At 35.1% G+C, this 120,538-nt stretch overlaps 3 protein-coding genes across 5 annotated transcripts in view; 1 reads left to right on the top strand and 2 right to left on the bottom strand.

Moving 5' to 3' along the window:
• Positions 1-28,584: 28,584 nt before the first annotated feature.
• Positions 28,585-34,530, top strand: LOC120636483 (G-protein coupled receptor 52-like). The gene is made up of 5 exons (XM_039907983.1): positions 28,585-28,648; positions 32,393-32,591; positions 33,020-33,174; positions 33,430-33,674; positions 33,925-34,530. Exons 1-5 carry the CDS (start codon positions 28,585-28,587, stop codon positions 34,528-34,530), a joined length of 1,269 nt encoding a protein of 422 aa, XP_039763917.1.
• A 7,242-nt stretch (positions 34,531-41,772) lies between these two features.
• LOC120636554 (neural proliferation differentiation and control protein 1) lies at positions 41,773-111,987 on the bottom strand. Of its 3 annotated transcripts, none has more exons than XM_039908091.1 (9): positions 111,928-111,987; positions 97,296-97,474; positions 64,256-64,619; positions 62,571-62,721; positions 55,279-55,368; positions 49,725-49,889; positions 47,578-47,733; positions 45,194-45,293; positions 41,773-44,133 (listed from the first exon to the last, which is right to left on the bottom strand). In XM_039908091.1, exons 2-9 carry the CDS (start codon positions 97,416-97,418, stop codon positions 44,032-44,034), a joined length of 1,251 nt encoding a protein of 416 aa, XP_039764025.1. In that variant the 5' UTR covers positions 97,419-97,474; positions 111,928-111,987; the 3' UTR covers positions 41,773-44,031. The 3 variants fall into 3 exon arrangements, with proteins under 3 accessions (XP_039764025.1, XP_039764023.1, XP_039764024.1); XM_039908089.1 differs by lacking the exon at positions 111,928-111,987 and adding an exon at positions 110,007-110,073; XM_039908090.1 differs by lacking the exons at positions 55,279-55,368; positions 111,928-111,987 and adding an exon at positions 110,007-110,073.
• A 6,293-nt stretch (positions 111,988-118,280) lies between these two features.
• The window catches only part of LOC120636335 (ER degradation-enhancing alpha-mannosidase-like protein 3), a 10,755-nt gene continuing 8,497 nt past the window's right edge, over positions 118,281-120,538 (bottom strand). Inside the window, exon 10 of the mRNA XM_039907766.1 lies at positions 118,281-119,204. Within this exon, the coding sequence (XP_039763700.1) occupies positions 118,383-119,204 (822 nt within the window). The 3' untranslated portion in view covers positions 118,281-118,382. The remainder of the gene's footprint in view (positions 119,205-120,538) is intronic.

The following is a 120,538-nucleotide window of genomic DNA, read 5'->3' as shown; positions in this document are numbered from 1 at the left end:
TGCATCGTTTCCTGCTAGATGACGCTACAGTCGCTACAAGACTGATGAAAGAGGCATATACTAGTTTCGGAATCGACGTTAGGAGAGCCGTAGCTTAATTGGAAAAAGCGCTCAGGCCGCGATTGCCAAAGAGTCGCATAAAATCCGTCGGTTCCGAAAATTAATATATGCATTTTAAATTTATAAAATTGAAATAATATTATCGGTATTTATTGGTATTCCAAAAATCAGGTTTCCTAAAATGTTAAGACTGTGAGTTCCATCATTCATTCATCATCCATCTTCTCAACCACAGGGCGTCTACTACTTGGCACAGACCTCCCATGGGAAAGAGGGATATTAAGTGATCTTATTATGAAAGGCTATGGGTTAAATCAGAGTTCGCTTTTTGTCTCGGCTAAAAATCGTAACAAAATAGTATTTATTTACTAGAATACGTCTATAAAATGTAATTAAAAATAACTTTGCGCATGAAAATATACAAATAATTCACTGCGATCAAAATAAATAGTAACGTCACTATGAGACCGTCGGTAAATAATTTTGACCGTAAACAAACCTTATTGTGGGTTCCGTTGAACTCGGTCCTCGCGAAAGGTAAGCCGAAGTGTTACCCACGTAGCTATCGCCGCTACAATGAATGAATGAATACACTTTTATTGTACACTACATAAAAATACAGGAAAATTAAAAGTAATACAATGCATACAATTTGGCGGCCAAAATATAATACAGAACAATATTAACTTTGTGATGCAAAATTTGTTTTTTTTTATTTATAAATGTAGACTTTACATAATTATATGTTCCAAAAATCGAATTAATAATCGATTGTATAACTCGCATTATTATTATTTATTATAAACAGTGTTCATATTTTCTTTAGCTATATGAATTGCCGCCGATAATTCATATTAACATTATGCACCGTCACAAGTAGCTTAAGTGCGTTTTATTAACAAAATAATATCAGCCCCAAAGATAAAAATCGTTGGACATGTCTGTGTACAAAAAACGATATTATAGGTCACTATTGGTTCGCTATTGATCACTGGGTACTATTTGTATCTGACAATAGGCTCACTTCACGTCAAGTGTAAGAGTGCTAGAACCCAATGCCGTACTGTTAATAAATAAAAAAAGATGCTATTTTTCGGCAAAGTATTTGTGGCTCACCACTCCCCCCGCCATTTTTTGCCAAAGTGGCCACGTTTAAAGCCTATAATATTTAATATCGTCTAAAAAGTTCGGTTTTCATAATATCCAAAGTTGGTTAGGTACCCAGATAGATATATAGGTGGCGCCATCAACGAATAATTAAACTAAAATAAAAACTTTTTAAATGGCTTTTATCAACTTACGTACTTACATTACAGGGATTTTCCCTAAATCACTAGCCTAGACTATATTATATAATACTAGCGGACCCCAGCGCCATCAGTCGGGATGATTTGTGAATCTAGCCCTGCAAAGTGCCTCCCAAACGCATAGCAAAAAAAAAACATTGAAATCGGTCCAGCCGTCTAGGAGGAGTTCAGTGACAAGAAATATATATATAAATACATAAACGGGTTTATAAACTTACTTAGCGGACCCTGCAGACATCTGCTCGGTAAAGCAGTGCCATCTACAGGGTCTCATAGTGTTTAGAAGCAATTAGAACCCCATTAAAATTACATTTAAATTGGTCCAGCGGTTTAGGAGCATTTAGGTGATAAACGCGCGTACAGAATAATTATATATTTTACTATTTTTCTCATCGTTGAAACCTACCATAGACCTCTAAAGAATATTTCAAGACCTAAATCAGCCAAATCGGTCCAGCCGTTCTCGAGTTTTAGTGAAGTAATTTTCAATTATAGTATCAAATGAACAGAGTGATTAAATGTGAGGATTAAGCGCTACACAATAACAACCAGTTTGCTTTACCTGCGCCATTGCTTTTTTTGACCGGATAACACTAGATCTGGCATTAGATCCGGCTAGTTTATGCCACAGCTTATAATTTTATGTCTCTCTTCTTAATCGTTTTTTCTCATTCTAACTGACATTCTAGTTTTTCATTCGCAAGTTGTGGCAATCTCTAAGTGGGTCTACAATATTACATTAATATGTTTTTCTTTTTTTGTTTAGTTCTATAAGAGTTATTGTAACCTGTTGATTGTCCATTAAATAAATAAATAAATAAACACACATTTCAAGTGTTTATTTTTTGGTACAGGTTTGAGAAAGCTATAAGCCATATATATTATGAGGCGAATTAGAAAAAAAAGTGATTTTTCTTTAAACTTTGAGTTCACTTATATATTTTTAAATCGTTTTGTTTTATTTTAGATAGATTTAATATATTGTATTGATAAATTATTATAACAGCTAGAAAATAAAAAAGGCAGAAAATAAAAACTAAAAACAGTAATAATTGAAAAAAAAGCGTAGCAAGTCACGAATCTACAAAAAAAAACAGTATGGATTAGACCTATAGCTTAAGGTTATTCGTTAATAACTTTGTCCATATATTCAATAAACGCCGGACCCATTTTATAGATCAATTTTATTAATAATGTTATCGAATACTTATTTTTCACAGAGATACACATTTCTCGCTAATCTGACATTGTAGACAATTTTAGTTTTGAATGATAATTATTTTAAGGCCCGCTTATTATTAAAACAGGTATCACGCAACGGAGCTACTTTGGAAAAAGAAATTAAAATGGCGGTGGGTAGGTAAGCCAGGCTCCATACAAAAATATTCGAACCCCGTTCTGGGAAAAAACCTTCTATTACGAATTCATGACATATCAAATTTGGCAACGGGTTTATCTATTATTGCGTGTAGGGGGAGGTATTTTTCTTTTAATTTTAATACTTGTTTTATGCTTGCTTAGTTTAAGTCTAAAAGCTCGAATCCACCGACATACTAACGGAATTTATATTCATCAGTTTTTATATTGTTATAATAATAATTGCAGAAGCTGATTCTGTTGTATGCATGTAATAACCTACGTATATATAGTAGGTTATTTTGACATAAGGGAATTTGTTATTTTTCTTAATAAGTGATAAAAACTATACTCAATAAAATATCTTTTGAACAGTACTCAGTCGTTTTTTTTAGACAAGAAAAGATGTGGACGACGAAACATTTATCTCTATAAGTGCCTTTCTATGATATCGAAATAACTGACTCTCATTAAGGCTTTAAGCTATTTTTTGACGACACCACCAACGAGTGGTAGACTTGGAGCAAGGGGTTTGGAGTGGTAGGTCTTCTTAATTTTCCCTGGTCTGGGGTAGGTGGGCTTTTGCCGTGGCTAGTTACCACTCTATCGACAAGGACGTGCTACTAAGCGATTTGGCAATCCTGTACGATGCCACGTAGAAACCGATAAGGTATAGGTGTTCTATGCCATACACTTAACAGGTTGGCCCGGTACCATCACCAGTGAAAATGAAGTGATAGGCTAATTTTTAGTGAACTATAGAAAAGTTGCGATGATTAGGCAAGAGACAGATTGGTCTCAGATACACCGGTGCATACTGGTCCCGTAAGTGCAACGTAAGTTTGGCATCAGACGCTGTTGTAATTTTTCAATGGACTATTTGCTAATGACGTGCTACGTGTATAAAAAAACAAAAACAAATAAAAAAAAAAAAAATAAAGAAAAAAAGAAAATAAATAATAAATAAAGAAAAATTTCCTTTGTCGATCTGACATTGCAGGTCCACGTTGCGTGGGAGGACGCATGTGATTGCTTTGTAAACGATACGTGCTACATAAAACAAAATGGCCAGACAATGCGTTGCATACGTACGACGCGTACGTTGTTTAGTTTGGCACCTAAGTCATTTGTGGGATAAGCAATATTTAGTTATATAAAAGCATAATATACCCATATTATGCTTTGTGTAATATAATTTTTGACGAACGATTGGCGCAGTGGGTAGCAACTCTGCCTTTTTGAACATGAATGTTTTTCAGTGTCTGGGTCTTTATCTGTATATTATAAGTATTTTTGTACTCCTATGTATCCCTACTAATATTATAAATGTCAATGGAAGTTTGTTTGTTACGCTTTCACGAAAAAACTACTTAACCGATCATCATGAATCTTTGTACACATATTCTTGGAAGTATTAGAAGTAACATAGGATACTTCTTACCCCACATTAAGCTCTGTTCCTTTTGGAGAGAGGATGAAAGTGTTTGACGATTGCACACCATAACTCCGTCAAATGATAACCGATTTAAATAATTATTTGAATTAAATTGAATGCTACATTTCTCTCAAAAAACAAAAACAAACGCAGACAACAGCTAGTTATTCATAAAAATGTTCATCAGTCGTCTAAGTATATCTAAGTAATCTTGGACCTACCGGAAAATCTCTACGCCAAAATGTAATCGTTCGAACTGCGCATCGCTCAGCTTGATGTAATTCTTTACTCTGTCTGTCTGTCTTTGTCTCTCTCTCTCTCTCTCTCTCTCTCCGATAAATACTGTCGGAGATAAATGACATAACTCTTCAAAGTTAACAGCAAGTCGCAAGGCATATGGGACAGCGATCGAATGCATGCGTACCATCCTACTAATATTATAAATGCGAAAGTAGATGGATGGATGTTTGTTACGGTTTATCGACACAACGAGTGAACCGATTTCGCTGAAATTTGGAAGAGACAAAATAAACCACTATATACTAAAATAGTTTGAGTTCCTCCCCAAATCTAGCCCCAGGGTAAGCGTTGAAATCCTTAAAAACATATACGACGAAGCATCCGTAATCGTCATTGATTTCATTGGTTTCATCAATGTAGCGTATTGCAGCGCCACAATATCAGCAAACTGACATTAGGATGTGACTTATTCTATAGATCTTTTTACACTTCTACTGTTAAACGTGGGCATTTTAATTATTGTGATTCAGGAATGTCTCTAATTTACTGGTTGGTATGGTTACTTTAAAAGAGTTGAACAGCGTTCAACTCTCTTTCTTGGTGGAGTATTTTGGTTAAGCAATTAGACCCTACTGCATCGTTCGCAACTGTCCGTAATATCAGACTTTATAAGCTGTGAGACAAAAATTAAAATTGTAATTCTACCAGCCTTATCTACCCAAAACTTTCCAATGTCACTCGCAAGTTGTAATTTAATGTTTGCGTTTCCCATTCATAACTTATGAATGACAGTAGTATTTAAAAAGTTGGTATTTTAGTGCTGTCTTTTTATATGTACAAGATAACGTGAGAGACTTGTTTTTATTTTAATTGTCTTATTTTCACGGCCGATTAGCGCAATGACCCTGCTTTCTGAGTCCAAAGCCGTGCCTTGTCTGTCTGTGAGTCTGTTTGTCTGTCTGTTTGTCTGTCCGTTTGTCTGTCTGCTTTCTGAGTCCGTAGCCGTGGGTTTGACTCCCATAACTGCAAAAAGTTTGTGTGATGAAAATGAATTTTCTTCACTGTCTTGGTGTTTATGTGTGTATTATAAGTATGTCTGTGTATGGCATATTATTTATAAATTGTTAATCAGTAACCTTAGTATCCATAATATCTTAGTACCCATAATACGCTTATTTTGGAGCTAGATGGCGATGTGTGTAGGTGTCTAACTAGAGTTTTCACTCTCCCTATAAACAGGGCCCTAAATATCGTGTAGTTTAATAAGAATTGATTTTCTACAAAAAATTAAAATAACCTCTGCTCTGCTCTCTTTTGTAGGCGAGAAGCAAGTATAGCTTATTGTATTAGAAGATATGACAAATAAGAGGTTGTTCTCTGAGGGATGTTTCCCGCAGTAAAATCCTCAATCTGCCTGTAAAAGTCCCGACAAAATCGGTTTAGCCTTTTTGTTATTAAATCTCAAAGTTAATGGTTTCCCAGTATTTAGGTTTAGGTTTATAGAAATCACTGATAGACAGATACATTTGTCGTCAAGCACAAGACGGCCTTATTTACGGTGCTCAACTGTCACTTTCTGGTTAGTTTGTTTATTGACTAGGTCGTTATCGCAACTGGGTCACACCGCCACCGCCCTCGCCATTCAACACAATAAGTACTTCATAGTGTTAAACCGATTACTTTATTAGATACTAGCGAATCTCCCCGACATTACCGCGTGAAACATTTGACAAGCAAAATGTAGATTTAATTAATATGAGGTCATATTATGCCGACCCCATGTATAGTAGAAAAAAGCGAGAAGAAGACAGCTTTATCCTACCTTATAAATGCGAAAATGTGTTTGTTTGTTAGTCCTTCCTTCACTCCATAACTAAGCAATTAATCAACTAGGATTTTGGCAAGGAGTTAGTTGAAAGGACGGAGAGTAACATAGGCTATTTTTTATCCTTATAAAGAAGGCAAACACTTCTTACGGGATTTGTAAAAAACCGTAATGAATGCGGGTAACAGGTAATAAAAATATCTCAACATCATCATCACTATTAATTTCCCACTGTTCATAACAGAGTACTCTACTCTACTACCTAAATTGCGTCTTCAACGCGATGTTTAACTCAGAGCTCGGAACTGGTTTTAATTTACCGGAAAAATTTAATTAATAACCGGTTTATTTTAATTTTTGCGTTATACCGATTAAATGATTGAACGAACCGAATTGTTTGTTGTTATACCGGTACCGTTTTTAATGAGCGAACGATTTCATAACGTTTTGATTCCGATAACAACCGAAACAATTTTGGAATTTTTTTCCGGTTTACGAGTCCTGTATCTACTATGGAATGTTAGAATTAACTTACGTTTTGCTGGGACGGGCTTGATCTATTCACCGCTGAATAATTAAAATTTCTTAAGTTTGGGGCTGGCAATAATAAGTACAGAACCAGACCAAATCGGCCAAATTGGTTTTATTATATTTTGATCGACCCTATAAGTAGGTACAGTTCTAATATTTGCAGACTTACCTATTTCATTTCCATTGTCCTTAGTTTACGTCCTGAGTGGACGAATTTTATTTATACTTCTCGAAAAATGCAATTTTGCACGCGGGTACAATTCCCTGAATAATAATAATATACCTAATCCTTGTACAGCAGGGTAAGTGCTCTTGTGAAAGTCCCTAGAAAGTCAGTTCAAGTTTTCGCACAGTAACCGAGACAAACATAAAGAAATATAATCGGACTCATTGAATCGCTTTGTTGTCTAAATGAGTTCCGTTTTTAACCGCTATGTATTCTTTAAAATACAAAATTTAAGTAATTAGATCATCGACCTATGAATTAATTATAATAGAGTGCCGTGTGGTTTTTTTTATCTCATCTTATATCTTTAAACGGGCAATTCTTGTATATATATAATTAGAATCTCTGAATCGGCTCCAACGATTTTCATGAAATTTAGTATACAATGGGTTTCGGGGGCGATAAATCGATCTCGCTAGGATTCATTTTTAGAAAATGTCTATTTATTCGTGTTTTCCGGTAATAACCGTTTTGGTGCAGACGAAGTTGTATTGTTCAGCTAGTAGTAATAATTGTTCAATAAAACGGACCAAGCAGATGGCTCACATGGTAAGTGGAAAACCAGAGATAAACTTCACAGGTCATGCGAAGAGCACGTCCTGCAACATGCCACCCTCAGTGGCGTGCACTGAGTTTCTTACTAGGGTATGCATACAGCAGGAAAATTGCATAAAACGGAAAAAATCCTCCTCTTATACGGGCTATATTTTAATTTTAGGGTAGGCAGTGCTTTTGTGCATGTATGAACTGCACGCCACTGCCCACCCTGTGTGCAATCAGATTGAGGCGTAGGCGTTAAGCCTCATGTGTCTTTTATCACACCGGCAACCAAGCAATACAGACTGGAACACAGCTCAGCGACAGAAATAAGCATGGCGTAGTACTTCCCTGGAAGAGCTCTGTCACAAAAAGCTTTACTAGTAGAAGAAGAAGAAACACTTTATTGCACTTATAACATACAGGAAAAGAAACAGTAAGGAGTATACAGTACACAATTTAGACATGCAAAGGCGGCCTTATTGATGCTAGCAATCTCTTACAGGCAACCTTTGTAGATAGGACTTACAGCAAGAGAACGGGATAGTGCCGAGAGTGGTTGATAGATATACATAAATACCAAAATGTAAAGATACACATACATATTAATTAAAATAAATATACGTAATATATAAAATATATAACAAACCTAATATAAGTAAATTTTAACACACAATTTAAAAAAAAAGAATATAAAGAATCTACTTCAAATTCCATCACTCAAAGAGACCTCTCTTTGTAGTAGTCCTTCAGACGTCTCTTAAATAGCAGGCAGATTGTTCCACAGCATACTGAACTTCGTTTTACAAAATGGGAGTACCAGACGGTTACCAAGGCGGGATCGAAGGTTGGCATGAGAAGATGAGTCAGAAATAAAGCGAAAACGCTCCCTTAAATAAGAGGGAGATAAATTACTATTAAGAATAGAATAAAAGAAGGAAAGTAGATGAAGTTCACGGCGTAAACGGATAGGCAACCACTTTAGTCTAGACTAAAGTGGTTGCCTCGGTACTCCGATATGTGATCAAATTTACGCAGTCCAAACACAAACCGGATGCATAAATTTCGAAGGCGCTCAAGCTTATTAAGAAGTTCTTCTGTAAGGTCAGGATAACATGAGTCGGCATAATCCAGTATAGGAAGAAGAAGAGATTGAGCAAGGGAAATTTTAGTTTTAATAAGAAGGAAATTTTTCCAAATATTTAAGTAGCTAGTAGTGCTGACGGCAGATCAGAATGCAGTTGTCACCACATTGTTGTCTAACGGAGTACGGGCAGTAGCGATTTCTACTACTACCATCTACTGTGATCACCAACCCGTCTGCCCATCGTGGTGATGACGGGGAAGCCATAGTCCACCAGTGGACTGTAACAGGTTTTGATGAAAAAAGTCTTACAAAGAGGCTTGAAACTAGACTTCAATTCAATTTAATTTATTTGTATGAAGATCTTAATGTTCAAAGGGACAATTAAGATTAGTACCGCAGAATATGACTTTAGCGAGTCCAGTGCCAGATTAAGTCTACATGAAGCCCTTAGGAATTCAGGCCTATGGAAGCGATAAAGCTGTCTATTGTACCTTTACTTTCTTTCAATTGTTTTTTTTATTGCTTTGTATATTGTGTAAAAACAAGTGGATTTGATTTGATTTTATTATTTGAACATATATCTAACCCTTTCTCATTTTGGGAGGAGACCCGTGCCCTGTAGTGGGCCGGTAATAGGATGATGAGATGATAATCGAATATCGATTAAGACTTTTCAGGGATTTCCACATGCTACGGTTTCGTGCTACTTTTATCCAGCAACTCCCTTACCAATAACCTTAAAGGGGTCAAATTAAACTGCGCCACTGAGCCTTCGTATGGGGTCCATGCTGAGGGACCACGTTTAGGTACCATAAGTCATATGAAAATCAAAGCATAAGTTTTTTTTTTTCTTAAATACGATTTTTAGAGCGCAGGAATAAAAATCATAAATTTAATAAAAAAAATTAGCTCTTTTATAATATTATGATGTAATACGGCTATTTAAAAATTTCAATCCAGTTTGATATTTTTATCTTCACTACCAAAGACCGAGCCGGGCAGTGGCCTATATCGAGTTTGTGATTGCTACCAATGAATGAGACTTGACTTGTACAAATTAAAGTAAATTATTATTCTACTTCACGTTAGCCCTTGATTGCAATCTCACCTGATGGTAAGTGATGATGAAGTCTAAGATGGTAGCGGGCCGGAGTAAGCCAATTATATTTAAACCTTACCACTAATCGGTTTCTGCGCGACATCGTATCGGTACGCTAAATCGCTTAGCGGCACGTCTTTGTAGGTAGGGTGGTACTAGTTACCACCCTACCTACAAAGACGTGCCGCGTGCCGCGGCCGAAGCCTCCCACTCAACCAGAGAAATTTAAGAAATAATCAATTTCCCTCCCGGGAATAGAACCTAAGCTTAAAACCACAGCACTCACCGCTGCACCGCGCCAAGGAGATGGTCAAAGGTTGTATTTAGCGATACCCCATTTCGTCCCATTTTAAGAATGAATAAAATCTATATATATAAAAAAAGCGAGGAAACATTCGCTGACATATGTAATGTATTCTTTGTTTTGTTTCTCATTTCTCAACCATTCCATAAAAATGTGCCACAGCGAAGCGTGGTAGGGTACAACTAGTAAAACATCTTATTTAAGAATAATTTCACTAAAAGTCATGTTACTAGACTCGTTGATTGAAGGCCAAAATATTTTTATGGTATTGGTCATAGAATAGTGATTAAAAAAAATATTGCTTATCTCATCTGTTTAATCGAATGAGGGCCGCCGGCTGTCTCCTGGGAGAGCGATGTACGCTCCTATGACCTAGTTTAAAGAAGTTCCCTTCAAATAGCTTTGAAGTTTACGTCACTTCCTCGACATGTTTAAAGTACCTATACAATCAAAGAGGACATAAATACTTTAATTTGAGAGTTCGGTATGGAAAGTACATGTCCTTTTCCATAGCATGGGTGACATGCATATCAAATTCCAAAGCTGTCTGCCCGCGGCTTAGCACCTAAACAATCTTCAATATTCCTTCGGGAACTACTTAAGGAATCGGGATTAAAGGTAAGTAGTTCTTTTCCATATCAATGCATGTCGCATGCCAAATTTCATCAGAATCCGTCCAGCCATTTTTGCGTGATTGAGTAACAAAAATCCACACTTTTACATTTAGTTTTTACATTAGTAGGATTATCTTATTATGAAATATTGAAATTTCCACGTGATTTAACAATAATAGAAACAAAAACAAGCACCTCAAATGAGTCCTAAAGACATAGTATTATACTTATCGCTAAAATAATTAGTATTTAGATGAAATAATAATATATTTTTAATTGACTAATTGTAAGAAATAAGAACGCACACGTTAAAAGAATTTTCGCATTTATTCATGCAAAAGCATTTTATGTCTTTCGAATGAATTACTTTTTATCTGTTACAGTCTAACAAGAGTTCATTCGTGTAAAAATAATTCAACTTCCAGTCGGTATGAATTTAGAAGTTTTAAAAGAGGAATCAAATTATTTTAAAGCTTTTATAGTTGAACGGTCAACAACCGACCCGATTAGTGAAATGTACTGTAGTTTCAGTGAAAGAAGTAACCGAAAAGGGAATCGATGGTCAGGGCAGTAGGAGAGAATGGAGGAGATGCGCGCGCTGGATCTTCTGCAGGAACTAATATTTGTAGCCCTACCGATTGTTGTTACCCCTGTAGCCTACCCCGCAGCGGGCCACGGCATTGTGATCCCGACTGCGACACGTTACGACGACCTAAGAGGGGTGAGTCATAACTAAGTTTGTAACCAACATTTTCGGCAAGTTTAAAAAGTTATAGCATGTTTACGGAAGTTCTAAGCGAAGTTTGTGTAACAAAGCGAAGTTTCAATACATAATTCAACTTCGATACTATCGCAATTAATTGAAAAAACTTAGGCCGAACACTACCAAAAAAGTTTTAAATAAGTGAGTGATTAAAAGAGTATTACCTACTTTCTTGAAATAAAAGTTTTGTGTTAAAAATATAATTTTATAAAAAAAGAAGTCAAGGTATATAATATGTTTAATATTGTGTGTTAAAAAATAGTTTTGCTTACCAAATTTTTGGGTTTTGTTTGTAGTTAAAATTCCTGATGTGATGGAACCTTTTAAAGTAAATTTCAGTGAATACATGTGCAGGTTAACAACAATAGTCTCAGGATCCCAAAGAACCAGCGTTGCAGCTTTCTGCAGCTGACTTCATAAGTAGTTTATCTTCTATAACTAGGGGCCAAATAAATACAATTTCTTCTTTTTCGCATTAATATGAGCTAAATTTTATCATAGACAAATGGTGATTTCAATTCATCCTTTGTCTGTTTATAAGCAATTAGCTGGTCCTCATGGTTTTCCTAAAATAATAACCTAATATGTATGTCGTTAAGGAAATACCTATTTTATTATTTTAAAATAATTTTCGACCTAAAATGCACTTTCTGGCTTATTTATATTTTATTATAAGGCTTTTTAAGATCGTTTATAGATACCGACCTAATTGTACGGCGACTATTTTTGTTGTAGGTAAATAATATCTACTTCATAGCTCAACAATAACTAGACTGTGAGATGGTGATAACAAAAAACCTGGCTATGTTTATTGCGGGCTCTTCCTAGACCACAGCGCGTTTGGCGCCTCCTAGCTTTAAATTTACGAATGCAGTTATCACCATCACTAACATTAGTGTAACATTTTAAATGTATGAACGCTTCATAAGTTCCTGTATTAAGGTCTACGTCAATAAAACATTTTTGAATTTGAATTTGAATTGAATACATACAAATTATTTACGTTCTACGAACCACTTCGGCAGCACACGCTGATAATGTTTAGTTAATTGAAGGCCTATCGGCTGAGAAACAGCAGAGGGCATTGACAATTGTATTAGGTCGCTTAGACCGAAGTTGAGTGATGTGCTCGCAGTTGATGTTGATATTTAGTTCCAATCCAAACTTGAGTAACGTCTTCCAATTCCAACGCAGAGTACAGTCACTAGTACTTTGTACTAGTACAAAGCGGATAATGTTGTACAAAAGTATTTATAATTTTTTTTTACTCCTTGTTACTTTTATTAACGTATTTTGTTGAGAGTTTTATGTCAAAGCAATATTTCCATTATGTGGAACCGTGTTAACATGTTCCAGGAAAGTTATATGGCTTCTTAGCGAAACGAAACAAATTAATTTACTTATATGTGTTCCGTTAGTGACCCTTTATCGAAAGGTTGTAGTTGGATGAATCGAGAAGAGTTAAAGCTTTGTTCATATCTTTCCTTAGAATATTAATACCCAGTCGGACATGCCTTCTCTCTCTGATCTCTCGAAGCGAAGGGTTGGCAGACTAATACTTTGTTATGACATTATATTAAGTGCGTTCTAATTAGAATCATTCTTCATACAATCGCTAAAAATTTTAAAAAACATTTTATCGTACGTCATTATTCAACCCAACCCACGTGTCTCCTCCAACAATGAGAATGGGTTAAGGCCGTGGAGTCCACCGCGCTGACCCAATGCTGATTGGTGGACTCCACACACCTCCTTTGAGAACATTATGTAGGACTATCAGGCATGCAGTTTTCTTCACGATGCTTCAAGAATAAATGATATGCTATTGATAGAATAAAACACCAAAATATCCTAAAGTTTCTCTAAAGACAAAATTAAGAGGTGAAACTGGGTTTTGAAGATTACATAAAAGATTGCGTTTTTCAAAAGTTATCATCTTCGTTGTTAGAAACGTAATAAGTTTTTTAATAGAAGATATAAAAGAAACTATTACAAGTATTTTAATACTTGAACCACTCGTAAAGAATAGGTAAATTTACTTGCGAAAGTTTAAATTTACTCGTGAAAGTTAATTTTACGGATTAGAAACCTTTATACATCCGCGACTTCGTCCGCGTAAGTTTTTGTTTTTTATGCATCCCTTAAGAACAGTTTATTTTTTGAAATATTTACAGATATTTAAAAATAACTTGTTCAATTAAGTTAGTAGTTCCGTTTGTTGAAACTTGCGATAACTTTTAAATTAAATGTCAAAAAGTATTTTACTGCAATATAAATACCGTTGATGATAAAACTATTAGCTGATACCCGCGACTTCGTTCGCTTGGATTAGTAGATAGTACATGTCCTTTTCCATATCATAGGTTACATGCATGCCAAATTTCATTATTCAATTCAATTCATTTCAATTAATTTTGCTACTTTGTTTTTTTTTTTTGGTTACATTATTGCAATTTTCTTAAGGATATTATTATAGTTGTTAGTTCTTGATTTCGTGATCGTTTAGCTTTTTTTGGGTAAAGAAATTGTTACGATCGGTCCAGAACTTTCATAGTCTTTTGCATACAAAGAAACAAAAACTTCTTTTCTCTTTATAATATTAGTATAGATCATTTTATATTTACCATTTTCGTATTTCGTGATAGCCTAGTGGAAGCGGTGATAGCTTAGTGGAAGCGGTGATAGCCTAGTGGAAGCGGTGATAGCCTAGTGGAAGCGGTGATAGCCTAGTGGAAGCGGTTGAAGCTTAGTGGAAGCCGTGATAGCCTTGTGGAAGCCGTGATAGCCTAGTGGAAGCGGTGATAGCCTAGTGGAAGCGGTGATAGCCTCGTGGACGGTGGAAGCCGTGATCTCGTACTTGAGCGGTGAATGAAAACTTCGTCAGGAAATATGCAAGATTAAGACTTCTCCACGATGTTCTCAAAGAAGCGAAAAGTCTACGAATCCGCGTTTGGTCAGCGTTGTGGAATACGGTCTATAGTACCCTTGTCATTCTGAGACGAGATTCGTTACCTGTAGCTGGCCGTCAGAGCTCTCTTTATGTGACCTGCTGTGAAGGTACATGAAATAAATTCGCATTAAATTTGCTTCACCTTTGTTTGTCCACTTCAACCAACTCAATATCTAGATTAGACAGTTCACTTACGCAGTTAATTCTCACTTGACACTAAAGCCATGTGATCTCCACAACAGCTGGTATGTGAAACTTTGCTGTAATGTTTAATGGATTAGACCGAGGTCAGACGGATTTATTATGAAACAGGCAACGCTGCCGATGTTAATGACTCGATAATTCGAATTCAGCAACATATATTTCTATAATACTAGGTTTTGCTTTAGACATAAAAATTATATTGCACAAAAATTTATTGCAAAACAGCGCAAATACAGTGAATTATAATTTTTACAAATATTGGTATGCAAGGACGGGCTTCTTGTTTCTAGACAACCCTTGGGGAAAGTAATTCAAGAATAGCAGCGCAAAATATAAAAATTTCGATGGTCATATCATAACTTCTGTTGTAAATATTTACTAATTTACCTTATCTTAATATATACAAATCTCCTGTCACGATGTTAGTGATATATAAAATTATGCGTCACGTTGTTTGTGCGTCGATGGACTCTTAACCACTTAACCAATTTCAATCAAACTTACTTGAAAGATAGCTTTCATCTCAATTTATAGTTGCAATATTGTGTTATTGCAAATGATTTGTTAGTACTTATAACGAAATTGTAACGGGTCAAATTCTGTACACGGAAGATATTTAGAAATTTTTTTGGAGGCGCTCTATAACCGATACTGAACCAAAACTGTATTTTTTTATTTGTGTCTGTATCTGAGCCGCGCATCGCACTAAGGCTACTGAATGAATTCAAATAAAATTTTGCACGATTTGAGTTCATGCTACTCGTAGTATGAGTTCCTATTGGAGAGGGGACGAGAGTGACGATTTACTACACCTTACTTTATTTCACCGTAATTCTGTGTTAACCGATTTAAATAATTCTTAAAGAAGAAAGAAGAGCAGCAGCCCCCTCACTAAAGGCTTAAATAGGTACCTACATTAAGTGCTGCCACATTCATGATGACCTCGGGGCAACACAGTCCTAAATAAGTCCTAAATAATAAAAAAAAAGTTTTTTTTTTTGGATAACCGTTCTTCAAAGATTACTACTTGTTGTTAGTAATAGGAGCTGAAACTGATGGATACCAAATTATATTTCGAAATTCCAAAGACGGTGGGTCATTTACTTTGGTCATCATTTGTTACCGCTATCGACTAATATATATATTGCTGCTGCTAAGCCACATTATTAAAGCATTAATTTTCTATAAGGAGTTCAAAAAATCTTCTTCTATATTTATCTTAACATATTATAAAACCAAGTCCCCCACCACGTTTGTATGTCTGTCTGGGAGCGAAAAACTAAAAAGCTACTAAAGGGATTTTCATACAGTTTTCACTTATTAACAGGGGGACTCTTGCGTAAGGCTTTAGTGTATATTTTATTATGGTTTTCTGTAAATTGGCTGAAATATACGATATTTTTTAAAGATGTCATACCGTCTTGGAGCTTTCCTAGCGAACGCTGCGAAATCGATCGATGATACATCAAAATAATGGACTACATGTTTAATTTATCATTATTAGTTACAAAAAAGTCCGCAAGGCTGTGCGTCTAACTCTTATAGTTAAAGACACAATAACCGCATTTTGATAAAATTAGTCAATCAAAAAACAGGTACCACCGAAAGATGGTGATATTCCTATCATGATATTTATCCTTATCCAAATAAATGCTTTTATAATTAAGATTGATTATGGATCTGCATATTGCTTTTTTTATTACTCAAATTGGACTTATTGTTTAAAGGTTACGACGAGTATAAAAATCCTAAAAGAAAGAAAAATGCCGCGAGCCACACGGCCGCTTGCGGTTTCTAAATAAACCGAGCGTAGAAGTGCGCTTTCGCCCTTTTCACGTTTAAAATATTTTACTGTTTAATCTTAAGTTATAATTAAACTATAGCAGTCAAATTCGGCACATTCAAGATATTTTTTAAAAATCTTTTGGAGCATTATAGAGTGCTATTGGTGGCAGTTAACTTGGCTTGACATTTTTTAAAGATTTCACACCAAAACTCTGTCAAAGTGCAATTTTATTAATTACTAGCGGATCCCCAGCGCTATCTGTCGGGCTGATTAGTGAATCTAAACCATCCAGGGTGCCACCCAAACGCATACCAAAAAAATCATTGATATCGGTCCAGCCGTAGGAGGAGTTCAGTGACATACACACGCACACAAGAAATATATATATAAGACTAGAGGTCCCTTGCGACTTCGTCCGCGCAAAAGTTTACCTTAAAAGATAGACATGCTGTCGCCTGTCCCAGGCTTTTTTTAGAACTGATAAAGGGAAAAACTTTTTCATGCGTGATTTTAACGAAACTTTAACCGTTTACGCCGCGCACGTGGCGTAAGCTAAGTGGCCGATTTTGAAACATTCTTCTATTGGTCCTATGCTCCTTTTAGTCTTAGCGTGATGGTATATACTCTATAGCCTTCCTCGATAGATCAGCTATCCAACACTGAAAGAGTTTATCAAATCAGACTCGTACCTGAATAAATCAGCCGTTTAGTTGCAGTATAGGTAAATAACCTAGATACCGACTGCAGCGCAATCTTTCGGGCAGATTTGTGAATCTAAACCATCCAGGATGCCACCCAAACGCATACAAAAAAAAATCATTCAAATCGGTCCAGCCGTTTAGGAGCAGTTCAGTGACATACACACGCACAGAAGAATTATATTATATATATATAAAGATTTTTACACTGGAAAGGTTGTTTTGTCATTTTATGTCAATTTTAATGTTAAGTTGCTTCTCAGCAGACAGCAGCAAACCCCTCAAATAAGGCTTAACTATACTAGATACATAAAATTCTGCCACACAGGTATTGGCCTTCGACGCAAGGACTGAATAAAATATTTTTTTTGATTACCTTCCCTCATACCAATGAACTCTTCAATTGACTCTTCCTTTAATGTTTTTCTCTTTTTTGTTAGGGATAGGGCGAAGACTGACGGATGCAATTTTTTTTCAGACATCCAAAGTTGGGAAACCATCCATTTACTGACTTAATTTAACGTTGCCTACCTACACTAAGCCACGTTATTATTTATTTGCAGTCATTTTTGATAGTGAATTTAAAGAATAATAGGTAAGTAAAACTGTGGTAGGTCACAGAGGGGATGTCCAACTGTCCGTTTTCACTTACAACTTACAACTAAGCATATATCAACCGTTCACCAATAGCTATCACCTAAGAGTTGGTAAAACGTTTTTTTTCTATAGGCATCGCCTAAATAATTTAGGTTTACTTAGTGAAAACGGGCATAAGCGTATTTAAGACGATTTTTTGCAAACTAACGAGGTATGTGTTTGAGTGGGTTCCTGGATAGTTTGGATTCACAGTTTACTTGCGGAAATCCATCATATATTATGAAAATTAAACTTATTTTGCTATACTCCTTTAAGTCCAATTAACAATTATTCATTGTAAAGTGTTAAAGTAATTTTATAAAGTAAGTAACTATAAATTTATATTGACCAGATATTTTATTAAATTGATTAGGTTGTTTACAAAAATGCTAATAATTATTATTTAATTAATAAACAGTTTCCAAGAAACAATTCAAATTAAATTTGATTAACAACCAATGTTCACGCCATTGACTTCAGTCCTACATGGACTCGAACGATGCAAAGTCAACATCTCCTGAGGATGGTCCGGTTACGTACATGGAGGGTAAATTGCCGAAGATCTGTTTGGTGTAGAGTATAAGGATTGGAGAAATTATAAATTATACCATTCAGATTCTCCTGCTTTTCGCGAAGTATAGCATATTAAGCTCAATTTTCATAATCCCTATAGTCCATATAGTTTGGAAATAAACTAGACCCGGAAGGTGGCGCTGCTAGGTTCTAGGTATTTTAGAGATATTAAAAACGGTTATAACTGATCTGGTGCAGACGAAGTTGAGCGGGACAGCTAGTAAACATATATATATATATCTATATATAAGCACTTAATCCTATAAGTACCTTACTGATGGATTTAGGACGGCTTTCACCTTCGCAGGGGTGGTGACCTCGTATCTTACTTCAGATAGATGACCTCAAGCTGCATGCATCAAAACGATCAGACCCTGTGACATTGTAAAAGACGACTCAGAGTTTTTGCAATGACATATGGATTGAATTAAGTAATTTAATTATATGTGTGTAATCTGGATAAATATTAGTGTGTTAAATTACAAAAATTCAAAAAGTTCTTGTATGTATTTAATAATAGTACACCCCACCATTCGGTTTTCTTAATACCAAAGTAGCCTGGAAGAGATAGTTACTAAGCGGTAAGGCCGCCTTTGTATTCTAATTTTCCTGTCCATATCTCTAACTTTTTGTGGTATACAAATAAAATGAGTATTTTAGTAATACTTACAATATTACTAAAATACTCAATACTTACAATATTACTAAAATACACAAATAAAATATGACACTTATTTGCTAATAGCTTGTAAAATCGATCCGGTCATCTCACATTCACCTCTTCCAGCCGAAACTTTAAATGAAACAGTGTATAAACCGAACTAAGCCATGTATCAATTAAAAAGTTAGGCTAAACTTTTAACGAAGCAACCTTTCAAATCAGAAAGTTTCATTACCTTGTTGATTGGTATTCAACAAGTTTTGAAATACAAATTTAACTTTGTAGATATCTTCTCCTAATATCTGCAACAAACTATGATGAACTACAACTAACTTACCACTTTACTGAACGGAAATCGCGGCGACGAGTACACTTACTATTATTTTCTATTCATTTCTATAGATATGGCTATGCTAAATGTAAGACAAGCACCTACATATAACTGGAAGAACACTTCATAATAAATTAAAGTACGAGGGTACTTAAAGTTATTATGAAGTGTTCTTAAACGAGAAAAAATTGCGTATAGCTTCAACCTACCGACCGGAAGACTTGATCACAAGGATTATGTTTTGCTAAATAACAAAATATCTTTAGTATTATTATAAAGAAGACTGATTTTTATTTCTACTATCACGAAGTAACATAACATTTTTTTTTAACAAACAAACAAATAACAAATAAACATTTATTGAAACTAAAATGTTACACAGAATATCAATACAATAGTAGAAAGAAAAAGAAATACAACACAAAAAGTAAAACAATTTCACATGAATTGGTTAACATATTAAATTTGTAAAGCTGAATGCACATAATATAGATATTTGCCTCTTATTATTGATAACCTGTGGACCCCACACTAGGTGACCTGTATCGTGGGGCCCAGTTAATAGATTGCCAAAATTGATTGCTCGGCCAAAAAAGAGAAATTGATGAATTTTAATTGTAGATTCTTAAGAAAATTGCCAATTCTTATTTAAATATAAAGTTTTATCATCAAGGGTTTTAATATAGCAGTAAAATATTTGTTATGGCGAGTATGAAAAATTAAAGACTACACCTAACAAATAGTTATTTTTAGTCGACACCTAAATTAAAAAGTTATTTGATTTTATTTTAAAAGTAAATTTCTATACTGTCTATACATTAGTTTAATGCCACACATCTTCCAAATAAATTGCTTCCTACGGGATGCTTTAAAAACAAAAACAAACGCGGATGAAGTCGTTGGCAATAGCTAGTCAAGAATTAAAGCGGGTTCTAGTCCCAGTTAAACCAGGCAATTACTTAAAAATCTACGAATGCTGTTAAATTTTTTTTAACTTAAAAGGAAATCTTCCTTTATTAAATGGTCCATCTATAAGGTAATTTTTTTGACAACAGCAGATTTTTTTTGTAATGGGTAACAAAATAAATGTTCAACTATTTGCAGGTTATTACAGCCTAAATGTCATTCCTATAAATTACTCACAGTCTATTATTAGTCTGTTAATATGACCCCTATAAAAGTACAAATAATAATAAATTAAAACTGGTTACAATGAATAAATACATTAAATTAATTATTATGAAACAAAATAAACCAAATAATTACAAAATAAATAAGTCACTTGAAATAAAAAATCGGTTAATTAGATCGAAACAATCCAGTTTGTTTTTCACAGTTTAAACAATAGCATCATAGACAATGCCGCTCCTTTGTCTTCAGGACTGCATCATGAAATCGTTAAGGCATGTCTACAAATTATTATTTCCTTCCCATGTGGCATAGTCGTGAGACGAATATATGAATATTGTAAATACTACACGGTTAACATAAATCGGAAGCAGGAGGTATTCGGTTTATAATTAACTGTATAACCTCTTTCTGACAATTATCAAAGAATATCTTAAAACTGAATGTATTATATAAATATTAATTGAATTACTTACTCAACGTCACATCTTAAATATCACTTGTTGTGTATTTAATAATGCGCAATCCAAATAATGTTATTATCATATTTTAATTTAACTAAACCAAATTTTACTCCCGCAATAAAAACGTAAAGTAATCATTAATTCAAAAGTCGAATTGCTATTGGCTAAAAATATTCAAGATGGCGGGATTCAGCCATAAATACGAGCATTAATTAACCTTATTTATATTAAGGTAAAGTAAGAGAATTATTAATTTGATTGGGCGTGATTGCCATCGCGCCACTCGACAAATCAAAAACCTGAATACCAGAGGTTATTAATTGACTGGTTGCTGAGTCTCTCAAAACAAAAACTGAAGTTTGTTTCAAATCGCTCCGACATTTATTCTAAAACTAGCTGTTGCCCGCGACTTCGTCTGCGTTTGATTTTGTTTTTTGATGTGGCATTAAATTTAGTTGTAGATCTAAAAAAAAATTAAAGTACTCAGTATCGCTAAGCCTTAAATAAGGGGTTTGCTGCTGTCCGCTGAGGAGTTCTGCCCTCTATCTCTAACCACAGTTTGGGTAAAATTAAACACTTATTGTAACCTCTATATTACAAAAATAATTATTTAAATCGGTTATAATTTGTCGGAGTTATGGTGTAAAATCGTCAAACACTCATCCCCTCTCCCAAAGGAACCGAGCCAGCTAGGAACCGGAAAGGAATGTCGGGATAAAATCCAAAAATATGTGTACAAAGCTTCATGAGGATCGGTCAAGTGGTTTTTGCGTGCAAGCGTAACAAATAAATTTACATTGACATTTATAATATTAGTAGGGATAGGGATCGGGATAGGGATACCCACAGATATCACGTGACATAAAAATTTGCGGTATGTCAAATATTATTATGATCATTTCCTTAAACTGTTCAATAAAATAACTACGAATTATTAACGAATTCCTAAAATTACGAATTAATTTTACAGAGACTCAAACAGTATAGAAATTATATTTCTGTCTTGTTTCCCTCTCTACGTATGTATAAATAATAGAGCTTTTAGTGACATAGTTTGGCTGGGAAAGTACTACCCTATGCTTATTTTAGCCGCCAATCAGCTTAGCTGTGTTCCGGTCTGAGGGGCGTAATTGCAGGCAAAATAGGCACCTACTTCAGGTTGTTGGTGACAGGGCGGCACTTCTTCGGAAGGGTTGCATGCCAAATGTTGCTCTGATTATAGGTGATGGATCATACTCAACGATTGGTTAATATTATATATATTACTAGCGCTTCGCCGGGCTAGATTTTGCTTTATCATCATTAAACTTTTAATTTAAGTCTCATAATATATTAAATCATTTTTTCTCTTCGTATTCATTCTCTTCTGGAGCGGGTGAAGATTAGATTATCTACACCCATGCACACCCAACAATAGAATATCATCATAGTAAATAAAAGTTGTATTTGACAGTTTGACAGTTCAAAAATAGGAGTACTCCGATCGTCACCAAATTTACTCGCCAGGTCAATCCGGAGATTCCCTGAAAGTTTCATTTGAATGGGTCCAGCCGTTTCGGAGCCTATACGGAACAAACCCACACCCTTTCTCTTTTATATATATAGATAGATGGTAAAAAATATTACTATTAAAAAAAAAAGTGTGTGTACTTATGTACACGCGTTAGAAGTTATACTTCATTGGCTTAACAATATAAAAATCTTTTCAAAAAGTTTTATTTCTCGACTTTGACAACGAAAAGTGTACACTGTCAAATCAGTTTTTTTGAAAACTATAATGTTGACTGTAGCTAGCTTCAGGGTGTCGGTTTATCGTAATGTTGTGCGCGCGCATCGTTAAAATTTACTGTCATAATTTTCCCTAACGCGCCAAAAGAAGTATAACTTCAAAAACAATTACCGTACGTGTCTCGCAAAAATATTAAAAAGGCCCGACCGACTTGAATATTTTTGTAGCGATCTGTGATTGCAGGTTGCCTATGACAAAGTCCCCGTCGATGACAAAGTCCCCGTCGTCAGCCTGTCCATCCGTCCATGTTTTTTTTTTATAATAAAGGTTAGCCCTTGATTGTAATCTCACCTGGTGGTACGTGATGATGCAGTCTAAGATGTTAGCTGGCTGGCTTGCTGGCTTGGCAGTTTTATTAAACACATAACCCTAATGAGTTTTTAAGCGTATCGAAACTTTTATTCGCTTGGCGGTACGTCTTTGTGGTTGGGGTGGCCACTAGCCACTAGCCACGGCCGAAGTCTCCCACCAGACCAGACTAGAGAAAACTCAGAAATTATATAATTTCCAAATTACCCCTGCCAGTATCAAACCCATGACCTCATCTCATAAGACCGTCACCACTGCGTGGTGAAAGAAAAGTGATGGCTTTCAAATATGTCGTCCTCGTTAAACCACTCTATGTATTTTTTTTTACACATAATGCGTTTTTGACGACCTCCCTGGCGCAACGGTGAGCGTTGCGAATATAAGTAGGAAGCAGGGGATTTATAATTTCTGAATTGTCTCTGGTCTGGCTTGGTGGGAGGCTTTGGCCGTGGCTAGTTACCACCTTACCAACATAGACGTGCCGCTAAGGGATTTAGTGTTCCGGTGCGATGTAGCGTAGAAACCGATTAGGGGTATGACTACCATACTCTCTAACAGGTTAGCCCGCTACCATCTTAGACGGCATCATCACTTACCACCAGGTTAGATTGCAGTCAAGGGCTAACTTGTAGTGGTAAAAAAACAAATGATTTCTAGTGCACCAATAAACAACAAAGAAAAGAATTGAAATGAAGTCATTGAAAAAATGGTAGCTAGAACGTTTGTCGTAAATAATACATAAGTCCGTACACGGTTTTTGCTTTTTATAATTGCGCCAATCTTAAACTGAAAAGCAACATCTGTGCCCTAGCTGTGCCGACTCCCACACTCTCTATAATTTAGTGAAAGCAACGTATTCCACTAGACATTCAATATTCTGTGGAAAAATAGTTAATGGTATACCCTTGAATAATAACCCTTGAACTTATCTTTTGCCCGTGACTTTATGCGCATCAATTTCTTTTTGACATGACACTTCATTATTTTTCCCCAGTATGTGCGAATCTATCCATCTCTTATAAATTGCCGTATTTTGGAAACTTAATTCACTAATTAATAATGATTGACGAATCATTTGGAAGAAGTTTTTGGGTATCTTCTTTACATGGTATAAAAAAGTAGCACTCGCACTGTTTTTACGCATAGGTCTTTTAAACGTTGCAACGGATTTTAAAGCAGTTTTCAGCAATCGATAGATTTTTATTATGTAGTAAACTGCATTACAGTAAACATATTACAGCAGAGAAAAGCAGAGATTCAAAGATTTGTAACCTTACGAGATAGAGTATTATGAAATTGTATTTACTTATTCTATCTATCATTTCAACCTGCCATACATTACTATCTACATTTTACCCGTGCAAAGCTTGTGAAGCTGGTAATAAAATAAGTTGAAAAGTATTCATTAAAACATTTTTTTCTTCAAAAATAAACCAACTTTGTAATGCAACTAAAAAGCAAGAAATAAATATTTTCTGTTTTCACACCAATGTTTTCTTGATGTGTTGGTACTTTTGAGTCAAAAACAAAATGTCGGTTGTCATCAAGATTTTAGCTTACGATTGACCTCGTTGGTATGTAGTGTTAAACATCTACAACTACGGATCACGAGGCCCTGGTTTCGATTCCCAAGTCCTCGGGCTGGAGGGTGAACCCCCTTTTGCCGGCACGCTTTCAGTGATATATGTGGACATTTTAATATATACCAGAGGTGGGTCTGCTAAGACCTCTAGCTGCATCGCGAATGTGTGCGAGACGTTCCCAACTACAAGGTGACAGGCTAAAGCTTTTTGGGTTTTAGTCGTTATGAGTACATAAGCCCAGTGGCACTGCGGTATCCATGCCGATTATCCCACGAAAGATTTTCCGGTATAGCGGTTATGGGATACAATCACCAAGCAGCGAACTGGACCACGTAGAATTACAACATAAGAGGTGAAAGGTCACGACGGCGAGGCGAAGAGGTATCCAAGAAAATATCTCAACGAATCTAGGCTAGATAAGGTTTTAATTTTCCTTTATGATGTATTGATACGTGACCTTTGCTGTTCTGTGCATAATATCAACGACATAGTTAATGATATTAAAATTTTACACTTTATAATAAATTTAGTATTCGATATCGTAACAAGATAGATTTGTTTTAACTTCGTGAGGTTGTAAATTTTGTATCAACTGAAAAGTAAATAATTTTTTGTATGAGTCAAGCTTGAATACTATGTGCTACAAATAGCTTTAATTTACAATAAAATTGCTACTACTACTAAACGTAGGTACTAAAACACTGATAAACTGATTCATATATCTAACCTTTAGAATGGACAGGTATGCGTTACTTTTAGAATAGACAGGTATTCGTTACCTTTAGAATGGACAGATATGATGTTTTGTCACAGATATTTGTTTGCGTAAACAATGCATTTTTATAAGATAGCCCAATCGCGGTTGAATTGATATAAGTTTTGGAAGAGTTGTACTTACACAGATATATATCTGTGTAAGTTCAATAGGACCATTTCGGAATAAACTCCATTCAAACAAAAAAAGACTTTTGTAAATCCGTTAATGTCAAAGTTATGCCATAACCTACTTACCTATTCATAGGTAAAAAAAAACAAACGTCCGAATTGATAATATTAATCTTTTTTCCGAAGTCGGTTAAAACATCAAAACTGCTTACCTCAGTGGTCAAAGGTGTAATTTATTTTATAATATCACATAGTTTTTCCATTTTCCTTGCAATTTCTAAGATTATACTGGGACGGACATTTAAGTACGTTTCCTTCATGTATAAATAAAATCATGATGATATGGTATCGATTTGAAGAATAGGTGGCACGAGTGATATAGGTACGATGAAGCACCCTTAGTATACTTTTTGTGCACTCGCTCTCACTCATCGAATAGTTTTCTTGTATCGAAAAAATTTACCATCATAGCAAAATTAACTAGCTTTAGAATCGCAAATTCGTTACTATTGATTTTTATTTTAAAACGTTCTGCTAAAACATTATCTTTTAATCCACTCTTAATGCAATCTCAACTACTAAGTAAGTAAGTAGTAATGCCGTTTAAGATAGTAACGGGCTAACCTGTTAGGTTATGGCAGCTATTTAAAATCCATTACCCTAATCGGTTTCAACGCGACATCGTACCGGAACTCTTAATTAAGTATCATTCAGTATAAATATTCATTTTAGTTGGTATCCAACCAGACAAAATTTTCCTCTTTTTTATTTTTAAAATTAATAATAATTGTTGGGCCAGGCAGATGGAGATCATCTGATGGTAAGACTATCACCTTAAAATATGCAGATCAACAAAAATCTGTCGCAAAAAGTTTTCTATATTCGAAAACGACACTAATTAGTACTAAACTCGTACTAAGGGTAGTGTTGATAGCGAAGGCGTTCGAACTGACCTTGACTCCTCAATATACGTTGCACGATTTCCCCCTCGCATTATAAAAAAAATTACACAAGCTCGAGGCAATTTCACCACTTGCTTCCGGATCATTCGCTTGACCACCCGCCTTACACACTACGAGGTGTCTTTATTGCTAAATGTACGAATGTTTTGGCTTTTATTAATGGCGGGTCTACCTTTCAGCGAAATGAGATATTTTGGGTTAGTTTATTTGTTTTCTTATAATTGCTACTCAGTAAGTAATCTTAAAAATTTATCGCCGAAAGTTTTTAAATCCTCGTTTTGAGTCAAATACCGGAGATATATGTCAGTACTTTGGCATTGGTGGGCTAAATTGGCAAATTACTCAGGCTCCGATAGCCAGAGATTCGGGATAAAATCCTACATTATATACTTCGATATATTTGTGATTTAAAATAGTTAAATTTTTTTTAAAAAATATTTCGATACATTTGTGATTTAAAATGGTTAAATTTTTATGAGTCGTTTAAAGATTTTTATGTGGTGCAAACTAATTCTATCCAAACAAATCCTAAAAGTATTATCCGACAAACCTAAAAAGTAAGTACTTTGTCTCTTTCTATATTTCATTATATATTATTAAATATATAACCAACCCCTTATTGTAACTTTCATCTTTTCTTTCTAATTTTTATTTGACATATTTTTTAAATATGCCTAGGCGAAGAGATAAAAATATAAAGTGATGATGATACCTATTTATTACATTACAATTTTCAAAAATGGTTTAACTTACAAATAAAAAAGATATTCGACGTATATACGTGTTCCATTATTTATTTGAACACAATATATGGCTTTCAAAAAGCAGTGAAAGGGTGATAATTTCGTCGTATTCTACGAAAAAGAACACAACTGCCTTTGTGGCTTTTTATTTTTATTTCTTATTTGAAATCTAAGTTCAATTAATCATCATTAGAACTGACAAAATTTTAGAAAATGGATTATCGTAGAAATTAACATTTGATAATAAGTCACTATTGCAGAGAGCCAATTTTTGGAGTCAAGCAGCAAGGGTCACTCGGCCACGTTTCGTCATAACTGCGCGAGAAAATGAGTACTTCAAATGCTGGTAAAATATTGAATATTTAACATGAAACGACGAGATAGGAGATTTATGGACGCGAAAGTAAGTATAAACTATGTTTTTTACGCTATCATTCAGCTCTCAAGCAGTACGTGATCAGCAGTCAGCAGTCAGCGGCAGGTGATTGTGTATTATATCGTTTTAAAAAAAACATCATAAACAAAGAAAAAGGAGCTGGAAATGCAATCCAAACCAAAGACCATTTTTTTTTGTTTTTTTATACAAATGTCAGAGTGTTTTATTGAAATTCCCTTACTATTATTAATATTTTAGGTTCTATTGATAAAATGATATGCGGTGCCTTATATATATATATATTTAAAAGGCAAAGGTGACTTACTGATCTATCAACGCAAAGCTTTAACCACTTGACGGATCGGGCCAAAATTTTTACGTAGGCATCCGCTAAAAAAACAATTTTTCAAAATTCCAACCCTAATAGGGTTGAATGAGGGATGAAAGTTTGTAAAAATCCTTCATTTATGAATTTATTTTTCTAGTTACATCCATGAAACTTCGATTTTAGGTTTTTATTTTAGATTTTCGATTATAAATACGACTTTCACAAATTTAAAAAATTCCTCACCCAAAGTCACAAACATGACTTAAATATTATAGTTAGATGTAATATATCCTCATGGACTTTTTCTTAAGGTTCTTTTGTCATGTCACATATTCACCAATAGTTTTCTCATTGCGCGCTAAGTAATGAATTTTATAGGCAAGTTTTTGCTACACTGGTTTAGATTATTGCAATTTTCTCAAGTTTTTTTACGATAAATTATAGCCCTTCCTTGGTAAATGTGTAATATAATACTGAAATATTATTTCAAATCGGACCAGTAGTTCCCGTCCCCTTATAGCAGAAAAACTCTTCAACTTTATATATAAAATTGCTCGAAGTATTTGATATCTTCTGTTTTATAACTCGGTTAAAATTTATTTGAATGCGTAAAAATAATTATTGTCTATTTACTTATTTGTTGTTAGTACTATCTATAGGAACGTACACGAGGTTGTTATTTTAAAATTAGTTTATAAGATTATGGTAGACCGGTCACACTTAATCGGAAATCAAGAAGATTGCACTTCATTGAACGATTTTTCGCCGGTTGACCTCCGGACTTCAATTTGAAGATGGCAACTAATGAAGATGATGACCAAGAAGAGTCGAATACGTTGGCAACATCTCACTTACCAGGTAAGTTCAAAGATCGGGTGCAGCTGCCGAATCCGGCCAAATGCTTAAATTTCGCAAATACTCAGTTATGAGTTAAAACTATGTTTTATTTGTGTTTTGAGGGCGTGTATTTTTTTCTAGCAGCAAAGTTGGTTATATTTTAATATGAATTCTCGTAAAAACATAATTAGAGTTTTCCTACACTACCATTTTGACTTTACGTTCGTACGTGTTCAGTACTTTACATTTTTAATGTTTTCTTTTTAATCTACTAAAATGATAATACAACAACAAGTTGTGCCGCTTAAGATTTCATGCAAATACCGGAAAAGGAATCCGGAGAAGATTCAACTTTTAATTGCTTATGATATCGAGGTTGTTATTTTGATACGTGGAAACGATAGCAATCGTACCCAATCAAATAATTGAAAAAAAAAAAAGATTGAAAGGCCCTAGCCTATTTCCTCCCTGGATTATACACTTGAATAGAGAATAACACCTATGTATCCAAGAAAAAACACTTCGAATGATCCTTAGCTATATGCATGAGATTTTCGAGGTTGTGTCTTAATAATTGGATTGCCTTTTTCGTTGTTATGGTAGACCTACCCGCCATTTTGAATCTATTAATATTAGTAACAAATTGTAATTTGTGCTGATATTAACCAAACTTTTGAAATTATTATATATTGTGTTTGCTATATAATTATTCCTCACACTAATAAAGTATTTTTGTGAGGAATAAGTAACTTTATATAAATTAAGTGCTGAAGTGACATTACGATTAATTTAATTTAAATTGTTGAAATAAAGTTAAATAATAATCCTTCCTCCTATCCTAAATTGTTGTCATAAAAATACGCAGTGACAACCATAACATAAACTGAAATAGGTTTATAATGGCTGTAGCAACAGTAAAAGGTATCGCTCTAGAATAACACAATAATTTACAATCGTTCATAAACACTCAAATACACGTGTAAATGAGATTTAAAGTCATCGCAATTACTTACTTACTGACTTAAAGAGCATGATTAAGTCAAATCAAACTATCTCTAAATACTCATTAAGCCAACAGTCATTCATAGACGAACGAATTCATTACGAAGAACTAGTTAAATCAGTAGGTATTATGCGAGAATGGAAGCTCAAAGAGCATCAATAAAGACACATTGATTGTACTCAGTAATTTTTTCGCTTTAGTTACAGAAAGCGTCATTTGATACACTGTAATTTTCCGTGAAAAGACATTCTATTTCCTTGACCTTTGTTTCGTATGACATCAAAAATTCTCAAACGTGTTCCTGCAGTAATTGCATAGGTTTATATTGACATTGACCGTGACATTTAAAGTCTCTTTTATGCCATAGTTAAATATTAAAATACAATCAACTTCTACGAAGAAAGTCCTTTGAGAATATTGAAGCGACAAGAGATAATTATATATGCCTTTTGATATATTTCTATAGAAGTGATGTTTGTATCATTAGATATTATTTATTATATTGTGAAGCATTTGCTTGTATTTATACAAAGAGAATAGTTTAAGTTATTAAGGTTGAAACAAGAACGTTCAGACTTAAAGGATCAACCAAAGCAATAATACGAACAAAGAAGAGTTATTCTGGTGGCTGTCATACTGCTGGAGGGAAAGAAGATGACGTAGTTTTCTATGATCATATGTTGAATATCATCACGTCGGAGAGATTAGTATGGATAAGAATTACAACGAGGTTCGCTAACATTCATGATTGCGGCCAGTGTGCGTTGTGCATTGTCGTGATTCCTACATTCGTTATATACATCCCCTAAACATTTTGACAATGTGAGATGGTGATAACAAAAAGAACACCCGTCTAAGTTTGTTGTGGGCTTCTTCTTAGACCAGGGCGCGATTGGAACCCTCGTAGCTTTAGTTTTAAGTTTACGATTGTAGTTATCGCCATCACTACTCACTGCTATGTACACATTTTGTATATAATAACGCATCAAAAGTGCCATCTATGTGCCTATTTGAATAAAGAAATATTTGACTTTGACTTTGAAACCGTCGTTAGTAACCCACGTCAAATTATTGCAGCGATTCAGAATTAATTCAGTTTTTAGATTTCATCGTGCGTACGTTTCAAAATTGTTACGTAGGCGATGATAACCTACCTGAAAGATCATTCTAACTATAGCGTGGCTTTAATTCCATTATCTGAATCACAGTTATCTCATACTGCTATCACACTGCGAAAGTTCTGCTCCAACAGCCTCTATTTTGCGAATACAACTGAAAAATATCAAAGCCGCTACAATTCCATAATACTTTGTCTTAACATTTATCTTTTGCGGCGAATATTTTGGTACAGATATTTTAGCTATGCGACAAATGTTTGGAATATACTGATCGCTCTTGTATGTTATATTCTTCTTCTAATATTATAAAAATGAGAATGATGGATTTGTTTGTATGTAATACTTATAAACTGATATTAAATATATTGTGCTAATAAAAACTACGCTGTTCTTGCGTAATAATTAATAAAGACAATTTTTTATTTATTTATCTCTGATAAAATCATAACATGTGTCTTCATAAGTCTCATGTTGCGGTAATTTTCGTAAAGTGGGTTCGTCTTAATGTGTGTCCAGTTTCTCGCAATGTCTACCAATTATCTACATTATTAATTTATATATATATTATAACTTCCAATTGAAAAGTCTTCTAACAGAAATAGCTTCGGACTCACAAAGACTGCGCTTTCGTTGCAGCGATGTTCAGTGACATGTTCTTAAATATTCTTTTGGATGATATTGAAAGTTTTTTTTTAGGTAAAATGAAAAATTTTATAAAGAAAGGAGATTCAATAATTATTATCGTGTTACAAGTGATACAGCAAAATATAAAACGGCTAAGATTAAAACACTTTTTATTGGCATTTGGTTTGGGACGGGAAAATAAGAGTAGGTACAAGCAGACGTACGTACTGCTATAAATGTACCTTTTATTTTTCTGCATACCTTACCTTGTTTTAATATGGAATTCTTAAATCTTATTAAAAATTTAAGGCTTATTTATGAACCCTGACGTTCCTCATAACTCTACAATGCGTAGCACGTCGTAGAGCATTCGTAAAATAACATCTTATGATATTTTATTTAAAATTTAAGCTTTTTATTCTACATTTTATAAGGAACTAAAATTCTAAGCTCATAAAGGCAATAAAGATATTAAACGCAAGATTTTTTGTTATATTCCACTTATAAATCTTTGCACGCCAGAAAGGGTAAAGTTTACTTTAAAAAAAATTTACATTTATTTTCATGTGTTAACAAGTAAATTGGAAAAAGTTAGATCATATACTTACTTCGTTTTCCTTTTTATGTAGTATTCTATATTTTACTTGCCTCCGACTTAAAAATGTTGTCGAAAATATTAATTTCTTGCTTGTCAACTAAGTCGATTTTTTCATTCGAAAAAAAAGAAATAATTTCAAATCGGTTTATAAATTACGAAGTTCAGAGCTAGCAAACATAAAAAAAAATACAGCCGAATTAAGAACCTCCTTTTTTGTCAGTTAAAAACAATTTGATTTGGAAACATTAAACAATTTTTTCAGTTTGTATTAATTATTGTTCTTAATAGAATTGGCCTGTTTTTTTCTGAAATATGACTTTTTAAACTTGTCTGCAATCTCTGTATCTCTCTACTATTAAGCAGTTTGTGTACATAAAATTAAGTACAGAACAGCATAGCGCTTGTATGGTTTATAATGTAAGCCTTACAAGTGTTAAAATGTGGAAATCTGAAGTTATTTAGAGACGCGATTATAAACCCGGTGTGGATTATAAAGAATAAGGTTATCAAGGCAAGGTTTATAAACGAAATTGCCTTCTGCACACCACCCGCGCCGTCTGTACAGTGTACCGCGCGGTGCGGCAGAAACAACATTACTATGACGATCACTGTGGGGAAAAAGTACATTTTTACAGAAACTTTCTGGCGCAGTGGCCGCCGCTGTTTGCTTTAAATCTGAGGTCCCGGATTCTATTCCCAGCTGCCCCTTAAATTTGGGTATTAAGGATTTTTTAATTTATGCATTTTCTCTTGTCTGCACTGTTGAAAGGCTTTGGACGTGGCTACCAATAAAGGCATGCTGCTAAACGATTTAGCGTCGACACAGGCTGCCATACTTAGTTTAGCCCGTTACCATCTTACTTACTAGCTGCAGTCAAGGGCTAAAAAAAACATCGTTGGCTGGACGGATCGAAATCCAGCCGATAAGACTGCTCTTAGCCTTTCCGCTCGGTGCACCGCTACAAAACCCCTTCGCTATTCCCCTGGGGTGGTACCATGTGATAATCACCTGAAGGAAGAATAGGACTCTATTGTTTACTTTTTTCCAGCTCCATGCCCGAGACGGCGGCCAGTGTGGCGAGCGTGACGGAAAGCACGCCTGTCAATCTCGAGGCGGTTGTGCAAGCCATTATCATCTTCACCATAGGCTTAGCCATCATCGTCTCTAATCTTTTCATCATTGTCGCATATTGCAAGTATACAGGTAAACTTATGCCTTCGAGCTACCCCAGTATTTACTAACTAGTAATTGTTCTGGCATTCATAGCACAGAGCATTAGTATCTTTAACGTTATAAAAGGAAGTAAAAAAAAAAAAATTATAAATAAATTGTGTAATGCAGTCGTGCAAGTAATCTTCTAAGCTTATTTAAGATATTTATTTTATATCATAGATGAAAGTTTCAAATATGACTGTATAAAGTCTGATTTCACTTCAATATTCTGTGTTTTGTCAACAGGTTTGGTCCAACATGTGATCAACCATTATTTGCTGTCACTGACAATAGCGGACCTGCTATGTGGAACATTAATAGTGCCTCAGTCTTTCTACGCCGCAATTAATCAGCACTGGGTGCACGGAGATTTTATGTGCCGTCTATCAGGCTACATCGAAGCCACTCTATGGTGTGTCTCAGTCTACAGCTTTATGTGGATATCTGTCGACCGGTACCAAGCCATCAGGAAGCCGCTCCGATATGAGACGGTCAGTGTGACGGTAGCTATCATTTTCTATATTATTCTTTCTCCGTTGAAATTGGAATGCTTTCGTTCTACTGACTTCAGGGGCATGTTCAGGGCATTTTAGATCAGCTTTATTATCATTTCCAACCGGATTGTTAGATTTAATCAGAAAGTATTTTTTTTTTTTTCTTAATTTTTGCCAAACAAAATGTTTTACTTTAAAAAATATAGTTGTGTATGTTCAATAATTCATTTTTTCATATTTGATTTAGTTCCAAACACGAGCTCGAGGCCAATGTTGGATGGTGTTCTCCTGGATGTGTGCAGCCACGCTCTGCTGCCCACCGTTATTTGCAAACCAAAAAAAAGATAACTTTGACAGCGACACTCTCGTTTGCATGTTGGATTGGGGCACGACATCCGCATATACGTTGACCTTAGGTATCCTTGTTCTGGGACCGAGCATTATTTCAATTGTGTACAACTATTTATACATAATTTGTAAGCGGAGGAAACTGTATAGCGGCTCACTGAACAAAGACAAGGAATACGCGTCCGCTCTGGCTGAGAACCTCGCAAATCCAAACCAAAAGGTGAGCTTTATTCTCGTTCTCACTTTTTGGCTGAGCTGGACCCCGTACGCTATAGTTTGCTTGTACGAATATATCGGTGAAGAGAAAAAGTCTCCCATGGTGCATTTCGCTGTCGTTTGGATTGGTGTACTGAATTCCTGTTGGAAATTTGTTGTCCTGCTACCTCTAAGCCCTGAGTTTAGACTCGCTTTCAAATTACTCTGCAAGAGTCTTTGTTGCCGGTCCAAAGTCCGACTGGATGGTGATGGTGGCATGATGAACGCTGATTGTGAGATGCTCGAGTAATTCATGTATCCATTCATTTTCTCTTACCTGTCTTAGAATGTATGCAATCTTATTTGAAAATATCTTGTAAAAATAATATCTTGTAAATTAAAAAAAATTATCTAAGTACATAAAAAAAAAACTTTTTATCTTACTAACTTAACTTACATTTTACATGTATGTTATTAGCACAATTGTACTTTTCTATGATAATATTTGGACCAAAAAGTTATTAAAAGATTGTTTATAATTCAATACAGGTAAGAAAAAATGTAACATGACATGATTATTAAAATATTAATGAAATATTAATTCAACTATTTTATCTAGCTCTTTATTGAGATTTTTAAATAATCACTCTTGTTCACTGTGTTTGCTTAAAGCGATTTGATAATTTTACATTGGTACAATATACGTATTTAAAAAGGGCCTCTTCTACATAAAACTGTATTGTGTACGCTACGGCTAAACTTGGCGAAACGTCTCGTAACTAAAACGAATATTATATAGGGGAATAAACCAAGCATGTGGCATGCCACGGGTAGCAACGGAAGACGCGCGACGGCGTAACCCACGGCTTAGGTACCATTAGGTACTTTTTATAACCTTTATGGTAATAAACATAAAGGGTAAAAAATGGGAGTTTAGTCCGTCAGGTTAATAGATCATTTCCTCAGTTCTAATTTGCAGGCAGATAGACATATCAACTGCAACGCTGATTTTTAGTAGTGTAAGTTATTCGATCAATGCAACAAGGATAAAATTGAAAGTTTCCCACGATTCAAGCGCCGAGATGTCTACAAAATAATCCATTAAAAAAAAGGGCTGAGATCAACTTATCTGGAGAAGGGTCTACAGCTGCGTACGCGCATTTAAAATTGACCTACCAATTTGCCAGCATTCTTAAGTCGTCTTAAAGTCGAGTTCAAACTTAATTTGTTAACATAACCATATCTACTTTTTTAAATAATAAATACGTGTAAGCATATTATGGAATTTAATCGCGCCGCGAAAAACGCATGTTATACAATATTTGATCCTGTACCCACTGTATTGAAATCCACTTATGAGATAGATGTAAAAATAAATATTAACTGTCTTAATACTTAAAGAATTTATTATAAGCGTATTGTTAGGGTTTGTTAAATACTACACATAAATAATAAGATTACGTCGTGGTAAAGATTATGTAAAAAATATTAAGGACATTAATGTGCTACAAAGTCCTATTTTTATGTGATAACAATATTTATATCGAATTCTTAACCCGAGGTTTCAACCCTCCTAGTACTGCTGCCTTTCTTACAAATATCGAATAATATAAATTAAACATTTAAAGTTAAATTTCATCAAAATTTTTATATTCCAGCCAAATTCATCATATTTTTGAAAATCTTAACCTGCAGTTAAGTATTGGGATCATTAATTGTACTTACAAATTTAATTTTTATGTAAAAATGATCCTTAAAAGCTATGCATCTTTCGTAATAAAGGTTATCGATATCACAAATACAAACTTTTATATTTCGGTAGAAACACACACCAAAATATAAAAGGTAATTTTAAGTTGTTGGAAAAAACTTCCGGCTTTATGATATACTAATCTTAAAAACCAGATTTTTCAATGAAGGATGTTAAAGGTAATATTAAAGCATTTGTCTAATGATGCTAGTAAATTGGGAAACAATATCAAAGTTCACAACTTCTATTTGGAAAATGTATAAACATGACTTTAGTTTTCTATCCTGCAGATAGATTGCTACGAATCTTTCTGTTAATAATGCGTTTCTTATACTAAAATAATTCATACTGTGAACCTGTTTTATAGTTATCTCCCTTTTGTATGTATTTGTACCTTAATTTTCCTACTCCATTTGTGCTGATACCTTTTATTAAGCACTACACAAAATTTTTACAGCTTTTCTATTTTTATATTAAATATTGTAGTAGTTTTACTTTTTAGCTTGGAAAGCTTTAGTCTTAATTATATCTCTTTTAATATCTAGTAAATAAGTTAAGTAAATTAATATTATAATTTTACAGATGCTTTTATGTTTACGCTGGGGTCAATCTTGGTATTATATTTTGTACTTTATGTTTAAATTAAATAGGATGTTGTTATAAACATAAGTAATTACAAAACGTAACATATCTTGCGGGGTTTTAAAGATAGTTTTATGAAAAACTAGTTGTCCCGGCGAACATCGTACCGCGGATTTTTTTTTTTAATGAATGTTATATTTTAATGCTTATTATCCTATTCCGGTCTAAGATTAATCCAGAAAATCAAATATCATAAAAATTGGTCGAGCCGTTCTTGAGTTATAAATGGTGTAACTAACACAACTTTCTTTTATATATATAGATTTGATGTGTGCAATGACTTAAGAAGACACAGAGTTAGTAAAATCAATGCTAGAATCGCCCCAGCTATTTTCAGTAAATTTTTCGATACTAGAAGTAGAAGTGTACACAAAGTAATAGTTAAGAGGTATTTATTTACGTTTATATTCTATTAAACGTATTATAGTTATTATTATTATTCTTATTATATATTTATATATTATAGTATTCTTATTAATACTTGTCGACTAATTAGTGTATTATATCGTCGGAATAAACAATACAATCCTAAATCTGTATGAGCAATGTTATATTAATGATATTTTTGTTCAACTATAAATGTTACTATCTAAGTAAACCAATATTATCAAAATCAACCTGCCATATACCGCTTTGGTAAATATACCTAAATTATACTATGAAATTGATTGCGAAAATATCTATTGCGGCATAACTTCAAATATATAGAATAAGAATGCTAATAATTACTCCGACGATGGTGCCCTGTTATTCTTACACTAATCTCTGAACGAAACTAAAATGGCTGGTCTGAAAGCAGTGCTGTTTTTTCATTTTTAAAAAGGATAGCACTATTTTTAGAGATGTCAATTATATTTAGCTCAGAAATGTACGTATACTGATAATATTTTAATTAGTTGATAAGTTTTGTTTTAATTACTTTTATTAAAAAACCACATATTTAGTTCACGTAGACATAGATAAGTGGAAGGTTTTTGTAACAGCTGCACAAAAGGTCCAAACTCAAGATTTTGAAATAATTCAATATCTATAACCTTTTGTGTAGTGCTTATACAGACTGAATAGAAACGTGTCGTAATCATACGAGGGTATTATAAGAAGAGATTTAGGTAGGGTACTCACTAGTGAGCTGTAACCGTAATCGTTGCATGTCTAGCCGCAAGTTCTCATCAAGACAGAGATTGACTAGTTTTATGCGAATCAAAGTGTACTGGCAGTGCGCCATGTATCAGCAATTCTTCTTTCTAATTCTTATTTGAAGCAGCTGTCATACGCGCAAGTGCACTCGCCCGGAATCGAGACGCCGAGATGTCATAGTAATCAGCATTTCTCGTGTGGCTTCTTTGTAAAGTCCACCGGTACTCTTCACTAAATTTTCTAATCTTTAGTATTTGATGATAAACGTTGTTAATCTGCGAGTCTATAATATCAAATTGTTTAAATTTATATAAATGATAAATGCTAACTTTTCAGTGAGAGGCATTTAGTACAACACCGTGCAGTATAAAAGAAACATTTTTTTAGCGGATTACGATTTGTTACGGTAGAGTGATTGTGGATATCATACGCAAGCGAACCTCGTTATCGTAGCTGTATGATGGCGGTTACAGTTCGGTAGTGAGTACCCGGCTTTGGTGTGCCAAAACAAGCGCTTTGGGTATTTCAAAAAAAATCTATACAGTTACATTTCAACTAGTAATGTTTGCTAGAACAGTTAGAACTTTATAAGACCCATTTATTGGATGAAGCGCGTACTAACAGTTGTAAAAGAGTGATATTACTTTTGTTTAGTTGGCCATCAATGTTACTGGAATATTGTTTCCCCGGCTGTACTCGTTTTAGTGATCTAAATACCGGGATATGAACGTTTGCACAATGAAAAGGGATATTTTAATTCAAATATGTAATTCTGCTTCTTACTCAATAAAGTCTTTAGACACCATATCAGTTGTTTTATTTGTCTTTTTTAAAAACAAGCGGCTGTCCACGACCTCTTTCGCGTACAGTTTCTGATGAGTAAAATTTTCTTATACAAACTTTAATTCCCTATTCTCAGCAATATTGTTTTCCAAGAATCGCTTAATTAAATGTTGAAGATGTTGGAATGTTGGATATGAAAATAAGGAAAAAGGGGATATATTAAAGGGGAACGTTCAATTATATCGTTGGCACTTCATGCGACTTCTAACTAAGGATCTCCAGAATTCTGATGAGATTAGATAACTTAAGAGTTACTTCGAGCATTGCTCTCTCGATTTCCCGCTGAGTGACTCGAACTTTTCTCGTGAGGCCAATAGTTAGTGACTACGTTCGGAGCCACAAGTCATCATATTTTATCAATCCCTGTTGCTTGGAAAATAAATAAAACAACATTTGCTTTGGATAAACTACTATATAATATTATTATAATAATTTGAATTTTCAATTTAGCATTTAATACATAATATTAAAAGTTCTGCATATATAACATAATTCGGTTAAAAATTAAAACATGGAACAAAGTTTTGACAGAATTTTGGATGTTTCATATTTTTAAAGGACCTACTTTAATAGGTATTCAAATTGAACATATTGTCTGGTTGTTAGAGTTGTGCTACAATAAAAAAAAATACAACATATTTAGGTTAATATAAAAAACCTTTGAAGGTAATATATTGACGAACTATGATTACTTAAGGTTACGGATATGTAATTTGCGTAAGTGTTTAGTATGACCAATGTGTAGGTAGATTGAAGAGCACGCATCGAGAAATAATAATAAATAGCGTTCACTATGTTTAATTTGATAATTATATTAATTTACATATAACATTTATATACTTAGGTTATGTAATGTAATTGTAATTTAACTTAAATGTAATTATAATTTTTCTTAATTCTACTAAACTGACATTGATAATGTGAATATTCATAAAATAACTTTTTTTTTCCTTTTTTGTTTTTTATTTCTTTTTGTTTTTTTTTCTCATCCATCGATACACGTTATAACTATATAGTTAATATTTTATTTCCTACCTACTTGAAATATATGTATGTATATGAAATCTGATCCCTGAATTTATCAGAAAGTTTTACACTTAACTATCAGAATCAGATTTTCTTAGTACCTATTAGAAAGTCAACCATATAAGGTGCATTCAAATTGATAGACATATTATATATTGTTGTAACTCTTCATTCAATATGCATAATAAATTTGTGCGAAGAAGTGTAGAAGATTTATGATCAGCAGTAAAATATATGTATTTATCATTATAACCAGATTTTTTATTTGTGTAAATAAAATTATATTGAGACCCATTTCCGGATGTGTAAATATTTTATAAATTACTAAACTATTTAGAAAAAAATATACTGATAATAATACAATTATTTTTGATATCGTTATGTTGGTAAGTCATAACGGCACTTAACTTGTTTTTTTATTATTTTATTTTTAGAATTTTGATAAAATTTCGATATTTTTCGTAAATTGATTATAATATATACTTGGATAAAAATATGCATCAAACTAACACCTCAGGATTATATATGTTTAGATTTTACATAAATATATATTTTTTAAATACATAACATTAATATAATATTTATTTAGAGATGAATTGAAGCAATTGACGTTCACAATTATTCAAAGTGAATATAAGTGTAACTCTACAAACAGTATAATAAACTATTTATTCCTGTAATTTCCAATTTAAACATGGCACATAGAATTTTATTAAGTATAATTTGTCACCAATTCGTTAAAGTCAAGTGATCATTAGAATTTTATCAGTATAGGCCGCTCGAAATTATTTAAATTTGATCTTTAAAAACACGCGATGTCTGATTCCGAATATGATTACGAATGGGGCACTAAGTATGAGAGTATGAGAATATCTAAATGTAAAACCAAGGCATCCAATCAGCTTTCGCGATGACCTGCGATCAATAACAAAACGTACTCATATTTATCCAATGATAAGATTTAGTTAGCCAATTACGCTGGACATAAAAAACTCCACCCCGTGGCCCTAGTAACATATAAAGTTAACAAACTTTACTTAGGATTATCGTTAATATGTCAAATGTGAATGGAGTTTTGGATAGAAGCAGGCGATACTTTATCTTTCTTTATCTTTATCTAAATCTATAATATATTATGAAAATGAAGCTTAATTTGCTATACTCCGCGAAAAGCAGGAGAATCTGTATGGTGTAATTTATAATTTCTTCAATCCGTATACCAAACAGATCTTCGGCAAGGTACCCTCTACGCGCGTTTCGCTCCGAAACCGGAGCATCGTCAGGAGATATTGACTTTACAATGACACTTAACAATTATGCATTGTAAAGTCAACATCTGTGGAGTATACGGATTGAAGTAATTATAAATTACACCATACAGATTCTCCTGCTGTTCGCGGAGTATAGCAAATTAAGCTTTATTATCATAATGTGTATGAAGTTATCAAATATTGTGGTTAGGTCTTCCATATAAAAGATAGATTTAGGCTACTAGAATAGGCTAGGCTAGGCTTCTGAACTGAGATGCTTGAATTCACGTATAGCCTGTTTTTTTCTTAGCTACAATCTTTTCGTAACTCTTTAGTGTAAAGTTTATTTTAAATTGTTAAGAAAATAATAAAAACACGGTTGCAAAGAGGAAGAAATCTCTACATTTTTTGGTTTGTTTTTGTATATTTCAGCACACTTGTTTTTTTTTATATTTTTAAAATATAACTTATTTTTTGGTGTAAAGTATGTTTTAAAAATATGAAAAAAAACAAGTGTGAGAAATATAAAAAACAATCCACAAAATAAAAAGAGATTTTCTTTATGTACCTAACCTAACTGTATTTTTATTATTTAGCAATTTAAAACAAACTTGTCACTAAAAAGTAATGAAAAGAATTTTTGCATTATAAAACAGGTTTGGAGAAAAGAAGTGTGGTTATACGACGTATGTAATACAGCGTGCCACTTTCCACATTTCCATTCCATCTTATACACACTGCTGGGGACCAGTGGCGTGCATAGAGGGTATGCACATGGTATGCAAATGATATAAAATGAAGAAAATCTCCAGTAGGAGTTATAAATACTTAAGGGTAGGCTTTTTATAACTCTTACAATGCCTATCCTCAAGTATTTATAACTCGTACTGGAGATTTTCTTTCTTCTATATCATCTGCATACCCTGTACATACCCTCTATGCACGCCACTGCTGGGGGCAGGCCTCTTCTCCCAAACGAGAGGAGGTATTAGAGCATTGACCCACGTCCATTAACCCACTTGTATAAACGACAAGCAGCTTCAACGTTTTCATCCTTTCACGTAGCACCGCGTTGATGTTGTTAGCTTAAAGACAGCCCTATCCAAGAAGACTTAAAAAGTTTGTTACATAAGGTTACTACCATTGCATGAAGCGGTATTATTTTAACAATGTTGATTATTCTTGTTTCTGAATCATAATACTTATTTAGTGGTAATTTTAAAATAATAACGCGTTAATCGTTGGCAGTTAGTCCACTGAAGCGAGTTTATGTAAAAGTTTATGTACCTATAATCAACGTAATTTCAAACCACTACTGTAAATCTACAAGATAGGCGTGAGAAGTGATCTGGTATTTCTTAGTCTTTACAATATACTTCTATAATTAATATTATAAATTCTAAGCTAACGCTGTTTGTCTGTTTTGATTTACATTTAATTGAATCTCTGAAAAATAAAAAGATCTTAATGGATTTAACAACAACCTTTATCTAATGTCATACCAAGGGAGCATCAACTAGTATAAAATATAAATAAAACGTATTCTTAAATAAGATTATAAAAAAACAAAACTAAAGACATAATTTGATAATACTATTTCTTTTTAAAGTGTTGGATTTAACGTACCTACTAGTAATAAACTAGACGTAAAAAAACGTATTTTCAACCCCAGCCTACATTCTATACGTATAATCTTCTTGATAGTTTAACCAAAACCATAGACATACAAAGACAAAAGGAGTTAAATAAAGTATCGAATTTATAATATTAGTTCTTATAGTAGTATCAAAGGATTGAATAGTTGTTATGACAGCTAGTATATGCAATCAAACCAAGTGGTGTATTGATATAATTTTCTCTTTTTATCTCATATTTTAGAATCACCAAATCAATTCTTATGTCACACAACTATAGTTTTGAAAATTAATTCATATCGGGGGGCACGGCAGTGCCTCCGCCAAGACGAGCGTAAATACGGATCAAATACCAATAGATTTTTAAGCCTTTTTTGAGAGAGCAGTTTTGAGGTATCGGAGGACAATTTAGTAATAATCATATCCAGCTACCCAACGCGACCGTGACATACATTAATTTATTAATGGTGCTAATATTTATATAATACGTCATAATAGGTATATTTTAAATCGTGATAAAAAAGGCATTCTGTACCTTGCTTTGAAATTTGAGAAATAATTAGTGCCTGCCACCTAGTAAGTACATCGCATGAATAGTTAAATTATATATTTTGTTTATTTTGTTTCTTAATTATTTTTTTGTTTGATTTGTTAAGTGGTTAGGATAGGTTTACCCAACTTTTTTATGTCACCTGAAACGTGATAAGTACAATACCGAAATTTAATCACTCCCATTAACGTATTTAGAAGTAGCAGAGTAGCAGATGTTTATATAATTAGGTGATATTAAGGCATACACTTAACATTTCGCGACGGCCAAATAATGGTCTGTTTAAACTTAGGCGGAAACTGCTCGCGCGGGACTATATTCGCTCGCGCCGATTGGGTCAACATAATCGGAATGACGCGTTCAAACTGGCGTGAAAAGTGACTGAATTGGCGCTAAAAAAAGCAAAATGCTGTGTCTCGCGCCTTTTGTTTTTTATTTTTATTATACGAGTTCAACTACTTTTAATTTTTTCTATTGATTTTCTATTGACAGCAAGATATATTTTACGCCATTGGACTATCAAGAGTAAAACGCGGGAGGTCACGTTGGTTTAAGAGGCTGAGCGAGTAAGCGAATGCCGTAAAACACGTTCCGCTTCCCGCAAGTGATGCGCCGGTTTGAACAGAGCTTTAATATAATTACTCTACTATTAGGTTATATATCCTTAAGCGGTTTTTATAACATACAATTAAAATTGTCCTCTTAAAAGACGTGTGTCATGCAGCTTGGATCCACTGCACTGACGCAATGTTATAAATGACGCATGATCACATATTGTTTTTGCCCCGTTTATATCCAACAAAATCCTATACGCAATGTATTTTAAAAGCAGTGATGTGACGATCCTTTAAGTATGTTTATTCCGTGTCATAAGGTGTATAAAGAAATTTGGGGTGCCGAAATGCCTCATGAAAAAAAGTGGTGACAAGAGGTTTACTGCCAAACGTCGGGGCTCGCCAGTTTGGCAAAGGGGTAGCAATTATTCCTTAGGCTTGACCTTCTCCTCGTCGCTTTTGGCAGCAGGTGTGCCGGGAGTAGCGCCTTCCTTGAACAGCGGGTTCTTCACTTCCATGTCTCCAGTCTGAAACATTCCACAAAGAATTTCGATAAATTTTACTATTATTTCATTAAATGCCTAATGGTTGTTTCGATATTAAGGTCACGAACTTCTTGGTTTGATTTACGGGTCAACAAGCAAGAGTACCAACAACATTAAATTAATAATACTTCAAGCTATGGATTTGGATTCCCTGGTGCTTTTATTCTATCGGTTTCAGTTTAGTTTCAGCATTAGCATGTTCGACTAAAGATCATGAGGTTTTTTGGCTTTGGCTTCGATGCCCGTGTTTGATCAAAAACTATTGGATTTTTCTTTTAAGAAATTATTAATGCCAGTACGAAATTTGGAAATTGGCAATGTTCAGCCTAGCCCTAGAGAGCATTTAAAGCCCTCGATCCTATGAATCGTGTAGTGAATAAAAAAAATGTGTGGGAATATACCAAAAATTCCACCAGTAACGGCGAACAGTCCATTTACGCGATTTTCCCTAGGCCAGCACATAAGATCAAAGATGTGTTAGTAATCGTTAAAAATTCACAAACCCAGCTCATCGTACCTTTTCCATTCGGTGGGTACAAAACGTGGTTACATGAACAAACACAAAGGGTGCATATCCAACTTTGGGCCGATTGTAAACAAACCAAAGTAGTTTTCCGTAAACTAAACCAACATCTAATTAGCAAACTACTCCGCCTGGTCAGAAGTAAACCCAGGAAGATGTTGGGAGTAATAACAGGAAAGACATCTTTCAATTATAGGTGTCCTGGACAACCGATTTAACAGATAATTTATGGAGGCAGAATCAACACCAATGCACGTGATGCTGGAGTGCACGGGCGTAGCAGAGCAACGCAAGGTCTACCTGAGATCCCCAGCCACTTTTCTTGAAGTCCTTAGCAACTTGGAAGGTATGCTAGGCTTCTGGAGCGAGCTTAGATGGCTGCAGTGGCGAGCAACAGCGGGAAATTACGACGCCCAACAAACACGCATTGGAGTCACGAAGTGGGTTATTACTAGTAATGGGACAGTAATATGCTGAAGATGAAGATATTCTATTGACTATGAAAAGTAATGAACTCACGGTAGCAAATCCAGGGCATTCGTATACGGTGTAGTCGCCTTCCTCGTTCTCCTCCTCGGATTCGGGGTCAGATACGGAACCGTTGCGATCCATGTCGTTTCTTAAAACAAAAATGTAGAGAGAATATATTTTACTAGATCTGCCCGATCACGTTTCGGAGCCACATGTCATCATTGGCTCCTAAACGTGGTCGCCAAATATGGGTCTCACGTATTGGCTCAGAATCACTCAGGAGATTGAGAGAGCTTATGCTCGGACTATGTCATCGTGATCAGGAATGAGGAGATCCGTGTAATAATTACTTACAAACAAATCTGAAAAATGAAAAATGGTTAATTCATAAGCAGTTTTTAGAAAACCTTGAACCGTGCCAGGATCTACGATTTCGTGATGAATTTAATCCTTTAGTTTGTTTGTTTCTCGTGTCTTAACTACTGAATCAAAGAAATTTTGCACACACGTTGTCGGGGCTACAGAAAAAGACATACCTTTTTGAAATAACTGAAATGGCCTGGATGAAAAATAACTGGAATTAATTGGCCAAATATACTTTACCGCTAGCGAAGCCGCGGGGAAAAGCCAGTGTTACTTTTATTTTATTAACTTTCCCTATCGTCTCCTATAAATTAGTTAATTCAAGTAAGTTAAGCGCTAGTAGTAATACTTGTAATCTATTTATTGTATTCAACGGTGTGAGCTGAAATAAATATTTTTGATATTTTGATTTTTGTTTTTCAAACTGGCTATTATATTTAGACTATATTCCAAATTACTTTACTTTTATTTTAACTGACTATGATATTTGAACTATACAGAGATCAGGAACGTATTCTGTCAGCAGGCATTTTGTAGTGCTACGTCCGTGTCCCTACTCTTCCGCGTATATAAGGATAGCAAAACTACATTCAACCTGTCATCTAAAGATTTGCGTTTTGATTTATTATCAAGTCCGTCGTAAACCAATAAGGAAAATCTGCAATGAATCGATTGTAATTTGGACTACTTGACGGTCACTAGTAATTTTAAATTAATGTAGCCTTTAGAGATCATTTATGTGGTACAGTCTAAAACAATGTCTACGATCTACAATGGCTACAGCAACGTCTACGCAGCGGTATGGCAGACGCCTCGAAAGTGATCATTCTTAATAGTCGTTAAAAGGTTGATGGCTCGCTTATTAAACTTCCGATCAATGAGTAAGTGTGTAATAAATTTGATGTGACAAGTTTAGTGTTTACTTTACGTTATGGGAATTTTTAGTGTTAGTGTAGAGTAGTGGTGAAACTTGATTTACCCTGTTTGTTTAACTTGAAAGGGCGAATAATAAAGGGGCAATTTAATATTGTATACCACTGTCTGTCACTGCCAGCTGGTTGTGTCTCATGAACCGCAATAGATAGAAAGTAATAATCACAGTATGCGTGTTTTTTATTATTTCCATAATAAAAAATAATAAAAATCATAAGCAGTTTAAAATAATAGGGTCTTTCTTCTCTTCATACAAGAATCGTGTTTTTGGTGTTTTTTCTCGATCTTAATATGTAGGAATTATGTAAGGGAATATCACTTTATTTGGATATTGGATAGAATCAGGCGTTACATTGCGGAAATCCATGATATATTATGAAAATTAAGCTTAATTTGCTATACTCCGCGAAAAGCAAGAGAATGTGTAGAGAACCAAACTCAAACAAACACACCATTCGGCAAGGTATAACACAAATTCGCGGAATTCTGCCTTTCGCAGAGTATAGCAAATTAAGCTTAATTTTCATAATCACCTTATTTTCTCACCTTAGTATGTTACTAACCCTATAAATAGTCGTTACTAAACGTTGGCTTAGGTAAAATAAGTACAAAGCTTCTGTTCTAATGCGTGTTTTAACTACACCTAGGAATCGACTTAGTCGGATCATAAGATCTTGCCAACCCGCAATGAAGAAAAGTGTGAAGATTTTTGTTCCTTTACGGCTTCGTAAAATAAACAGTGAGTCAAATTACTTAATACGAAAGTTATAAGTTTTGACGGCCAATTGGCGCAGTATGCAGCAACCCTGCTTTCTGAGTCCAGGGCCGTGGGTTCTACTCCCACAACTGGAAAATGTTTGTGTGATGAGTATGAATGTTTCTCAGTGTCTGGGTGTTTATATGTATATTCTATGTATTTATGTATATTATTCATAAAAAAAAAAATATTCATCAGTCGTCTTAGTACCCATAACACAAGCTACGCTTACTTTGGGGCGCGATGGCGGTGTGTGTATTTTCGTAGTATATTTATTTATTTATTCTATATTTCAGAAAAGCCTGATATGTTTGGCACGTATCATGACCATCACTATTGAAGATATACTCGTATATAAAAAGATGTGGTATAATTTTACCTCTCCATGGCAATAATCTGTTGTTTCTGGTGCTGGTAGTGGTACATATGTGCGGATTGTGCTAGCTTCTTATCCCCAGAGATATCCACGTTAGGGCCGGTCACGCCATATGCAGGATAGTCGACATCCGCAGCAGCCTTCGCCTTCTTGGACAAACTGTAACCCATTGCGAGATACATAAGAGATTTGGAAACATATATGTAACGCTTCATTTGCAGGTGTGATAGTCCTACCTATCTATCTTCTATCTATATGTATAAAAGAGAAAGTGTGTTGGTATGTCCCGTATAGGCTCCGAAACGGCTGGACCGATTTCAATGAAACTTTCAGGGAATCTCCGGATTGACCTGGCGAGTAATCCTGTAAAGTTTGGTGACGATCTGAGCACTCCTATTTTTGAACTGTCAAATACAGCTTTCATTTACTACGATGATATTCTATTGTTGAGTGTATATGGGTGTAGATAATGATCTTCACCCGCTCGAGAAGAGAATGAATGGAGATAAATAAATGATTTAATATATTATGGGACTTAAATTAAAAATTTAATGGTGTAAGTTTATTGTTTAAATAAAATAAAGCAAAAACTAGCCCGGCGAAGCGGGCAGGGTACGCTACGACAATACACATATCGCCATATAGCCCCAAGAAAAGCGTAGCTTGTGTTATGGGTACTAAGATAACTGATGAATATTTTTATGAATAACATACAATAAATACTTATAATATACAGATAAACACTGAAAACTTGAATGTGCATCACATCACACAATCATTTTCCAGTTGTGGGAATCGAACCTTGCTTTGACTTAGAAAGCAGGGTCTCTGCCAACTGCGCCAATCGGCCGTTTATATTTAAGAATTTCGATAATAATAATTTAATAGATAGAAAAATATAGTCTGTTGCCCGTGGCACTTCTGATCCGCTTGGGATTTTTGTTATCCCGCGTGACTGGAATATTTTTCTTGCGGATAATGTCGTCTCTAGGGTCCGAGCTATGCGCTTGATTTCATCAAGAATTTCAGCAATTTAAGTGTAAAAATGAAGTTCAAAAGGACGTCCATGTCCTTATAGCCTGGGCAATTGAGCCGACCGGTATACAAATGAAAATAAGTAAAAGAAATGAATGATTTTACATTGTACTAATTTGCAATACCATGCTATTTTGCAAGATTAGCCAACCTAGCACCTTTGGTTCGTGTACTGAGCTCACCAACTCAATGATTTAATTTGTGACCATTCGGGGCTGGACATCTTCCACACCCCAACGCTTCAGTTCAAAAAACGTAATTAATGGTACAGAAAAGTAATTAATTATTGTTACACGAAGCTCGGTATAAAAAACATACAAATCTATGCAAAGGCATTCTCGCTAAATGCTAATTAACAAATTAGGTTTAGTGCGCGTGCACTTTTACGTTAAGTATATTTTGCGTATATTTTAATATTAAAAGCGGATTCGCTTGTTTAAAGTTTTACAAGTTTTTTTTTATTCCACTACAATTAAACCCTTAACTGCAATCTCACCTGGTGGTAAGTGATGATGCAGTCTAAGATGGAAACGGGCTAACCTGTTAGGGAGTATGATAGTCATACCCCTAATCAGTTTCCATGCGACATCGCACCGGAACACTAAATCGCTTAGCGGCACGTCTTTGTCGGTGGTAACTAGCCACGGCCAAAGCCTTTCACCAGACCGGACCAGAGAAAATTCTAATTTTAATTCACAAATTGCCCCTGCTGGGAATCGAACCCGGAACCTCCTTCACAGCGTCCACCGTTGCTCTAGGAAGGTCGTTAAATTTCTATGCCCAATCAATTTAATGCCTAGGAGGTGTTAGGCTCTTTGGGGTAAACAATCTGTTTACTTGATTGATGTCAAACTTATGCAAGGCAGTGACATTATTATTAGTAGGTATCTGTATATTGACTGTCTCTAAGCAGTCTGCATTTATGTGCATCCCGGAGCCAGTGGCGTGCACTTCATACATGCACAAAAGCGCGAAGAAAAAGGATAGCGGGAGGATTTTTGCCGTTTTATGTAATTTTCCTGCTGTATGCATACCCTGGTAAGAAACCAAGTGCACGCCGTTGCCCGGGGCTTTGGTTTGTAGTGCTTACTAATAAATATATTGAAGTTACTTACGTGTACCATCCGAAAGCTAAGCCAATGACAGCCACGGTCAAAGCAGATCCAATAGCAACAATCAGTGCAATGCCGTAAATGGACTCAGAGGGGTCGTCCGCTGTAGGTGAGTCCAGAATATGAATGTGGTGTGGCTTGGCTGTACCTTCAACATCTTCGCGAGTACTGTTTATTACAAATATACATTTATATTATTAACTGTAGTAAATACTTAGATACATTCAAAGATACAGTGTATCCGACAGCGCGGTACCTAATTCATTTAGTATGTAATTGGACGTCGATGTTGCCACCTTGTCTGGTTCTGTTAATTTGATAGGAAAGCTTTCCCACATATTTTATAGCAACAATTACACATCCCATAAACCGCATATCAAATATACTTTCTAGGTTTATTATACAATTTTAAAGATTATTAAAATCACGATTTAGGTAAAATTTAATCGATCGGTGAATATTAATGTAACTGTTCAATATTTTAAAATGTGCTATTAAGTGAAGTCCAATCTAAGGCGTCGAAGCGGTGTCACAATCACAAGTCACAAGCGTGTTAAGCCAATCTAGTCACGATTGGTCGTTAGTGGGGTGCAAATTTTCAAGTACTGTGAACGTCTTGGTTTGGCCTGTCTTAGCACATTTTAAAAACATTGAAATATTACAATAAAGTTAACTTTTAAAAAAGTAAATCAATATACTGTTAGTTACACACCAAATAAAACGTTGTAAAACTAAAGCATTTTCACACGTGACCAACTTATTACCTCCACGAGCGAGTTTATCGCGTCTTCCTATCGTTATGTTAACTTTGCTTTATTTTCTGTTAGCTAACCATTGCTCGTATTTCAAAAAAACGGACAATTGCAAAATCTAACTTTGTGATATGTTTTAATTAAACCTCGCCATAATACAAATGCATTCGAACAGTGCGTGATGCTAAAAACTAATGATTTGTGATATTTCGAACTGGATTATGACATGATGTAATGCGACCCCATACCGGCGAACGCAACGTCAGTAAACTTTCCCAGCGTTTCCCAGATGGTAAGATCGTGAAAAGTAACTACAAAAACCATTCGTTGGTATGATTATAATGATTTTATGCTTTCTTGTAAACGATGGCGCCTTCCACTGTTTGCGTCATTCGTCGTTACTATTCTGTGAAAACACGGCTTACGTTCGAAGAAAAATATGTCACTGTGATGTGCTGTGATGATACCGCCAAGTACCTATCTTATTTTGGTACACAATAGAATTAATGGAATGCTGAACTTATCGCTGCGATATACTCGTTCATGGAGATGCGTTGTTTAGTTTCTATCCCACTATTTAGAACAACTGTGCCGTAGTATTGTCCGGCAGTCAGTCAGAAAATGAGTACACCGGTCCCCATATTCTACAACTTTTTTGTCAGCTGCCGCTAAACGGTGGCGATCAGGGTGCCAAGTGTGAGATTTTATACCTTCGTTTGCTTACTCGATCGTGTGTAAGTTAGAATAATACCATTTAGTGTTGTAGTTCCCAGTATTATAACTAGATGCCGCTCTTTCGATTCAATAGGAATCGTATTTTACTTTTACGCGATCGAATAGGTAGAAGTTATCACATAAGGCTCTCTCCATAAGAATACAAACACCTTCGCAGGAAAAAAAAATTAAGACAAGCGGTTGGCAAAACTTCAAAAAAATTGCAGAATACGACGGCAGAATAAATAGCACTTAACTAAGTGAAAACAGAGAGGTTCGCTTTTAAACAAGATTAACAATTCAGCATGGCGGTGCTACCAATTTCAGTATCTACGTCTATAATATCAGGCAGGATCGGAATACTAAAACATGAAAGTAGCTTTGGATAGAACCAGGTTAGAAGTAATACATTGTGTATGTGTGTTACCCATATGACTTTACCTAATATAAAAAAGCATTCATCTCAAGAACTACTAATACAACTTGTGTTAGATAGCTCATTGATTGAGATATGTTTATATATCACTACGCAATACGAAGTAGGTGAAACTGCCGGCCATTGAAAGAGATTTTACTGCTGTTTAATAAGGTTTCTTAAGACAATTTACTTTAGTTATTTTTATTAAATACTTTTTACACTGATTGCAGTCTCACCTCCTGCTGTGTGATGCAGTCTAATATGATTGGGAGTTAACTGTTAGGGTTATGGCAGTTCTATTAAACCCATACCCCTAATTGCAACGCGGCATCGTACCGGAACGAAGTCTCAATAAAATACAGAAATTGACAACAATGATTGGAGATGCGTCCGGCTAGCGCTATCTTAACTAGATTTTCGGGAATGGTTTAGGTGACCAAAGACTCATTTTCATCGGTCGTTAACTCAATTTTTATCCCACGGACTCCCCCCCCCCCCCCCCTCCCATCGATATCTTGGTATCGTCCGGGAATAATCGCGTGCTTTGTTGATAACATATGATAAAACATGCGGGTATACCCCGCAAACGGCCCAACCACTTCATGTTTCATCGTAAGCATATAACTTCGTTCGCGAGTTGGCAGACCTGCTGATGCTGCGTGGGCAAAAATGACTGGTCGTTTTACTGAATTAAAAATGAAAATTATTCGGGCCCAATGGAACGCATCTCGCATGTAGCTTATGGCATAGCGAAAAATCCCCCGCACCTCTAACTGGGAATCGAGGCCCTGAAGTTAGACTGTATGGCTGCAAATGATTGGGTCACTTAAGCATTGCAATATCTTCTAATACGGTAGTAAACACATCTACTTAAAAAAACTCTAACATTGATGAATGAATGATAGCGTACTGTTTCAACTAGGGATTAGAAGCATAATACTTTGGAAAGGAGTTTCCTATACGTGGTGATTTTTTTCCTTCTAACAACGAAGACACAGTTAATGCGTCCATTGCCACATGTTGTAGTCAACATATTTAGTCGTTGATAAAAAAAAGGTTCGAATATTAAAAATTCGGTGCAAAAAGAAAGAACCTTTAGACAATGCGAGCGTAGCAGAGCCGCTATTACAATCACTGTTACGGTCATCTATTAGTGGAGACATATTCATATTCGCTCGGCTATTCAAAACTGTATCGAAACGGTATCCAATAAAAATAAACCTGATCATTTAAATTCCATCTGAAAGATTAAAAGGGCGGCCAATGAAAGAAGATAAAAAAGTCGCCGCATATGAGGTGGATGTAGCACTGAGAATGGGTGTAACAAAACTATATCCTAGGGGAGTGAAACAGGGTATAAAAGTTAGTACCTGATTAAAACACACAATTCAGAAGACAAATGTTTGTGAACCATAAAGTCTAACACAACCACAATTTGTGCACCATAAACACTATGTGTTTTGAGATGGACAGTTATTGTACGAAGTCCGTTTTAATATAATTAATATATAATATGAATTAGCATACTAAAGGATACATAAAAAGATAGGATAGCTTGAGGTCCATTTATTTCAATAATAACAAAATATTTTTATTGTATTGGTAGGTAAATATCGATTATTTTCGGTACTTTCAATAATTAATTGAAATGTTAAAAATCTCTTACACTCGATTTTTCAGCCAAAGTACTAAAAATAATCTACGTATGTTCTCATTTTTGAAAATATATAAAAGAAAACAAACGATGCGGGAATATAAATTTTAATTATAAATATAAAAACCAGCTATTGACATCGAGGTGATATAATGACAAAAGGGACTTCGTACAATGAAAAAACAGATAACGTTCGTAATGATGGCTCTTTTTTCGTGTGTAAAAAGTATTATATATTCGCCGAGATCTATTTCAGTGCACTAGTACTGTTACTGCGTCAAAATCTTAGTAATAATTTAATGTTCAAAGATGATACTATTTCATCACACACTATAAAACAAATCAGTGTACCTACGTAAATTAATCGGGTTATATCAGTACTTTAGAAAATTAAATATGCCGGTGCGATTAAATGAGGTAGTATCGGCGTAAACCACTTATACCACAGAAGGCTAATCTAAAATCCTACGTTGTTTAGCGGCATCTCTTTATTAAAATAGGTATTAAAGTAACCGTCTGTAATGGGTAGAAAGATAAAATTTATTCATTATCTCTCAAGAGAAAACAGTAAACGGTGAAAATAAAAATACATATCTTTGATCAAATTAAATATTTGTAGTTACGATATAACTTAATTATTAACGTAAAGGTCTCTCATTTAATCGAACCTAGTTAAGGAGTAAGCGACCTATTTTGCGTAATTACTATATGTACCTTCTGGAAGCTCTTCATACGAGGAGGTATGGTTTAGTTCGGGTATAAATCATGATTTATTAAGAGTATTTGAATACAAAACATGCCCTAGTTGGTGCGTCATTACCGGGGAATTTTAGGAATGAACGACCAACCAACGAATACTTATTTTTGAAATTGATGGACTTTGCAGATTGCCAACTTGATGGTAAATGGAAGACCTCCTATCAAGAGAGCAACACTACGCAGGGAATGTGAGGAACACATGGAAAAAGTGACGTCAGATCAACTAAGAGAAAACTGGTGCCCGTACCTTCTATAACGCAATAAAATGGCTAAAGACAGATAATGGCTAAAAACAGATTACTCGCCATAGCAGTGATCACGAGCCTCAGTCATGAGGGAGAAGACTTTTAATACATGTTAAGCTTAAGAATCTAAAATAACAGAAAGAAGTAAGCCTTCTAGTGTAATGCATGTAGCTTCCTGGGCACCCTTCTCGTTCTCCTCTCTAATAGGAAAGTGGGATAAAGAACCACCATGCTGCTTCAATGCGACGTGGCGGGTTTTAATTAAAATTATCACATTTAAGTAGGACCGAAGCGTAGCAGTCAATTCTCGGAGTAACGGGAGTGGAGTGTGGGCAACGCTGATTTCCTACCTCCAGGCAGCACGATACTGTACGATTTTTTACATAAATATTTTTTTAAACTAAGAATTGCTGGTTTAAACCGGAACTCGACAGGGCCACACAATCTGTAGACACAAATTCTTTAAGCACTCTGGCAACCACAGAGATGAACACGCTATTAAACGACGAAATTGAAGTCACTTTTTTTTATATCAGTTGGCTGCCAGTGTTATGATTCGCTTCCTGATATCCCAACTATACCCGCAGTCGCTCAGATCCGTGTTCAATGGAGTGTCCACAAGGTACATGTCGTAATTATACGCACCTATGCTACTTACGCTAATTTGGTTAATTAATAATTGCATGCTGAGTCCTTAATTAAAACTCCATCTTGCTATCAATTAGTGGAAAAGTGGTATCGTGCATTTCATCATATGCCTAAGCAGAACTAAAGTAAAGCAAATCGCAATATAAGCTTCGACGCGGTTATTCCGATTACTAATAAATGAGGTTAAGATGGGTTTCGGAAATTATATCAAGCTTAGTGCAAACTTAAGGTCGGGTATTTTTATCTGGAACAAAACATGGGTTTTAATTGCACTTATATTAAACAAAACTCATTGCTCCATGCTTCTAACAAATGACTTGGGGTGGATGGCTAGATGGTCACTAAGTGGTAAAATCATTAACATCACCTCTCCTCAAGTTCGTTAGGACGGTTTATTTTCAACCAGCGTAGATTGGTTGGCAGTAACGAGACAGGTATACGGTAGTCCTTATTAGCCCTGCAATTATTCCGCTTTCTACTGATTGTTTACAGCGAGGTCGTTCACACGTGTCCCGTTCATTATTATATTTGTGAGACCAGCAAACAATATATTTCGTATGGCTCTTGGATCTGACAAAGCTTTTATACTGCCTCGCGATTAACTGAAGTAAATTGCGAGGCAGTATAAAGCTACGGCATTATATTTTGCACAGTAAGTTATAAGTCTTTGAAGGGTAAAAGTATTATTTTGTTTGCTGAAAACTGCAAAACCTTTATAACTTGGTGAAGTTCCGAGGCACGTGAAGATGCAGCAAAATTAATTCGATATTTTCAACTCTTTACATTTATTTCTACCAGTACACAACATAGCTATCAATGCTAAGTTACCATCCCCACCTTCTTGTTCTAACACGTCTTTCATTATGTTAGATAATGTTTCGATTTACAAACAACAACACGACTAAAAATGGGATATTCAATTTTTTATTTCGGGTGAGTAATTTTTACCCTTATACTTTACCAAGCGCAACTTATAGGTGTTCCAATAATTTAATTATTAATTCTAAGAAAGCTGAGCAAGACAAAATATTCATCTCTTCTTATTCTACATCGCATCAAACCGAAAGCCAACGCTTCTACCGCTATATCTGATCCTTGTATTGATGATCAATAAATAATTAAAAATATTAATTATTCATTAATTTTTTTATTTTCCATTACTTTCATAATAATAGAAATATTTTTTAATATTAAAATCTTAAACTACATATAAACAAAGCAGTAATTTACTAGGTGATAACTGATAAGGCTCAAATTTTTGTTTTTAGTGTCAGTGTAGTTGTACAAGGCTCATAAGAATAATTCTTATTTATCAGTAATAATAGTAATAATTGTATTAATATTACTTTCTGTTAAGCATATATCGTATGTCTAGTAAGAGGAGAAAGCATGTTTACGAAAAATCCATTTAATATTTAATAATTAGTGAAATATTTAATACGACATATTATAATTGATTATTATTATTTTATAAAAAAAATTATATGTTTTTACCGATGACCGACGCCTCATGCAATGGTCGCTATTTTAAATTAACACTACCAGTTATCTAGACGTACAATATTCCCCCAAAAAATATACCCCTGCACGGCTAGCATGGGCAGAAGACAATTTTCTCTCCGGGGAAAGGATAAAAATCTCTCTCTCACAGATTTATCAACTCTCGGATCTATAAATCTCTGTCTCACAGCTTTCCATATAAACTTCTCCTATTCCCTGTTCTCGTACTTCAACAGGTGGACAAATTAATTTTATCCTTTGTCAGGGGATATAGACGGGGGATATAATTTTTAGCCTGTCTGTGTTAGCCTAGTTTCAAAAATATTATTTGAATATTATTTCCACTTATGCGCCAGTCCTCTCAGAGTTTATAAACCTCGGGGATATAAAGTATCCTGCCTATGCTAACCGTGTTGGAGTGTTTTGTATAGGCTGAGTGGAGTAAATGGGGAGATAGCGAACTCAGCGAGCCTCCGCAATGCGTAGCGTAATGAAGGTCGCGTAACTTTGAAGGTAAATGAAGGAATACTGGACACTCTTCCTGTCCCGCCATGAAAATAAAATAAAAATAGTATTGCTTCCTTTTCCGTAGCACCTAAATATACCAGTGTATATATAGTGATAATCCGCGGTCTTAAAAATATGCAAACCATTTCATGTTTGTAGAAGCCATGTTGTGCCGAGCTCCCATAAAGTAGGATACGGCAAGTGGAAAGAGACAAGAATATATATAGCAATCATCAATAGCCTGTAACAGTCCAGTGCTGAATAAAAGGTTTTTCACAATACAAGGATTTGTCCATAATCACCACGCTGGGCATACGGGTTGGTGATTGCCATAGATGGTAGAAGTAGGAGAAACTGCCCATTCTCAGTTATTTTGTCTTGGTCGCCAAGTACGAAACCCACGGTAAGAGGAGGCGTGGTGAAAACTGTATTCTGATCTGCTGCAAGCAGATTAGAATAGAGTAGCACTGATAGCATTCTTGAGCCGAATTTCTGTCAGTTTAACCCCTAATGGTCAACGCAATAAAACTCCACTCGGCAATTTCCGCGATTAAAATTTTCTTTTGACTCACCGGCTATTCAGAGAGTTGAAATCATTATAAAAGCCGCACTTTGGTAACTGATCCAATTCAGGGTCGTGACTTTTAAATCTCACTCTACTGGGTTTTCTCATAGGACAGAGGGTTTAAAGTTGGTCCAACCTGCGGGTTGGCAGGCTTATAACATGGTAACCGAGACGGACCCACGTCGGCTTAACTTGCTCTCCAAGACACGGGTATAGTAATTTATACTAAGTGATAATGATAATGATGAATCAGAAGCGCTCAGAGGCACTCAGCGGGCGTTGGAAAGAGTACCTACGTGATCTAATCAGAAATGTGGAGATCCTTTGAAGAAACAGTGTTACCGAAAACGCAGTGTTTGTAGACCCCTCACAAGGTGGGTAGATGGCATTAAACGAGTTGCAGGGAGTCGCGGGAAAGAAGCGACACAAAACCGTATCGTGTCGAAATTCCTGCGGAACACCTCTATCCAGTAGTATCGATATACAGTTGAAATTAAGTTTATTTTCAATTTAATCACATAGTAAAAAAGGATTTAAAAAAGGAACTTAAAGTATTAGTCAGGGTATTATTACTGTTTACCATTAATATGCTACTAGAAATGACTTGATTTAGATTTTTATCAACCACCAACTGCCGAGTTTGAACGACCGATTAATTGATCTAAAAATATATGCTAAACATTTAATGGGATCAAATTTGTTGCTGGATTCGAATACACAAAAGATTTGTTTCGTATTCCCAGAAACATATTGATAAGTGGAGAGTTGACTCTTATGACTTGAATTGAGTTCGTTAATGTTTGATTCTGATGAATAGATAACAAACTGATTGTCAAACAATTAATCAATTACCGCAGGCCTCGTATAGTAACTCCCTCTCCCGCGACTTGAGAGACTAGTGCCCACCCCTTGCCTTGCCCTTGTCAATAGGAGTGAACCACGACTTTGTCGCTTAAAATTTCAGATAGGTAAAATTCTCCAGGATTAATTTGATTCTTTTACTGACTGAAATCTCACCAGGTGTGTGATGTTGCAGTCTAAGAAAGCAGTTATACTCTTGAGGGTAAGGGGGTTATATTAAACCAATACCTCTAATCGGCTTCAATGGGACTACTTCCCACCAGACCAGATCAAAAAGAAAAATTAGAAAGTGTCCTGCTACTCAAAGTATCAGTTTTATATCTATGTGTAAATCAGTATAGCATATTGGTTTGGTAGTTTTTCCGTGATGCGCGAACTGACAGTCAGACAGACATACAAAATTAAAATAACTACGGGAATCTTCCTGTTACAGAATATTCTAATAATCAATTTCTTTTAATTTAGGTAAATACCTACTGGCTAGATACTGCTAAAGGTGACACACTAGAAAGAGGTATGCGAAGAGATTAAAACGAATAAAATAATTTATAAAATTATAATTTTTTTATATAAAATTAATTAATTAAATAGAAATAAATAATCAGGGCAGGTGCCCAATAGAACGCTAGTTTTAAACTAAAATAAACTTTATCAAGCATTAAAACGGAAACGGAATATCTTGGAGAGCACAGCCGTCGGTCCCGGTTATTATTTAAAAAAATAATCACGACGGCTTGCGGAAGCAGCTCCAACCAGCCTTCTAACCTAATTACTTACGTAGAGCTACAGAAAAGATATTCTAATAGTAGCGATTTTTAGGTTAAAAGTAGGTAAGCTTTTTACAGATGTAAAAAAAAATTAAGAAAAAAAATTGAACAATTTTGTATCATCATTATCAACCCGGTACTGGCTCACCACATGGCACGAGTCTCATCTCAGAATGAGTAGGGCACTACCCCGGTCAGGTATAGGTACAGTGTACACCTAGAAGTAACTAATAGGTATAAACAAAAGTGTTGAGTGCAAATCGCCGGAATAGTTATCTAACTGAAAAAAATGCGGAGCTGTATTATTTATAGAGGACACACCTATTTTGTATTGTTATGGAATATTTTCGTATACATAAGTAATGAAATGTTAATGTTATGTACACGTGTCCGCTACACGCGGGTCATATAAAATCCTTGAGCATGTACCTACGGTACGTAGCAGGGAAATGTGGCAGTGATTGCGTAATAATCTCCGGGATATTTGGCTTTTGGTATTTAGTTGTTGTCATGCGTTTGTTGGCTTTTGTTAATCCGTCTTTTTTGGACTAACGAGTGCCGACTAAAGTTTTAGGTATTCGGGGGTACCTACTCGTATATAATGGAGCTATTTTTATTTCGGAAATCTTCCCTACTGGAAATAGGGTGTAATCTTCCCTACTGGAAATAAATGGGGTTTGGGAGCTTGTATGTCAGTCCCATGATTTTCTAAGGTTTAGAAGATAGATAGTTTTTGGGATTTGATTATTCACTAAAAAAAAGGTAGCTGTTAAATTTTAGGGGCGGAGAAAGTCATTTTTTTTACAGATTAGAGCATTATCAGATGCATTTTAGAAGATCTAATCTAATCTGATAATGCTGTAGCTCTAAGTCTTAATATTTGTTTACTTATAAATAAAATATAGGTACCTACTTTATAAGCATCTTTTAAAAACTCTACCTTTAAGGATTCAGAATAAAGAATGGAGGTTAGTATACGGAGATTATACTTATTAGAAATTGTACGTGTAAAAACTGCTAGTTGTTTAATAAAGTAGGTACTGAACTCTGAAAGTGTATCAAATTACTATATCGATGAAACCGATGTGCAAACAAAACGGATCAAATATCCATTATTAATATCAACGTTGTACGAGATTGTTCTCGCAAATTCTTTGGGGCTTCGCGAAACGATCCATGATTATGAAATCCAATTTTCAGTTTGCTACCTGCAGTTTTTATACCCACATTTTCATTTCATGTAACCTCACAAAGAATATGTAGGTATCAGATAACAGATTCAATCATGTTAAAAGTATACATTATTCCTGTCTGATTTGATGTCAGTCTTTTTTCTTTCGCTACATAGTAATATGTATCGAGTTATTTACATTTCATAGCCATTTGCCCCGTTGGACTAGTGCTTAGCGAGTGCAACTACGGATCACGATTTCCTGGATGCTAATCCCGAGTCGGGTCCAAAATGATTTATTACGTACTAGCTGTTGCCCGCGACTTCGTCTGCGTTTGATTTTGTTTTTCGATGTGGCATTTAATTTAGTTGTAGTTCTAAAAAAATTAAAGTATTCAGTATCGCTAAGCCTTAAATGAGGGGTTTGCTGATGTTCGCTGAGGAGTTATGTCCTCTATCTCCAACCACATTAAGATCTACACAAAGTTTGGGCAAAATTAAACACATACTATAACCTCTATATTTAGTACAAAAATAATTATATCAATCGGTTATAGTTTGTCGGAGTTATGGTGTAAAATCCGTCAAACACTTTCATCCCCTCTCCCAAAGGAAACGAGCTGAATGTCGGGATAAAAAGTATCCTATATTACTTCTAACATTTCTAAAAATGTGTACAAAGTTTCATGAGGATCGGTTAAGTAGTTTTTGCGTGAAAGCGTAACAAACAAACTTACATTGACATTTATAATATTAGTAGAGATAGGGATAGTGATATTTTCTGTTACCGTTGTGCCTCAGAGAGATCGTTAGGCCGTAATTATCACTACCATGTGATAAGTACAGTGGTTACGCGTGCTGGAAGGCTGTAATTTTCAAGTAACGAAAACTTTTTCCCTTCGTTTTTTTATGGCACATGTATTATAGTCATTCGGCAGTAAACTCGTTCGTAATTATACATAGTTTCGGATTCTTCATTCGGATGTTTAGTGATATATTTATCAGTGGGGTTTCCGTTTACTCAACCTGTGCTTGACACTATTATTTTATTTATTTATAAATAAAATTAAAAATATTTAAAAATAGTCACTATTATCACTCAGCTTATTAATGTTTTGGGATAGGGTTTTCTCTCCCATGGCGATAAAACCTTGGAAATGTTAGTGTCCATGATAGGGTTTGTTATCTTTATCTTTAGTTATAAAGTTATAGATGTGAGCAACGCAATTCTCTCAACTTTAGCTAAAAACTACTAAATTTCTTGACAGAAAAACCCAATACATAACATTATTTTGACCAAACCGGGAATCGAATCAAGTACCTCGTAATGTGCAGTCCTGGTAACTAATAAAATGGAGGAGGAATCTTTAAACTTCAATCAATAAAAGGAGAAGTAAAAACACACGGTTAAGTTTAAGGCAACACTATTTCATTAAATAAAATGAAGGCTATTGAAGAGGCTGTACCCTAATTTTTAAACATCTATACTATATTATTAACCCCGGTCACAAAAACGAAGGAGTGTTATTATTTTTACATGTGTTTGTGTGTGTGTGTATCTGTCTATGACATTATATTTTCCGAACGGATAAACCGATTTTGATTTTGTTTTTTTGTCCGAAAGGTGAATTAGTTATGAGTGTTTCTAGATATGTTTAATCAAAATCTGTCCAAGATGGCCGCTGCCACAAAATGGCCGCTAGCATATATATTTTCATATTTTTCACAATATGGGTATCAGATCAAAGGGATTGACTAGTAGAGTACTATACACCATGACAAATTTGAAATCCAAGATGGCTGCAACCACAAATTGGCGAATTACATTTTTTTCGCAACTTCATCAATATGCACATCAAGTGAAATGGCTTGACTAGTAGAATAATGTACACTGTATCGAAACTCGAGGATTTTTTAAATTTTATTTTTTTTAGGCTAGAAAAGCTTTATCTTTTATATTGGAACTTAGCCCAGATCTAAATACACGACAGGTTAATATGTGTACGTACTTGTATTTTAATATTTAACCAATCAATATAAATTCCAAGAATATAGGTATCTACCTATCTATGTGCAGCTTACAAGTTCGGAACAGTAATTTATAATACTTACCTGAAATTAATTTCAAAAAGTAACCTAATAGCTCCAAAACAAAAAGGCGCATACAAAATACCGAATGAAGACTTCCATTATGGAATAAACAAATACCGAAAACGGCAAGGAAATAATATCAAATTAGTAGAGCCCATTTTAAAATAGATAACTATTAAATAATTTATGGTACTTACAATCCCGTGCGAAGTCTGTCTAAATGCTCACTGATCAGAGTCTTGGTTTTGCTGAGATTAGGATTTTGACGCGTTTTACGTTGTTCTATCTGCGCGTCGATGCCAATTAGTGCTGCTTCTTCTTCCTTAGGAGTTACTGCTTCGTTATCACCTAAAAATAGTAAGTTCCTGTTAGTGGCGCCTGGGACTACGTTATTGTATTAATTTTTGCACTTTAAAGGTAACAATTCCAAGAGAAGTTCTAAAAGAATTACATATTTAAATTTAGGTTATGGGCATTTTATGTCTCGAACTGCAGCCAATTACGTTCAGCCATTGTGACGTGAAGTAATAACAAACATCCGAACAAATTCTCCTTCTGAGGTTATTATATATTGTATACTAGCTGACCCGGCAGCCATTGCCTGGCTCGGTAAAGAAGCGCCACCTAACTTTAAAAAGGTTTAATTTTATTTTCAAATTACTGTTGTTTTTAGTATTTAAACCTTCCCTGGACTTCCATGAATATTTCATTACCAAAATTAGCCAAATCGGTTTAGCGTTAGCATTCTCAAGTGTTAGTGAGATTAACAAACATCATTTCATTTATATTTACATCGTGTAACCGAATTACGATATAATGTAAAAGGATGCATAACTATTTATTTATAGCTATTTGTTTTCCAAATAAAACTAAAAAGAAAGTATATTTCATAAGGGCTACCACTGCAACCACCCAGTAAAAATATTAAATCCAAAGAAGCATATTTATTTTTCCATAAAAACGAATTCAAAACATACAAACATTTTAACGTATGACGACACTATTGAAGATATAACTGGAGTAACAGGATTTTATGTTTACATGTGATGCTAGGGCTGTGTCTGATTTCTTTCAGTTAAAAAGCCGGTGAAGTATTAAAAAGCTCGTTAAATCATATTTATAAATATAGATTACAAAGATAATAAATATAGATTGTTTTGATTTAGAAAACGAATGCAACGATAGCAATAAAATGCATCGTACATAATTGAAACAATAACCTTTGAGTGTTATAAAGTATTTATACATTGTAGTAATTTGGACGAAATGCTACGAATAAAATATTTTCATTTCAATCAATGTTTCATATATTTTTCATTTTGATTGCAGGTGGCTTGCTGACATTTGCAGCGTATGTAGGGCGTACTAATAATTTATTAAAGAATTAATTTCTTTCATATACCATACGTGGCATTTTTTTATTATTCACAATAGCCCTCTATTCTGGAATCAAATCACAAAACCAATTTCTATGCGCTATTTGCTTACTGTTGGATTTGTTGCTAAGCTACGCACTTAATGTGAGCGTTCAAAGATATTCATACCTCGTATTTTATATTGGCTCACTATTGAATGTGGACAAGAGACTTTTCAAGGAACATTGAAATATAAAAGATATATTGATTTTGAGTGGTTGGTATCCGCTAAGATAAAGTTTCTCTAAATTCTATCTGTAGGATTGAAATGGGATGGTTGGATTGCGCGAAAATACTTTATTTCTTAAATTGGGGCAATTAAAAAAGAAAAGTTTTAGATAAAAATCAATCCTGTGAGCTTTTTTTTTCAAACAGACCTGAAGGCGAATATTTCAAGTATCACAAATATTCAATAAGTAACGTTGCTCAACTAGTTACAGATAAACATCTAGTAAGTTACATCTTACCATTATCTCCTGTATCATCAGCTTGAAAGAAAGCAGCTTCAAGAGGCGTTATCGCGAAAGTATTTTCTTTGTTAGTATCATCAGGTCCAAGATTAGCTGTACTATTCAATTCAATGTAATCATAACTCATATCCTCATCTAGACCGTCTCTCTTCATCAGTTCACTCTCAAAATCTTTGATTGGTGAGGTCATGTCATTATCGAGCTTCTGGTCTGGGTACATTTGTTCCTCTGCAACAATTGGGTTTACTGCTTGCCCCAAGTTTCGTGTAGGTGAATCCATACGGTTCCAGCGGGCAAACTCCGGTTCATATGGACTCTGTTCCATATCTTGGTCTTCTATTTGGGTGAGTGCTTCTATTTCCTGTGCAGACAAAAGAGATACGTACAATATCCACAAAATATTTAGATTAGCCTAGTGGGTAGGACTTCGACTCCGCTTTCGGGAGGCCGAGTTTGAATCCCAGCACACACCTGTAGCTTTTTTTCTTAAAATTCAATGAAATTTAAAATATCACTTGCTTCATCGGAAAACTTCAAGGAAAACATCGTGAGGAAACTAGGCCACGGCCTGGTGGGTTACGGCCTTAGCCCCTTCTCACTGTGGGAGGAGCCCCGTGCCCTGTATGGGCCAGTAGCGGGTCGATATGATGATATTGATGTACCTATAAAAATATATAAAAAATTACTCAATTATGCTTAATAGTAAACTCCCAAGAATAATTGCATAATTTATTTAGGAAATAATTGTTTTTTAATCAATAATTAGATCTAAACAACCACAAATTATTATTTTTACGAATTCCTGTAAATTTGGACTGATTTTAATCTAAATATCTTATTAAATTACAAAAAATTTAATTTGATAACAATATTATTAAATGAAATAAACATTAAATGAAATGATGAAATGAAATAATTGAAAATAATTCTTATTGTGAAACATAACAAGTTCTCGAAACCAACACTTTGCTCAACAAGTTGCCGATTAAATATTAACTATTGTTGTGTAACTACGTATGTTGCAACCAATTTAAGGGTTCCTTTAACAAACGATCCATAGTAGGCCGGGATCTATTCAACCAAATAAAACAAAATGACCAACACTTGTAGAAGGAACATTGTTGGATGTATGAATGAGCTGTGGACACGAAAACTAGTATTTTGTAATACAATCGACGCTCATTCAATAAACGGTATCAGTATTGCTTTCAACTTGTTGCCTTTCATAAAATCGAAAATCGATAAAAAGATGTAAATCTTAAGATGTTAAATATTTAAAAACTATAAAAGCTTTTACTATTATGAAATCTATGAATTTCATAGCGAAAAAAAGATATATTTATTCTTTACCATATTAAACGTTATCTGACTAAATGGCTGTCCGCTGTAAACAATAATGTAAAAATTGCTCGTCAGGAAAATATTACAAAGTTACCTCTAACGAAAATTTCAGCAAGGATTCGTTTGGTGGTAACATTATATAACATTAACATTTTGGAAAAATTTTACCAGTAATCAGAATACCCGATTATTTTGGTATGTTTAATTGTATAGCAACTAAAAAGTGGAAATGGAAGTCTTCATTTTAGGTCACGTTTTAGTTTTCAACGTCATGAAATCGTATCCGCTCATGTCACGCTCTTAAGTCCGTTAACATAAATTAAACCATCATGATGGGATCTATATTTTATGTTCTTTTGTGACTGCATTTAAGTTTTAAGCGGAGCTATCCTTTATAACAAGTTTGTTTTCGGTGATACTTATAATTTTAAGCTTATATTATATGAGTTTAAGTTACGTTAAGTTTCATTATTTTTGATTGTATCCCGTGTGCATACTACATTAGTAGAAGCAATTATATTTTCGAAATATCTTAGTTAATTTTTTTAAAACATTTTTTTAATAAAGGAATTTTTAATCATAATTTTTTTAAAAGGGTAATTGCATTTTTAATCGTCAAAAGTCTCGATACAAGTGAAGTAAATAAGTAATAAAACTATGGGTGTAAGAGATGTTTATTATGGTTTTATGGGGTTAAGGGCACCATTCTCCCGCGAGTGTCGTAAGAGGTGATTATTAAATATAACTGATAACGGGCAGCAGCGTCATCTGTACTACTACTACCGTCTCTGCAATCACCAATACGCCTGCCCAGCGTGGTGATTACGGGCTAACCCTCCCATTGGGTGAGTCCTTTAGTCCAGCAGTGGACTGTTTATGATGATGATAACGATGAAGGAATGTTACTGGTAACGGCATAAACGTACTTATTTCGCATTTTTGCCGCTTTAATTTCGACATTCGCTTTCGCATCCGGTTTCCATCCTGCATTTTGCAAATGCTTAGAAAGTAGCGATAAGAAATTGTGGGCGAGCGCTTTGTAGAACCAATTAAAGGAAAACGCAACACCGGCACAGGATACAACACCGGAAGCTCGCTTTGTTCGTGCGTTCGTACCTTGTGCTTCTAAGTGTTTTTTAGGTAGTTAGTTACCTTTGACAAAGTAAATTCTTTCTTCATGTTAGACTGTGATAGGTTCGGTACAAATATAATTTATTTGCATTGAAGCCGACAATTTGAAAAGGAGTATTTAAATATAATGGAAAACTATCGAGCTTTGAAACAATGATATCATAGGCGGACGAACGGACAAACATGCTGACGGAAACAGCGGGTAGGTTCGTGCTAGAAACCAACTCTTTTTTCGTAAACTTCAGCTTATATCGATGTGAAACTTTGAATGCAAATGCAAACCTAAGCTGATTTTTTATAGCTGTTAGAGTGACGTAACAAACAAGGAATTTATTAAATTAAAAAATCCTCACTGACATATACCTAATACTATAAACACTTATAGAGCCTAAAAAATTAAGGAGGCATAACGTCGGAATATCGTATGTAATATGTTGTTACACTTCCACTACACTGCCTTTTAAACTTCAGAATGCAGAAATTAAAGATTAACGAAAAAATCATTAAATAAAACTGAGTAATTAATGTAAGAACTATAATCAAAAGTTATTCCGATTATTTAATTATAAAATAACTTCTTAAGAGCAAGAGGTTTTCAGATTGTTATTAATTAACTGCAATCTCTGTAAAATAACGGAACGTAGGTAGTAAAGCGTGACGCAGGTAGAGATATATTTAGCAACTGAGAGTTTTTATTTTCATACAGGAGCCTGCCGATCTTGAGCCTTTATTTGGTACATTATTACGAAACTTATACATTTAATTATTATTATTTTATAAAATAATAAATTTGAAATTATGTGGTTGGGTTGTTATACACATGAACTATTGTGAGAGTTAACAAATGTTTCAGGTAGATCAACGTCATCATCAGTATCAACCCATTATCTGCTCACTTCAGGCTCAGAAAGAGCCGAGACCGAAAAAAAATAAGAACTAATTATTATAAATAAAAGTTGTAGGTCATGCATCTTCACCAATGTTTAACTCGTGTTACGCACTAGTGTAAGGTATTAACATTATTTTATATATAATGTAAATGACACATGTCAAGAACGCTTTTCCTAACTCCGGTGTTGTACTGAGATTCCTTAACAGAAACACAATACTGCAGTCCAAGAATAGGCGAATAATAGCCGTGCAATTTATTACCCAGGTAATTTCATCATCATAAGTACCTACAAGCTGCCCGCTTTGATCGTTGGGGAGCTGCGCGATATTCAATTATTCGCATAGTAATTGAATACCTCTTTGTATAGACCTAAGATATACCTTAATCACATTCACCCGCTTTTATAAAAAAAACAAGATCTGGCCTTGGGCTTTGCCAATATGCGTAAATGCAACAGTTACTTCATTAAATAAAGACAAACAAACAATCTTGCTTTCCAGTGCATAATCTTTATTTATTATTAGCGGTTCAGGTAGACTTTTTGATTTAAATCTGCAAGATACACGAAAATTCCAAATTTCTGACTAACTTCAGTTAAATATTTCAAGTGTTAGATGGCCACAGTCAAATTTTTGCCAAATTTTTAGCCTTAATACGTTAAGTAACTTTCGAGATTTCTTTTGAATCCTTCGCATTTATATGTTAGGTTAGGATTTTTAGAATAAACGGCAAGATTTGGTATAAATCTCAGATCCAAGATACCTTAGTAACTATTATCAACACCCTTTTAGCTTCAATCAATAATATACCTCTCGATCGATAACCAAAAGTTCGATAACTGAAACTCGACTGCAAAGGTATTTAATTTTTAAAGAGATCTATAAATAAATAAATAAAAACTAAAAACCAGTACGGTACCTACAAAAAGTTCTAAACCTCGATTAAATAACAAAGATCTTATCTTAAACAAAAAAACATAGTTAGTGGCCAACGTAGTGGTGTTTGCTTATGCGGTATGCCAGTTGTGTGACTGTAAAACTACCAACGGTGTTTGAATTGAGTGGCGTAGGCTCAGTCACTGAGACAGTGCCAGTCTCTTGCCACGTAATACTGTATGTCACACTCCAGCGAACAAAATATCTTTATGCAAAAAATTACGTCAATCATTCTCTCTTTTGCCGCCGAGAATGATGAACAAACCAACAAATACAGAGTTCAATAAACACTTTCTCTAATATAATATTAGTAGAGATATTAATAGGTAATAATTCTATACACTTCCAGATTATACCTATTGAAAGTATATAAAAGGGCAATCAATCATCTTAGTCAGTGTTGATTCTTCAATACGGCGTTCAATAATGCTTTTCAATTCTTAAACACAGCTCGTAAGGTTCTTAAAAGCTTTTCTAAACTTTTATGAGAGCTTTTACTTGTTCAATTCTTGAAACACTGGGTACTTAGAAAATTCTCATTAAATACACACATCGAGAAATACTTTCTGAAGCTAGTTAAGTAGTTATATACGTATCAACACCTGCACCTCATTGTACGGCACTAAAAGGGGTGAAATGGGGGTCCGTAGACCGTCCTTTGTGAGGAAGTCTTATATTTTATATAAATATATTAAGTGAGAGATTAGAATCTGCAGCTAGATTGAGTATTTTTGAATCGATTAACTTTTTATTTTTAATAACAACCCTTCATTTTTTAGTCGAAACCGCTTTTTAAAAAAAGTAGACTCATTTGCCCAATCACTATCACCGAAGATTTTCATGATCGCATAAGTAAGTGGTGGTGGCAGTGATGATAGGCAGTTACGCGGTCTCGGTACGTAATTTTAATATAATCCTTAGAAATACCTTACCTTTCAAGTCTGTCTGTATAGTCCGATCATCGAAAGACTTATAGGAGAGAACTGGACAATTTGTCTACGTGAATTGGATGAGGATACGAGTACATATAATGACTAGGCTTTTATACGTAGAATAGGGAATGTCAGTCTGACAATATTATACTTAACAGAAATTGCTCACACAAGAGGTGACGGGCTGGTAATCCATAAAATTTTAGTCTTTGTAGATTTATAAACAGCGTCTCAATGACCCGATGCTGGGCTAAATTATCATCATCTTCAGCATCTTCAAATAAATAAGTAGATCGACGTTTTAACATGCACTTAACGGACGGGGGTGGAAAATGCCAATTTCCTAGCACCGGAGTGGTTTCTGAGAGATGTTTTAACCGAAAAACCCAATACCAAATCACACGGAATCACGATCCGTAGTTGAACTGGACGAACTACTACGCCACTACTATGATTAAAAGAATAACCTACACACACGTTTAATTCTTTTCGCGTGTGGCCTAAATTGACATCTCTATTACAAGGCAGAGGGCTTTTCCCGGAGTTATTTTGAAACGGAACTTTAAGGAGGAAGGGAGGAAGTTCTTTAGCTATCAAAGACTTTGAAAGGAGTGTTTGTGGCTGTTTCACTCGTAAACTGAGCCAAACAGAACAACAATCTGGACCGTAAAAACTTATATGGATTCATTGAATCAAAGAAAATTGAATTGGACCTTTCCGTGATAATGGAAAGTTTCATATCTATTTACCGTGTCGTTTCCTTTACCTTTACTTTATTAATGTTTAATTGCTGGGTATAAAAAGTCTCTCTTATATGATACAGTGGTTTTAGAGCATAGTGCCACCAGACTGCCCTTAAGCGTTTAAGGCTTAATCCATTTGGATCACATATTAAGGATACCTGATGTTCTAATCGCTCTCCAAGGCACGGAGGTCGACACCACCATTATCCTTAGTCCCGAGCTGGTTGGTACCTACAATTTTTAATTAATGTATGCATGCCCCCGAATTGTATGTGTACTGAAAACTTTTTATTTACAATGTATTATTTGTATGATTGATTTATTCAATGATTGCTCCGACCTGGGAATCAAACCGTGATCCGTAGTAAAATTGGATAAAAGAGACAATTAATATAGTTAAAGCGGTAGTAATTAATGCAAAAGTCAACATAAAAAATGTATATTGAGCAGCAAACATTTGCAACTACTATTCAATATTATTATAACTAAGAAGTTAGTAATCGCGATTGTACTATCAGGCTCTCGCATGATAAGAAAAGTCGGCGTCACTCAGCGGATGAAAAAGATATTGCCCGGAGTATTTCTTTGATAAAATGACAAGTTAGCAGAAATGAGAAGCCTCTCAGAAAATAACGTAAGCTAATGGACGGGGTAAGACCATAGTTTGAAGAACCATTGTTCTTTGGGCCTGGGATCCCAAGGTGCTGGAATAGAAACCATGGATGGCCACATAACGAAAACGCTGCGTGGGTCGATGGACGAATAATTTCAAAATCTGCACAAGACTGTGGAATTTGATATTTCTATACAAAAGTCGTATGTCCAGCGGTGGATGGTCATCTTAAAACGTTTCGTTTATTTCAAATCCTATAATGTATAGGTAACATTTTACCCTGCACCAAAGCAAGCAACATTATTATGGTTAGTGTAACTTGTAATTAAACGTTAAACGGAAGCCTTTGCGGAGCGCTAACTGCAAACTAGGTTTATCAACGGGTTAACTAAATTGAGTTAAGCCAATTTGATATCCGCCGGAGTTGACGGGGATTAGATTGCACCGTGCGTGTTCATATAAAACAACTTTGTAATAAAATTCACCTTTTTATTGCAATCACTGTGAAATTGCAGACATCAGGTGAGATTGCAGTCAAGAGCTAAAATGTCGTTGTTATAAGCTTCACCCCTAAGGACGGCCGGTTAGCATAATGGGCGTTGACCCTGCTTTCTGATTCCAAGATTGCTTCGATTTTTATGTCATGAATATGAATGTTTTTCAATGTCTGGGTGTTTATCTTTATACATATTTTTATATAACAAGTTTTTATATTCCCCATTCATACAAATATTTTAACTAATACAGTTGTAACCGTTCCATAGATTATAAGAATCCAATGTAAATGAGACACAATAAAGACAATTCTTATTATTTTTATTATTCATCAGTCAGCTAAGTACCCATATCACAACGAATGGTTACTTTGGGGTTAGATGGCGATGTGTGTACTGTCGTAGTATATTTATTTATTAATAGTACATATTTTCCGCCAAATTAAACTCTTCATTGCTTGCCGGCACGTTTTTGTCAGAAGCCACGACCTAAGAACTTCACAAAGACCTAATCTTAAAATGTATAATTTCCAAACTACCTCTATTAAGGTTCGAATCCGTGACCACCCACTTAAACAATAGCGCTTCACCAATGCGCCATCCGAAAGGTCATCAAAAATTTTATACCTTGGTTACCAGCAACTTTATCCACGTATAACTTCTGGTGAGTATATTTCACTTAATCATACATTTTTCTTAATAACAATAATGTAGCGGGACAAGTACATAGCGAACCGGACAAATGGAAAATCGTCGTCTATAAATAGAGCAAGAATTCGCAAGGCAAGAACTCGTACTTCAAAGTGCCGCACGTTTTCATCAACCTGAGGCGTAGGTGTTAAGCCTGTAATTACACCGGCAATTTGACGGCCTACTGGCGCAGTGGGCAGAGACCCTGCTTTCTGAGTCCAAGGCCGTGGGTTCGTTTCCCACAACTGGAAAACGTTTGTGTGATATGCATTAAGTGTTTTTCAGTGTCTGGGTTAGTGTTGCCCAAATGCAAGAACAAGACGAGACTTAGCCAGTCTTGGTCTTGGTCTTGCGCCAATACACCTGGTCTTGGTCTTGGTCTTGGTCTTGCGCTCCCAGTCTTGGTCTTGGTCTTGGTCTTGCAGCAAGAGTCTTGCAAGTCTTGCAATTACCTATTAGTCTATTACTATTTATTAAAGTTTACTTTAAATCTTAGAAAAACGTATTAGAATTGGAACATTGTGAGCTTGAATTAACATAGCCATAGTAAAGATCAAGCAGATTAATAAATAACTGAAGATTTGATAAGAAATTCGAAAAATCAACTGACCTATATGTCGTTTTCCATGGAAGTAACTGTTTCTTAATAAACATTTATGATTTATAAGCTTACATTTGCTAAAACATGTAAAAAAACAAATTAATTACAATAACTTGACTGTATTTTAAAGAACAATACTTATCTGTCTAGAAAGAGATTGAACCCTCAACTTATAAGAAATTTAATAAAAGAGTTTTACGATTTATCATTTATTTGAATAAAAAATAAAATACAACACAAATCAACAGCTTTATCATTAGGTTATGATACTTTATATCAATTCTTTTGACCAAGAATTAATACAAAGTAACCATCTGGCTGACTCATCACTTAACCTATTTCTATGTTTTCTAATTACTAATGATGCTTTAGAAAATAACCTCTCAGCAGGTACTGAAGTTGCAGGTATTGAGAGAAAATCACGGGCCATTTTCGATAAAATCGGATACTCTGTCTCATGCGTCCTCCACCAATCTAAAATCACCAATCTGAAACTTATTTATTCTTTGGAACACCTGTAGGTACTCTTAAAATTCGAAATTATTTTGCATGAATAGTGTCAAATGTTATGATTTCGGCGCGGCGGCAACGATTGTTTTAGATTTCAAAAGAAGCCGCCGGCGCGTGTATCATAACCATGTACTTCCGAAAAGCGGCAAATTTCTTTGAGAAGTAAGTAAAAAACCTTTGATGCCGCATTATCAAAGTGCCGATGGTTAAAACATAACTATGCATGCACTCAGTTTGATTTTAATAGATATTTTTTTATTCGCTATGTTTATGGTATTAGTCGTAATGCGCATAGGTCCAGTTTTTCATATTCTTTGATATCGTTTTTTGCGTCTCATAGAATTCCTAAGCGTACCTACCTACCTATACACCGAACTGTTACACCTAACTACTCCGTGAAATAGCGCTAAGTCCTAGCTGCAAGACGCAAGAGTCTTGCAGGCTATGTCTTGTTCTTGCTCAAGTCTTGCACGGTCATTCTTGGTCTTGGTCTTGCTAAAAATACGCGGTCTTGTTCTTGGTCTTGGTCTTGCAAAAACGCAAGAACAAGACCAAGACTGCAAGACCAAGACTGAATTTGGGCAACACTAGTCTGGGTGTTTAAATGTATTTTCTGAGTATTTATGTATATATAATTCATAAAAATATTCATCAGTCATCTTAGTACCCATAACACAAGCTAGGCTTACTTTGGGGCTAGATGTCGATGTGTGTATTGTCGTAGTATATTTATTTATTTATTTATTTAATCAGACCCCTCAGTCCGGGTAACAGGAATGCCTGCTTGCCGGCATTAATAAGCATGGCGGTAATTCTTTCCCGGACATTCCGGCACAAGAAGTTCTACTTCTACTATAACTTACATAACCTGTTGAATTCTATACGATATTCCCCAACTCAATGGATCTCACCCAACAACGCTATTATCGAACATGTTTACTCTGGAACTTGGTTGCGATAAAAAAAAAACACAACAGAAGCACTAGAAATAGTTAATTTATTATAAACTGCTCTACAGTTACTGAAATCGACTTTACTAAAGCCACATTACTGTTGTACGCGATGAGGTCCTTTTCGTATAAAAGGTCTTCCGGCAATTTGTGCTCAGGACGCTAGCTTTTTGTTTATCCAGGCTGGCAGATAGGAACCAGATCCGTAGCTTCGCAGCAATTTGGCTAATACCGGAACGAACTAATAACTAGTCATAGAAGTTAGACTGCCTTATAAAGAAATATATCGCTCATTTGATTTTATTTAATAACTATAATAAATAAATATTCTACGACACTACACACATCGCTATGTAGCCCCATAGTAGTAGCGTAGCTTGTGTTATGGGTACAATGACGACTGATGAATGAATACATAAAAACTTATAATATACATATAAACACCCAGACACTGAAAAACGTTCATGTTCATCACTCAAACATTTTCCGGTTGTGGGAATCGAACCTTGCCTTAGTTTCAGAAAGCAGGGTGCGCCAATCGGTTTATTGTTGTGCAAATCAATAAGTAACTACATAAGCAGTATGTATGCTCGTATTTTACAAATAGATCGAATATAACATCGGAAATTCGAACTACTCACTAGCCAGTACCTATTGACTATTGTATACTCCTTAATAATGATTGTCATGTTATCACCTGCCGACGATCACGTAACCCTCGTCAACACATTTATCCAATAGAAGCACTTAGCTCAATTGCATGATCTCAGATCTTCAATCGAAGTTGCATAAATATAGATTTCCTTATGCAAAATAGTATATGACAAATGCAAAGGTGAGAGAGATGTGGTCTAGTTGCGACATCTAACTCAATCAGTAACCGTGGGTAAGCAAAGGTAACTTTAAAGCATGTCATGACCGGATTTAATTTAAGAACGTTACGAACTACGAAGTTACTTAAAATGCAGCGTGGGCGCTCCGTACACCTTTTCAGCTCGACTTTTTTTATTTAAATTTTTAGCTGCCTTAATACAACTAAACATCACCAATGTTGTCAGTAATACCTGAGCTTTGTTTAGACATAACTATGTGTTTTGGTATTCAGAAGGAAGATACAAAATTTCAATCCGTCATATAAGTAAAATAATGAATAAATACTTATTCATGATTTTGATACCTACCACACCTACAGATACCTGTACTGTACAGTACAGGTATCTCGGCGAGCCTTTCTCGAGATACCTGTACTATACAGTACAGGTATCTCGAGAAAGGCTAGCGACTGGCGTAAATCTCCCGATCACTGGTGTCAAACATAACTTTTCCATACAGTAAATATACGTGACTTTTGATAGCAGGGATCGCGAGGTGTATGCCTGTCGCGAGCTTGATGTGAGAAACGTAATCACCCTGCCGTTATCGTATGGTATGTATCATTTTTGCAGTTGACCTGACAGTAGTAGTAATCTTGTAGTTTGCATTTCGTGTTAATACGTACAATGAACAATCTATCTAGATGTCGCCTGTGTAAAACATAGAAATGCAAACAAAAATGAAATTAATTAGTTGAATTTTTTTGTTCGTATTAAGTTGCATTTACGTAATCAAGCGAATAAGGTAAGTTGACTCAGGTTTTTGCCTTGGCACCTGAATAATTTAGCCTCATCGATTATTGGTATCGACATCGCGACTATCGCTAACAGCGTTGTCACCAACGGCCACCATGCACTCTCCTGTTCAAGAAGCGAAGAAGATAGCACCCTCAGTATCTTCATAACGCTCACGTGCAAGCTCTATTAGAACCCATTGGTCTGGCGCGGAGTGATGGCCAGATACCTGACGGTATGCCGCTCGTTCCGTAGAGTCTTGGAAGGTAGCTTGTCTGCGCTATCACCGCCTATATATGTGTTTAGCTACGTTTACATATACAATAAGCAGCTTAACCTGCCTCATACTAACGAGGCGCGTGTGAGATAAATGTTGTTACATCGAACCGATACACATTTAATCTTTTTTAAAGCACCTTCGACCTAAGCTGTATTTCACTAATATTCCCCTACTATATACCTACTTTTACTACTTACGTCCACCAATCCACACTGGGCCAGAAGGCAAGGCTTAACTCGTTCTCATTGTTGAAGGAGACCAGTGCCCTGTAGTGGGCCGGTAACGGGTCGATATGGTGATATACTGGGCCCTACTGGGTCCTCTCTAATTAGTATTAAGATAATCACACTGCTTCCATGCTGCTTTGCAGTCTTCAACAATTATAAGTACAATGTTTTGATATCCCTACTAATATTATAAATGTCAATATAAGTTTGTTTGTTACGCTTGCACGCAAAAACTACTTAACCGATCCTCATGAAACTTTGTACACATATTCTTGGAAGTGCTAGAAGTAATATATGATACTTTTTATCTCGACATTAAGTTCCTTTGGGAGAGGGGCTGAGTGTTTAACGATTTTACACCATAACTCCGACAAATTATAACCGATTTAAATGATAATTTTTGTACTATAGAGGTTATAATATGTGTTTCATTTTGCCCAAACTGTGGTTGGAGATAGAGGACAGACCTCTGCGGTCAGCAGCAATGCCTTCATTTGAGGCTTAGCGATACTGAATACTACTACTTTAGATCTAAGTACAACTAAACATAATGCCACATCAAAAAACAAAATCAAACGCTGACGAAGTCGCGGGCAACAGCTAGTAATATAATAACCGCGGCAGTAAACAACGTCAAATATTTTCGTATATGTGTAAAACATGTGAGTAGGTATGAATTACTCCGACATGTGCAATTTAATCACACGATATTGTGGATTTAAGTCCATTGCCAATCCGTTGAGCTATTTATTGGAAACGCACATGTCACTTGGCTCAGTACAGTCAGGCTCAGGCAAGTCAGGATTTTATTAGGAAAATACCAATTGTAATAAATATTACATTATCGGACGAACGCCTTTTAACATATCCGAAAAGTCATCATCATCGTCATATCAACCCATTACCGGTCCACGGTGCTCCTCCCACAATGAGAAGGGTTTAGGCCGTTGTCCACTACGCTGGTCCTGTTTGGATTGGTGGACATGAAATTACTAGAAAATAATTCTGAATAGCATCTATCCGCTCTAACAGTGGCGTGCATAGAGTGTATGCACAGGGTATGCAGATGATATAAAATGAATGAATACGAGTACCAATTATAAATACTTATAGGGTAGGCTTTTTATAACTCTTACAATGCCTATCCTTAAGTATTTATAACTCGATTTTCTTCATTTTATATCATCTGCATACCCTGTGCATACCCTCTATGCAGTGGCGTGCATAGCCCTTGGACCCAGGGTATGCACAAGGTGTTTAGCACAACATTTTAGTTACAAAATTGTATTGGTCCTATCTGAAGGCTCTGTATGACCCTGAGGATAGGGTATGCACTGCTTATTTGCATATATGCAATGCACGCCACTGCGCTCTAATCAGGAACGACTATCAAGAAATAATCAAAGTATAAGCTATGTTACCACACATAAAAAGAAAAGTATTTTTTTTATAATTAAAAAATGATGACGCACAAAAATTAAGTGGTTCGGAAATTTAGGCTGAAATTCTAATACGCACAAACAAAGTTTTCAAACTTAAACGTAATTATATAAAATACACGAAGCCGCGATGTGGGAATGTGTGTGGGTGGAATACAAATAATTAATTTAGTCGTACCAATTAAAAAGTTAGACAATTGAGCGCGGTATTTAAATCGGCCGCATATCATGAGTTACATTAGGAAAAATCAACTCTCATCCGATTTTCATAAAGCACGGAGAGAGAAAAACTTCAAAAATCCGTAAAGTTCGGCCAACCAATAGATAGATACTATAAGGATCAACCGAACTATATGGAATAAAGTGACACCCCTCTAGAGTACCTATTCACTCTCAACGACTGCCTACTGTTTCTTTATTCCATAATAAAACAGATTTGACATAATGTAGCTCATAAATGTCAGGGCTACCTGTTATCTAGAACTCCCTGAAGTGACTGGAAATTGCTTTGTTAAATGCTATTGCATTGTTGCGCGTAAACGTGTCTGTCAAAGATGGCACTAGTATAAAGCTAGTATTCAACACGTTGTGTTATTTTTAGTAAACAATACACAATTGTATCCAAGTATTGTTAAGCTTTTCTTTTGTTGTACAGAACCAAGCAGGAAGTACCTACAATAAAGTTAGCTAGATGCCTACGGTCACCATGAAAATGAGTGTCGAGAGATACCAGATGAAGTTACCGTACTAATATACCGATATGAAGCTAACAACATGTCCTCAAGTATCAGTAAATCCATGCTTGGAAATGTTCGTATTATTTAGTTGACTACATTGACTACTGGGCACAGTACTCTTCTCCAACAGGAAACAAGAGGTAAGAAAAACATTTTAGACTATGGACGTTGCTTCAATGTAGGTTCCTGTAAGGTAAGTGATGATGCAGTTTAAAATGGTCGCGGGCTAATCAGTATGGAAGTATGGCAGCTATATTTAACCCATAACCTACCATTTTTTATGCGACATCTTAACGTTAACTAGCTAGCTACCTAGCTAATCCGGTAGCTATCCTCGGACGAAGCCTCCCACCGGACCAGACCCTAGAAAGCTCTGAAATTATAAATTCCCTAATTGCCCCTGCCTGGAATCGAACCCGGGACTTCAAATTAAAAACGTAGCTTACTGCGTCGCTAGGGAGATCTCACACCATATAATGGTATGTATTATATCAGTGGTAACTTACACCTACTATTTAACAAATAATGTGATCCATAAATCATTACCCGTAATTCGATCCATGTAAATAACGTCGTTAGGAAAACAAGTCCAGCAAACAATTTCCGTGACCTATTGGAAAATCAGTGCATTTCAATTAAATTAAATAACGCGCTGACATTTACGGTATGACTTACCCACAACCTTTTTGAATTAATCATCAGATAGCTTCATAACACTAATTTCACAAAGCAATTTACAATTACAATGTTATAAAGAGGAAATATATCGTTTGTATTTTTTGTTTGTACCCAATAGGCTCCGAAAGTCCAAGACCGATTTTAAACATTTTTCGCCAAAAGAAAGATAAACTATCACGAAGTAACATCCTTAAGATAATTGCAATAATGTAACCCAAAGTAGCAAAATGTTGCCTATAAAATTTATCTCTTGGTGTGAAAAAATATTGATGCAACATGAAAATTATTTTTTACATGAATACGTAAGTACTCATTATCGCCTACAAAAATCCAGAGGGCAATATATTTAACTCATAGTTAAGTCGCAATAGCAGCTTTGGTTTTCTAAAATTTTATTTGATCTCCGGTAGAAACAAAAGTGTTACTTTAGTATCGCAGTATTATTTATCACTAAAATAAATATTTTATAATCAAGAGTATTTATGCTGCAGTAAACTACTTTTTAATTCATTCCAATCAGACATCCAATGTAGAAGTTGTCGCGAATTATTAAAAAAATAAAGTGTGTGTACTTATGTCCACGCGTTAGAAGTTATACTTCTTTGGCGTACCAAGATAAAAATCTTTTAAAAAATTCTATCTTTCGCCTTATTCTACGTTTGTAGAAAAAACGACACTAACAATAGAAAAAAGGTTTTGTTTGAATTATTCAAAGTCAACTGTCAAACCTTTTTTTCAGAAAAACTAAAATGTTGACTATAGCTAACGTCATGGTGTCGGTTTTTTGTGACGGTGTGCGAGCGCATCGTAAAAATTTACTCTCACCATTTTTCCCTAACGCGCCAAAAGAAGTATAAGTTCAAAAATTTTAGAACTACATCTAACTACAACATTTCATTTCAGAGATACATTTAGTTTCTTTCAAGAATATACAAATTAAAATATGCTTTAGAAACCAAAACAAACGCGGACGTGATCGCGAGCAACAGCTAGTCTGTAGTAATTCGACTTATTGGAATACAATTCATTCGCATTACAGCATACTTTGTAGCAAACATCATAATCACTATCACAAATGTCACGATCAATGGCTTCATAGAATAGTATTATGTAGAGCTTAAAACCAAAATTACCGGCAAAGCTCAATGAGCGGGGAAACTGAAGTGGTAATGGACGATGGGTCTCAAGATAGTGGAGTGACAAACACGCTAAGCTAGGCAAACAAGCGTCATATAACTAATCCCAACTCCCAATAATTCGCTAAACGCAATGTTTACAAGATCATGGATTGTGGAAATCTCTACATAATATCTGAACGGAAGTAAAGCAGTGGATTTAAGGTTATGAGGATTATAGATTTTAGTATACCTTAAAACGAGCTGACCTGAATTTTGGAAACGGCTACGAAAAATTTCCATGAAATTTAATATGCAGCGGTTTAATATGCAGTGGTTTAATAGTTAGATCGATCTAACGAGGTTAACTCGCGTTTGGACGATATTGAGGACTTTTTGTTTAGATATTTTCAGTAGGTACAAGGGAAATTGGCATTTTATTATAATTTTTTTTTTTTACATCGCCTTGATGGAGAGCACTTCAAGTTGCCGGTCCCTATTTATCCCTAACATATGATAATAATCGTTAAAGCTCGCCAACCAAAATTGAAACAGCTTGGTGGTCTATACTCTAAAAATATCCCATGGCCTTTGTCCAGCGTTGGAACATTCGCAGGCTGGGGAAACATCCTAATGTATCATTACAATATAGTATACAAATCTATGTATGAAAGACCTTGTTTAAATGAGTTCAAGATTTTTGGTAATTTTTTATATCGCTTTTTGGTTGGAAAGCTCAAAATGAATGTTGTAATCTATAATTTATTATGTAAATGTATTACGTACTTACTAGTGTTTGTATTGATTGTCAGATAATTTGATTGAATTTCGGCATCGACGGTAGCAGAGCTTAAGTGGTTAAAGCGCTCAGGCCGCGATTGCCAGAGGTTCAAATCCAGTCGGTTCCGAAAATTTTTATACGCAATTTAAATTTATAAAATTAAATTTATAATAATTTTTATAATAATAATTATTGATAATGTTTGATACTGTGTACCAAATTAAAGCTAAATTAAATCATTGACTACTGGGCACAGTACTCTTCTCCAACAGGAAACAAGAGGTAAGAAAAACATTTTAGACTATGGACGTTGCTTCAATGTAGGTTCCTGTAAGGTAAGTGATGATGCAGTTTAAAATGGTCGCGGGCTAATCAGTATGGAAGTATGGCAGCTATATTTAACCCATAACCTACCATTTTTTATGCGACATCTTAACGTTAACTAGCTAGCTACCTAGCTAATCCGGTAGCTATCCTCGGACGAAGCCTCCCACCGGACCAGACCCTAGAAAGCTCTGAAATTATAAATTCCCTAATTGCCCCTGCCTGGAATCGAACCCGGGACTTCAAATTAAAAACGTAGCTTACTGCGTCGCTAGGGAGATCTCACACCATATAATGGTATGTATTATATCAGTGGTAACTTACACCTACTATTTAACAAATAATGTGATCCATAAATCATTACCCGTAATTCGATCCATGTAAATAACGTCGTTAGGAAAACAAGTCCAGCAAACAATTTCCGTGACCTATTGGAAAATCAGTGCATTTCAATTAAATTAAATAACGCGCTGACATTTACGGTATGACTTACCCACAACCTTTTTGAATTAATCATCAGATAGCTTCATAACACTAATTTCACAAAGCAATTTACAATTACAATGTTATAAAGAGGAAATATATCGTTTGTATTTTTTGTTTGTACCCAATAGGCTCCGAAAGTCCAAGACCGATTTTAAACATTTTTCGCCAAAAGAAAGATAAACTATCACGAAGTAACATCCTTAAGATAATTGCAATAATGTAACCCAAAGTAGCAAAATGTTGCCTATAAAATTTATCTCTTGGTGTGAAAAAATATTGATGCAACATGAAAATTATTTTTTACATGAATACGTAAGTACTCATTATCGCCTACAAAAATCCAGAGGGCAATATATTTAACTCATAGTTAAGTCGCAATAGCAGCTTTGGTTTTCTAAAATTTTATTTGATCTCCGGTAGAAACAAAAGTGTTACTTTAGTATCGCAGTATTATTTATCACTAAAATAAATATTTTATAATCAAGAGTATTTATGCTGCAGTAAACTACTTTTTAATTCATTCCAATCAGACATCCAATGTAGAAGTTGTCGCGAATTATTAAAAAAATAAAGTGTGTGTACTTATGTCCACGCGTTAGAAGTTATACTTCTTTGGCGTACCAAGATAAAAATCTTTTAAAAAATTCTATCTTTCGCCTTATTCTACGTTTGTAGAAAAAACGACACTAACAATAGAAAAAAGGTTTTGTTTGAATTATTCAAAGTCAACTGTCAAACCTTTTTTTCAGAAAAACTAAAATGTTGACTATAGCTAACGTCATGGTGTCGGTTTTTTGTGACGGTGTGCGAGCGCATCGTAAAAATTTACTCTCACCATTTTTCCCTAACGCGCCAAAAGAAGTATAAGTTCAAAAATTTTAGAACTACATCTAACTACAACATTTCATTTCAGAGATACATTTAGTTTCTTTCAAGAATATACAAATTAAAATATGCTTTAGAAACCAAAACAAACGCGGACGTGATCGCGAGCAACAGCTAGTCTGTAGTAATTCGACTTATTGGAATACAATTCATTCGCATTACAGCATACTTTGTAGCAAACATCATAATCACTATCACAAATGTCACGATCAATGGCTTCATAGAATAGTATTATGTAGAGCTTAAAACCAAAATTACCGGCAAAGCTCAATGAGCGGGGAAACTGAAGTGGTAATGGACGATGGGTCTCAAGATAGTGGAGTGACAAACACGCTAAGCTAGGCAAACAAGCGTCATATAACTAATCCCAACTCCCAATAATTCGCTAAACGCAATGTTTACAAGATCATGGATTGTGGAAATCTCTACATAATATCTGAACGGAAGTAAAGCAGTGGATTTAAGGTTATGAGGATTATAGATTTTAGTATACCTTAAAACGAGCTGACCTGAATTTTGGAAACGGCTACGAAAAATTTCCATGAAATTTAATATGCAGCGGTTTAATATGCAGTGGTTTAATAGTTAGATCGATCTAACGAGGTTAACTCGCGTTTGGACGATATTGAGGACTTTTTGTTTAGATATTTTCAGTAGGTACAAGGGAAATTGGCATTTTATTATAATTTTTTTTTTTTTTACATCGCCTTGATGGAGAGCACTTCAAGTTGCCGGTCCCTATTTATCCCTAACATATGATAATAATCGTTAAAGCTCGCCAACCAAAATTGAAACAGCTTGGTGGTCTATACTCTAAAAATATCCCATGGCCTTTGTCCAGCGTTGGAACATTCGCAGGCTGGGGAAACATCCTAATGTATCATTACAATATAGTATACAAATCTATGTATGAAAGACCTTGTTTAAATGAGTTCAAGATTTTTGGTAATTTTTTATATCGCTTTTTGGTTGGAAAGCTCAAAATGAATGTTGTAATCTATAATTTATTATGTAAATGTATTACGTACTTACTAGTGTTTGTATTGATTGTCAGATAATTTGATTGAATTTCGGCATCGACGGTAGCAGAGCTTAAGTGGTTAAAGCGCTCAGGCCGCGATTGCCAGAGGTTCAAATCCAGTCGGTTCCGAAAATTTTTATACGCAATTTAAATTTATAAAATTAAATTTATAATAATTTTTATAATAATAATTATTGATAATGTTTGATACTGTGTACCAAATTAAAGCTAAATTAAATCAAAAACGAGTGTAGAAGAACTGCAGCGCTATAAATATCTGTGATTACTCAATTACATATTAAAAAAAGAAAATTTGATCTAATACCACGGTATGTGGTTCTTCACAATTGAAGACATCAGATAGAAACTACGGGTTTTGCTTCAGTATTAGTTACAGGCTGTCCCGAATTATTATTTTACAAATTATCTTCAATGTACTGATTAGACTTGTTACATTACAGATTTATTATAAGTATGATTCATCATCAAAGCTTATAACAGTCCACTGTTCAACTAAAGACATCTCACAATCAGAGGATTTGCCCATAGTTCGCAACTGCCCAGCGTTAGGTGATCGCAGTAGATGGTAGTATTAAGCACAGAAGAAGATGCTGTCAGTTCTCCGTAACATTCCCATAGTCGCCTCGTAGGACACTCGTGGGGAGAGGAGAGTCGATGTCAACTTTATTCTGATCCGCCATCACCACACGGCTAAAGTATAGTATAAAGTAATAGTAGAAAGTAAAAGTAATCACAAGCATAAAGTAAGCGCGGGTAACGCCGAGGGAAGATCTAGTTCGTGCCAATGCAAAATATTCGCAAGAAGTTTGTATGGCTGTTGGGTAATTATTATGCTCACGACCTCTACCCTTTATAAGACGGCTCGTCCAGTGCAGCGAATGTATTCGTGAGGTTTGCAATTTCTTCGTTATAAATACATCCGAGTAGAAAAATGTTCTATCACAGAAAACTTTTCTCTTCGCCTTCGCATTTCTTTGAACTATACTACACTTTGCAATTTTATCTGGCATTAGTTTATTTAGAATACCCAGTCAAAGAATAATTTGACGAGTAAGAATATGATTTCAATCTGAAATCGTGTAAAATAGGTACATTCTGCGGGGACCTCGAAATCGTTTACACGTGTTCGTCGACAGCAAATCTGGTATTCAGTTTTGCAAGTATAATACCCGTTTCAACAACACAATAGTCTGATGTCCTTTGTTGAAGATTTAAAAAGATTTATTTATCTGAACTTATGATAAATTTCTAGTTTTTGCATAGGCTTATCTACATATCAAAGGCTACGCTTCCACGAGCGGAGTATCACGACTATTTGGCCTAAATATTCGCCACGTTGTTATCGCTGTGAGAATGTTGCCTATATTGTAGGGACAAGGGATGAAAAAACGCAAAATTATCACTAAGGGAAAAATTAGATTATAATAATGGTACAAACTATAGTATATTTTTAGTTTGAAAGCTTTAGATATAAGATGGGGCATACTTGAGAAAAAATAAACTATATATATTTCTATAATCACCCCTTAGGGCGTTAAGTAGGAGATAAAAGATTTTATGAATGTCCGTCATATTTCAACTTATTTGTTATGAAAATGAGAAAATATTTTTTATATAATTTATTGCGCACATGACAAACATTTATATGTCAACTTCAATAACAATAATAAAAAAATGGTTAATTTTAGTTTGTAATTATTAATTCCCTGGAAAAATATATTTTTCGTTGGTTTATTAGCGTGACTGGCTAAGTACCGTTGTCTGATTACCTAAAATAAAACAAAAGCTTTGGTAGCTTTTGTTTTATTTTAGGAGTCTATACACCAAAACAGCAGACCTATACGCTTAAAATAAAGTTTTTGGGCTTTATGAGTGTCACTATGCGAAGCATTTTTTTGTATAAATATACTTAATGAATTTGTTACGTTTAAGTACTTTTGATTCTGTTTTGATTTTATTTTATAACGATTAAAGCCTTTTTTATTTTCACTGAATCGTGTTTTCGTGTGTTCAAGTTTACCATTTCATCATACAAAAGAAATTACGACCCACTACAAGGCACGTCTTCTTACAATGAGAAGTGTTTCTGGCCCAGTTGTCCACGCTGGCCGATGCAGGTTTCCTACACATATTTTTCTTTCATCGTAGCAAGTGATATTTCAATTGCTTAAAACGTACATAATTAAAACCTACATAACTAAGAAAAGTTAGAGGCTGCTGGGATTCGAACTCGGCTCGCCCAAAGTGAAGTCAAAGTGAAGTCGAAGTCCTAAACACTACGCTTACTTGACATAGTCAGAAATGTGTTCAAAAGTAACATATCTTTTTTGTGAAGTTGCGATCTTGTTTGTGAATTTAGCGCTTTAATATTTTATTGTATGTCTTAAAATGTTTTCTTAAATTTTATTTGTTTTAAATAAGCCTAACTAAAAGGCCCTTTTGATGGACTTTTGAGTCTAGTTTGTCAGTTTTTGTGTCTGCACCACTGGTTTGGAACGCAGATACTGTAAGTACTGTACTGTACCCTTTACTCTAACTAAAATATTACTCGGCCAGGTCCAAGTTGACCCTTCGAGTCGTTCACGCATTTACCTACCGAAGCAGATGTATCCTCTGACTCCTAAAGAATGCGGAAGATTGGGCATAATTGTTATACCCCACACAACTAATTTATGGATCTAATTTATTTATGGCCGATAACCTCTTTGCAAGAAAAATTTAGATATATTTATAGTTCATTTTTTTTTTTTCATTTTATACCTAAATGATTTTTTAATATGAATATTAAAACATCATTTAGGTATAAAAATTCCGAATATGACTTGAAACCGGTTTTTGAAAATACAACATTGAGTTTTAAGTTCAAGTATTTAGATTCTAGCCAAGGACTATAAAATATATATGTATATATAATATGTTTAAAAAATAAGAAATATCCTACTGAGTAACTCATCTGTTCACATAAGTTTTCAGAGTTGATCAAATCTCTCTCGTAATGTATTAGGTTTAGCGCACAATTTTTATTGTTACGACATATCATTACAAAACTTTGAATTTATTTGCTTTTCACTGATATAATATTCATTCTGAATACATAAAATGAATCTCTTAAATCACTCTTATGCTGAAAACTGCATTAAAATCCATTTCGTAGTTTTTTAGATCTTAGCGGGCGACTTTGTTTAATACTATGTAAATATGATGGAGATAAAGATAGAGAAGAAGAAGATAAGAGCTGTACGTTACGTACGGAAACCTATCCGAGGACATACGAACACTCATGTTCTACAAACAGATTGTGTTAGTAAAATCCGAGTGCTCTTCGTACACGTAATATATTCTGAAACCAATTTTCTACATTCAAATAAAGTGCTTCAAGTTTATTTACAGGGTTTCCGTGTATGCTAACTCAATTTTCAATATACGTGATATACCCTTCTCCCTTCGCCCCTTGCACAGAGCATACGCTCAGATAATTGAAGAATATTTTTGGAAGATGGGATTTGTCGATGGGGGTTTTGTATAAACATGTATATGAGCCTCCTTGACTTTTCCATCCTGTCCATCAACAGCTGACTTGACTAATGAATTTTTAAAGATACTGAAACATACTTTGGTGTTTTTGTTGCCTGTTATAGCTGCCACTGAATACGCTTTTATAATATGATTCCTAAGGTAATTTTGGACCTAGCAATGCATAAGTTTAAAGAATGTGTTAAAACACGTTTATTACAGCGAGGTTATTATACAATTGATGAGTTTCTTAATGACAAGGTTGCTTGGAAGCATCCGGCTCCGCTTTCGTCTTTCACAAGATAGAAAAACGAATGTTAAAATGTAAAATGTAAATTGTTGTGGTTGGAAAAGAGCAACTGCTGAGTTTCTTGCCGGCTTCTTCTCGGAAGAATCTGCCTTCCGAACCGGTGGTAGAGTCACTACACACGGACAGACTTGACGTTTCAAAAGTGCTTGTATTAGGCCTACTTGAAATAAATGAATTTTGAATTTTATTTAATTAAGAACATAAAGAAACCGTGTACACGACTAATATTGTACCGTGTACACGGTTATGGTATATGAATGGTTTCTCGAACAAACTGTTAGTCACTTCATACCATTTAGCAGTTGACAGTAATTAACTCTAAGGTTCTAAGCTTTCACCATAAAATGTGAATATGGGAAAAAATGTGGGCTAGTAACATTCTGCGGGTGTAAAGTGAGACGTGCAAGGAGCGTTTTCACTGTTTTTGGACACAGTGTACTACATACAATAATGGTTGAATGAGGATTCTATGTCCTTAATTCAATGGTTACCACGTTGCTCTACAGGTTAGCTTCGTTCGGTCCCAGGTCAGGCAAATGAATAGTTTTGAGGTTTTCTCTCAAGAAATTGTTGGTACAGGTCCAGAGTTAGGAAATTAGTGGTGATTCATCCTCGTGCCTTGAAGAGCATATTAAGCTGTCGGTCCTGCGCCAGATATCTTTCCGGTCATGATGTAGTTACTGTCCCATTGGACTATAAGAGAGAGGGAATAGACTGCGTCTGTATCTGTGAACGAATTTGTGCACTAAAATCTCTCTGAAGATTGACCACCGTGCCGTGTCGAAATCGGTCAGGGCAACTGTTATTTATATTTCAATTCGATAAGTGGCGATCAAAATCCTAAGTAAGTAGAAAAATTACGTGTAAATTAGAAATTCTTTTTGGCAGAACATCATGTAATAATTTAGCGATAAAACCGCACGAATAAATTGATAGGTTGGTTTCTCTGTAAGTTTTTACACAGCAACAATTATTATACAAATATCTGTGTGCTCGGTGAATAAGTTCAGTCAAACATAAAGTTATTTGTTATTTTCCAATTCTGCAATGTATATTTGACAAAGTGATTAATCAGGCGTATTCATTATGCCTGGGCAATATCGAAATACGAAGTGTATTGGTCCATGTATTTTATTATTATACTTGTATTAAAACTGTAACTGGACGTTTTATGTACATTAAAATAATCGAGTGATGCTTTTATATCGTTATATGATTAGACCCCAAACCACATTTAGTAAAATTTTAATGTTTCTGTCTATTCTGTCTGCCACATCACGCAGAAACTAAACGATTCTAAACACACATTGCAAATAATATATTTGACCCTTGACTTCTATTCACATAATATTATGGGGTTCTTTTGGAATAACCATCTGCATTTAAGTCAACAAACAATGTGGTTTAGGCTTACCATATTAGTTGCTGGTGATTGTACTACGAATTCTTATTTCTCCGGTGGTTATTTCGCCAGACATCCATTTATCAATCGGGGTTGACGTTGCTTACCCGGCGCAATCGACTTTTGTGATCAACTTATAATATTAAACTAAACTTATAATATATATTAAGTACGTAAATAGTAATGAAAAACTGACTGACTGCTTTGTTAGTCTAGTGGTGGTCATGTTCAACTGTGACTTATTAAATTAGCTAACCCCGTGAAAGGGAACCCAAGTAGAAATCTATGGAACCCAAGTTAAGACGTCCTTTCCAGTTAGTACGAACATAATATTATAGTAATCATAAGCGCACCCAGCTTCTGGTCTGGGGGAGGGGGGGGATATATACTGAAGTCAAAACTTTATTCGTCATTTTGGTCTGTCTGTATGTTGGCCGCCATATTTTTTTTAAAGAGGGATCATACATTTTCTGCGCGATTTCCAGGGTGGGGGACAACTGACCTCCTCTGTCCGCCCCATGGGTACGCCCATGATAGTGATTGCCAAAGCCCGCCAACCTGCAATGCACTGCACCAGCGCTCGACGTTGCGCGTAGTAGGTTTATGCTCTAAAACCCTCTCTTCCTTCGAGAGGAGCTGGGTTCTTAAACGCAGAAGTGGGGCATTAATAGGCTGACGATATTGATATTGCTTTCACCGTGTGTGACGGCAGATCAGAATACAGGTGTCACCACTCCTCCTTTTCTCGCGGGTGTGGACTAAAGGGCTAAGGGAATATAATGGATCCAGGCAGCGACAGCTTGCTTTTGTTTGTCCAGCGTGGTGATTATGGACAAAAACCCTCGTCGCCTTTGGCCCAGTAGTGGATAGGCAATGATTATTTATGATGATGTTGATGAATGATGATAAAAAATAAAAATGTGCATTATGTTTATCCTCCTTAATTACGATGTAGTTTGTTTGACCGCCAAAAATAATTTTCCCAATTTAGGCGATGTCCTTTATTATGGACCAAAATAACACATTTTTACCAAGTTTGCCCGCACGTAATATTTTACCAGCGAAATACCAGGGCAAATGTTGTTATCGATTAAGCAAATGTTTGAATACCGTAGAGGGGTGTTTGTGGAAGTCCTGCTTTCCCTCTCATTCCCTTCTAGCGGGGGTGTTCTCATTGCCTAAACAAAGATGTTACAGAAATTTTTAATAAGTTATTGAAGTTTGCAAAATTTTTTGTTTATATAGTGGCTCAAGTCACCACGTCAAATTAGATTTTCATTAAAATTTGATGCCCTTAGTGTGCTGTTATTTTTATATACGATGCTTTGAGCTCTGCTTTAAGAGGTCAGGTAGTCAGTAAATTTTTCCTTTTACAAATACAGAAAATTTCACAATTTCAGATTTTCCTCATTAAATCATACTAACAATTGTTTAAGTTTTAGTTTTTATATGTTCATTGATATACATTTTATGCACACACACACTGGAAAATCTCGCTTTATTGGTCAATTATGACGACAAGTAGAGTTACAGCTTCGCCTTCATTTAAACTAAGGTAAACTTTGGGAAGCATCGCTTCGTTCAAACTTAGTTTTGAACAATGTTCGCTCTCTCAATGAATTCCTTGCGTCAAACTTTGTATACCAACAATATTTCATAGGAAAGTTTCAGATGGCTAGGTAATAATGGGCACGACATTAAGTTTAACACTCTATGCAGAACTATTTAAGTGCTTTTAAATTATTAACTAGCTGTTTCGTTTTTAACTATCATAATGGATGCGACTTCTTTTTATAAATAAATGTATCAATTGCTTGTAATCTATAGACTGCTTGATGTGATGTCAAACACTGTTGGGTTGCCCACCCAACAGTGAATGAATGCTTTAAAATCAAATATGAATATAAATATTGTAAGAAAATATGTGACTGCAATAATTTAAACATTAGAAGTAAGCATAATCTTACAGCATACAATTCTACCATAAACTACCCATTGACATCTTGGAGATGTCTGCTAAAAAGTTAAAAATTGTATTAAATGTAAGCTTGTAGAAAAGTCCTATTATAGTACGTATAAAGGACTACGTAATCGATATAAAAACTTGTGGGGTGTGAATTGCTCTTCTAATAATGTCAAATGACAATGTGAGATGGTGATAACAAAAAAAAAACATTCGGCTAAGTTTGTTATGGGCTTATTTTTAGACCGGGACACGTTTGGAAACCTCGTAGCTCTAGTTTAAAGTTAACGAATATTCTTGTCGCCATAATCTCACTACGGACTGCCGCGTAATTATCATGTTATGTACGCATCAAAAGTGCCATCTATTATTAAGATATTTTTGACTTTGACTTTGAAAGACGATGATCAATGACATTGCTCTTTGTACACGAAAAGTGGATTTATACAACCGACTTACTCCTAATAGACATAAGTTAGTGACATCTGCAAGTCGTATGCGAAAGTTACAGAAGTAATTTATGGGATTGTGTATATGCTTTTATAATAATTATTCCTAAGGTAATTTTGCACCAACCATTGTTAAATAACTAATTAATTTAACAACATTAATGTTAACAATGTGTTAAAAGAAATTTCATTAATCGTAGTTACTATACAATTGATGAATTTCTTAACGACAAGGCAGCTTGGAAGCTGGATCACAAGATAGCAAATTTGTAAAATGATGTTGAAAATGAGCAGTTTCTTGCCGGTTCTTCTCGATAGAATCTGCCGTCCGAATAGGTGGTAGAGACTCAAACAGACTGAATTAATGTCTTAAAACTGTCTATAAACAAGGCTTACTTGAACTGAGTGAATTTTGAATTATCAGATGTTACGGTCTGAAGAATCAGTTCTTCTTAAAAATTTTAACATACGTTACCAACAAGATTAATACAAGAAAACCCAAGTGTCTCTGAACGGTCACACATACATAAAACGTGATCGATGACATATACTAAATCATTTCTAAATTTAGCATCTGGTCTGGTGCCTCATGCGTCCAAGCCCTCATCATATCAACCCTTAACAAGCCCTCTACAGGGCCAGGGACCTTCTCCAAGGGTGCAAGGTGAAGATTGGTGGACTGCCTTCATCATCATCATATCAACCCATTACCGGCCCACTACAGGATACGGGTCTCCTCCCACAATGAGAAGGGTTTAAGGCTGAAGTCAAAGCATTAGATTGTTATAATTGAATTTATATTGAACACCTTGAAGCCCAATTGATATGATGATCGTTCATAAAGTGCATCGCCTATTATATTGCAACCTTGCGATCCATGACCTATAACTGGCTGGATTATTGGATAATCGTCAATGTGTGACGTGTTGAGTGTTTAATTTCAAATACGTACCTACGTATCCACGGGAACAATGAACACAAAAAAAATAACAAACTTATTGGTGTCAAAACATTAAAAGAGCACTAAGTGGGCGCTCGAGATAACCTTGTGCCTATCGCCGACTTGACGGTATAATTTATCTGAATAAATCCTTGATAGATCCCTGATCTGTCAGAATATATTTTCGTTTATCCTAAAGACTATTATTTACACATCGACGGTACAGGCCGTGTTTACTTGACTTGACCGTGTTTGAGTGACTAAAATACGACGTAGATAGTTCATTTGTCGTCTATCTGTTGTGAAATATTTTTAAGCAGGACAATATAATATATTATTTCTAAATGATAAGCTATGGAAAGGCAAATAATAAACACTTACCTTACTTTGTTGTAATCCGTGAAAAAAAGGACAGATGATATAAAAACCGGTCAAGCGCGTGTCGGCCCATGCAAAGTGTAAATTTTCCTCTATGCACGTCACAATTACATTAAAGGCAAAAGTTTGTATGTACGTCTGTACATTTGTGACTTTTTACTCCGCAACTACTGCACGATTTTGGAAATAAAAGAGACCTACTTATTTGTTAATTTGGGATTTAAACCCCGAATTAACACATAGGTCAATAGGTTATGTTTTTTTTTTCTATCGCTTCTTTTATTCCTATATATAAGTATTTTCTACGTCTAAATATGATTATAAATTTTTTTTATGTTAGAATTCACCATAAATATGATTTAGATGTTTTTTTTTAATACCCTGTTTATTTGTATAAAGTAAATGTGTACAGCTGGCCATTTAGATACCGCAGACTAAGAAAAACACAATATCGCGTAAGTTTTTTTCTATTAATTTGGTTTCCCATACCATTATAGCAGGCTTAAATTTTATTAAGATATTAAATATAGCTTAATTGTGGTTGGTAGCACAATCATTAAAATTTCAAATTTTATAAACAAACAAACAAATAGTGACCTGAGATTATAAATACAGTAACATATCAATGCAATGAGTACAGATATAAAAATATAATAAATCTATGTGTACGTAGGTACACCCGTTGGAAGTTTTTAAATAAAATCTAGATATTAGTAACTCAAAAGAAACTTTAAGTCCATTCTGATACTACGCCCAATTGTGCCACGCAAACTTTAATTCTTCCACCCACCGACTTACTACGCCCACCCATCTACCCGCCCGCCCACTGGTGGAATATCTTATTCTAAGTTAGAATATTATAATATTAAATATCAGAAGAAAATAAATACGGACACTTTTTTGCTCGATTTTGTATGGCACCGATTAGTTATCTTTTTCGAAGATATTATTTTCTAAATCTGTTTCTATGCCACTACAAGTTAGACCTCGACTCATCAGTCGAATAAGTAATAATGCAGCCAAAGATGGTAGCAGGCATACCTGTTAGAAGTGCGGCATTTATATTAAACACTAGCCCTTGCCCGCGGTTTCGCTTACGTTAAGTTAAAATTTTGATTTGGTAAATTTTAACTACAAAGGTTTACAAAAATGTCTTGCTGCTAATAGATAATTATGAACGTAAATTATTTAAAAAATTGGAAACTTTCATGTAAATTTTCATGCCCTATTTGATGCCTTTGGACCAATTGTTGGAGTTGCAGTTTAAAATATGCGAAACATGTATTTCTTCATTTTTAATCAAAAACCTCAAATCATGACATTTCATGGCATTACCTTGAAAAATTATACAAACTTTCATCCCCAATTTAACCCTCTTATGGTTAGAATTTCCAAAAATCCCTTCTTAGCGAATGCCTACATTGTAATAACTATCTGAGTGCAAAATTTCAGCCTGATTCGTCAAGTGTTTAGAGTGTTACGTTGATAGATCAGTCAGTCAGTCACCTTTGCCTTTTATATAAATAGATAATCTGTTTCTTCTTAACATCCTTCAACAATTGTAATTAAATTACAGTGGCATAGTTGCCATTATGACAAATCATGTAAAATATGACGACTAAAATATGATGATGATTTGGGTAAGTAGCCACGGCTAAAGTCCAAAAGCAGACAAAATGGCTATCACATTGTCACCGACACACCATACCACAATGATCATCATCACGCACCTCTTACTTTTCTAAGTTATGTGCCTTTTAAGTAAATAAAATAAAACTTGCTTCAACGGCGAAGAAAAACATCGTGAGTAAACCTGCATGCCTGAGCGTTCTACGTAATGTTCTCAAACAGTCCACCAATCCGCACTGGGCCAACGTGATGGACTACGGCCTTAACCCCTCTCATTATGGAAGGAGATCCGTCCCCTGTAGTGGGCCGCTAATAATTTCATATGATGATGATGACGACTAGCCAACTATAGGCCAAGGGTCTTAACAAAACAAGCTGGCCAAGATTGGATTAGCAGACTTCGCTCAGCTTTGAATTATCTTTTGGGGAAACTCTGTCAATGTGCAAAGTACATTTATATTACAAAAACGCTGTATAAGAATTCTCTTTAATAAAAGCAGAGAGGAATCGGTACGTCCAGTGTTCATAGAGAAAAGATTTTTAACTCTTACAGGTATAAACTTGCTGGAATTATGTATCTTGGTAAGAAACAACAGCCATCTATTTAAAAAAAATCGGAATTACGTACGCGACCAACAAGACAGAAGGATGCACTGCGTATGCCAGCCTGTAATATATACCGCAAAAGTACATAAATCATGGCGATACGAGTTTTTAACAAGCTGCCAGATAATATAAAATATCTCCCTATCTTCAAATTTAAAACAGTTTTAAAAAATTGGTTGCTTGCTAAAGCCTTAATTTACTCTTTAAATGAATTTTTCGATGACAGTTGACGTGGAGACGGTTCTGTGGATCTGTTTGGTTTTAATTTATTTGCCTCTAATTTTGTTTAAATATTAATAATCTTATACCTATATATATTTTGTCACTGATTTTATAATGTGGTTATACTTAGATTGTTTTTTAATTTTTAATTTTATACTTATTTAATAATATAATTGTACGCCCGGCTGTCGGTATACTGTTTTTAATACTTTTCTAGGCCTTGTCAACTGCCTTTCTATGTGTAAACAGTAAACAATAAAATTCTGTTCTATTCTTTTCTATTATATTCTGAGATCATTATGGAGAACTCTCAGGTATGCAGGTTTCCTCACGATGTTTTTCGTAATGTTAAAGCAAGTGATATTTTAATCAAAAACTAACGTAGCTGCAAAATGCGTTGCTCTGTTGCCATAAAGGGATGCCGAGGCTCTAACTACTATGCTACCACAGCCACAATCGGATGCCAGCAATTGCTTGGTTAATGGAAATAGGCCACTGTTAAATATTCCTTTCAATCTATCGGATGCGTCCGTGATGCAAATAAAGAAAAAACGAACAGATCTCTCCGAGATTATCCCAGTGGAAAAATACAGTGGTAAACGACGAATCAAATCAACTCGGTCACGATCATAAAACTTTGTCTAGCTTGACTACCTATATGCCTACATCTATCGTATCTGTTGTTCCAGAATTATAAGATGTGCCTCAACAACTTATCAAACACCTTGAAACTTGGTTATGATAATTAAACTTTTCCTAGCTGGAATACCTATATGCCTGCATCGACGCCACGTGCATATGACAATTAAAAGACAGTAGCTGTGCCTCAACAACATATCCAACGAATTCGCCAACTTGATGAAGATAAAAAAATATTCCTAGCTACACTACCTAAGTAAAAGGCATCTGCTGATCGACAGTTGTATAGCATAGAAGATGTCTCATATTATGAAAGGTTATTAATCAGGTCGAAGGATTAAATTAATTTTTAAAACCTTTTTTTTTAAAGGTGGTAAATAAGTAAATAGAAATAATATAGTTGTAATATTAGTAGTCTACTATGCCAACTTGAATACAAAGTATTATATAGTACTAGCGGACCCCAGCGCCATCTGTCGGGCTGATTTGTGAATCTAAACCATCCAGGGTGCCACCCAAATGCATCTCAAAAAATTCATTCAAATCGGTCCAGCCGTTTAGGAGGAGTTCAGTGACATACACACGCACATATATATATATATATATATATATATATATATAAGAAAGATATGTTTATTCTTGCCATTAGGAATCTCAAATGGTGATTAAACTTTGATTGCTGACGATGTAGCAATGTCCTCGACATTTTCTCTCAGTATTTATTAGTCATTGTATTTTCAATGCTAAATATTTTTTCTTTGGGTGATCCCTTTTGAAGCAGTTATTTGTACTTACTAACTACCTACATTTTTTATTTAACCTTTCTTTTATTTTCAACAAATTATAATATCTTGCGTTTCTAATAATATATTTCTGTTCTGTTGTGAAGATTTTATCCATACTGTTTGCTTTTAAGTAAACACAACACGTAATAAAAACGTTAATAAACCATAAGATAAAAAATGTTAGCTTACGTCCCGTCGCGCCATTTCCGACTTGAATAAATTTACAAAGTCCTACGTCGCTCAACAATTCTGCCAGTTCTTAAAAAAATGATAAGCCTTACAGTAGGTAATATCGGTAGTCGATAGTCGACGTTGACATTTAACTATACGTTTACTCTCCCGGCTGATACAACTTCCTACATTTTACCTACATTGCGTATGAATTTAACGAATCAATCGGACTACAATTAATATTGATTTAATATGTTACTATTGACAATTAAAATATAATTCAACTTCGAAGTTCAAACGCCCATGTCGCGTCCAGTAAATGGTGATGTCATCTAAGATGGCAGCGGGCTAACCTGTCAGGGGTATATTAAGCCTAAGCCCTAAACAGTTTCAAAGCGACATCGTACCGGAACGCTAAATCACTTGGACGCACGTCTTTGTAGATAGGGTAAGTAGCCACGGCCGCCGCCTCCGACGACACCAGACCAGGGAAAATTCAGAAATTATAAATACTCCAATTGTTCCTGTAATCACAAGCCCCCCGCACTCGCCTCTGCGCTAGGGAAGTCGTCAAGCCAGGTAGGCAAAAAAACTTACCCGGTCCAAAAAGGTATTCTTCAGAGGCCGTGGAATATGCAGCTTTTCATCGTAGCCGAGGTATTGAGGCACCATTACACGCGGGATGATGTACTCCATTAGGAATTCACGCGGAGGTATCATCGGGGCCCGTTGCCGCTGAGGCTCCTGCGGTAGCGGCGGTGGGGCATGTGTGACCGCTGCAAATAACAAATTGTTATCAGCCCGACGAAAAAAAGCAACCAGCTAATGAAGTAGCAGAGTTTTTTGTGACAGAGCTCGTCCGGGGATGTACCTACTACTACCATGTTTATTTCTGAAGGGCGCAGTTGCCGCTGTAATAACAGGCACATATGGCTATATATGGCTTTGGTCCATGCACGCCCTTAGAAATGTTAAGAAGTAGAGGACCTGCTATAACTTTAAGTAGGTTACCTAAGTAGTTACCAAGTAGATACTAAAATGGCGACTTTTGGTGGTGGTTACGATAGTGCAGTCCCGTTGTTGTAAAATTGTTTTTAAAAAACGTTGTAATAAAAAATAACATTAAAAAGTACGTTTAACAATGATTTACCCAATTTCAACACAATATTAGCCGGTGATGACATTATATATTCTCGGAAATTTGGACACTCTAATGGCAAAATGGCACGCTCCAGCTATATGTCTATAGTATCTTACAGCCGTTCCTTAACATTCCTTTTTCGTTGATAGCATTGACAAGTGATAGCCTTCTCTAGCTACCACTATCTATTGTTGTTACTTATCTTCGGACAGGCTATTGTTACTTTGTTTTGTCTCTAGACAGTGACCCGTGCCGCAGAGGTTAAATTAGGAAGAAAATAGAAAAACCGTGAAAGAATATTTGTACAATGGTGAATACGTATTAGAATCCACTGTGTGGCTTAGGAGTTAGGGGAGTTTAGGAGTTAGGGACAGACGCCGAGAAGCGACTTTGTTTTATACTATGTAGATTAATTGACGCTGTAATCTGTGAATCCGTAAATCAAATTTGATTGAAACAATGAAATATTATTTCCAAAGTACTGTGTATGTCAAATTTGGCACTTCAAATGGGGACCTTAACGCCGCAATGTGATTTGTTTTCATAGTAGGTATATAAAAAACCACTATGATTTATTTTATACATTGTCATAGATTTATGATTTATTTTACAGTTATGACTTCATTAGAAGCTGCGTTGATGAACTTAAATAATAAGTAGTCTATATTTAAATAGCTAACTGGTTTCTTTAAAATACTATAGTACTTCATATTTCTTTAGAATATAAGTTATTACAATGCAATAATGTAGTATCCAGTATTCATATAAAGTGTGCATTAGGGGAACGAATAGGGATCTTATCTACTGACCTAAAGTTTTTATGCTTATTTGTCCGTTAGTCTCGATATATTCAGTTTTATTGCAAACATAGCTTCAAACAAATATTGAGCAATCAATACAAATATAACTGCTACGTTAGGTAGATACCTAACTTCACTTGAGATAAAGAAACTTCCTCGTGGTCAAGGGGAACCTACGCTTCTTTAGTTAAATGCTAGGCAGAGTGAATTTAGAAAAAAACAATAATAATTATGACCGATCAATAAATAATAGATAAACAACGTTCTTGTTTCAAAATTATATCCTTTGATCTAAACTAACGTTGCGATTAAATTGTCTCGTATATTTATTAACTTTAGAAGTTAATGTACAGTTACAAAGTACACGTTGTTGTTTCCCTACAGATTCAATAAGGTAAGCGAGTCGTATGCACGACATTCGTTTAAATTTTTGAAGCTTATCACACAAATAACATATTTGAAAATATCAAAACAACTTGTATTGAACCAAATCGATTTTGTGTTTGAATATTCTTTTAACTTTGCAAATAAAACCAGTTTGATAGATCCACAACAATAATGTTTGAGCATCGTGCGGATTAAGATTTTGAAAAAGGAAACGCTGAAAATGTCAGCAAGCTATCTACGCTCTAAACCCCTCTTCTCATGAGGCAGAAGGCTAATGTCTAGTAGTTGGACATTGATAGGGTGAGGATGATAATGATGAAGGTAAAAGATCGAACTAAAACATAAATATTAGGGTAAGAGTAATAAGATTAGAGAGATAGAAGAGCAAAAAAACACGCAATGTACAGTCGCAAATAATCGTGAAATTGTAAAATTTGATGTTCGAAAAGAGACTGTAGTTTCTTGCCGTCTTCTCGTTTGGCAACGTTTTTTGGTATAGCCACTAAAAACAGACAGACTGCGTTCCAAAAGTGTTTGTTCGAAATTTAATTTAAATTCTAATAAGATTTACAAGTTATACCCGCTAACAAGCTTTGGAAAAGCGTGGTGTGTCTATATTTGTCACTCCTATGAGAGAAGAGGCCAGTACCACGTAAATATTAAATGGTCTGGCTATTATGAACTACTAACCCGCAACAAATTAGACGACCCAGTGAACTTCGCTCTACGTAAAATTGATTCGATTTGAACTATTCATAAGCGTTTATCAATTCGAACTACACCTATTTATACTAATCTTTGAATATTCATGACAATATTTTAAGGTTGCTTTGAAGCTCCGCTTCATCTCTAGGGAGACAGAATAATAATTATTGTGAAAATGCTGATGTTGGAAAAGATTAATTGCTGAGTTTCTTGCTAGCTTCCTCTCGGTAGAATCTGCCTTCCAAAACCGTGGCAGAGACAAAAAGGCTAAAAATTCAAAAAAGATTTATCAAAGAGTTCTAAGCTTTATTTTAAGTGTAGATAACTAGATAGATAAAGATATAAGCAAGTTAAGATTGCCCACGAACTTTATGTTGAGAGCGAGCTAACTTAATTTCACTAGAACTAATCAAATTAACTGGTGGAAGCCCGAGTATCTTGTTTTACAATACATAGTTATTACCAACTAGGACAGACATTTGTTGATAACTAACCACTTTATGTAACTGCGAAACCACTTAGGGCCTTCAAACTATTAAAAAGTTTTGGCGAGCTGTTTACCAACTTCGGCCCTGAATAGACAAAGTGCAAGAGATTGAACAAGCGTTTAATATTTTATTCAATGAATCCAACGTTTAACTTGATTGTTCGATATATTCGTTTATATAATAATTGAATTCTTTTTATATGGGCTATTACAAAGCGAATATTTTAATTATAATTTATTATATGGCTGCGGAATTATCAATATACTTAATCAAGCAGAGTTAAATTATGCTTGTGAGAATTAAACGAAAATAGTGACAATTTATTTAATAAATAAATCTGAATTGATAATAATTTAAACTTAGGTACTAAGCAAATTAACAATTAAAGCGGGAGAATAGAAATATTGAGTGGGAGAACTTTATAACCAGTGGGCGACTATAAAATCCGAAGCGGTAAATACAGTTTTCAGTGCTCCAAAAAAGTGTAGTTTTGGAGTCTCTGCTATTAATTAGGTATTTAAATATTAGGTATTTAGGTTTTGTTGGGTAATTAATTGAAGCCGTTCTAAAATTAGTTGTTGCGGTATTTTAGTAAGCCATATTAAGTTATAACGATACCTTTAATATATATTCATCATCGCTCATTTAAGATTTAGCTACTACTATCTGATTGGAAAAAAAATTTAACAGTTTTCATGGTGCGTAATCACTGAAGTAATATGCGTCATGTATTTCGGCTAGCATTCGTTACTTCAATTCGGAAAAATCGTTGGAATTTTATTCTTCTTTTTATGAAAACGTAACTAATTACGTAATTTAATAGCAAAAGTAAATTTCCTTTTTAATTTTGTATTAGTCTTAATAAGGTTTTATTCTTATGCTTTTTTATATGGTGTATCAATTGTAAAAAATCAAGACCATAAGTTAGGTTTAGATAGTGAGGTTAGTCCAAAGTAAATATTATCTTTATATAAAAACCGTCGCATAAAAGCTATACTATCAAAAATCAGCAATGCAGGACAACGTTTAATTAATTTCATTGCAAGCTTCAACGATGGTGCATTATCGATGCATCATAACCAATCAAGAATATACTAATTTTGGTCTAATGCAGCCTGCAGGTAAATTCACTTAACTGGCATCGAAAATCAAATTTTCCACTCAGCTTATTAGTACTCTACTAAAATGGAAATTAGCACTGGCACGCTTAAGGTACGGAACCCTAAAACGTATTATGAGTAGGTATAAGTGTTACGTATTAAATAAATAAATAAATATATTACAACAATACACACGTCGCCATCTAGGCCCAAAGTAAGCGTAGCTTGTGTTATGGGTACTAAGATGACTGTTGAATATTTTTATAAATAAAATACATAAATACTTAGAATATACATATAAACACCCAGACACTGAAAAATATTCATGCTCATCACACGAACATTTTCCAGTTGTGGGAATCGAACCCACGGCCTTGGACTCAGAAAGCAGGATCGCTGCAAACTGCGCCAATCGGCCGTATTCACGTATCTCTTCTTTAAAGTGAAATGAAAATCAAAATAATAATACTAATATACCATGCACGGCTCTTAGAGGCAGATTAGGATTTGCCTACACAATACACTGCTGGCTTTGCGAGAAATAAATTCAATGCAGTTAAAGGTCACATTCACTGTTAAAAGCCGTGCTTTGAACGATTTCAACTTATTGTGCTATGTGTCGCAACGTCAATTTCGCTGAAGGGGAAATGAAACGTTCATCTGCTAGTATTTTTTACTAGCGGCGACCCGCTTACAGTTATTAATATATGCATTTACCTAAACAACATTACTAAACTATATTTGTGAGCTCAGGAACTTCATAATCTTGTTCTTCCGGCAATATTCTACCACAAAACAGCAAAACGCCGTTAACATTGGCATCCTCATGTGGTTGACATGAATTCTACACGTACGAAGCGTATTTTTATTGTGAAAATCAATGAGGATGTACCATATAATGAAAAGAAAAAAAATGAAACGTGAAGTAGGACTCTATATGACAGACTGATAGTATCCAATTCCACTCCAATGAGCAACTTAAACTATAGAAAATAAAATATTATTTTCATGTTTATTCCTCATGATATATATTAGGTGTTTATATTTATTTGTTTTATTATACAAACGACTAAAATTTAGGATTCTTTGCATCCTGAAACTGTTAGCGTGTAGATCTCAGAATAATGAGAGCTACGGATCTCAGAGCGTGAGTAAGTTCAATTTAAAGAATGGAATGTAAACTGCATTGCCAATAAAATAGAAGCATCAGATATTATACATAGCTCAGAGTACTAGATATTTGAACAAGCATTTTATGTTTAAAATGCTTGTTCAAATATCTAGTACTCTGACACTACGTATAATTTAGTCATCACACTGTAGCCGTTTCATCTTCACATCAACCCATTACAGTCCCACTACCGAGCACGGTTCTCCTCCCACAATGAGAAGGGATTAAAGCCGTAGTCCACCACGCTGACCCAGTGCGGATTGGTGGACTCCACACACCTTTTAGAACATTATGTGGAACTCTCAGGCATGCAGGTTACCTCACGATGTTTTCCTTCACCGTTGAAACAAGCGATATTTTAATAACTTATAACGTATATAACTTAGAAAAGTTAGAGGTTGGGCTGGGATTCGAATTAGGCCCCAAAATAGTGAAGTCGAGCTCCTACGTAATCACCGCTTATGTAGGTGTTTGAGATATATTAATTAATGAAATATATAGATCTTCAATTGCAACATATTTATGTCATTGATCATATAAATTTTTAGGTACCCATATTATTTTGTAACTATTAACTAACAGATTTTTTGGTATTTAAAATGTCGAGAATATGGTTATAAAAATGTAATAGAAAAACTGAAACAAGAAAAAACCAATTTCAATTCGGCCGTCGAATGAATGCGTTGGTGGCAGGTCGTGATAGAATGAACGATGTAAGTTAGGAGTGGTGTTGCATAACGATGTTTTTTTATAATAAAAATAGAACAAGCAGTTGATGTTAGCTGTTAAACTATCGCCTATGAACAGAAATACACTTGGCAGGGCCTGGAAGGATTACATCCTTCAAGTGCCGCCCTGTTTCCTGAGACATTAATGTGAGGCGTAAGTGCTAAGCCTAATGTACCTAAGTATAGTTTACATAGGCTACCACACCCTTAAGACCGGAAAACAGCGATGTTGCTTGGCGACAGAAATAAGCATGGGGTAAACGCTGTAAAAAGCCTATAAAAATATATTTATAATATGTACAAATGATTATATCATTCGAACATTATCATTATCGACGGCCGAGTGGCTCAGTGGGCAGCGACCCTTCTTTCTGAGTCCAAGGTCGTGGGTTCGATTACCACAACTGGAAAATGTTTGTGTGATGAACATGAATGTTTTTCAGTGTCTGGGTGTTAATCTGTATATTATAAGTATTAATGTTTATTATATTCATAAAAAATAAAAAAATATTCATCAGCTATCTTAGTACCCATAACACAAGCTACGCTTACTTTGGGGCTAGATGACGATGTGTGTAATGTCGTAGTATATTTATTTATTTATTTTATGTATGAAAGTATGTTTGTTTGTTTGTTTGTCTTTTAGTCTGTTTTTGTCTGAAGCAAACTTTTAATAGTAGCACATCCTTTTGTGACAGCTCGTCCGGGGATGTACTATCGCCATGCTTACTTCTGCCGCTTAGCAGAATATACATAAATACTTATAATATATAGATAAACACCCAGACACTGAAAAACATTCATGTTTGTCACAAAAATATTGTCCAGTTGTGGGAATCGAACCCACGGCCTTGGACTCAGAAAGCAGGGTCGCTGCCCACTGCGCCAATCGGCCGGCAATAAAATTAATATTGACGTTTCTGTGGTATTATTATCACTATAGTGAGATTCATGATTAACCTGACACGGCAGTGAAGTAAATAGTGCCCATACCATCCGTGTCAGGGTCGCGTGTGCGATTTCAGCTCGTGACGAGAAATCGAATGCCGGTGTAAACAAATTGTTTTATTGTGTCAATGGCCTAAACGTTTTATTAAGCCCTTTTATGGCATCCAAAGTAGCGCTATCAGTAGCTTGATTAGAGTTTATGTTAGCGTTGTTTATTGTAGCAACCAACTGATAGTATTCTGAGTTTTGTCAAAGCAGCCTATGATTTTGTACACAAAGATCGTTACTTACATCAAGGAATATCTTGTGTGTATATGTGTACGTATGTACGTGAATTTAAGTTAACGTAGTCTTTTGTTTGTTAAGGTGTACCTTTATTTACCTCGGACGGCCCGTTAACGAAGAAAAATAAAGTGCGATTTAGTACGCCATTTTTTTAAGTTTTAAAATAGATGGCATGTATAAAATCTTATATATTAATCTAAATCATCTAAACAAATAAGTATTATAAGAGACCAATATCGTTTTAAGTGTCTTGTTTCAGAAATGTAAGCTTTCAACATTTTACTTGTGATGCCATCAATGAATAATTATTAAAACTCACAATAAACGCATTAGTTGCCTTTAACTTTAATTTGTTGAATTAAAAATATTCTTAGTTTTCGAATAATGAGCTATACGTAAAAATAAAGTGCAGTTTAGTGCACTTTACATTATTGTAAAATTGATGGTTTCATAAGTAAATTTAAAATCAAGATGAACAAGGCTTAGGATATTTTTCTAATCTTTTTGTACTACTACTTTTGGGCACGGACGGAGTACATTAGTGATAAGTGGCACATAAGTATGAACATAAACGAGTGCAAAATTCAAAAAAAGGTATGCATAGTGATGCGATATATATATATATATATATATATATATATATATATACCAATATTATATTGATCACGGTCCTGGGTTTAATCCCGGGTCAGGCCTTGTTGCCTTTGCGGCTGCGTGCGTCTTAGCAGGCACTCCCCCCTGGGAGCTGGAAGCGGAGGTGCTCGCTGAGACGCACCGCGTTAGAATAGAAAGACAGGCGAGAGGGGAACGATTGGCTCTCGAAGAAGTTGGCCGGGTGCAGCGGATGGCTACCCGGAGGATGCGGGACCGCTGGAAAGCGAGTCTGGAGGCCCGGTCCTCGGCCAGTGGATTCAGCGGAAGCATGGTTCACCCTCCATCCGGCTCGTGCAGATTATACATGTATACTGGGAAGTATACAACGGGTTCCCCGGACGTTCAATAGGTAAAGCCAACATGCCGTGGTGATTTTTAGTTCGGGTAAACGAGTCCCACATAACCTCTTTCCTGCCCAAGAAGAAGGTAGCCAAAAACTTTTCCACCACGACAAAAAAAAAAGGCCTAAAATTCCCCAGTCCACAGTTAAGGTATTGGCGGTTTCAACTCCTTTGCCTCGGAGAGTACGTTAAGCCGTCGGTCACGGTTATGATCACTAACTTGTGATTAAAGCCGTTAACGCCCATCAACCCACAAGGTCTAAATGAGGAGACCTGGGCCCAGCTGGTGGGCATTGCTCCGCTGAGAAATCATCCCGATTTATTATTATTAAAAAGTTTGAAACATCTGTGAAATATTGTTTAACAGAGTTCAACATATTTCGCGTTCTCGCTCTAAAACTTCTAAAAATCTCTCCTATAAGAGAGAAGATGCCCTTGCCCAGCAATGAGAAGTTGATGAACTGCGGATAGTGATGTTATTTTTGATTCTTTAAAGTTGAATAAATTTATTGGAGTTAACAATCAATGTTGTTTACATTATATTAATCGTAGATAGTATCTATTACGTCACACTTATATGAAGAACATAATTAAATGTGGTGTTTATTAAACGTGTGATTTTTATAATACCGGCGTAGAAACGAATTATTTTTTGAACCTTATCTTTAGGATTTTATACGGAATACGAGTTAAAATTTGTAGTAGCTTGATATTTATAATATACGTTTCTTTTGTATAGTGCATACGGAGCGATGGAAATAGGACTCAACATGAACCTATTACCTTGGAATTCCTTAGAGGACCATATCGTTATTTGTTATTTTTTTTATGAGGACACACAATAAATAGCCTAAGCCGAAACCAATAAATATAAGTGATTTCATACAAGTCCTCAGAATGTTCTGAAAACCGTTTTTTTTTTATTATATTAGTTGTCGGATCAAACAAATGACCCACCGACAGATGTAGGTGGAAAAACACGCCTAGCGCCTATAAACATAGCTGTACTATACTCCTACCAAATGCATAAGCCTGAAGCGTAGCTGTGTTAACCCTCAGGTGCCTGAATTTACACCGGCAACACCGTTATGCTGCTTGGCGGCAAAATGAGAATGGTGGTAGTACTTTCGTGGACGAGCTCTGTAACAAAAGCTCTATTGTTCTAAAAGGTGGAAAGTGGATCTTTAAGCACGAAGCGTTCTTCCTAGAACGTCATCGGTAAAACCATTGCAGGATTTTTCGACTAAAAAGGTAATTCGAAGCACAATCTGGTAAGAGAAGAAACAACTTCATTCCGGTGGTATTAGTGGTGCAAACGAAGAGTTTCGAGTGCTTGCGTTAGGAGAACGTGTAAGCTGGCACGGATTCCAATCAATTTTGCTACAATTCTAATCCATCCAATAAGAACCCTACCTCGTAATCATTTATGGATGTGGGGATAGATAGGTCTTTAAGATAGCTTAAACATATGCATACTAATATTTTTTTTACCTATGTTCGGCTTAATCGTTGAAACGAGCTTGATTGATGAAATTTGGCAAATGTAGCTTGCACTCTCGAGATGGACATAGAATAATATTTATCCTGGAAAATCTGCTAAGAATAAGGCCTACCCGCTAAAAAAATTGCATTTTTTACCTATGCATGGCTTGACCGCTTAACTTGTTTTGGTGAAATTGCGCATTGAATTTGCATTCCGAAGACGGCCATATATATATTTTATCCCGGGAAAATAATTGAGATTCCTGCGTGATTTTCACAAACCCAAAATAAATGCGGACGAAGTCGCGAGCACCAGCAAATTTATAATATAAAACGGAAAATATTTAGTTACATAAAATAACGTAAAACTACATTTAATTTTGGCACAGCAAGCTTGTTCCTATTGACTACGTAAGAGATATGAAGCAGTTAAATTTTTGTTGTGAACTAAGTCCAAGCATACTTCCATGCCCAGAGAGGTATGCCTGACCTTTTTGTAGTTTGTATTATAACTGAGTATCAGCGGAAAATGCAAAAACCTACAAAAAAAACAGTTCGGTCATCTCTATTACAGCAAAATAAAACTTCACAACAAACTTCTTCTTGCACTTCTTTCCACCGCGCTAATGGAAAGTAATAAGACCTACTTTAAAAATCGAGACTATACCAAGGTACTGGGCAGCTCAAACAGTGCGAAAGCTTGTAATTTTATCTGATAAGTAGAGTTAATGGAGGATAGATTTCGTAGTACATAAGTTCTTTAGTTTGTAAATATTTTGTTTTGTTAAATGCGAATGAATTAATGTATGAACGAATACACTTTTACTATACGCAACTAAAGAAAACAGAAAAGTAATCACAACACAGCGAATTAAAAAAAGGAAACACGGGAAATAACGATAATAAGATAAGATATGGATATCACAGCAACAAAAAGACAAAGAGAGATACCTATATTATATTAAATTACATATTCCGATGTGGAATGGTGGAGGGACTGGCTGAAAACCAGTGCTTTATCTTGAGTGTTCCTACAACTACGCTTAAATCGCATATCATCGTTAATTTTAAAAATAAAATTTCTTTTTTTGATTTTTTGAAATAATAGATGTAAAAGAATTTAATTTCCTATCCTCTTGTTTTGCGTTGAAATACCCCATCCAATTATATCTACCTAATTATTCCTAAGTACAGGTAGCTACTTAGTACATATAAAAAAAAAATCTGCTACTTTAATATCGACATATGTGTCGAAATCCAATACAAATATTTGTTAATTTTTGTCTGTTTGCCTGACGGGCTTTCGCATCACAATCTTCTGTACTGATTTGATTGCATTTATACATAGTTATGTGTAATAAGCGAGAACGATGGACATTAGGGTCCCAGGATGCGAAACCGCGCTGGAAAGCTCTGTGTTGGTAGACCGGTGAAGTGGACAGACAACATAAAACGAGTCGCAAGATACCAGCACAACACCGTAATACTGGATTTCCGCTACAAAAGAGTTGAGATGGCTTTTTAATCTAAGCCGATGAATGGGACTTTAAGACAATTGCTTTTATATTTAATAATAACCATACACTTTGTAAAACATAGGTAGGTAAAACTTTCCCATCCAAACTTATATCCCCTCTTCGGAGGTGGAGGATTAAAAAAGTTGTTAGTCGTAATTTATTTAAAATATACATATTTTAGTGTCGAAAAAAGGTTTTTTTTAAAACAGGAATTTAATACAATATTACAACCCCCCTTTTACCTCTTTAGGGTAACATTTTAATGATACCCTTTCTTGGCTTATAAGAAAGGGAACCTACCATTTAAATTTAAATATTTCTAGCTTTAAAAAAAATGGAACTCAGTCATTGGATCCCCATTTTACTAAATACCATACTAATAAGTAGGTACCTACCCTATGTTACTTCCTGTGTAATCTGTAATCTGCCTATTAAGTTCCGTAAAAATCGTACCAGCCGTTTCGAAAAACGGTTTTGCGTGCTATGCCTATTTCTAGGCCTATTTGTAAAATTGTTAAAATTGTTTCTATTTGTTTCAAAAAATACCGTAAATAATTTTTATACATTTAATACAAAGCTGTTTAATATTAAACAGTATTTTAGTATTAAAAGCAGAAACTTCAGTTTCATTTATATTTCTATGTATATAAAATTTAAGTAGATAATTAAATTAATAGAGTAAAATTTATGTAACCCTATACATATTTTTGGGTCAAAAAATATTGCAGGATATTATTAAGAAAGAATAACAATACTCTCAACATATTGTTTGCTTGGGATCAACTGGAATTTACTGTTTACGTTTCTAGATTTTCTAAAATATCACGATCTTTTACGTTGATTGGATTTTCGATTAATAAACTTGTTGCTTGATTAATGCGCTCTTTCTTAAAAGTACTTCATTAGAAGTGGCAATTAAAAACATAACTTCGTTACTCTTGCATCTCCAAATAAACACAGTTTTAAGTGCTGAAGTTATCAAACGTTATGATAAAACATTCATTCCTGTCTTAATAACTTGAGAGATAATAAAATTTAAACTGTCCTACATCAACATAACATTAGTTCAGCGCTTGACCAGGACACCGCGGCCTATAACATTAGAACCTGCTCTTAAATGATAACTATGTAATGCGAAACCTGCGAAAATCTAACTACTTATGAGGAAAGAAATTCACAAATGGAATACAATACATCTGAAATAAACCCTGAAACCGTATACGTTCCGCCGTGGCTTATAAGAATAATGAATTCACACACAAAAACAAAAAAACAAGCGTTAAAACATTTAGGCCAACAAGTCAAACAAGAATTCCTATTTTATTAAAAAAGTAAAAAATATAATTTTAAATGCAAAAAAAAAAAGCGGCGAAAATTAAACCTGCTGGAATGAATGACACAAGTGTAACAGGTGTCAGCCGCTCGATCAACCGACGGCATTAAAAAATATGGAAGTATTTCTCGCTAGTAAACATTTGATTTAATTTTTAATCGCGCAGCGCAAGCTGGATTTCTTCCGAATTCGCAAAAAAATTTGCTCTCATGAAAAAAGTTTTCTCACCTGGTGGGCGGGCTACAGCGCACGCGAGCGCCGTAGCAAGTAGGGCCAGTAACGTTTGCATGCTTCGGCGTCTTGAGCACAAAGTGACAATGTTTACTGCTTTATTCCGCGAGTCCTGCCGCGCACTCGCGCAACGATCGATACCCGCCCACATGATAAACGCTTCCCATCCTAAAAAACGGCACATCTCCCGTTCTAACAAACATCGATATCTTAAACACATCGAAATAGGGACCATTTTAAAAACATACTCCCTTTTTACCGTGAACCAGATACGGGAGTGTGCATCCGATCTACAAGTTGTTCAGTATTCGCAACCTACTAGATTGTGCTTTAAGGTTCAAAGTGTAGACTCTAGGAAATCAGATTTGCTGACGCTCTGAATGAAATTGTACTCCTCGGATGACGTTTCGTATCCATGGGCAACTTGAGATAAAATTTAATCTGGAAAGTGTAACTTAACTATATCATTTGGAATGTCAGCTGCACTTTTAATTCTAGTTTAGGGTTACAATTTCAGATTGGAAAATGAGGGAAAATATTTTTTCCCTGTTATGGTTTAGTAGCAGATTATATTATCGAGTAACTTTAAATTAAAACTAACATTGTATGATTAAATTGATGCAAGACCTAAAAATATGCAAGACATAAACAAAAGAATTTTTAATCATATATTTTACTGGAGGAACACCGCGACTTCGTCCGCGTATGAATCATAATCATCGTGGCTAGCTATGTACCTACCTACTAATATTTTACGTTGTACTTTGGATGATGCATACATACATACATCCATCCTCACAAACTTTCGCATTAATAATATTAGTAGGATACGCATGCATTCGATCGTTGTCCCATATGTCTTGCGACATACAGTTATTTGTGAAGAGTTATGTGCTTTATCTCCGACAATATGTATCACATCCTTATTAAGATAAGACCATACATGCTTGACAGTATACAGTTTCAAATGAAAAAAGAATTGTTAAAATCGGTTCAAATTTAACGGAACTATGAAGTAAAATTGATAAAAAATTTCATCTCATTTCCCGGAGGAAACTCATTGTTTATCGGGATAAAAAGTATCCTATATGTTGACCCGTAATATTAACTGCCACTATAACAAGGAGCTATAATATCTATAACCCTTCAGTAGTTTTCACGTGATGCCCGGACAGACAGACAGACAGACAGACAAAAAATAAATAAAAATCCGTTTTGGACTCAGTATCGATTATAAAGCATCCCCGGTCAAAATTTTCAAAATATAATAAATGTACAGAAATCTTACAGTTACAGTTTTATTATAAGAATAGATAGATTGATATCAAAAGACAAAGTAATAAAATAAGTTAAAAAATAATTAATTACATACAAATGTATTAGGCAGTCTTGCAGCTAAGTTTTCATTAAGTCGATACTAACTCATTTTAGAATGGAATCATCATCAGCTCATCAACCAGTTACTAGCCCGGCACGGGTACAATGAGAAGGGGTTAAGGCCGTAGAATTAAATATTTTCGCATAAACAAGCCAGCTGTTCCGCTTTCATCTCATACAAGATAGAACAATGATTTTTAAATTGTAAAATGATGTTGGAAAAGAGCAACTGCTGACTTTCTTGCCGGCTTCTGCTCGATAGAATCTGCCTTCCGAACCGGTGTGACTTGACGTTTCAAAAGTGCTTGTATTAGGCCAACTTAAATAGAATGAATTTAGAATAAAAAAATATATGATAAGATAACGGTACTCTGAACGCCATTCCAAATATACAATGACGATTGAGCATTAAATGATTTTGCTAACAAATTGCTACCTACCTATATTCAGATTTATAGAAGGCTCACTATAGCTGTTATGGAATAGTGTAAAGCCACAAGGGGCTTAAATATTATGTAGGTAGTATCTACTATGTACATACCAACTTGCCTAAGTCAGGGTATCCTGAAATTGCGGGATTACGCTGCAAAAGTTCCACAACACACCCGCTAATTGACAAAGGTAGAACGCTACTAAGACCTTAACTGCGACACAAGAGTCCCTATTTAGTCGTCACGCAAAGAGCATACATAACAACCTTTCCTTTGTATAAACGATTATTATAGTTCAAATGATATATTAGGTAGGTAATATTTGATATAATCATCATCATCATATTAACCGATAAACGTCCACTACTGAACTTAGGTATTTTGTAGGGAGTTCCAATTCCACGGTTTTGTGCCACTTGTGTCCATGTAGATGCGCTTATGTCGTCTGTCCACCTCGCTGGGGGTCGACAAATTTTGCACTTAACAGTGCGAAGTTGCTATTCCAGAATCTAGGAATCCCAACGTCCAACCGTCCATTGCCACTTCAGCTTCGCGACTCGTTGAGCTCTGTCGATAACTCGGTGTACGAAACTGAAAGATTTATTAATATGATAATAAAAATTACATTAAAATTTAAATACCCCCTACACAATAATTGGATTCCGATCATAATCAACCGAACATAAAAGTCTCACACCTATTCATTGACAACATTCTAATGAGACTAAACTCGCGATATCAGTTACTGAGGGGCTGCTTGTATGTATTGTTGTTTTGTCCAGTCATTTTACACGATGAAAAAAAGTTACTAAACGATTTTTGGAACATACCAGTAGGGACTCCTTTCCTAGTATATAGTAGGAGACTCGATATCTCCTAAATCTAAACTAAAAACAATTACTCATTGTAAAGTCAATATCTCCTGAGAATGCTCCGGTTTCGGAGCGAAACGTGCGTAGATGGTAAATTGCCGAAGATCTGTTTGGTGTGGTACTCCACAGGGTTGAAGAAATTATGAATTACACCACACAGATTCTCCTGCTTTTCGCGGAGTATAGCAAATTAAGCTTAATTTTCATAATATATCATCGATTTCCGCAAAGTAACGTCTGCTTCTATCCAATAACCAAAACTGTAATTATTTTCATTTTTATGTTTCTCAGTATCTTGGCCGCACAACACACTGAAAATATTGAATGAATTCAAATAAAACTTACTACGAGGAATACATTGGATACTTTATATCCCGATATTCAGATCAGTTCCTTTGGGAGAGTGGATGAAAGTGTTTAAGAATTTATCACCCTAACTCGATTAAATATGAACGATTTCAATTACCTTTTTGTAATGGATAGGTTGTAGTATCAATTTAGTTTTACCAAAATTTAGTGTAAATCTGATTAAAATGTCTGAAGAGAACAGAACTCCTCAGCGGACAGCAAAAACACCCCTCCCTCAAGGATTATCGATACGGAATACGTAGTGTGTCTGTTACTTAATATCATAGGTTTGCAAATTTGGCACTACTAGACGATTGAAAAAGCTTTAGATTAGGTATCTGATTTATTTTTTTAGCTTTTTAGTACCTTTTTATAAGGGCAAAGGAGATGTCAGGGACTGCAATAACTACAGAGCCATAAAATTTATGTCGCATACGTTCAAAAATTGGGAAAGAATACTTAATAATAGAACAATAAACATCGTTGAGTTAACTCCCAATCAGTGCGGTCTTGTCACGGGCAAAGGCTCTTATCTGACACTGTTGCAGGGCTACAAAGCCAATTAAATCTCTGGATAAAATCATTGGAAGAGAATGATCTAAGAATCAGCCGAGGAAAAACTGAGCACATGTCCTGCATATTCGATGGTACAACCGACGACACCCAAATTAAATTGTATATTAATAATACTTACTCGTATTGCCACAGTAAAACAATTCAAATACCTCGGATCGATAATAAGCAACGATACTAAAATTGACGATGACGTGACTTATCGTACTACAGCTGGCTGGAGTAAGTGGAGACAGCTCACAGGCGTAAAGTGTGACAGAAGAATGCCCCTAAAGTTCAAAGGGAAACTATACAAAACTGCAATCAGCCCTGCCATACTGTATGGTTTGGAATGCAGGGCCGCTACCAAAAAGCACAGCACAAAGTTACACACCAATGAGATACGCATTTTACGCTGGTCAACGGGCGTCACCCGCCACGACAAAATCAAGGTTTATGTTAGAGGAAGCGTGGGCGCGGCCGACCCCACGCCACCTGGTTAACGACACGACGGTCCACAATTACCTGAAGCTAAACAACATTAACGCGGAAACCACTCAAAACCGCCTTGAATGGAGGAAACGAGGAGAGCCGACCCCAGATAATGCGAAAAGGCGTAGACAGATGATGATTAGGTATCTGATTTATTGAGTAAGGTTGTAGATATGTAGCTGCGTCCCGTAATTTGCGCGGGGAAAGCTTCAGTGTAATGCTAATTCGCTATAACATTAAACAAGCATTTAAAAAGTAATAGCATTAATAATCCTTTTAAAATCCCTTAGACTTTATACGTTTTTCATTTTTTATCATACTGGTTTTATTTATTTTTTATCATATTGGTACAACCCTGAAAATAACAAATTATGTGCATACTTACCTCCCTAGTGATTGGCTGCATGAACTATGCCAATGTGTGTGTTGTTGGTTATTCTTTTATTTTGTGAACTAGTTGGGGGAATAAGCCCCTCCACGCTCACTAGGTCTCGGTAGTGCCACCTATTGTGGGGTATTTTACCTCTCTAATATGGTTTAAGGTGAACACTTTGGAGCTAAAGGAATACCTTACTCCTTGATGTCCACCGTTGAGGGTTTGGTTGAGTTTAAGTATTGAGTAAGTTACTTTTAATTCCACTGCAATGTCTTGTCGATCTCTCTTTCGGTCAGTGAAGGTGCAGTCTAAGATGGTAGTGGGCTAACCTGTTAGTGATATGGCAGTTACATGCTACAATGCTACATCCCTCATCAATTTCGCGACACTGCACCGAAACGCCTAATCGCTTAAAGACACCGTCTTTGTCCTGGGGTGGTTACTAGCAACGGCTCAGGCCTTCACTAGGGCAGACCAGGGAAAATTCAGAAATTAAATTCCCATTTTGCCGGGGATGGTACTTTGTTTTGTACGAATGGGATAATGGCATTGCCCTCCATTATTACCTGGAGATGCTACCGTCACATTGTTTTGTCTCCAATTGATTGATGATATTTTGGCGTTGTAAGTGCAATCTGAATGGGTCTGAATGGCATGGTTGCCGGTGTAACGTCTCAAGTTATGGACACAGCATCCTTGCATTCCTCGCGAAGTATTCTTCTGTTTATAGCAAATGATCTACCACTAAGGTACCATAAAATTTAGTCCGTCAATTGTAATTATAAAAAAATTCAAAACTATATACCTAGTTCTAGAGGTACTCAAATCAATAATATATATTAGAGAATTCATAGAAATCAGTGTCTAGTTACGATAGATAAGGTGCTAGGATTGTGTATCATCTAACGGTGATCATGAGATTAAAAAAGATAAAAACAGGATTCAAATAAAAATGCTAACTTTGAGTACTTAAGTTTAATTTATATTACATGTAACTCTCCATATTATGTTTATTTATAATTCTATATACTATATATTGTTGTAAACATCTCATAGTTTAGATTAGTTTTCTCACGAAGTCTTTTTTAGTTTAGTTGGACCCATCCGCGTAAGCTTTAATGGACTGAACTTTTTTAGTTCCCCGTGAGTACATATATATCACATACTGTTATGTATAATAGTTATTCGTAGGTATATTGCATTTAAGTATAAATTAAATTTAGTCTCACTTTACACTTAAGTACTCATACATTTTAAGTACACCCTGATTTTTGTGTCTCATTGAATTAAAACGTATTTCTATACAGCAGGCACCTCTCGTAAGTACAAGATTTTTAAGGAAACAGTTAAAACATTTGAACACATGTCATCGTATCTGCCAGATATGTATTGTAAACATTTGCGATCACAGTTATCGAAAAGAAGACAAACTTTGATTTATATACCTACCTACTAGATCCGCAGTCCATACAAAATCTAAGAGAAAAAGGGAATATTCTTGTTGATATAGAAATCTGTTGTGGTAAATAATATTCAAAACAAGGTTATACCTATTATAAAAGATATTCCGCCACTTTTATTGCTTTTCCTGATTTTTCCACAAGCAAAGGACACCTACAGACGACTGACTGCGTACAGTGGGATGCATTTAGGGTATGCACAAGGTATGAAACTTAAAATACGTAGTATTTTTATAACCTTTAGGGTAGGCTTTTTATAACCTTTACAATGCCTATCCTTCACGCCACTGACTGCGTATACATTATATTATTGACTGATGCTTGGTTACCACCACAAGATTTAAAAAGCAAATCATAATTAGAAGTCGGCATATAACTTAACGGTTTCTGTCTACACACTAAAGCCGCCGGACCGCTGCCTAGGATCGGCGGCTTCAATTCACAAATTACAAGCATACCAAGTTAAAAATGTTCGCCTTTCATCTAAGCGATTAAATTCGTCAAGAAGTAGAAGAAAGCTGCAACGGCGCGGGCCGCCGGCAAGACTTTCTGAAAATAAAGCCGCCGACACAAAAACTTCGGGCACGCTGCTTTGGTGCGTAGATAATACTTTTACAAGTTATTACTATTCTATTTTGTGCGCATACAGTTGACGTTTCGTCATATTATCCTGTAATATATGTGTGTATGAAATAAAAATTTTTTATACAATATAATACGGGCAAAAAACAAACAACTTGAATGGTATTGTACTATAATACTATGCTTTTTTTTTCTTCTGGCTTTACACAGATGAGCCAATGTCTATACTATTCTTTGTGTTAATTGGGATGATAATTTTGACAGCTCATAGTAGGGATGAGGTGTCGTATAATCGGAAATGTATAATCGACAATTTCGAATTTACGATTATACGACACCTTATATATAATTATTATAATAAGTCAAATTATAAGTTAAAATACAAAACATTTAACATTTCATTCACTTTTTGATAAAATTATTCCCATCTATGAATTATACATGCAAAACGACTTGAAATATTCATGTATAATTATTTATAATTATCTATAAACAAAAATATTTTGCTAAATAAGAAACTATTTTAGTTGTAACAGTATTTTATAACAAATAATTGCATTTTTCTTCAATATTAACAAAATACCTAAACATAGTAAAGCAATTGTGTTAATTGAATGTTCGGTTAATTTTATTCTGAAACCGATTTTCAATAGTCTGTGATAGTTTGTTACGATTGGCATGTACTAAGTTGGCCCATAAATTAAGTACGACATTATCTGTATTTCAATCAATCGGTAAAAATACGAAACTTGACGGGCGGGGCGGGAAGTGGCAAAATTATATCCTAAATTACACAAATCGTAAAAACAATGAATAAATAATACGTCATTGTTCTTATGATAGAACTAATATAACGTAAAAGTGATTTTAACATGACAAGACACCAGTAGTCTTTTAAGAGGCGATTAATCGCTAATTACTCATAGACACAAGTGTCTTAAACTATTCAGAAATTTCATTTATGCCGTGTTTTAAATCGCCGGCGTATTATTTCGTTTTGTACTGCAACAAGTCGATTGACGTAGTTTTAATTATTTATCAACAACATATTAACAATTACCGGCCCACTACAGGTGGTAAGAGCGCAATGTTTTCTGCAAAACCGGCAGGCTACGCGAACACGTGATCTGGGCACAAAAACCGAAAAGAAATCTCTCCCGTGCCACAATCTTAAAAGATCTTTGAACACATAGGGCGCTGGGGTTACGTAGGTAGTTGACCTAACATTTTCTGATATTACAAAATCTCGAGAAATAATATTTTTGCACAATAATATCATAAATACAATCAAAAGAAATCATTTCAGTTTTGAATGTCTTAGAAATAGAGCTTTTCTAGATAATACATAAAAAAAAAAGTTTTTATTTTTATTACAAAAAAATTATTTAAATGAACGTATTTAAGTATTTTTACACTATTATGATATTATTCTAATCTGTACATTGCTTACTGATTATTCAAATAGTTGTTTTCATTCAAATTAGACTTACAAATAGAAGAAGATAGAGGTTTTATCTTTTTTTTAATAAAACAGTCAGATATGGCATATGTAGAAATCACACAGTATAATATACATATTTATTTAACTGCTTATAAATGATGAAAGAACATGGAGGCAAACCAAAACCTGTGTGAATAAGAAATGATTCTTTACTTTTTGTTAATTTCTGCTACGTAATTTTCAATTTAAAAATTATTAATCTTACTATTTGTATAACATCTAATAATGTCAAAACACATAAAACAGAAATCAATGGTAAATAAATATAAAAGAGCGCATATAAATTGCACGTTAGTGTATTGTTGTAAAAATACAATATTATATACATTTCATAAAATGTTCGGGAACACTTTTTACTTATGTTCAATTGTTCACTAGCGTGTCAGAAATCCCCGAACTCATTATTCTCTGATATCTCCTCTTTCACATCCTTACTGGCTGTTGAAAAGTTCAGATCGCATGATGTCTCCCCATTAACTAATTTATCTCTAGGCACGTAAAAGTCTTGACTGCTATCGATATACGCCTTAATAGACGGCTCTTCGTTGGCAGATAATTCAAATTGTACTACGAGTTTACTAAGAACTTTTCGCAAGTGATTTAAGGATTCCTTATCGTCCGGCTCAATTTTCGCATTAGTAACGGGTTCGCAGCTTTCGTTGTCGCACTGGTTCTCGTACTCCTGCTTCAAGGAATTAAGTACGCCAATTGTTACAGAAAGGTCAGGATTTTCACTCAACGCTTGACTCAACTGGAGACCTTCCCGAGCGTAGAGAAAAATGGTTGGTATTTCGATATCGTCCTTGCCATCTCCCGACATGGCAAATAGCGCTGAGGATTCAAAGGTGGTGCTTTTCACGTTGTCCAGAATAATTGCTAAAGTTGCCCCAACCTTTTGGAGGTAGCGGGCTTTCTGTGCAAACGTGCACTGACCGCGTGTCACGATCGCAAACTTTCCGGTTACTTCGTCCCCATTTGTTATATCCTCGCAAGCGTCGATGGGACTGGCGAATGCAGGTTTCCCAACGTATCTGACAGACCCGGATATAATTTTTCCAAACTGTCCAGGTCCAGCTGGCAATATCTTATCGTTAATTTTGATTCCGGCTGCAACCACTCCGTTTTCCATGTCACCCAATGTGTTCCACTTGGACATCTCGCGCATGAACGTGAGTCCTTCGGCTGCGTCTCTTGGCGAAATAGCCTGAAGTATAACCAAAGCATTAGTCTAAAGCAACGCAATTATTAACTAAAGAGAACTTTTATTCGTATTGACGTTCAAAAGTTGAAGTAGTACGATGTGATAATATTCGTGTGATTCGAATGAATTATAAGCCACGGTCTAAACGTCTAATTGCTTTGAATGCAGACGACGGCTTAGACTTGTCTCGCTCTGGCTGTACAGAATTATCAGAACTTCTCAATAGATTCAGATTAACTGCCGTAACGTTTTGGTATGATCGGTTAACAACTACAATCAAACCACTGAACGTCAACTATACACTTATTTAGACGATTGACATGCTCGAAACGATGCTGGCACCATTGGAAATGAACAGTGCGTTTTATTTTCCAGTTGCCATTAAAGTTTACTAAGTTTCCAATTCGTTGCAGCTTGCAGGGTTGGTATGGGCATTAGGTAAGCGGGCAGCAGCTGTCATAAAAGCACACAATAAAAAGCTGTTTAGGTGGGAGGCTAAACCGCTAATTACTACCTTAGTTCATCCTTGCCCTAAGGTAGACATTTGCGGCTGGGTTTTAGGGTTCGTTGTCAAGCATCCGATTCGAGTTTGGGTTCAATAAACTACCGTACCTCTTCCAGGTCAGGACGCTTCCTCTCATCAGGATTACGGTAGTGGTCATGGACTATATTTGTTGTAAGTGGTTGTGACGATGCAGACTGCGTCGTCATAAACAAGTATCAGGAGTCCCGGACCTGGTGGCAATCGTGACAGTTCTTCTGCAGCTCGTCGGTCGTCGTAGTAACCTGGAAGAGTTATGGTAGTTTAACAAACCCATACTCTAATCGGATACCCATGGTCTAACCGGACTAAAGGTTGCGTGGCCTGGTCGCGACAAACCTAAGTAACTGATGACGCTGGTTATCTCACATCGGTTTTTAAAGTTTTTACCTGGAGGTCCAGTACAGTTCAGAGGTAAAGCAGTTTTTGGGGGGTCCAAATCTGGCCATTATGGCTAAAGTTCGTAGACATTGTAAATTGTAGTTTCACCGAAGCGAGTTGGGTGAGTTTAAATGTCCATAACCATCCGTTCTCCTGGAATGGACTTTAATTGTGGGTGCTTTTAAGCGAAATACTTGCTTGTGATAAATGGTAAGAATAAGTAAACGTATAATTTGTGAATTAGAAGTAATAATACTACTCATTTCTGAGATTACAGCCTTTTGCCAGACGGACAAAGAGACAAGTCTCCCGTAAAGAATCGAAACACTAATAGTACTATAGTCATAGTATAACCGCGCTATTAAAATACAGCTTAAAGTGTCCGCGGCAAAGGCGTGGGCACCTAAAATTTTTC

The sequence above is a fragment of the Pararge aegeria genome, chromosome Z (assembly GCF_905163445.1).
Source record: "Pararge aegeria chromosome Z, ilParAegt1.1, whole genome shotgun sequence".
Classification (NCBI taxonomy): Eukaryota; Metazoa; Arthropoda; class Insecta; order Lepidoptera; family Nymphalidae; genus Pararge; species Pararge aegeria.
This window is presented reverse-complemented; position numbering and strand designations above follow the sequence as displayed.

What these genes read in the sequence shown, in the direction of transcription:
- LOC120636483 (XM_039907983.1), top strand. Translation starts at nt 28,585, where the DNA reads ATGGCAACTAATGAAGATGATGACCAAGAAGAGTCGAATACGTTGGCA. An exon ending in GGCAACATCTCACTTACCAG is followed by an intron (nt 28,649 to 32,392) that starts GTAAGTTCAAAG and finishes TTATAATGTAAG; the next exon opens with CCTTACAAGTGTTAAAATGT. An exon ending in ACGATCACTGTGGGGAAAAA is followed by an intron (nt 32,592 to 33,019) that starts GTACATTTTTAC and finishes ACTTTTTTCCAG; the next exon opens with CTCCATGCCCGAGACGGCGG.
- LOC120636554 (XM_039908089.1), bottom strand. Translation starts at nt 110,067, where the DNA reads ATGCAAACGTTACTGGCCCTACTTGCTACGGCGCTCGCGTGCGCTGTA. An exon ending in TGATGATACAGGAGATAATG is followed by an intron (nt 62,722 to 64,255) that starts GTAAGATGTAAC and finishes TACTATTTTTAG; the next exon opens with GTGATAACGAAGCAGTAACT. An exon ending in AATGCCCTGGATTTGCTACC is followed by an intron (nt 44,134 to 45,193) that starts GTGAGTTCATTA and finishes GGAATGTTTCAG; the next exon opens with ACTGGAGACATGGAAGTGAA.